This window comes from Bufo bufo, chromosome 1 (assembly GCF_905171765.1).
Source record: "Bufo bufo chromosome 1, aBufBuf1.1, whole genome shotgun sequence".
Taxonomy (NCBI): Eukaryota; Metazoa; Chordata; class Amphibia; order Anura; family Bufonidae; genus Bufo; species Bufo bufo.
Genome location: NC_053389.1, coordinates 620,524,082 through 620,646,344, shown reverse-complemented (window position 1 = coordinate 620,646,344; position 122,263 = coordinate 620,524,082). Strand labels below are relative to the sequence as shown.

At 43.9% G+C, this 122,263-nt stretch overlaps 1 protein-coding gene across 2 annotated transcripts; it reads left to right on the top strand.

Moving 5' to 3' along the window:
• The first annotated feature begins 18,320 nt into the window (after positions 1 to 18,320).
• AP3B2 (adaptor related protein complex 3 subunit beta 2) lies at positions 18,321 to 120,498 on the top strand. 2 transcript variants are annotated; one of them, XM_040413782.1, is made up of 27 exons: positions 18,321 to 18,452; positions 64,515 to 64,590; positions 64,665 to 64,739; positions 65,914 to 66,009; positions 69,526 to 69,686; positions 73,242 to 73,308; positions 77,966 to 78,148; positions 78,355 to 78,534; positions 79,742 to 79,839; positions 81,024 to 81,078; positions 88,541 to 88,612; positions 90,585 to 90,647; positions 92,714 to 92,846; positions 93,444 to 93,553; positions 93,797 to 93,973; positions 94,826 to 95,012; positions 97,173 to 97,303; positions 98,609 to 98,720; positions 99,041 to 99,194; positions 99,974 to 100,151; positions 101,917 to 101,989; positions 103,410 to 103,516; positions 103,648 to 103,879; positions 107,737 to 107,821; positions 107,930 to 108,027; positions 109,554 to 109,692; positions 119,389 to 120,498. In XM_040413782.1, the coding sequence occupies exons 1-27, from the start codon at positions 18,346 to 18,348 to the stop codon at positions 119,537 to 119,539; spliced, it is 3,300 nt and encodes a 1,099-aa protein (XP_040269716.1). In that variant the 5' UTR covers positions 18,321 to 18,345; the 3' UTR covers positions 119,540 to 120,498. The 2 variants fall into 2 exon arrangements, with proteins under 2 accessions (XP_040269716.1, XP_040269715.1); XM_040413781.1 differs by lacking the exon at positions 18,321 to 18,452 and adding an exon at positions 55,180 to 56,216.
• The last annotated feature ends 1,765 nt before the right edge of the window (positions 120,499 to 122,263 follow it).

Below are 122,263 nucleotides of genomic sequence, written 5' to 3'. Positions count from 1 at the left end.
AAGTGCTAGGACATCGCTGGGCGCCGCTCTGTGTAGCCTGCTGCTTAAAGTCCGGACCCATGAAAAGTCCTATTATTGGTGGCGCAGTGCAACCGCCCCTCTCTCCCCATTGGTGGCAGCGGCAGCACAGGGGGGAGGGATAGACTGCTTCCTTCTCCCCTGTGCTGCTGAGGGAACATGAGCGCGCTCATGTTCAGAGATACTAGACCGCAGCAGCGCAGCCCAGTATCGAAAAAATAAAAATCCCGGTATCGTATCGATACAGGACAAAAGTATCGATTGGGTATCGAAATTTCGATACCCGCAACAACCCTACTCCTTAATGTCCCCAGATTCTGTTCCATACTTTATCTTTTTCTATGCCCTCTCTGTTGCTTTCTACCAACCTCACAACTATGTTTGTATATACACTCACCTAAAGAATTATTAGGAAGACCTGTTCTATTTCTCATTAATGCAATTATCTAGTCAACCAATCACATGGCAGTTGCTTCAATGCATTTAGGGGTGTGGTCCTGGTCAAGACAATCTCCTGAACTCCAAACTGAATGTCAGAATGGGAAAGAAAGGTGATTTAAGCAATTTTGAGCTATGGCATGGTTGTTGGTGCCAGACGGGCCGGTCTGAGTATTGCACAATCTGCTCAGTTACTGGGATTTTCACGCACAACCATTTCTAGGGTTTACAAAGAATGGTGGGAAAAGGGAAAAACATCCAGTATGCGGCAGTCCTGTGGGCAAAAATGCCTTGTGGATGCTAGAGGTCAGAGGAGACTGGGCCGACTGATTCAAGCTGATAGAAGAGCAACGTTGACTGAAATAACCACTCGTTACAACCGAGGTATGCAGCAAAGCATTTGTGAAGCCACAACACGCACAACCTTGAGGCGGATGGGCTACAACAGCAGAAGACCCCACCGGGTACCACTCATCTCCACTACAAATAGGAAAAAGAGGCTACAATTTGCACGAGCTCACCAAAATTGGACTGTTGAAGACTGGAAAAATGTTGCCTGGTCTGATGAGTCTCGATTTCTGTTGAGACATTCAAATGGTAGAGTCCGAATTTGGCGTAAACAGAATGAGAACATGTATCCATCCTCTGATGGCTACTTCCAGCAGGATAATGCACCATGTCACAAAGCTCGAATCATTTCAAATTGGTTTCTTGAACATGACAATGAGTTCACTGTACTAAAATGGCCCCCACAGTCACCAGATCTCAACCCAATAGAGCATCTTTGGGATGTGGTGGAACGGGAGCTTCGTGCCCTGGATGTGCATCCCTCAAATCTCCATCAACTGCAAGATGCTATCCTATCAATATGGGCCAACATTTCTAAAGAATGCTATCAGCACCTTGTTGAATCAATGCCACGTAGAATTAAGGCAGTTCTGAAGGCAAAAGGGGGTCCAACGCCGTATTAGTATGGTGTTCCTAATAATTCTTTAGGTGAGTGTAGAGCATACTTTCACTTCTTCCACTGCCCAGAAGCCCTGCACTCCTATCTCCCGTAACGCTGAAGCAACACATGTGAGACTCCTTGTGAGAGATGTGATGAGAAAAGGACTTTCCCCTGCTTAGTCGCATGTTCCTATGATCTGTCTTCACAGACACTTAGGCTGATGGTGGAAGTCAGTGAAAATCCACAATAGTTATAATTACTACATTGATACAATAGCAGAACCAAGATTACTACAGAGATACAATAGCAGAACCAAGATTACTACAGAGATACAATACCATAACCAACATTACTACATAGATACGATATCATAACCAACATTACTACATAGATACGATACCATAACCAACATTACTACAGAGATACAGTAGCAGAATCAACATTACTACATAGATACGATATCATAACCAACATTACTACATAGATACGATATCATAACCAACATTACTACAGAGATACAATAGCAGAACCAACATTACTACATAGATACGATAGCAGAACCAACATTACTACATAGATACGATACCATAACCAACATTACTACAGAGATACAATACCATAACCAACATTACTACAGAGATACAATAGCAGAACCAACATTACTACATAGATACGATATCATAACCAACATTACTACATAGATACGATACCATAACCAACATTACTACATAGATACGCTACCATAACCAACATTACTACATAGATACGCTACCATAACCAACATTACTACATAGATAAAATAGACATATAGCACATAGAAAGTAACTAACAGTCACAAGATTGCATGCTCATGACACTGGAACCAGGATGGTGGGGGTTAACATGCGCTCAGGAAACTATGATGGAAAGGGAGGCAGGAGCCCCACTGCTGGGTGTTTAGTATCAGAAGGTCAAAGGGCCCAGTGAGGTCATCACTTGGCCTGCAAGCCCGAGGGACTAAGGCCACATCTAACAGACTGGAGTTCATCCTGATGCATCCACTGATACATAGGGCTGTCTGTGCTGCAGTAAGGGAAATTAGAGTGTTGTACATGGCAGCTTTTCTTTCAGATGGAAGACAGTGGGTGCCTTGGGCCCTCTAGGAGACTTGGGCCCCAGGCGGCCTTCCAAGCCACCCATATTGTAGTCCACCATTGTTGATTACCTATCCTAAGGATAGGTCATCAATTTCAAAATCTCAGATCAAAATCAACCCCTTTAACAATTATAGAAAAATCACCAAAATACAATAAACCTTTGCTGAATACCGTACATATCGCAAAACTGTTGAAAAGAAAGTACAAATTTGCTGCTTTCTGAGGCCACTTTCACATGGTCAGTATTTGATCAGCATTTTGCATCAGTATTTGTAAGCCAAAAACCAGTAGTGGAAGCTACAGAGAAAAATTATAATGGAAAGATTTGTGCCTCTTTTTTGTGTCTTGGATCTGCTCCTGATATTGTATTACAAATACTGACCTTGTGAAAAAACCTAGGGGGTCACACATCACATATTTGTTGCAGAATCTGCACTGAAGTTCCACAAAGTACAGTACAATGTTACCAAACCCCTTGACCTGTGAAGCCTAAACATTGTAAAGGTAGATGGGAAGAAATCAGTGCCCAAGTAAGAAGTGGCAGGCTAAAAGCACACTGCGCCTAAGTACTTAGCTCCTGTCATACAACGCAACGTTTCCATAGGTCCTCATTCACCAGGTGGAGGCCAAAAGAGTGTCCTTTTGGCCTCCGCCTGGCTGGTACTTTTTATTTCAGAAAATGTATAGCAGTGCATGCTTCTTTACAATGGGCCCCCATAGATGTCAGATGCCACTGTATGGTATCAGACATCCTCCTCATCTTAAAGATATAGTGGTAGACTCTAACACAATGTATACAGAGCCTTAGTCCCTTGCTACTTTTTCATCACCTCTGTGGTATCTTTGCATAGCTGCATAGGCCAGGAGTCTAGAAATGGGGGATGACAACATTAGATGGCAGTTGTAAAAATTTCTGTTTTGTGCTTTTTTTTTTTTATCAGATTATTTTTATTAGCATTTTCAAATAAAAAGGTACAACCATACGGACATATCCACAGCATATAGATGACTAGAGGATCAGCCCGTCCAATATCTGCATCCCACCCCAAATACTCTCCTCTCCCCTCAAACCCCCTCCCCGGGGCAGCATACCATTACTGTATTTAACCTCAAATGGCTTGGTGATGATAAGCTCTGACGACCCTTGGCCCCCAGTAATCCGTGATATGTATTTATGAGGGCTCCATCTTCATCTGCAACAAGCCATTCAATTCAATTCAGGAACTCCATTGGGCGGTGTATTTCATGGCAGTACCTCGTTTAGTACAGATGCCTTTTTCTAGTTTAAGTAGGGTCAATATCCGTTTGAGAAGTGCTCCAAACATAGGGTCCAACCATAGTGAAGCTATCTGTTTCCTAGATTCGTAAAGAATCTTTGAAATTGCTAATCTATTAGCTTCTCGCACGGGCAGGGTTCCCAAATATCCCAAAACACAGTTCAGAGGTTCTCTGGGCATCACTAGCTTATATACCCTTTCTATCCTGTCCAGGACTGCTTCCCTTTTGTTTTCCGGCATAGAGTTCCATCGTCGGGGCTCTATGCCAGAAAAATCCTGATCAGGATTATCCCCATGCATTCTGAATGGAGCGAAATCCGTTCAGGATGCATCAGGATGTCTTCTGTTCAGGACCGGAAAGTTTTTGGGCCGGCGAAAATACCGCAGCATGCTGCGCTTTTTGCTCCGGTCAAAAATCCTGAACACTTGCCGCATCGACGGATCCGGAATAATAGCCCATTGAAATGTATTATTCCGGATCCGTCCTAACATCTTCAGTTGTTACGACGCAACAACAGATCCGGAAGTCCTTACACATTGGGCCGAGTCACGACCCCCTATTTTATGTAAGAATGCCAGGGTACGGTAGACTCTATGTAACAGGTACATTTGGGATCTCCTGTATGCTGGGCTCAGGGATAGTCGCTGTGTTTGTTTCAGCAACCATTCCCAAATAACTGGGGTGATGTCTCCCACGTCATTACCCCCAAGAGGCTCTGACAGGGTTTAAAGTATGGCCACATTTATGTAATAAATGGCTATATATTGCAGAAATTAGACCTTTTGTGGACCCCCCATTTCTCAAAATGTCGTAAATCTGGTGGGGTAATGGGTCTGTTTTTTTGTTGAGTTTGAAGAACATGTCTTATTTGTAAGGCCTCCTGCACACGACCGTTGTGTGCACCCGTGGCCGTTGTGCCGTTTTCCGCTTTTTTTCGCGGACCCATTGACTTTCAATGGGTCCGTGGAAAAATCGGAAAATGCACCGTTTTGCAGCCGCATCTGTGATCTGTGTTTACTGGCCGTGAAAAAAATATGACCTGTCCTATTTTTTTCACGGCCAACGGTTCACGGACCCATTCAAGTCAATGGGTCCGTGAAAGAACACGGATGCACACAAGATTGGCATCCGTGTCTGTGATCCGTGGCCGTAGGTTAGTTTTTATACAGACGGATCCGAAGATCCGTCTGCATAAAAGCTTTTTCAAAGCTGAGTTTTCACTTCGTGAAAACTCAGAACCGACAGTATATTCTAACACAGAAGCGTTCCCATGGTGATGGGGACGCTTCTAGTTAGAATACACTACAAACTTTGTACAAGACTGCCCCCTGCTGCCTGGCAGCACCCGATCTCTTACAGGGGGCCGTGATCAGCACAATTAACCCCTTCAGGTGCGGCACCTGAAGGGGTTAATTGTGCTGATCACGGCCCTCTATAAGAGATCAGGGCTGCCAGGCAGCAGGGGGCAGACCCTCCCCCCCCCTCCCCAGTTTAAATATCATTGGTGGCCAGTGTGGCCCCCCCCCTCTATTGTAATAATAGGTTGGTGGCCAGTGCGGCCCCCCCCCCCTCTATTGTAATTATTCGTTGGTGGCACAGTGTGCGCCCCCCATCGGCCCCCCCTCCCTCTATAGCATTAACAACATTGGTGGCCAGTGTGCGGCCTCCCATCTCCCCCCCCCCATCATTGGTGGCAGCGGAGTTCCGATCGGAGTCCCAGTTTAATCGCTGGGGCTCCGATCGGTAACCATGGCAACCAGGACGCTGGTTGCCATGGTTACTTAGCAATAGTACAATAGTAGAAGATTCATACTTACCGGCTGCTGCGATGTTCGTGTCCGGCCGGGAGCTCCACCTACTGGTAAGTGTCATTGCTAAATGAACTGTCACTTACCAGTAGGGGGAGCTCCCGGCCGGAAGCAGACATCGCAGCTCCCAGGTAAGTATGAATCTTTTACTATTGTACTATTGCTAGTAACCCGCTGCCACCAATGATCGGGGGGGTAGATGGGAGGCCGCACACTGGCCACCAATGTTGTTAATGCTATAGAGGGAGGGGGGCCAATGGGGGGCGCACACTGTGCCACCAACGATTACAATAGAGGGAGGAAGGGGGGGGGGGCGCACACTGTGCCACCAACAAATTATTACAATAGAGGGAGGAAGGGGGGGGGGGCGCACACTGTGCCACCAACGATTTATTACAATAGAGGGAGGAAGGGGGGGGGGGCGGGGGGCGCACACTGTGCCACCAAGGAATTATTACAATAGAGGGAGGAAGGGGGGGCCGCACTGGCCACCAATGATATTCAAACTGGGGAGGGGGGAGGGGGGGGGGGTCTGCCCCCTGCTGCCTGGCAGCCCTGATCTCTTACAGGGGGATATGATAGCACAATTAACCCCTTCAGGTGCGGCACCTGAAGGGTTAATTGTGCTGATCACAGCCCCCTGTAAGAGATCGGATGCTGCTAGGCAGCAGGGGGCAGTCATGTACACAGTTTGTAGTATATTCTAACTAGAAGCGTCCCCATCACCATGGGAACGCCTCTGTGTTAGAATATACTGTCGGAAATGAGGTTTCACGATCTAACTCATATCCGACAGTATATTCTAACATAGAGGCGTTCCCATGGTGATGGGGACGCTTCAAGTTAAAATATACCATCGGATTGGAGAAAACTCCGATCCAATGGTATAAAAGGGACTCCAGACTTTACATTGAAAGTCAATGGGGACGGATCCGTTTGAAATGGCACCATATTGTGTCAACGTCAAACGGATCCGTCCCCATTGACTTGCATTGTAATTCAGGACAGATCCGTTTGGCTCCGCACGGCCAGGCGGACACCAAAACGACTTTTTTTTCATGTCCGTGGATCCTCCAAAAATCAAGGAAGACCCACGGACGAAAAAACGGTCACGGATCACGGAAAAACGGGACCCGTTTTTGCGGACTGCAAAAAAATACGTTCGTGTGCAGGAGGCCTAAATAGTAGTAAAAGGATGAGTGAGGGATCTCAAATTCTTCTTGTAGCTGAGTGAAGGATTTAAGACTTCCTTCCTTATATAGATGTTTGAGTAGGAAGATTCCCTTTTACTGCCAAATGGTAAGTATTGGTAGTTTTTCTATTTGTTATTTTGCCACACCTTGTACTAGGGTGGCCAGACGTCCGGTTTTAGGCCAGACAGTCCGGTTTTTAGACTCCTGGTCCACCGTCCAGCACCAGGCCAGGACAGACGGCCAGAAGTCCTCCTTTTTTGTGGTTATCGGCGACTCTCGCCTGTGAGGGGCATTTTAAAAATCACTCACACATCTGTCACATGATCCGAAAGCGCAGAGCGCACTGACGTCACCACCAGCGCAGCGCTGCTTGCAGATTCACGCCGCCTCCACTCAATTCAGGCGCGGCGGGATTCGCATTCGCCGGAATTGGAGGAAGACGGACTCTGAGGAGCACTGCTGAGGTAGTTGAAAGTGAAAGACTGTGCTGTTGCTGTGTGGCCGGGCCAGGCAAATGGGAATGGATTTCTGAAACTTGAAAGGGGGGAAAATAAGTTATAAGAAAGTCTGTGAATGGCTACTGGGCTGGCCCTGCTGATTTGAGGTTAATTATAACTACTGTAGGACCAAAGGGGGGGGGGGGGAGATAAATAACTACTGTGAAGAGTGGACTGAAAGGGGTTAATAAATACTGTGAATGAGGGATTGCTGAAAGGGGTTAATAACTACTGTGAAGGCCTTTCACAGTAGTTGTTAACCCCTTTCAGCAGTCCCCCATTCACAGTATTTATTAACCCGTTCAGCAGTCCCCCTTTCACTGAAAGGGGTTAATAACTACTGTGAAGGGCCTTCCGCCGTTTTTCCGGCGATGGGGGCGTGGCTTCACGGATGCGGGGACGTGGCGTCACAGAGATGAGCGTGGTTTATCTGTTTGGGGGCGTGGCCGGTGAGGTCCGGCTTTCTTGGGTGAAGCCAGTGGCCACCCTACCTTGTATATGGGGCTATGCCTCCCAACCTGTAGAAATATATCGGTTTCTAGTTTGGAGAATAGATTCCTCGAGCCCACCAGTTGTTGAATAATATAAGCTCTAGAGTTTACACATGCAGTCCATCCCCAATCCGCAAAGTTGCATTTTGGAGGCTAGAATATGGCCACATATTAGGTACTGCCAGCGCACCTTTGCTCACTGGTAGTTGTAGCTTTTCTAACTTGACCCTAGGGACACTGGCCTTCCACAGGAGTTGTCTAAAACACCTGATGATCTTTTGGTAACCACATTGGTGAATTGTGCAAAAGATACAACATCTGTGGCATCAAAATCATTTTTATTAGATTAGCCCTTCCCATTATAGACAGCTTGGTGGCATTTCAGGCCTTTATTTTAGATTGCCATTTATTCAACAGGGAATGGATGTTTAAAGATACAGGTGAAACTCAAAAAAATTGAATATCGTGCCTTGCAAAAGTATTTTTTTGTATTTTGGTGCCTTACAACCTGGAATTAACATGGATTGTTTGAGGATTAGCATCATGTAATTTACAGAACATGCCCACATTTTGAAGATGTTTTTTTTCTTTATTGTGAAGCAAACAACAAATAAGACAAAATAACAGAAAAAGTCAATGTGCAGAACTATTCACCCCCCTAAAGTCAATATTTTGTAGAGCCACATTTTGCGGCAATCACAGCTCCAAGTCGCTTTTGAGAAGTCTCTATGAGCTTGCCACATCTTACCACTGGGATTTTTGCCCATTCCTCCTTGCAAAACTGCTCCATCTCCTTCAAGTTGGATGGTTTGCGCTTGTGAACAGCAATCTTTAAGTCTGACCACAGATTTTCTATTGGATTGAGATCTGGGCTTTGACTAGGCCATTCTAATACATTTACATGTTTCCCCTTAAACCACTCAAGTGTTGCTTTAGCAGTGTGTTTGGGGTCATTGTCCTGCTGGAAGGTGAACCTCTGTCCTAGCCTCACATCACGCACAGAGTGGTATAGGATTTACTCAAGAATATCCCTGTATTTAGCACCATCCATCTTTGCCTCAACTCTGACCAGTTTCCCAGTCCCGGCTGCTGAAAAATGATGGTGTTCTTTGGGTGATGTGATGTGTTGGGTTTGCACCAGACATAGCGTGTTCTTTGATATCCGAAAATTTCAATTTTAGTCTCCTCAGACAAGAACACCTCCCTCCATACATTTTGGGACCTCCCACATGCCTTTTCGCAAACTCACAACGTGCCTTTTTGTTTTTAGCTGAAAGTAATGGCTTTCTTCTGGCCACTCAGCCATAAAGCCCAACTCTATGGAGCGTACGGCTTATTGTCGTCCTATGTACAGATACTCCAGTCTCTGCTGTGGAACTCTGCAGCTCCTCCAGGGTTAGCTTAGGTCTCTGTGCTGCCTCTCTGATTAATGCCCTCCTTGCCCGGTCCGTGAGTTTTGGTGGGCGGCCGTCTCTTGGCAGGTTTGCTGTTGTGCCATGTTCTTTCCATTTGGTTATGATAGATTTGATGGTGCTCCTGGGGATCATCAAAGATTGGGATATTTTTTTATAACCTAACCCTGACTTGTACTTCTCAACAACATTGTTCCTTACTTGTTTGTAGAGTTCCTTGGTCTTCATGGCAGTGTTTGGTTAATGATGCCTCTTGCTTAGGTGTTGCAGCCTCTAGGGCCTCTCAAAAAAGGTGTGTATATGTAATGACAGATCATGTGACACTTAGATTGCACACAAGTAGACATCATGTCACTAATTATTTGACTTCTGAAGGTAATTGATTGCTCCAGAGCTTTTTATGGGCTTCCTAACAAAGGGGTGAATACATTCGCACATGCTAATTTTCAGTTTTTTTATTTCTAAACAATAGTTTTATTTATATATTTTTCTCATTTCACTTCACCAACTTAGACTATTGTGTTCTGATCCATCACATAAAATTCAGATTGACAAAGCATTGAACTTAACCACTTAAGGACTACAGGTATACCCCCCTAAAGACCAGGCCCTTTTTTACAAATCGGCACTCCACAACTTTAGCGGTTTATTGATCGGTCATGCAACTTACCACCCAAATGAATTTTTCCTCCTTTTCTTCTCACTAATAGAGCTTTCATTTGGTGGTATTTCATTGCTGCTGACATTTTTACTTTTTTTGTTATTAATCGAAATTTAACGATTTTTTTGCAAAAAAATGACATTTTTCACTTTCAGTTCCAAAATTTTGCAAAAAAAACGACATCCATATATAAATTTTTCTCTAAATTTATTGTTCTACATGTCTTTGATAAAAAAAAAATGTTTGGGTAAAAAAAAAGTGGTTTGGGTAAAAGTTATAGCGTTTACAAACTATGGTACAAAAATGTGAATTTCCGCTTTTTGAAGCAGCTCTGACTTTCTGAGCACCTGTCATGTTTCCTGAGGTTCTGCAATGCCCAGACAGTACAAACACCCCACAAATGACCCCATTTCGGAAAGTAGACACCCTAAGGTATTCGCTGATGGGCATAGTGAGTTCATAGAACTTTTTATTTTTTGTCACAAGTTAGTGGAAAATGATGATTTTTTTTTTATTTTATTTTTTTCTTACAAAGTCTCATATTCCACTAACTTCTGACAAAAAATAAAAACTTCTATGAACTCACTATGCCCATCAGCGAATACCTTGGGGTGTCTTCTTTCCAAAATGGGGTCACTTGTGGGGTAGTTATACTGCCCTGGCATTCTAGGGGCCCAAATGTGTGGTAAGTAGTTTGAAATCAAAATGTGTAAAAAATGACCGGTGAAATCCGAAAGGTGCTCTTTGGAATGTGGGCCCCTTTGCCCACCTAGGCTGCAAAAAAGTGCCACACATGTGGTATCGCCGTACTCAGGAGAAGTTGGGGAATGTGTTTTGGGGTGTCATTTTACATATACCCATGCTGGGTGAGAGAAATATCTTGGTCAAATGCCAACTTTGTATAAAAAAATGGGAAAAGTTGTCTTTTGCCAAGATATTTCTCTCACCCAGCATGGGTATATGTAAAATGACACCCCAAAACACATTCCCCAACTTCTCCTGAATACGGAGATACCAGATGTGTGACACTTTTTTTGCAGCCTAGGTGGGCAAAGGGGCCCATATTCCAAAGAGCACCTTTCGGATTTCACTGGTCATTTTTTACAGAATTTGATTTCAAACTTCTTACCACACATTTGGGCCCCTAGAATGCCAGGGCAGTATAACTACCCCACAAGTGACCCCATTTTGGAAAGAATACACCCCAGGTATTTCGTTATGGGCATAGTGAGTTCATGGAAGTTTTTATTTTTTGTCACAAGTTAGTGGAATATGAGACTTTGTAAGGGGGAAAAAAATAAATAAAAAAATCATCATTTTCCGCTAACTTGTGACCAAAAATATAAAATTCTAGGAACTCGCCATGCCCCTCACGGAATACCTTGGGGTGTCTTCTTTCCAATATGGGGTCACTTGTGGGGTAGTTATACTGCCCTGGCATTTTCCAGGGGCTCTAATGTGTGGTAAGTAGGTAAATGACCTGTGAAATCCTAAAGGTGCTCTTTGGAATGTGGGCCCCTTTGCCCACCTAGTCTGCAAAAAAGTGCCACACATGTGGTATCGCCGTACTCAGGAGAAGTTGGGGAATGTGTTTGGGGTGTCATTTTACATATACCCATGCTGGGTGAGAGAAATATCTTGGTCAAATGCCAACTTTGTATAAAAAAAATGGGAAAAGTTGTCTTTTGCCAAGATATTTCTCTCACCCAGCATGGGTATATGTAAAATGACACCCCAAAACACATTCCCCAACTTCTCCTGAATACGGAGATACCAGATGTGTGACACTTTTTTGCAGCCTAGGTGGGCAAAGGGGCCCATATTCCAAAGTGCACCTTTCGGATTTCACTGGCCTTTTTTACAGAATTTGATTTCAAACTTCATACCACACATTTGGGCCCCTAGAATGCCAGGGCAGTATAACTACCCCACAAGTGACCCCATTTTGGAAAGAAGACACCCCCAGGTATTTCGTGATGGGCATAGTGAGTTCATGGAAGTTTTTATTTTTTGTCACAAGTTAGTTGGAATATGAGACTTTGTAAGGGGAAAAAAAAAAAAAATCATCATTTTCCGCTAACTTGTGACAAAAAATATAAAATTCTAGGAACTCGCCATGCCCCTCACGGAATACCTTGGGGTGTCTTCTTTCCAAAATGGGGTCACTTGTGGGGTAGTTATACTGCCCTGGCATTTTCCAGGGGCCCTAATGTGTGGTAAGTAGGTAAATGACCTGTGAAATCCTAAAGGTGCTCTTTGGAATGTGGGCCCCTTTGCCCACCTAGGCTGCAAAAAAGTGTCACACATGTGGTATCGCCGTATTCAGGAGAAGTTGGGCAATGTGTTTTGGGGTGTCTTTTTACATATACTCATGCTGGGTGAGAGAAATATCTCGGCAAAAGACAACTTTTCCCATTTTTTTATACAAAGTTGGCATTTGACCAAGATATTTATCTCACCCAGCATGGGTATATGTAAAATGACACCCCAAAACACATTGCCCAACTTCTCCTGAGTACGGCGATACCAGATGTGTGACACTTTTTTGCAGCCTAGATGCGCAAAGGGGCCCACATTCCTTTTATGAGGGCATTTTTAGACATTTGGATCCCAGACTTCTTCTCACGCTTTAGGGCCCCTAAAATGCCAGGGCAGTATAAATACCCCACATGTGACCCCATTTTGGAAAGAAGACACCCCAAGGTATTCAATGAGGGGCATGGCGAGTTCATAGAATTTTTTTTTTTTTGGCACAAGTTAGCGGAAATTGATTTTTTTTTTTTTTTCTCACAAAGTCTCCCTTTCCGCTAACTTGGGACAAAAATTTCAATCTTTCATGGACTCAATATGCCCCTCACGGAATACCTGGGGGTGTCTTCTTTCCGAAATGGGGTCACATGTGGGGTATTTATACTGCCCTGGCATTCTAGGGGCCCTAAAGCGTGAGAAGAAGTCTGGAATATAAATGTCTAAAAAATTTTACGCATTTGGATTCCGTGAGGGGTATGGTGAGTTCATGTGAGATTTCATTTTTTGACACAAGTTAGTGGAATATGAGACTTTGTAAGAAAAAAATAATAATTTCCGCTAACTTGGGCCAAAAAAATGTCTGAATGGACAGAGGGGTGAAAATGTAAGGACAGAGGGGTGATCAATGACAGGGGGGTAATCAATGACAGGGGGGTGATCAATGACAAGGGGGTGATCAGGGAGTCTATATGGGGTGATCACCCCCCTGTCATTGATCACCCCCCCCTATAAGGCTCCATTCAGATGTCCGTATGTGTTTTGCGGATCCGATCCATGTATCCGTGGATCCGTAAAAATCATACGGACATCTGAATGCAGCCTGACAGGGGGGGTGATCAATGACAGGGGGGGTGATCAATGACAGGTGGGTGATCAGGGAGTCTATATGGGGTGATCACCCCCCCTGGAAGGCTCCAGGGAGACGCCTGTATGTGTTTTGCGGATCCGATCCATCTATCAGTGGATCCGTAAAAATCATGCGGACGTCTGAATGGAGCTTTACAGGGGGGTGATCAATGACAGGGGGGTAATCAATGACAGGGGGGTGATCAGGGAGTCTATATGGGGTGATCACCACAGTCATTGATCACGCCCCTGTAAGGCTCCATTCAGACGTCCGTATGCGTTTTGCGGATCCGATCCATCTATCAGTGGATCCGTAAAAATCATGCGGACGTCTGAATGGAGCTTTACAGGGGGGTAATCAATGACAGGGGGGTAATCAGGGAGTCTATATGGGGTGATCACCACAGTCATTGATCACGCCCCTGTAAGGCTCCATTCAGACGTCCGTATGCGTTTTGCGGATCCGATCCATCTATCAGTGGATCCGTAAAAATCATGCGGACGTCTGAACGGAGCTTTACAGGGGGGTGATCAATGACAGGGGGGTGATCAGGGAGTCTATATGGGGTGATCACCACAGTCATTGATCACGCCCCTGTAAGGCTCCATTCAGACGTCCGTATGCGGTTTGCGGATCCGATCCATCTATCAGTGGATCCGTAAAAATCATGCGGACATCTGAATGGAGCTTTACAGGGGGGTGATCAATGACAGGGGGGTAATCAATGACAGGGGGGTGATCAGGGAGTCTATATGGGGTGATCAGGGGTGATCAAGGGTGAATAAGGGGTTAATAAGTGACAGGGGGGGGGTGTAGTGTAGTGGTGCTTGGTGCAACATATTACTGAGCTACCTGTGTCCTCTGGTGGTCGATCCAAACAAAGGGGACCACCAGAGGACCAGGTAGCAGGTATATTAGACGCTGTTATCAAAACAGCGTCTAATATACCTGTTAGGGGTTAAAAAAAACACATCTCCAGCCTGCCAGCGAACGATCGCCTCTGGCAGGCTGGAGATCCACTCTCTTACCTTCCGTTCCTGTGAGCGCGCGCGCCTGTGTGCGCGCGTTCACAGGAAATCTCGGCTCACGCGAGATGACGCCAATCGGCGTTAGCGTAGCCTGGGGGAGCCGCCGCGATGACGCCTTTCGGCGTTACAGTTGCGGCAAGTGGTTAAGGCTGTAATGTAACAAAATACGAAAAAAGTCAAGGGGGTGAATACTTTTGCAATGCACTGTATTTCAAGCCTTTATTTGGTATAATTTGGATGATTATGGCTTACAGCTTATGAAACCCCAAAGTCTCAATTTTGAGGTACCCTTTGCTCAGGGGGTATGGATTAATTAGAGTGTGCCACTTTGAGCCTAGAATATTGAACCTTTTAACAAAATTCAAATTTAAGCCGCATTAATGCAATTCCTTTTAATTTGCATTACTGAAATAAATGGACTTTTGCACAATATTCTTATTTTGCAAGTTTCACCTGTATATATTCCATATGTTTATTGGAAACTGTAACCCCCAGATACTTAAATGAAGTCACACACTGTAGTTCGCTTACTCTATCTCCCCCCTCCCGGGGCCATGAGTCAAGGGGCATAATGACTGATTTCCCCCAATTAATTTGTAGTCCTGAATATGTACCAAAATCGCGTATAATAGCCATGGTATTAGATAAGGATGCTGATGCATCTGCCAAGAACAATCCATCCGCCTATACTGCTATCCTCTCCTCTCTAGAACCATATCGGAACCCCTCTATGTTACCTGAGGCTCTAATCTGAGTTGTTTGCCAGAGACAGCGCCATTAGCCTGTATACACGCCCTGGGTGATGAATACAGTAACTGTACCCATTTGACAAAGTTCTCCCCGAAACCCACTTTCCTCATAACTGCCCATAAGAACTTCCACTCTACACTATCGAAAGCCTTAGCGGCATCTAGTGAGAGGATAACTCTGGAGCTTGCATGGGGTTGCTTGCTTGCTTGCATGTTCAAGAATAGATGCCTAAGGTTTATAGCGGTGGATTTATTGGGCATAAAACCCGTTTGGTCTAGGTGTATTATGGAAGAGATGACTGACACCAGACACATAGATATGACCTTCGCCAGCACTTTAACATCTGTCGGGAGGAGGGAGATAGGTCTGTAGGAATCTGGGATAGAGGGGTCCTTGCCTGGTTTTGGAAGTACTATTATGATGGCATCCCTCATAGAGGGTGGAAGAGCTCCTTCCTGAAATGCATCATTAAAAACTTCTAACATGTGCTGCATCAGAACTTATTCATACATCTTATAAATCTCAGTGGATAGTCCGTTCATCCCAGGGGCTTTTTCATTTGGCATATCCCTTACCGCTGCCTCTATTTCTTCCAACCTAATGGGGGAGCCTAATAAATGTTCTGCTCTCCACTGATAGAGTAGGTAGTGAGATCTTCTCGAGGTCTCAGTAGACAGTATTTGGGATGTGTAGAGGGAAGTGTAGTAGGCTTTTAACGTGTCCAGTACTCCTAGCGTGTCTGGTATCTCTTGGCCAGTTACCCCAACAAGCTTTGCAATATGTGCCGACCCCCTTTGAGCCCAGACTATCCTTGCAAGGAGCTTACCCGTTCCCTCCCCTGCTAAAAGGTACTCCTGCTTAAGGAAGAATCTTTTATGTCCAGCTTTGTCTAATAGATGATTGTTCAAGGAAAGCTGCTTTTGTTTCCATATTTTTAAATTGCACTCTAATGGGTCCAAAATATAGGTGGCTTCTGTCTCCCATCTCAGTTCTTCCTCCTTGCCCCTTGTCTTAGATTTAATGCGCAAAATTTCCTTTATAAGCAACCCCCTAAAAAAAGCTTTAATGGAGTCCCATACTATTAAGTATGATGATGACCCTACATTGATGGAGAAAAATTCACGCAGTGAATCCTCCAGGGGTATTCTGGGTATAATTTGTAGCCAGAATGGGTTTATTTTCCATATGCGGTTCCGCACCACTGGGGTAGCGGACGCTTGTAGGACTACTAGAAGCGGCGGAATGATCTAATAGCAATCTAGTATCGAATATCGGAAACATATTGAAGTATATTTTCTGTGCCATGGGCTAAGTCTATTCTAGATAGTAAGCCATATGTATTTAACTGGCAGGAGTAACATTGGGCAGTCTTAGACGCCAGATGTCTGTGAGAGCCAATTCCTGCAATAAAAGCCTAAAGGTAGTCATCGAATGGGCTATAGTCGTCTGAGTACGTCTGAGCTTGTCCACTGCAGCGTTCACATACATGTTAGGCTACTTTCACACTAGCGTTTTGGCTGGATCCGGCAGGGTTGAGCAAAAACGCTTCCGTTACTGATAATACAACCATCTGCATCCGTTATGAACGGATCCGGTTGTATTATCTTTAACATAGCCAAGACGGATCCGTAATGAACTCTATTGAAAGTCAATGGGGGACAGATCGGTTTTCTATTGTGTCAGATTGTGTACATACCCATTGACTTGCATTTTGGGTGCTGCGGTTTGCTCTCCGGTATGAGAACGGAATGACATGCATTTTGGAGCACTCTGTTCTGTTCAGTTCAGTCCCCATTGACCATGAATGGGGACAAAACGGAAGCATTTTTTTCCCGGTATTGAGACCATATGACTGATCTCAATACCGGAAAATATTAACGCTAATGTGAAAGTACTTGGTACGCTAGTCTTCAAAGAGCTGATCGGCAGGGGTCCTGATCAGATATTGATCGATATATCGTGAGCATACACCATAAATATGACCATCCAAGAAAAACCTGTTAAAGCACAATGGCACTGGTTCAAGTGCAGTAACCACTAGTAGCGGAAATGGCGGGTTTCACTTTGAGGGTTCCGCTTATTTTATAAACTTATAAATGGTTTCGGGGCAAATAAACAAATGATATCAGTTGCTTGTGCCTAATGGCATGCACGTATACAGCCGGCTGACGTGATTTTGTATTGCAAAAAGAAAAATGAAATTTCATATGACATTTTTGGCTAATATCAGACTTTGGGCCAAACATACAATGTGCTCAACACATAGAATATACCGTATGTCTTCCGAAATAACTTACTTCGACCATTTCCGCCAATGATCATTTGGGATGTCCTATGGCAGATGTGTCAGCTTAGATATTTTTGGGCAAATGTAAATGTATGGCATGATCAGCTGAATGCGGCCGCTCATTTGCCACTTTGCTGAATCCTACTGTTGTTTTTTAGTTTTTTTTTTTTATAGTTCCTCCCTGATCTGCCAGTAGTCATGCACGTTGATGGTCAGATCATTCAAGAGAACGATCCATCGGACCATTGATTAGCCATATTTTTTGTGGATAGCACACTGAGCCATTCATTTCTATGGGGCCCACGCACATCCGTATTTTTGGTGGAACGGTGTCGCCGTTCTGCACATCATAGGAGCGTCCTATTCTGATCCGTATTGCAGACAACAGTATGGATGGGAGGGAGAACAATACAGAATGCGCATGGGGGGGATCTGTAGTTTGTGGATCTATTATTTGCGGACTGAAATACGGACACGGCTGTGTGCACGAAGCCTTACTGGGGGATTGTGAGGGAGACTCGATGCTGATCTATTCGGGAATAAGGGGCCCATATTCTTGCATAGGGGCCCGGCTCTAGGTAATAATATTCTATGCGAAGATGGCACTCCATGTAAAAATAAAAAAATGCGACAGATTTCAAAATAGCGCACCAGATGGTTTCCGGATGCGATGTGTGAATGAGATTTTTACTAAATGAAAGAAGAAAAAAAAAAACATAAAATGGGACAAAGATGGAGCCAAGGTGTGAACCTGCCATTCAAATGAAATTGTACCGCAAGTTGTCACCCAGTGAATCTGCAGGAGCCAGACCCTTCAAAGCCAGCTGGTTCTGTTCACACATATAGTGCGTTTTGCATCCATGATTAGTGCATTATGTAACCCTGAACCTCGTCACATACAGCACAGGTGATTGTGAGGAGCGGCACTGACGGGGTTAACTCGGGGGTGGGAATCGCCTCCCCTGGTGACGTCACCGGCGGCAGCATCCTGCCAGGCGCTGTCCGCAGACACAGTGCTGAGCCATGTCCGCCAGCCCGGGGTACAGCGAGGAGAAGGGGGGCAGCCTGGGGGAGCCCGAATATGGCCAGGACCCGGCCAGCGGAGGCATCTTCAGCAGCGACTACAAGAGGTACCACACCGAGGGGGCTGCGGGCAGCCGTAGTGCCAGGGCCGGCGTGCACCCAGGGCTGGATTATACCGCGGCATCCATCCGCTGACCGGGGTAGACGGGGCTGCAGACAATGGTGGCGGGGGAGGGGGTGGGGGCTCCATCCATCCCAGGGCTGGGGCCTACTGGTGCTTCTATAGACACAAGGGTGGCATCATGGCATGGAATTACTGTATACTTTGTAACAGGACCAGGGTTGCCAACCAGAATCCTTCTCTTTTTTTTTTCTGGACAGTTTATCCCAAAATCAGAGACAGCCAACATTTTTTTATGGACAAATTGCCAAACTGCAATGAATAATAAAGATTAGAAGTCATGTCTATAGCTCCATGTACTGATGAGAACTGTGAGCTGTAAAATGATGAGAATTACAACCAAAATAATCGAATCAAGTACCGCCAGCCTCAAAACAATCACGGACACAAGAAAAAAGTCGCCTATTATTATGGACGGTCCAGAAATCTCTGGGCGGTTGGCAACCCTGGGCAGAACAGTCCTAATTAGTGTTGAGCGAACTTGTGTTTCAAGTTCGGCGTCTAAAGTTCGGGTTCAGGTTATCGAAGAATCGCGTTATGGATTCCGCTACCACGGACCATAACTTATGGTCCGTGGTAGCGGAATCCATAACGCGATTCTTCGATAACCTGAACCCGAACTTTAGACGCCGAACTTGAAACACAAGTTCGCTCAACACTAGTCCTAATAACTGTTACTTTGTATACTGTATGTGAACAATGCAGGCTCTGTGCTGTGGCCCCTGAGAGCTCAAAAATAATGTAAGAACTTTCAGGGGTTCAACCAAATAGAGTAGTGGTCACCATCAAAAGTACCAGAGGAGCTAGGGCCAATGTCACCCCTGCACCTACATATCCACCCCGTCGTACACATCACCACACTCATGGTAACTCCACCAGGACCCATTTGTAGAAGACAATGGACACATTTTTGTGTTTTCAGACACTTGACGCTTTGTCTAGTCTCATGGTCAACTTTAGATAAGAGCCTATTCATGGCGGGTGCTGCATGTCATGGTCGGGCAGGTGTCTCACAGCAAGGACCACCAGAAAGTAACTAATCCCAGTTTAGTCCTAGTTGAAAGCTCAAAAATGAGTAGTTTATAAAAGTTAGGCACCCACTGCACTCTATGTAAAATGGTCCCGGGGGTTCTCAGAACTGGAGATAGAGGGGTGTCTGGACTGGGATTGCGGGCATGACACCTGCTATAGGGACCAGATGCCAAGGGGAACCACATCTGCCCAGCGGTGATTTGCATTTATTGATCACAGTGGATGAAGGAAGGGGAGAATAAAAGAGCAGTAAAAGGCAAATCACTAGGAGGCCTAACAAATGGAAATACAGCATCCTTAAAGGGGTTATCCAAGACCTATAATGCCCTCCCCCCATATGCCTGGGCCCCTCAGACAGATTGTACTTACCACGCTCTCCGGCACCCGCGTTGCTCCTGATGCCGGCACGGCTGCCGCTGCATCTCCCCGTTGCGCGGATAAGGCTACTTTCACACTTGCGTTGTTCTTTTCCGGCATAGAGTTCCGTCACAGGGGCTCTATACCGGAAAAGAACTGATCAGGTATGTCCCCATGCATTCTGAATAGAGAGTAATCCGTTCAGTTTGCATCAGGATGTCTTCAGTTCAGTCGTTTTGACTGATCAGGCAAAAGAGAAAACCGTAGCATGCTACGGTTTTATCTCCGGCTAAAAAAACTGAAGACTTGCCTGAATGCCGGATTCGGCATTTTTTCCCATAGGAATGTATTAGTGCCGGATCCGGCATTCAGAATGCCGGAATGCCGGATCCGTCCTTCCGGTATGCGCATGCGCAGACTGAAAAAAAGGTGAAAAAATAAATGCCGGATCCGTTTTTGCCGGATGACACCGGAAAGACGGATCCGGCATTTCAATGCATTTTTTCGACTGATCAGGCATTTTTAAGACTGATCAGGATCCTGATCAGTCTTACTAATGCCATCAGTTAGCATACATTTTGCCTGATCCGGCAGGCAGTTCCGGCGACGGAACTGCTTGCCAGATCTCTGTGCCGCAAGTGTGAAAGTAGCCTTAAAACATCCAGTCTTGGAGGGGAGCCAATAGCAGGTTGCGCCGGGAACGAGCCTCCCTAGCGTCACCCGCGATGCTAGAGAGGCTCGTTCCTGTCATGGGACGCTATTGAATCCCCCTACAGGACACAAATGACATATCAAGGACTTTAACCCCTTAAGGACACAGCCCTATTTCACCTTAAGGACCAGGCCATTTTTTGCAAATCTGACCAGAGTGCGTTCTGAGATAGTTTTTTCGTCACATATTGTACTTCATGACACTGCTAAAATTGGGTCAAAAAGTTAATTTTTTTGCATAAAATACCAAATTTACCAAAAATTTGGAAAAATTAGCAAATTTCAAAGTTTCAGTTTCTCTACTTCTGTAATACATAGTATTACCCCCAAAAATTGTGATGACTTTACATTCCCCATATGTCTACTTCATGTTTGTATAATTTTGGGAATGATATTTTATTTTTTGGGGATGTTACATAGCTTAGAAGTTTAGAAGTAAATTTTGAAATTTTTCTGAAATTTTCCAAATCCCACTTTTTATGGACCAGTTCAGGTCTGAAGTCTGAGGCTTATGTAATAGAAACCATCCAAAAATGACCCCATTTTAGAAACTACACCCCTCAAGGTATTCAAAACTGATTTTACAAACTTTGTTAACCCTTTAGGTCTTCCACAAGACTTCATGGCAAATGGACATAAAATTTAAGAATTTCGATTTTTGGGAAAATTTTCCAATATAATAAATTTTTTCCAGGAACAAAGCAGGGGTTAACTGCCAAACAAAACTCAATATGGGTTGCCCTGATTCTGTAGTTTGCAGAAACACCCCATATGTGGTCGTAAACTACTGTTTGGCCAAACGGGAGGACATAGAAGGAGGGGAACGCCATATGGGTTTTGCAAGGCAGATTTTGCAGGACTGGTTTTGTTTATACTATGTACCATTTCAAGCCCCCCTTTGCACCCCTAGAATAGAAATTTCTAAAAAGTGACTCCATCTAAGAAAGTACACCCCTCAAGGTATTCAAAACTGGGTTTACAAACTTTGTTAACCCTTTAGGTGTTCCACAAGAGTTAATGGCAGATGGAGAAACAATTTAGTAATTTCAATTTTTTGGAAAATTTTCCATTTTAACCCATTTTTTCCAATGATAAAGTAAGGGTTAACTGCCAAATAAAACTCAATATGGGTTGCCCTGATTCTGTAGTTTGCAAAAACACCCCATATGTGGTCCTAAACTACTGTTTGGCCAAACGGGAGGACATAGAAGGAGGGGAAAGCCATATGGGTTTTGGAAGGCAGATTTTGCTAGACTGGTTTTTTTGACACCATGTCCCATTTGAAGCCCCCCTGATTCACCCCTAGAGTAGAAACTCCAAAAAAGTGACCCCATCTAATAAACTACACCCCTCAAGGTATTCAAAACTGATTTTACAAATGTCGTTAACCCTTTAGGTGTTCCACAAGAATTAATAGAAAATAGAGATACAATTTAAAAATTTCACTTTTTTGGCAGATTTTCCATTTTAATAATTTTTTTCCAGTTACAAAGCAAGGGTTAACAGCCAAACCAAACTCAATATTTATGGCCCAGATTCTGTAGTTTACAGAAACACCCCATATGTGGCCGTAAACAGCTGTACGGGCACACGGCAGGGCGCAGAAGGAAAGGAATACCATACAGTTTTTGGAAGGCAGATTTTGCTAGACTGTTTTTTTGGACACCATGTCCCATTTGAAGCCCCCCTGATGCACCCCTAGAGTAGAAACTCCAAAAAAGTGACCCCATTTTAGAAACTACGGGATAGGGTGGAAGTTTTGTTGGTACTAGTTTAAGGTACATATGATTTTTGGTTGCTCTATATTACTCATTTTGTGAGGCAAGGTAACAAGAAATAGCTTTTTTGGCACCGTTTTTTTTTTTTTTGTTATTTACAACATTCATCTGACAGGTTAGATCATGTGGTATTTTTATAGAGCAGGTTGTCACGGACGCGGCGATACCTAATATGTATACAATTTTTTTATTTATGTAAGTTTTACACAATGATTTCATTTTTGAAACAAAAAAAAAATCATGTTTTAGTGTCTCCATAGTCTGAGAGCCATAGTTTTTTCAGTTTTTGGGCGATTATCTTAGGTAGGGTCTAATTTTTTGAAGAATGAGATGACGGTTTTATTGGCACTATTTTGGGGTGCATATGACTTTTTGATTGCTTGCTATTACACTTTTTGTGATGTAAGATGATAAAAAAAATAGCTTTTTTACACCGTTTATATTTTTATTTTTTACAGTGTTCACCTGAGGGGTTAGGTCATGTGATATTTTTATAGAGCCGGTCGATACGGATGCGGCGATACCTAATATGTATACATTTTTTTTTATTTCTATAAGTTTTACACAATGATTTCATTTTTGAAACCAAAAAAATCATGTTTTAGTGTTTCCATTTCAATTTCCTCATAGTTTTTATTTTTTTATTTTTATGGCGTTCACCGTGCGGGCAAAGTAACATGACCGTTTTATAGATCAGGTCGTTACGGACGCGGCGATACCTAATATGTGTAGTGTATTTTTCTTTTTTAATTTTTATTCAGTGATAAATGTGTTTTTTTTTATCTTTACTTTTTTCACTTTTTTTTTTTTTTTTTGACCCAGACCCACTTGGTTCTTGAAGATACAGTGGGTCTGATGTCTGTATAATACAGTACAGTACACTATATAGTGTATTGTACTGTATTTTACTTACACTTTGTCTGAACAGATCTATGCCTTTAGCACAGATCTGTTCAGCACCATGGACAGCAGGATGCCTGAGAAGGTGTCCTGTTGCCATGGGAACCTTCCCCGTGTGCCACAACTGAGCAGACAGGGAAGAGGAAGGAGGGGGGCTCCCTCCCTCTGCGACACTATCCTGTCTGGGGGCTGCAAAGGCAAAGTGAAAAATCTTTATTTTGGGCATTTTAAAGTTTCTGATCAAGTTTCTGCGGGGATCAGAAACTGCAGAAAGCGATGCAAACCGCAGGTCTGAATTGACGGGACCCCCCCGCGCATTTAGCCGAGGTGCCTGCTCAATGATTTGAGCAGGCACCTTGTTCCGATCACCACCTGCTGGGCGGCGGTGATCGGAGCAACACATGACGTACCGGTACGTCATGTGTCCTTAAGGACTCGGGAAACATGCCGTACCTACACGTCATGTGTCCCTAAGGGGTTAAGGAACATTATATGCGAACTCTGTCCTAACACATTAAGTGGGCCAAAGATATTCTTTTCCATCAATTTATATTCAATATTTTAGATTTTTTCTATAGTCTTCGATTTTTCTATATTCTCTGAATCTCTATATTGTTCGAAATTTTCATTTCTTCATTTTTTTTATTTTTTAGCATATATCTTTATAATTTTAATTTTAAATAATTTTATCAATAAATTAAAAAAAATTTAATAGCTACAATTATGGTGTGATTATTATATACCGTTATATACCACTGCGAGAACACAACCCACACCTTTACCACCAACCCCTCAATATCTCCACAAACCACACATATTCAACCCAGATACCGAGTGCCTCCCACAACTATATCTTGCTTTTCTTTATCCTGCTTCCCAAAAAGAGAAATATAAAGTGATCAAAAAGTCGTATGTACACTAAAATAGGACCAGTGAGAATAGTTATTTATTATGCAAAAAATAAGCCCTCACAGCTCAGTCAAGAGAAAAATGAAAAACGTATGGTTGTAAGAAAATAGCTGTACTACTTGCATGATGTATGCAGTCCTGGAACAGCCGTTCGAGGGTGTATATCTTTGTTCAAGATGTGAGCAAATTACCCATTTGGAATCGCAAATCGAGTCTCTAAACGGGCAAGTTGCAACACTGAGAGGCATTGACAATTTGCAAAAGAGTCTGCTTCTCACCGAGCAAGCACTCTTTGGGGTAGATGAGGGGGAGGGTGACAGAGAGGAGGCTGAGGAAAGCAAGGTAGCTAGCTGGGTAACAGTTAGAAAGCGGGGTAGAGGGAAGAGTGCCAGGGAGGCTAGCCCTGATCTGACACACCCCAACAAGTTTGCACGTTTGGCAGATGAGGGGGATATCAGTCCAGGGACGGCACTGCCGCAGCCGGACACTTCCTCTGCCAGTCAGGGGAATGTCAGCTCCGGTAAGCAGGGGACCAGGAGAGCAGGGCAGGCCAGACAGGTGCTGGTAGTGGGAGACTCCATTATTAGGGGAACAGATAGGGAAATCTGTCACAAAGACCGTGATCGCCGAACAGTGTGCTGTCTTCCTGGCGCTAGAGTTCGACACATCGCCGATCGGGTTGACAGATTACTGGGAGGGGCTGGAGAAGATCCAGCGGTCATGGTCCATATCGGAACCAATGACAAAGTTAGAGGTAGGTGGAGAGTCCTTAAAAATGATTTCAGGGATTTAGGTCAAAAGCTTAGGGCAAGGACCTCAAAGGTAGTATTTTCCGAAATACTGCCTGTACCACGAGCCACACAAGAAAGGCAGCAGGAGATTAGGGAAATGAACAAGTGGCTCAAGAACTGGTGTAGGATGGAGGGGTTTGGGTTCCTGGAGAACTGGGCCCACTTCTCGGTCGGCTACAGGCTCTATCGTAGGGACGGCTGCACCTCAATGGGGAAGGGGCAGCTGTGCTGGGGAGAAAGATGGCTAGAAGGTTGGAGGAGTGTTTAAACTAGGGACTGGGGGGGAGGGAAATTACATTATAGGGTGGGAAGATAGTGCAGATAGAGACCGGGGGCAATGTAGTGGGACTGGGGGAGGAATGGAAGGAGGGACTAGAACAGTTCAGAAGGAAAAGTGTAGGGTAAAAAATATACATAAACCTCTCAAATGTATGTATACTAATGCCAGAAGTCTGACTAATAAAACTGGTGAACTGGAATTAGTGATGTGTGAGGAGGACTATGACATAGTGGGAATAACTGAGACATGGCTGGATGATAGCTATGACTGGGCAGTTAATGTACAGAGTTACAGTCTGTTTAGAAAGGATCGCCAGAACCGGAGAGGGGGAGGGGTCTGCCTTTATATAAAGTCCTGTCTAAAGCCCACAGTCCGGGAAGATATAAGTGAGGGACATGAACATGTGGAGTCACTGTGGGTAGAAATACATGGAGCTAAAAACAACAATAAATTACTAATAGGAGTTTACTATAAACCACCTAATATACCAGAGTCCACAGAAAATCTACTTCTAAATGAGATAGACGAGGCGGCAAATCATAATGAGGTGGTTATTATGGGGGACTTCAACTACCCAGATATAGACTGGGAAACTGAAACTTGTACATCTCATAAAGGAAACAGGTTCTTGGCAATAACCAAAGACAATTACCTCTCCCAACTGGTTCAGGACCCGACTAGAGGGACGGCCATACTGGACTTAGTATTAACCAATAGGCCTGACAGAACAACAGACGTGCAGGTTGGGGGACACCTGGGAAATAGTGACCATAAAGTAATAACCTTCCAATTATCATTCAAAAGAGGGTTTCTACATGGAGGAACAAAAATACCAAACTTCAAAAAAGCTAAATTTAGCCAACTAAGAGAGGCCATAGGCCTAACTAACTGGGACAAAGTCCTCAAAAATAAAAATACAGCCACAAAATGGGATATCTTTAAAAACATCCTAAAATCTCATTGTGAGAGGTACATACCGTATGGGAATAAAAGGTTAAGGAACAAAAAGAAACCAATGGGAACTGTAAAGAAAGCAATAAATGACAAAAAGAAAGCATATAAATCACTAAAACAGGAGGGTTGCACAGAAGCACTGAAAAACTATAAGGAAAAAAATAGAACATGTAAAAAACAAATAAAAGCGGCCAAACTAGAGACCGAGAGATTAATTGCCAAAGAGAGTAAAACTAACCCTAAAATGTTCTTCAATTATATAAATGTTGAAAAGTATAAATCTGAAGGTGTCGGCCCTTTAAAGGGTAATGAGGGGGGAGTCGCAGAGAGCGACGAGGAGAAAGCAAAGCTGTTAAATATTTTTTTCTCCAATGTATTCACTGAGGAAAATAAACGGTCAGATGACATGCAGAATGTAAAAATAAATTCCCCATTAAAAGTGTCCTGTCTGACCCAGGAAGAAGTACATCAGCGACTTAAAAAGATTAAAATAGACAAATCGCCAGAAACGGATGGCATACACCCCCGTATCCTAAGGGAATTAAGTAATGTCATAGCCAGACCCTTATTTCTGATATTTGCGGACTCTATACTGACAGGGAATGTCCCACAGGATTGGCGCATGGCAAATGTGGTGCCAATATTCAAAAAGGGTCCAAAAACAGAGCCTGGAAACTATAGGCCGGTAAGTTTAACATCTGTTGTGGGTAAACTGTTTGAAGGTTTTCTAAGAGATGCTATCTTAGGGCTCTTTCACACTTGCGTTGTTTTGTTCCGGCATAGAGTTCCGTCGTCGGGGCTCTATGCCGGAAGAATCCTGATCAGGATTATCCCCATGCATTCTGAATGGAGAGAAATCCGTTCAGGATGCATCAGGATGTCTTCAGTTCCGGACCGGAATGTTTTTTGGCTGGAGAAAATTCCGCAGCATGCTGCACTTTTTGCTCTGGCCAAAAATCCTGAACACTTGCCGCAAGGCCGGATCCGGAATTAATGCCCATTGAAAGGCATTAATCCGGATCCGGCCTTAAGCTAAACGTCGTTTCGGCGCATTACCAGATCCGACGTTTAGCTTTTTCTGAATGGTTACCATGGCTGCAAGGACGCTAAAGTCCTGTTTGCCATGGTAAAGTGTAGTGGGGAGCGAAGGAGCAGTATACTTACCGTCCGTGCGGCTCCCGGGGCGCTTCAGAGTGACGTCAGGGCACCCCACGCGCATGGATGACGTGATCGCATGGATCACGTCATCCATGTGCATGGGGCGCTCTGACGTCATTCTGGAGCGCCCCGGGAGCCGCACGGACTGTAAGTATACTGCTCCCCCGCTCCCCACTACTACTATGGCAACCAGGACTTTAATAGCATCCTGGGTGCCATAGTAACACTGAACGCATTTTGAAGACGGATCCGTCTTCAAATGCTTTCAGTTCACTTGCGTTGTTACGGATCCGGCGGGCACTTCCGGCAAATGGAGTACACGACGGATCCGGACAACGCAAGTGTGAAAGAGGCCTTAGAGCATCTCAACGGAAATAAGCAAATAACGCCATATCAGCATGGCTTCGTGAGGGATCGGTCATGCCAAACTAATTTAATCAGTTTCTATGAGGAGGTAAGTTCTAGACTTGACAGCGGCGAATCAATGGATGTCGTATATCTGGACTTCTCCAAAGCATTTGACACTGTACCACATAAAAGGTTAGTATATAAAATGAGAATGCTCGGACTGGGAGAAAACGTCTGTAAGTGGGTAAGTACCTGGCTCAATGATAGAAAACAGAGGGTGTTTATTAGTGGTACAGATTGGGTCACTGTCACTAGTGGGGTACCTCAGGGGTCAGTAGTGGGCCCTATTCTCTTCAATATATTTATTAATGATCTTGTAGAAGGCTTGCATAGTAAAGTATCAATTTTCGCAGATGACACTAAACTGTGTAAAGTAATTCACACTGAAGAGGACAGTATACTGCTACAGAGGGATCTGGATAGATTGGAGGCTTGGGCAGATAAGTGGCAGATGAGGTTTAACACTGACAAATGTAAAGTTATGCACATGGGAAGGAATAATGCAAGTCACCCGTACATACTAAATGGTAAAACACTCGGTAACACTGACATGGAAAAGGATCTAGGAATTTTAATAAACAGCAAACTAAGCTGTAAAAACCAGTGTCAGGCAGCTGCTGCCAAGGCCAATAAGATAATGGGTTGCATCAGAAGGGGCATAGATGCCGTGATGAGAACATAGTCCTACCACTTTACAACTCGCTAGTCAGACCACACATGGAGTACTGTGTACAGTTCTGGGCTCCTGTGAACAAGGCAGACATAGCAGAGCTGGGGAGGGTCCAGAGGAGGGCAACTAAAGTAATAACTGGAATGGGGCAACTACAGTACCCTGAAAGATTATCAACATTAGGGTTATTCACTTTAGAAAAAAGACGACTGAGGGGAGATCTAATTACTATGTATAAATATATCAGGGGTCAGTACAGAGATCTATCCCATCATCTATTTATCCCCAGGACTGTGACGAGGGGACATCCTCTGCGTCTGGAGGAGAGAAGGTTTGTACACAAACATAGAAGAGGATTCTTTACGGTAGGAGCAGTGAGACTATGGAACTATCTGCCTGAGGAGGTGGTGATGGTGAGTACAATAAAGGAATTCAAGAGGGGCCTGGATGTGTTTCTGGAGTGTAATAATATTACAGGATATAGCTACTAGAGAGGGGTCGTTGATCCAGGGAGATATTCTGATTGCCTGATTGGAGTCGGGAACAAATTTTTTATTCCCCTAAAGTGGGGAAAATTGGCTTCTACCTCACAGGTTGTTTTTTTTGCCTTCCTCTGGATCAACTTGCAGGATGACAGGCCGAACTGGATGGACAAATGTCTATTTTCGGCCTTATGTACTATGTTACTATGTTACTACCCCAGAGGCTGTTGAAAAGCAACATGGCGCCCGTAAACTAATCCATAAAAATCTGTACTACAAATGCCAAATGTTGGTCTTTCCCATCTAAACCCTGCAGTGTACCCAAACAGCATTTTATGTCCACATTTATGGCATTTCAGTACCCAGTAGAACCTGCCTAACAATTTAAATGGTTTGTCTCAGATGGCACGAGCTGGACACTAAAATGCTATCTGTGGAAGATTAGAAATTTTCATTTTGCACAGTTCCCCTGCTCACTCCCGCCAATCGGCTATTTAAAGGTGTCCTCTGCATGCTATCTAGCTTGCAGAAGAGGTACAGTGTATTTATAATTGCTCGCCCTATTCATATGAATGGGAGAGGAAGCTGTGATTACACTGCACGGCACCAAGACGGAGAACAGGTAAATATTGAAGAGGACGCAGAGCTAGAACGAGCGCCGTGACCCCTTCAAATAGCTGATCGGCGGGGTGCTGGGGGTTAGAACTCCACTGATCTGATATTGATCATTACAGCGCACAATCTCTTTAACCCTTTCTGGACCTCCACTGTACATGTACGGCAGAAGGCTGGTCTTTAAAGATGGCGCCTGCTCACGAGGAATGCGGGAGCCATATCCGCTGGGTTTCTGATGTTTTACACAGCAGAGGCCTGCTCGGAGCGTTAAAATCGGGAGCCACGTTCTTTCCGTGCCCAGGCTGCCTTCCCCTGACTGAGATCAGGGAAGTCGTCTCATACTAGTAATAGGCCTCAGCATGTATAAGACTTTCAGGCCCATTACTAGTATATTCCAAAGAATGTGGTGGTGGCAGCACTGAATTGGAATACACTGAATCCTGTATTCTCTAATGGATAGATATTCAATACAGAATACAAGATGGAATCTAATGATTGCATGTTATAGTCACCTATATAAAAAAAATATAAAAATTCAAGCCAACATCCTTTTTAGAATAAAAAATAAATTAGCAATAAAAAAATTAAACATCATTGGCAACGCTGTGTCTGAAAACATCCATATTATTTTATTCCATACGGCGAATGTCGTAACGAGAAAACAAATCAAAATGACTAATTTGCTGGTTTTTCTTCACTTCCCAAATAAAATGTATAAAAAGTGATCAATAAGTCGTATACATTTCCAAATGGTATCAATAAAAACTACAGATCATTTCGCAAACAATGAGTGCTCACAGGGCTCCGTAGACTATAACAATAAAAATTTTATGGGGGTCAGAATATGGTGATGAAAAAAAAAAAAAAATCCAAAGTTAAATTTTTTTTTCAGTATTAAAACACAAGAAAACGATATAAATGTGGTATTGTGTAATCGTACAGACGCAGAAAATGAAGGTAACTGGTTTACCGCATATAAAATGATGTATAAATTGTGGAACTAAGTTTTTTTTCCCCAGCTTCCTGCTATATTGTATGCAAATAGTAAATGGTGCCTTTAAAAAGTACAACTTGTCCTGCAAAAAACAAGCCTCGATACGTCTATGTGAACAGAAAAATAAAAAGGTTATGGCTTCTGGAAAGCAGGGAGTGAAAACGCAAAAATGGAAAATCGCAGGTTTAAAGACAGCCACAATCATATATTAACGTTCTAGCTGAATGGGTCATCAGAAGTTAGAATGTAAATTTACACTCGCCTAAAGAATTATTAGGAACACCATACTAATAGGGTGTTGGACCCCCTTTTGCCTTCAGAACTGCCTTAATTCTACGTGGCATTGATTCAACAAGGTGCTGATAGCATTCTTTAGAAATGTTGGCCCATATTGATAGGATAGCATCTTGCAGTTGATGGAGATTTGAGGGATGCACATCCAGGGCACGAAGCTCCCGTTCCACCACATCCCAAAGATGCTCTATTGGGTTGAGATCTGGTGACTGTGGGGGCCATTTTAGTACAGTGAACTCATTGTCATGTTCAAGAAACCAATTTGAAATGATTCGAGCTTTGTGACATGGTGCATTATCCTGCTGGAAGTAGCCATCAGAGGATGGATACATGTTGTCATTCTGTTTACGCCAAATTCGGACTCTACCATTTGAATGTCTCAACAGAAATCGAGACTCATCAGACCAGGCAACATTTTTCCAGTCTTCAACAGTCCAATTTTGGTGAGCTCGTGCAAATTGTAGCCTCTTTTTCCTATTTGTAGTGGAGATGAGTGGTACCCGGTGGGGTCTTCTGCTGTTGTAGCCCATCCGCCTCAAGGTTGTGCGTGTTGTGGCTTCACAAATGCTTTGCTGCATACCTCGGTTGTAACGAGTGGTTATTTCAGTCAACGTTGCTCTTCTATCAGCTTGAATCAGTCGGCCCATTCTCCTCTGACCTCTAGCATCCACAAGGCATTTTTGCCCACAGGACTGCCGCATACTGGATGTTTTTCCCTTTTCACACCATTCTTTGTAAACCCTAGAAATGGTTGTGCGTGAAAATCCCAGTAACTGAGCAGATTGTGAAATACTCAGGCCGGCCCGTCTGGCACCAACAACCATGCCACGCTCAAAATTGCTTAAATCACCTTTCTTTCCCATTCTGACATTCAGTTTGGAGTTCAGGAGATTGTCTTGACCAGGACCACCCCCCTAAATGCATTGAAGCAACTGCCATGTGATTGGTTGACTAGAGAATTGCATTAATGAGAAATAGAACAGGTGTTCCTAATAATTCTTTAGGTGAGTGTATATGTTGTGGTTGTCATTTAATTTTGAAATGCTATAAAATACATAATGTTAAGAAATGGAATCCTTAAAGGATATGTACACTCTGGGGGTATTTTTTAAATTATTCCATAGCACCTATCGTGGGCTAAAAAATCATTTACCTAACAGAGTTTTGTTAAAAATGTTGCTCAGTCTTCTATATCTTCTTGTTTTCACACACACACATACGTATGGAGTGTGGCATATACAGGGAGTGCAGAATTATTAGGCAAGTTGTATTTTTGAGGATTAATTTTATTATTGAACAACAACCATGTTCTCAATGAACCCAAAAAACTCATTAATATCAAAGCTGAATATTTTTGGAAGTAGTTTTTAGTTTGTTTTTAGTTTTAGCTATTTTAGGGGGATATCTGTGTGTGCAGGTGACTATTACTGTGCATAATTATTAGGCAACTTAACAAAAAACAAATATATACCCATTTCAATTATTTATTTTTACCAGTGAAACCAATATAACATCTCAACATTCACAAATATACATTTCTGACATTCAAAAACAAAACAAAAACAAATCAGTGACCAATATAGCCACCTTTCTTTGCAAGGACACTTCAAAAGCCTGCCATCTATGGATTCTGTCAGTGTTTTGATCTGTTCACCATCAACATTGCGTGCAGCAGCAACCACAGCCTCCCAGACACTGTTCAGAGAGGTGTACTGTTTTCCCTCCTTGTAAATCTCACATTTGATGATGGACCACAGGTTCTCAATGGGGTTCAGATCAGGAGGCCATGTCATAAGATTTTCTTCTTTTATACCCTTTCTTGCCAGCCACGCTGTGGAGTACTTGGACGCGTGTGATGGAGCATTGTCCTGCATGAAAATCATGTTTTTCTTGAAGGATGCAGACTTCTTCCTGTACCACTGCTTGAAGAAGGTGTCTTCCAGAAACTGGCAGTAGGACTGGGAGTTGAGCTTGACTCCATCCTCAACCCGAAAAGGCCCCACAAGCTCATCTTTGATGATACCAGCCCAAACCAGTACTCCACCTCCACCTTGCTGGCGTCTGAGTCGGACTGGAGCTCTCTGCCCTTTACCAATCCAGCCACGGGCCCATCCATCTGGCCCATCAAGACTCACTCTCATTTCATCAGTCCATAAAACCTTAGAAAAATCAGTCTTGAGATATTTCTTGGCCCAGTCTTGACGTTTCAGCTTGTGTGTCTTGTTCAGTGGTGGTCGTCTTTCAGCCTTTCTTACCTTGGCCATGTCTCTGAGTATTGCACACCTTGTGCTTTTGGGCACTCCAGTGATGTTGCAGCTCTGAAATATGGCCAAACTGGTGGCAAGTGGCATCTTGGCAGCTGCACGCTTGACTTTTCTCAGTTCATGGGCAGTTATTTTGCGCCTTGGTTTTTCCACACGCTTCTTGCGACCCTGTTGACTATTTTGAATGAAACGCTTGATTGTTCGATGATCACGCTTCAGAAGCTTTGCAATTTTAAGAGTGCTGCATCCCTCTGCAAGATATCTCACTATTTTTGACTTTTCTGAGCCTGTCAAGTCCTTCTTTTGACCCATTTTGCCAAAGGAAAGGAAGTTGCCTAATAATTATGCACACCTAATATAGGGTGTTGATGTCATTAGACCACACCCCTTCTCATTACAGAGATGCACATCACCTAATATGCTTAATTGGTAGTAGGCTTTCGAGCCTATACAGCTTGGAGTAAGACAACATGCATAAAGAGGATGATGTGGTCAAAATACTCATTTGCCTAATAATTCTGCACGCAGTGTACAGTATTACAAGGAATACTACACAGCTCCATCTATATTGTAGTGAATGTAGCTCGTTACTGCAGCGCTGCTTCCATCCACTTCAGTGGGATCAGCGCTGCAGTAACCATCTCTGTCCACTACACAGTGGATGGCGTTGTGTAGTTCTGGTGCCAGAGCTACCCAGAAACAGCTGATGGGCAGGAGATGCGGGCTGTTGGACATCAGCTGATCAGATATTAATGGCCTTTCCTGAGTAAATTTGATAATATATAAGCAATTGCATGACTAGTAGTTCCATATTATAAATTCACATATACAACTGGAATTCAGTCTCTTCACTTTCTCCTATCTGCTTATATGTTCTCAATGTGCTGCCTTTCTGATTTGCAGTGAAAATCAAAGCTGTCGCCCTTAGTTGTACATTGACAAAGTATGTTGTACTCTGCTGATGACATGTAGACAAGGGTGTAACTACCGTCGTAGCAGCTACGGGGCCCGCATTACCAGGAGGCGGCCCAGGATATCAGGCACGGCAGGAGGACTTTACTACAGGGCTACTATGGTGGGCGATGTTTTAACAGTTGCCTGGTGGCATGCGGCGATGCCTGCTGATGTACTTCTAGTATCTGTCATCTTGCCATCTACCCCCCTGTATCACCTCCTGATGCTGCACTCAGAGATGGATTTCGCTGTGGGCAGGCAGAACTTCTACATTATCTGTACTCAGAGAGTTTCCACTGTGTAATCTGTAGTTTACATAGGACTGCAGGTGACAGCTACATTATCTGTATTCACAGAGTTATCACTGTGTCATCTGTAGTGTTACATAGGACTGCAGGTGACAGCTACATTATCTGTACTCAGAGAGTTATCAGTGTGTCATCTGTAGTGTTACATAGGACTGCAGGTGACATCTACATTATCTGTATTCAGAGAGTTATCGCTGTGTTATCTGTAGTGTTACATAGGACTGCAGGTGACAGCTACATTATCTGTATTCAGAGAGTTATCAGTGTGTCATCTGTAGTTTTACATAGGACTGCAGGTGACATCTACATTATCTGTATTCAGAGAGTTATCAGTGTGTCATCTGTAGTTTTACATAGGACTGCAGGTAACATCTACATTATCTGTATTCAGAGAGTTATCACTGTGTCATCTGTAGTGTTACATAGGACTGCAGGTGACATCTACATTATCTGTATTCAGAGAGTTATCCCTGTGTTATCTGTGGTGTTACATAGGACTGCAGGTAACATCTACTACATTATCTTTAACCAAAGAGTTATCACTTTGTTAACTGTGGTGTTACATAGGACTGCAGGTAACATTAACTACATTATCTGTACTTAGAGAGTTATCACTATATTATATGTGGTGTTACATAGAACTGCAGGTAACATCTTCATTATCTGTACTTAGAGAGTTATCACTATGTTATATGTGGTGTTACATAGGACTGCAGGTAACATCTTCATTATCTGTACTTAGAGAGTTATCACTATGTTATATGTGGTGTTACATAGGACTGCAGGTAACATCTTCATTATCTGTACTTAGAGAGTTATCACTATGTTATATGTGGTGTTACATAGGACTGCAGGTAACATCTTCATTATCTGTACTTAGAGAGTTATCACTATGTTATATGTGGTGTTACATAGGACTGCAGGTAACGTCTCCTCCTTTCCCTGCATTGCTGTGTCTCTTAGCTTATCCTCTTGCTGCCTGCACAACATATCAGTTCCCACTGGAGTTTAGGCAATAAATGTTTGATTAGTGGGGGCCAGTGCCCCCGCCAATCATCACACTGAAGGGGCCATGGTGTTCCTTCTGCGTCCCCTTCATCCATGTAAACAGGACAAGATGCAGTGTCTTTTTTAATCAAAAAGTCGCATTTCTGAAAAGAAAACCAACTCGTCGTGGGAACAAGTGATAGGGAAGTAATAAAACAGGATGCATTTATTGTTATCTTATATAAATGAGCTAAATAACAGGGTTTTGTCAGGAAATTGACATTCAACCAAAACAATAACAAAAACGTCCTGAGACAAAAGTCACAATTTACCACAGGAAATGTTGCAAATATGCTTCAAAAGTCGAAATTGTGTTTCAAAAGTCACACGTGCGGTCTGGCAGGGTTGGCTGAAATGGCGCCTTTCAGTTTAAAAAAGTAGCATTTTAGTGCTAGTGCCGTTAAAATGTTGCAAATTGAGAGAAATAGGCGGATAATAACATTTATATTTTTAAAAAGTCACATTTTAAAAGTGGCGCACACCTTTTGATATATGAGGTGAAACAAATCACCACTTTTGATTTGTAATATTAGTATTTTTTGGTGCAAATTACACCATTATTGATAAATGCCCCCCCTTGTCTCTGAGACTCTGAGCTTCTCTTGAGTGATATGAACATCGCTGCATAAGCGCAAACAGTCCACCAGATGGCGCCTTATACAATGTAAAGCCTTTTCCCCCTGATGTGCACCAAGTCTTGTCCAATTTTATAGTACTGAATTGTTTCAGCATTGCAAAGCATAACTGTAATCAGCTGCATTGCGATAACCTACTTATTAAAAAAATCCAGTGGAGGGAGAACAGAGCCTCTAGGACAGTGATGGTGAACCTTTCAGAGACCGAGTGCCCAAACTGCAACCCAAAACCCACTTATTTATTGCAAAGTGCCAACACGGCAATTTAACCTGAATGCCAATATAGTATATCTTCCATGTACTTAAAGGGATTCTGTCACCAGGTTTGGGGCTATAGAGATACGGACATGCACGGCTAGATCGCCGCTAGCATATCCGCAATATATGTGTCCTATAGGGCTGTGTGGTTTTAATTTCTTTAAAAAAGGATTTTATAGATATGTAAATGAGTGTTGAATGTGTCCAAGGGACTGTACTAACCTTCCTTGTGCCCAGCCGTGCCCAGCCACGCCCGCCTGTGAAGGAGCCCTGCACCGCCTATGTCTCCTCCTTTCATCAACGATAGATAGCCGTAATCTCGCGCATGCGCAGTGCCGGTATAGTGTTCCTTCCCTGTGCTGGCATCAGCCTCAGGGAAAGAACTGCGCATGCGCGAGATTACGGCTATCTATCGTTGATGAAAGGAGGAGACATAGGCGGTGCAGGGCTCCTTCACAGGCGGGCGTGGCTGGGCACAAGGAAGGTTAGTACAGCCCCTTGGACACATTCAACACTCATTTACATATCTATAAAATCCTTTTTTAAAGAAATTAAAACCACACAGTCCTATAGGACACATATATTGCGGACATGCTAGCGGCGATCTAGCCGTGCATGTCCGTATCTCTATAGCCCCAAACCTGGTGACAGAATCCCTTTAATCATTTAGCTATAACAGCCTGCCTACATTCAATGCGCTGCCTGTGCTGTTCAAAACGTGCCCTGCACTGATGAATGGCAGGAAAAGTCTAAGGCATATTGGTACACTATAGACTTTTCCCAGGGCACGGGTGCCCACAGAGAAGGCTCTGAGTGCCGCCTCTGGCGCCCGTGCCATAGGTTCGCCACCACTGCTCTAGGAGTAGGGGCAACATCCCCAATGCTCCTGGAGGCTCATTTGCATAAAATCAAAGATCATTTTTCACAAAAACAGAGGCACCTAGAAAGAAGGGACAAAGACTGTTATCTTCAGCTGACATTAGCACATGTCCAAAGTCAGCCAGTTTAATAACAATGTTCCTGATGGCAGAAGCCCTTTAACTCATCGTGATACTCCAAAACAAAAGCCATTAAAAAGCAATTGTAAGGCCCCTTTCACACGGACGAGTTTTCCGCGCGGGTGCAATGCGTGAGTTGAACGCATTGCACCCGCACTGAATCCGGACCCATTCATTTCTATGGGGCTGTTCACATGAGCGGTGATTTTCACGTATCACTTGTGCGTTGCGTGAAAATTGCAGCATGTTCTATTTTGGGCGTTTTTCACGCCACGCAGGCCCCATAGAAGTGAATGGGGCTGCGTGAAAATCGCAAACAAGTGCGGATGCGGTGCGATTTTCACGCAGGGTTGCTAGGAGACGATCGGGATGGGGACCCGATCTTTATTATTTTCCCTTATAACATGGTTATAAGGGAAAATAATAGCATTCTGAATACAGAATGCTAAGTAAAATAGGACTGGAGGGGTTAAAAAAAAATAATTTAACTCACCTTAATCCACTTGTTCGCGCAGCCGGCATCTCTTCTGTCTTCATCTGTGAGCAATAGGACCTTTGATGACGTCACTACGCTCATCACATGGTCCATCACATGATCCATCACCATCAAGGTGAGTTAAATATTTTTTTTATTTTTTTTAACCCCTCCAGCCCTATTATAACCATGTTATAAGGGTAAATAATACAATCTACACAACCTTTTTTATCACGCGCGTACAAAACGCATTGCACCTGTTTTGCGGACAAGAATAGGCATTTCTACAATAGGCCGCCTGTTCCGGTCCGCAAATTGCGGAAGGCACACGGGCAGCTTCTGTTTTTTGCGGGCTGCAAAAAACAGCACGGTCGTGTGCATGAGGCCTAAAGCTGAGTTTACATCACGTTTTCCCATCCATTTAACGTATACATTAAATGGATGCCACAGACTGATGCCATACAGTGTCATCTGTTCTAGGGTTGTTGTGATACCAAAATTTTGATTCGATTTTGATGCCATAAAAAAGTATTGCGATACTCGATACCATTCAATACCACGCGAAAAAAAATAAAACACCAAAAAAACGCGTGCATTCTGCATTTAAAAAAATGCCGAATCGCGCAGTTTGAATTTTATTTTTTTCTGTTCCGCCATTCACTGCATAGGAGATTTTTTTATATTTTATTAGTTTGGACTTTTCGGACATGGCGATATGTGATATGTTTATTTATTTATTTATTGTTTATATGTTTTATATGTAAAATTGGGAAAGGGGGTGATTTATACTTAATAATTTGGTGTTTTTAATTTATTTTTATTTTTTTAAACTTTTTATTTAATAACTATTTTCCCCTTAGGGGCTAGAACCTGAGATCTTTTAATCCCTTGTCCTATTCACCCTAATGGAGCTCTATTGGGGTGAATAGGACTTCACACTCTCCCTGCTGCCGTGTGCATAGTGCACACAGCAACAGGGAGTTTACCATGGCAGCCAGGGCTTCAGTAGCGTCCTGGCTGCCATGGTAAGGGTACATTCACACTAGCGTTTTTCTTTTCCGGCATAGAGTTCCGTCCTAGGGGCTCTATACCGGAAAATAACTGATCAGGCATATCCCCATGCATTCTGAATGGAGAGTAATCCGTTCAGTTTGCATCAGGATGTCTTCAGTTCAGTCGTTTTGACTGATCAGGCAAAAAATAAAACCGTAGCATGCTACGGTTTTATCTCTAGCGAAAAAAAACGGAAGACTTGCCTGAATGCCGGATCCGGCATTTTTCCCCATAGGAATGTACACTGCTCAAAAAAATAAAGGGAACACAAAAATAACACATCCTAGATCTGAGTTAATTAAATATTCTTCTGAAATACTTTGTTCTTTACATAGTTAAATGTGCTGACAACAAAATCACACAAAAATAAAAAAATGGAAATCTAATTTTTCAACCCATGGAGGTCTGGATTTGGAGTCACACTCAAAATTAAAGTGGAAAAACACACTACAGGCTGATCCAACTTTGATGTAATGTCCTTAAAACAAGTCAAAATGAGGCTCAGTAGTGTGTGTGGCCTCCACGTGCCTGTATGACCTCCCTACAACGCCTGTACATGCTCCTGATGAGGTGGCGGACGGTCTCCTGAGGGATCTCCTCCCACACCTGGACTAAAGCATCTGCCAACTCCTGGACAGTCTGTGGTGCAACGTGACGTTGGTGGATAGAGCGAGACATGATGTCCCAGATGTGCTCAATTGGATTCAGGTTTGGGGAAAGGGCGGGCCAGTCCATAGCATCAATGCCTTCGCCTTGCAGGAACTGCTGACACACTCCAGCCACATGAGGTCTAGCATTGTCTTGCATTAGGAGGAACCCAGGGCCAACCGCACCAGCATATGGTCTGACAAGGGATCTGAGGATCTCATCTCGGCACCTAATGGCAGTCAGGCTACCTCTGGCGAGCGCATGGAGGGCTGTGCGGCCCTCCAAAGAAATGCCACCCCACACCATTACTGACCCAATGCCAAACCGGTCATGCTGGAGGATGTTGCAGGCAGCAGAACGTTCTCCACGGCGTCTCAAGACTCTGTCACGTCTTTCACATGTGCTCAGTGTGAACCTGCTTTCATCTGTGAAGAGCACAGGGCGCCAGTTGCGAATTTGCCAATCTTGGTGTTCTCTGGCAAATGCCAAACGTCCTGTACGGTGTTGGGCTGTAAGCACAACCCCCACCTGTGGACGTCGGGCCCTCATATCACCCTCATGGAGTCTGTTTCTGACCGTTTGAGCAGACACATGCACATTTGTCGCCTGCTGGAGGTCATTTTGCAGGGCTCTGGCAGTGCTCCTCCTGTTCCTCCTTGCACAAAGGCGGAGGTAGCGGTCCTGCTGCTGGGTTGTTGCCCTCCTACGGCCTCCTCCACGTCTCCTGATGTACTGGCCTGTCTCCTGGTAGCGCCTCCATGCTCTGGACACTACGCTGACAGACACAGCAAACCTTCTTGCCACAGCTTGCATTGATGTGCCATCCTGGATAAGCTACACTACCTGAGCCACTTGTGTGGTTTGTAGACTCCGTCTCATGCTACCACTAGAGTGAAAGCACCGCCAGCATTCAAAAGTGACCAAAACATCAGCCAGGAAGCATAGGAACTGAGAATTGCCTGTGGTCACCACCTGCAGAACCACTCCTTTATTGGGGGTGTCTTGCTAATTGCCTATAATTTCCACCTGCACAACAGCATGTGAAATTGATTGTCACTCAGTGTTGCTTCCTAAGTGGACAGTTTGATTTCACAGAAGTGTGATTGACTTGGAGTTACATTGTGTTGTTTAAGTGTTCCCTTTATTTTTTTGAGCAGTGTATTAGTGCCGGATCCGGCATTCAAAATACCGGAATGCCGGATCCGTGCGAATGCGCAGACCGGTAAAAAATGTGAAAAAAAATACAAGACGGATCCGTCTGTCCGCATGACAAGCGGAGAGACGGATCCGTTCTTGCAATGCATTTGTGAGACGGATCCGTCTCACAAACGCTTTCAGTCACATCAAAATCGGCGGATCCGTCGTCGGAACTGCCCGCCGGATAACACTGCCGCAAGTGTGAAAGTAGCCTTACCGATCGGAGCCCCAGGATTACACTGCTGGGGCTCCGATCAGAAGCTGCCACTGCCACCAATAAGGAGGATGGGAGGGGACCCTGTGGCCACTGCCACCAATGATTTTAATACTGGGGGGTTGAGGGGGGGCGCACTGGGCCACCAGTGATTTTAATACTGAGGGGGGGGGGGCGCACTGCGCCACCAATGTTTTTAATACTGGGGGGGAGGGCGCACTGCGCCACCAATGATAATTAACCTTTAATACAGGAGGCGGGTGCCGGCAGCAGAATCACATAGCTGGGAGCTGCGATCAGCGGCAGTTAACCCCTTAGGTGCCGCACCTGAGGCGTTAACTGCTGCTGATCACGGTTATGTAATTCTGCTGCCGGCACCTGTATTTGTATTTAACGTTATCTTTTATTGGTGGCCCAGTGCGCCCGCCCCTCCTCCACCCCTCTCTCTTCTTATTGGCAGCAGCAGCACAGGGAAAGGGAGAGAGTGACTCCTTCTCCCCTGTGCTGCTGAGGAGAACACGTGCGCACTGACAGCAGCGCGTTCCATGTTCTCTGATGCTAGACTGCGCAGTAGCACAGCCTAGTATCGATAAATGTCATAACCGATTTCGATACTCGCAACAACCCTAATCTGTTCACCGTAGAGTTCCATTGTAAAAAGTAGACTCTGCAAGATACAAGAACGTGGTGTGCTGTGTTTTTGTATCCTTTTTTTTTCAAATGGAGGTTTAAAACGTGATGGGAACCCACCCTAACACAATTAGTTTAGTTAACACGTTCCTGTTAAGCACATGTGTTCAAGAGGATTTCCGATCTCAGACAATGGGGTCATATCGCCAGATAAGTAATGATTTGACGCTCCTCTCCTGACTCTTCCATTCAACTGTATTGCCATCCTGAGGCGTGGTTTTATGTGCCACAATATAGTAATGCTGTCCCTGTCTACATGTGTTGCCCCGCCTTCTGTCAATTTGGACCCATTTTTAGTTTTTTCTAGGACTACTTTAAGTTCCCAGTCCGTCCCTGGCACAAGGGTTCTCCAGTCCCCTATTGTGCTATTACCGTGTTTCCCTGAAAATAAGACATCCCCCGAAAATAAGACCTACATCCAGTTTTGCCTCTCGCTGTAATATAAGGCATCCCCCCGAAAATAAGACCTCCCCGATAATAAGGCCACCCCGGAACATAAGGCCTTCCCTATAATAAGGCCACCCCCCCATAAGGCGTCTGACTCCTCCGGACCGTAGCGGCGGGCGCCACCGCGCCGCCGCCAGGACAAGCTTCTGCCTGCTGCTCGCTCTGCCCTGACGGAGTCTGGCTGACTCACAATTAGACAGTGAGTGAGTCGCGCGGGGCAGGAGTCGGGCACATTGTGTGGAATCTGGCCGGCATGGACACACAGGGGTGACTGAGGTGGGGGGCGGGGGGGAAATGTCTGATAAAGTGGTGGGGGATGTCTGGTGAAGGTGGGAGGGGGGGAGAGACTAAATAATCCACTGTTCACTGGCACAGGGGAGGGGGATCACTTAAAATGACACAGGGGGATCAGAGGGGGGGAAACAAAATGACACATGAGGATCAGAAGGGGGTACTAAAATGGTAATCCCCCCTGTGATTCTCCTGTGCCATTTTGATTCCCCCTTCTGATCCCCCTGTGTCATTTTGATTCCCCCCTCTGATCCTCCTGTGTCATGGAAAAATAAGACATCCCTGAAAATAAGACCTAGCGCATCTTTGGGAGCAAAAATTAATATAAGATACTAGGGACCGACCGATATTGATTTTTTAGAGCCGATACCGATAATCTGTGAACTTTCAGGCCGATAGCGATAATTTATACCGATATTCAGTGAATTTTCATTTTTTTTTTAAAAAATACAAAATTCCTACACATCTGCTGAAAATGAATATGTTTATTGTTAACGTGTATTTTTTTTTTTGTAAATCTTTCTTTTTCAATTATACTTAATATTTTGGTGTTGTATTTTTTTTTTACTAACTATTAGCCCCCTTAGGGACTAGAGCCCTTGTCCTATTCACCCTGATAGAGCTCTATCAGGGTGAATAGGACTTCACACTCTCCCTGCTGCCCTGTGCTTTGTGCACACAGCAGCAGGGAGCCGACTATGGCAGCCAGGGCTTCAAAAGCGTCCTGGCTGCCATGGTAACCGATCGGAGCCCCAGGCTTACACTGCTGGGGCTCCGATCAGAAGCTGCCACTGCACCACCAATGAAATTACTTGGGTTGAGGGGAGGGGGACCCTGTGGCCACTGCAACCAATGATTAATACTGGGGGGCTTGGGTGGGGAGCGCACTACGCCACCAATGTCTTTAATACTGAAGTTGGGGGGGTGCACTGCGCCACTAATGTCTAATACTGGGGTGGGGGGGCGCACTGAGAGAGTTATCTTCATTGGTAGCGCATTGGCCACAGCCCCTCCCCTCCTCTTGTCCTCCCTCCTCTCATTGGTGGCAGCGGCACAGGGAGGGAGACACTGCTTCCTTCTCCTCTGTGCTGCTGAGGGAACACGGAGAGCGCTGACAGCAGCGCGATCCTTGTTCCTGATACGTTATCGGTATATCGGCAAAATAGATGCCAATACCGATAACGTTCAAAACAGGGGCGTACATAAAAATCATTGGGCCCCATAGCAAGAATCTGAATTGGGCCCCTAACCCCGCCCACTACCCACCCCTGGCCCATCCCACCTCCTGCCCTGGCTCCTCCCCTGCCACACCCCTATTTGCCAATTCCGGTATCCTAAGGGTTAAATGGGACTATCTAACCCCTATTATGCCCCCCAAAATGCCCAGGCACCACATACAGATAATACTTATGCCCAATGGGGGGGGGGGGGGGGGTGCAGACAATAGCAGGCTGCGTCGGAAATGAGCCTCCCTAGAGTCACCCACGATGCTAGGGAGGCTCGTTCCCATCGTGGCCTGCTATTGACTGCCCCACCATGTCGCTGGATGTTTTCATCTGCGTGACGGGAGGCAGTGGCGACACTGCGGGCATCAGGAGCAATGCGGGTGCCGGGGAATGAGGTAAGTAAGGTGCCTGGCCCCGGGCATTTTGGGGGGCATTATATATAGCCCCTTTCACTGCTGCTGATGCTGAGTGTGCACATACATAGCCACCAATCATATCCCGCCCGCAAGGTGACTGATGTGCTGGGGGGCCCTGTAGGCTCATAGAGGACTCAGGAGTACAGTGAGTAGGAGGAAAGCACATTGTCCTCCTGAGTCCTCTATGAGCCCACAGGCCCCCCCCCCAAAAAAAATCCCAATGCTTGCTGCTGCCTTCCCCCATCAATGTACACCAATATATGACTCACTGAAGTGAGTACTCGTGCCAAACCTGCACGTAGGATGAAACACCAAAGAAAAAAGGCCAGCACAGAAATGAATATATGATTAATCTTTATTATGGTCTCAAACCAGGACCAGAAGTAAAAATACAGATAAAATACAATACATTACAATGTATTGTATTTTATCTGTATTTTTACTTCTGGTCCTGGTTTGAGACCATAATAAAGATTAATCATATATTCATTTCTGTGCTGGCCTTTTTTCTTTGGTGTTTCTTCCCCCATCAAGAATACCCATCCTGATACACATATATGAACTTTTTATTGTCAGACCTCTTACTGTATGTGGCACACAAGTCTGTTTATTCCATCCCCCGGGTTCTATGTCCACTGACCGGAGCGGTCCTTCCTTCATTATGGGCCGGGGTGGGGGGCTGCACTCACTGGCACACAGATGATTTTTCTTGAGGGCGGCAGTCAGATGGCGGGCACTCCGTGCTTGAGCCTGCGCTGTTCCTGCTGTGCCAGCTATACACTGGCCAATCAGCAGCAGGATCTTTGCGCTGCTAAAAGCTGATTGGCCAGTGTGAAATGCAGATGAGCGCAGGCTCAGCCTGGAGGAGGGAGGGAGCCCGCAGCCCGGAGGTCAGACAGGGAGGGGTGGCGTGTCAAGGGGGGGCCCGGGGTAGGAGCCGGAGGGAGAAAAAAAACAAGTGGGTGGTCCACGGGAGTCGGGACGCCTCCTATGAATAAACTGTCAGTCACTATCTTATGCAGAGTAGGGGGCGGGGCCTTCCATGCGCTCCGGGCCCCCCTGTGCCGCGGGCCCCATAGCAACGGCGTGGTCTGCCTATATTGGCGGTACGCCACTGGTTCAAAATCCTGAATATCGGCCGATAATATCGGTAAAACCGATAATCAGTCGATCCCTATAAGACACTGTCTTATTTTACCACAGCTGGAGTGCTGGAGGTTAGCCATCACAGCATTAGTGTCACGGACGTTCCCGCAACAGGTGACAGGAGATCGGTGAGACTGGCAACACGTAGTTTGATCTAACATGTTTTCCGTTTGGATTAAATTACTTCTGTGTTGTTTCTGGTGCTTGCCAAACCTTCTTTCCTCAGGTGTGGCAATTATGGTCATTAACCTTCTCTATTTATTGTTGGTTTTCCCACTATGCTATGCGGTTTATAGCTTCTGTTTGAGTTGTGGATTTCTGGTGTGTGGATCTTGGCTGAGTTCCTGGTGCTGCCATACCCACTTGAAGTTAAGTGTTTTCTTTCCCTTTTGTATTTTGTTTTGGGTTATTTTGTGTGGTGCATTTCCCTGTCATTTGTATTAAGGCCTGAGGGAGACTCCTGTTTGTCCTTCCTTTTGGAGGAACAGGTTGTCTCAGTCCTGACATTAGTACCAGGGTCAAATAGGGTGAGTTAGGACACTAGGTATTCCTGTGTATGAACTAACCTACCTCTGGGGTCTGTTCTTACTGGTAGTTTGTCAGGTCTTTGATTAGGGTTCTACTAGGAGGTGTCCATCTCCTTTCCCTAGTTTCCAGGCCTTATTCCCCCACACCTTTCCCTCCTATGTTCGGCGTGGTGTTTCCCTCCCACACCCGAACGTGACATTATAAACCACCCAAAACCGTCCATTTTTTGCTTGTTTCAGTACAGCCATGGATCCTATTGCTGCACTGGCCGGACAGCTGCAGGGGCTGTCTTTGGAGGTAGCTGACCTCCGCACGACCGTCTCACAGATCCAGAGACCACAGGCTGCTGGTCCTAGTGGTGGTGTGGTTACCAGGCCTGTCTCGAGCCTTAAGTTGCCCTCCCGGACAGATTCATTTTGTTTAGGGAGGCGTGCAAATTGTATTTTAGGCTACGTCCACACTCATCTGGGGATGAGATTCAGAGAGTTGGTGTGGTTATTTCGATGCTTAAAGAGGACGCTCAGTCATGGGTCTTTTCTCTGCCGACCGGAGAGACTGCGATTAATTTTTCAAAGCTCTGGGTCTAATCTATGATAACCCGGATCGGAACTCCCTGGCCAAGACCAAGCTACATGGCCTTCGTCAGGGAAAGCGTTCTGCTGAGATCTATTGCTCTGAGTTTAGGAGGTGGGCTACGGATACTGAGTGGAACGATCCGGCTCTCCGTAGTCAGTTTTGTCAGGGATTATCAGAGGCTGAAGGACGCTTTGGCCTTTCATGAGAATCCTAAATCTCTGGAAGCCGCTATGCCTCTTTCAGTACGCATTGATAGACGCCTGAGAGAGAGATCTAGGGGCCCCCACTCTCAGGACGTACTATCACATAACGTATCGTCTTCCTCTGACACTTTGGGCGAAGATACTCCTGGGTTAATGTCTGGGGACGAACCCATGCAATTAGGGGGAGCTACTCCTGGATCTGCTTTTAAGCGTATTAGTCGTAGGAAAGGAGTGTGTTTTTTCTGCGGACAAAAGAGACATTTTATCGATGTATGTCCATGCATTCAGCGTCAAAAAGAAAAAAAAAGGGGGACGTCTAATTCCCATCTGACTCTTGGAGGGGTCAGAGGAGAGTCAAAGAACGTGCATTTGTCTTTGACTGGTAGTACCCGATTTCTCCTGACTGCCAGGTGACACTAGAGTCCAAGACTGTGGGGATTGAGGTGTTTATCGACAGTGGGGCAGGGGTGAACCTGATTGATGCTCAGTTTGTCCGTATGCACGAGTTGTCTCCAAGTGCATTAGAGAAAATTAATCTCGTTTTTTGTGTTGGAGGGTCTCCTTGCTCCGTTGGTTCTGGGTTTACTGTGGTTAAGCAAGCACAATTCAACCATCGATTGGCAAGCTAGACAGATTCTGAATTGGGGTGATTATTGCGTTGACAATTGTCTGAATACATCTTTTTTTGCTTTAACCACTAAAACATTACCCTCTTTTATATCTGCATTTGCTGATGTATTTTCTGAAAAGTGGATGCCAGGATTTACCTCTGCATCGGGAATATGATTGTCCTATCAACCTTATTCAACCATATCAACCTTATTCCCGGAGCTAAGTTGCCCAAATCTAGGTTGTATAACCTTTCTGGACATGAAAGAAAGGCCATAAGAGAGTATATTACTGAGAGTTTGGCTAAAGGACACATAAGACCTTCCAAATCTCCAGTGGCAGCAGGGTTTTTCTTTGTTACAAAAAATGGACGGAGGTCTTCAGCCATGTCTGGATTTCCGTGAGCTCAATCAGATTACTGTCCGTGTTCCTTACCCCCTTCCTTTGATTCCTGATTTGTTTAACCAGATTGTTGATACCAAGTTGTTCTCCAAGTTGGACTTAAGGGGGGGGCATATAATCTGGTCAGGATCAAGGAAGGGGATGAATGGAAGACTGCTTTTAATACCCCAGAGGGTCACTTTGAGAACCTGGTCATGCCTTTTGGGTTGACCAATGCTCCTGCGGTTTTCCAGCATTTTTTGAATGACATTTTTCATCACCTGGGGGGGAGGTTTGTTGTCGTGTATTTGGATGACTTACTAATTTATTCTCCAGATGTGGAGACTCATCAGGATCACGTTAGACAGGTGTTACAGATCCTAAGAGATAATAAATTGTACGCAAAATTAGAGAAGTGTGTTTTTGCTGTACATGAGGTGCAATTATTGGTCTACCTGCTGTTATCTTCAGGTTTTCAAATGGATCCAGAGAAAGTCTGTGCTGTATTGAACTGGGATCGACCCGAAAATCTGAAGGCTCTTATGTGGTTTTTGGGGTTCACCAACTATTACGGAAAATTTATTCCGAACTAATCGACAATAGCAAAACCCTTAACGGACATGACTAAGAAAGGGACAGATGTCTCAGTGTTGCCTGATTCGGCGTTGCAAGCCTTTTCTGCGGTTAAGGAGTGCTTCGCTTCTGCCCCTATATTGGTGCAGCCGCATGTATCTGTCATGGCTGTGTCTCGGTTTCTGTGTTGTTTGCCGTGACACGTTTGCCGTGCATGCTGGTTGCCTGGGGCAACGTGTAGTTTATGCTGCATGTGTGTACACTTCTCCTTTAAGATTTGTTTCCCTTTCCTGTCTGGTGATTGTGGGGCTAACTACCTGGCTGGGTGTGATCACTAGGTGCTTATATTGCCTGTGGGGGATATATAGGGCTGCTCTCCCTCTGATTGGTGATGGCAAGGTGCTCCAAACTGATGTCGCACCCTGTTCACCAAGTAAATTCAATGAGGAAAAATGAATGGGCACTCTTATAGATGGAATCACATAGACTGAATCTAAAGTAAGATCAATAAGGTTTTATTAATAAAAATAATATCTGAAAAAAGTTATATAAAAAAGGATGAGGTATATATAAAAGAAAAAAGATGGTAAAATATATATATATATATATATAAAAATATAATATATATATATATATATATATATATATATATAAAAAGGAGAGAGTCCAGCGGGAGCACCAGCCAAGGTGTGGGTGCAAAGTCCAGCACGGGGTAACGGCTATACCCTAATATTGTAGAGACGGAAGAAGTCGGAAGAGCCGAAACGTCGCAAGTTTGCCATACTATGGGTGATTAAATCATTTATTTCACTATCATTTTGGAGTGCAGTCCGACTTCTTCCGTCTCTATATATATATATATATATATATATATATATTCAAAAAAAGCAGTGCTGTAGATACTCAGTAAAATGTTCCAAGGATGGAGTAATACTGTGCAAATGTCAGCTGGTGAGCTGTAGAAGAACCCAAAATAAAGTTCCCAAAATAAAATCAAAGTTCGTTCAGGTATTGTGTAACACCTCTAATGTTATACAGAGAGATCCATGCGGAGAGTTGCTGTAATATTGCAAACGGCTTTCCTGGTACCAATAGTGAGTGAATTGGCTGATACACAGGTCAGATTGTTTCCTGAAAAGGTGATAGGTATAATTGATGTATTCAAAAAACAGGTGCAAAAAAAGAAGAAGGAAAGGGATATATATATATATATATATATATATATATATATATATATATATATATATATCCCTTTCCTTCTTTTTTTTTTGCACCTGTTTTTTGAATACATCAATTATACCTATCACCTTTTCAGGAAACAATCTGACAATATTACAGCAACTCTCCGCATGGATCTCTCTGTATAACATTAGAGGTGTTACACAATACCTGAACGAACTTTGACTTTATCTTGGGAACTTTATTTTGGGTTCTTCTACAGCTCACCAGCTGACATTTGCACAGCATTACTCCATCCTTGAAATATTTTACTGAGTATCTACAGCGCTGCTATTTTTGAATCCTTATATATATATATATTTTATATATTATATATATTTTATATATTATATATATTTTACCATCTTTTTTCTTTTATATATACCTCCTTTTTTATAGAACTTTTTTTCAGATATTATTTTTATTAATAAAACCTTATTGATCTTACTTTAGATTCAGTCTATGTGATTCCATCTATAAGAGTGCCCATTCATTTTTCCTCATTGGCTTATATTGCCTGTGGCTGGTAGTCTGGGGTTTAATTGTCCTCTAGCCTCTGTTGGTGCTGTGCCACAAAAAATGGATCAATGGGACTAATACCATAAAATATATAGAAATCTTTATTAGTCAGAATACATAATATTGATCAGACATTAAAGAGAAAAACGACACGGTGGTAGTTTGATACAGAAAAATACAAGGGGCTCATTACCAGGCAATGTCCCTCATAACCATTGTTACAGTATCACATATAACTCTGAAAAGGCACTATCCTATAGAGAAAACATTTATTCCTTTCAAATCTATTATTGTTGTTCCATGTCTGGTCTGTTTTGGTGTGTACGGTCCTGCATGGATGCTAGACACTTCCCTGTCTGTCTGTGCCTTCGGAAGAGGGTGTCAGCATGTTTCGCCTGCTGTTTTCTGTTGCGCATGCTTGTCCTCCAGAGGGAGGGTGAAAGTCAGATTCTGTTAAAGGTGCGGTTCACGGGCACAGTGGTTTCCGTTTTGGTGTGAACTGCTTTCTGTGTTTGAATCTACCCTCGTCCATTTCTCAGTGGTTCCTGTCGCTTGTGCTGTGATGGCTGGCTGCATTCCTTGTTGTACTGGCTTTGGTGTTTGCTGGTTGGGGGATGCTTGCTGGCAGCGACCTGGTGTGAACTTGGTCTGAGTTTGGACGCAGTGTTCAGTGCGGTCACTCTTGGCTGTTTGTTGGCTGGCTGCCTGTTTCCTAGTTGGTGGTTCGGGCGTGCTGGCGGCAGGTTTGGGGTGACTTGCTTGCGCTGACGCTGATCTTTCACTCCCCCCCCCCCCCTTAGTTTTGCGTGTTCCACCTTGTTTCCACATTTCAGATTTGGGAGGGCTTTGAGGGGGAGGAGTATCACGGCTGTGTCTTGGTCTGTGTGTTGTTTGCCGTGCATGCTGGCTGTCTGGGGCAACGTGTAGTTTATGCTGCATGTGTGTACACTTCTCCTTTAAGGTTTGTTTCCCTTCCCTGTCTGGTGCTTGTGGGATTAACTACCTGGCTGGGTGTGGTCACTAGGTGCTTATATTGCCTGTGGCTGGTAGTCTGGGGTTTAGTTGTCCTTCAGACTCTGTTGGTGCTGGAGCTATGCTCCTGTCCTGGGTATTCCATCTGCCCAGATATTGAGGGCTACATAGTGAGACATCAATGTCATCCCATTGTTACCATTTCTTCCTACCTTACCCGTTTCTATGTATGGAGTAGTTTATGTTCAGGGTTTGTGTTGTATGTCTAGTTGTTGTTCCATGTCTGGTCTGTTTTGGTGTGTACGGTCCTGCATGGATGCTAGACATTTCCCTGTCTGTCTGTGCCTTCGGTGAGAGGTCTCCTGGGTTCCCCGGAGGGGGAATAATAAACAAAAAGAGAAAAGTGTACACACATGCTGCATAAACTACACTTTGCCCCAGGCAACCAGCATGCACGGCAAACAACACAGAAACCGAGACACAGCCGTGACAGTATCACAACCTTTCATTGTGGAAGTTGACGCGTCCACGTTGGGGGTAGGAGTAGTCTTATCGCAGGGCCCATCACCTGGTAAATGGCGACCATGTGCATTTTTCTCTAAAGAAAAACTCTGCCGCAGAGAGAAATTACGATGTGGGTAACAGAAAATTGATGGCCATTAAGTTGGCTTTTGAGGATTGGCGTAATTGGTTGAAAGGGGCGATTCATCCGATCACGGTGTTCACAGATCACAAAAATCTGGCTTACCTGGAGTCGGCTAAACGACTGAACCCGAGGCAGGCCAGATGGTCTTTGTTTTTCACCAGATTCAATTTCATTGTCACTTATCGTCCTGGGGTTAAGAACGTCAAGGCAGATGCCTTGTCACGTAGTTTCCTGGAGGTGGTGATTTTGAAAATCCGAGTCCGATACTGTCGGAGGGGGTGGTGATATCCGCTCTATTCCCTGACCTAGAGGCGAAGGTCTTAGAGGCTCAGGGAGACGCACCGGAGTCTTGCCCCTCTGGGAAATTGTTTGTTCCATCAGAATTGCGTCATAAGATGTTTGAGGAACATCACTGTACGGTTCTTACGGGACACCCTGGAAGTAGATCCACTGCCGACCTTATCTCTCATAGATTCTGGTGGTGACTCAGTTTGTGTCTAGATTCTGGAAGTCGTTCTGTACTCGGCTGGGGGTACAACTGTCCTTTTCTTCGGCTTTTCATCCTCAGATGAATGGACAGACAGAGCGCACTAATCAGAGTCTGGAGATTTACTTAAGATGTTTTGTCTCTGAGAACCAGGAGGAATGGTCCTCATTTTTGTCTTTAGCATAGTTTTCCATAAACAATCGTAGACAGGAGTCAACTCATAAGTCGGCATTTTTTGGGGCATATGGGTTTCACCCACAATTTGGCACATTCTCTGGTTCGGATACTTCCGGTATCCCTGACAAGGAACGTTTTTTGTCATCATTGTCTTCTATATTGCGGAAAATTCAAAATAACTTGATGAATATGGGCAACAAGTATAAACGTGTGGCTGACAGGAAACGTATGAATGGTCCGGACCTACAGTAAGTGTGGGTGTCAACAAGAAATATTAAGTTGAAGGTTCCTTCTTGGAAGTTGGGTCCAAGGTTTATTGGTCCATATAAGATCACGGCCATTATTAATCCTGTAGCTTTTCGTCTTGAATTCCTCAGGCTCTGACAATTTAGGCTCCATTCACACGTCCGCATTTTCGTTCCGCTTTTTGCGGAACGGAATTGCGGACCCATTCATTTCTATGGGACCTGGAATTGCGGATCCGCACTTCCGGGTCTGCATTTCCGTTCCCGAAAAATATAGAACATGTCCTATTCTTGTCCGCATTTGCGGACAAGAATAGGCATTTTCTATTAAGTGCTGGCGATGTGCGGACCGCAAAATGCGGAATGCACATCGCCGATGTCCGTTTTTTGCGGATCCACACACACGGACGTGTGAATGCAGCCTAATAATGTGTTTCACAAATCTTTGTTGAAAAGATATGTTGAACCTATGGAGTCGTCCCCCTTGCCACCCGCTCCTGTCATGGTGGATGGCAGTTTGGAATTCCAGATCGCCAAGATTGACTCTCGAGTTCTCCGTAGATCTCTTCAGTATCTTGTTCACTGGAAGGGTTATGGACCAGAGGAGTGGATGTGGGTACAGGCATCTGACGTGAATATCAGTCGTTTGGTGAAAGCCTTTCACAGGTCTCATTCTTTCCCTTTCCCCTTTTTTTTTTTTTGTTGTTGTTTTCTGTGTATTTAATTTCCCTGTTATTTGTTTTAAGGCCTGAGGGAGACTCCTGTTCGTTCTTCCTTTTGGAGGAACAGGTTGTCTCAGTCCTGACATAAGTACCAGGGTATTATAGGCTGTTAGGACACTAGGTATTCCTGTGTATGAACTCAACTACCCTTTCCCTCCTATGTTCGGTGTGGTGTTTACCTCCCACACCCGAACGTGACAATTAGGTGGACATTCTGAGAAAGAACCAAAGGAAAATCAGGAGAAACGACACATAGGAGTATTTTACCAATTAAAAAATTGGCATGTTTTGCCTCATCTAACAGAGAAATATATTTAAAGAGCCTGTGTCAGAATGACCAACCCTATTAAACCGGGCATATTGCCTTGTAGGGTTGATAATGCTGATTAAAACGAAACCTTTCTTTTCTTTTTAGCTTGCACATTGATGGCAGTGTGTTTTAGCAAAATCATGCATTATGGCTTATATGTATGCTTTCATTGGTGGCAGCAAAGCTTCTGCAGAGGGCAGCAAGCACTGTGCATGGAGGAGAGAATACTTTTCTTTCCATCCCAGCTGCTGTGCTCCCTTCTGCAGAGGCTCCACTACCACAGATGAATGGCTACATATTGATCATGCTGACAGAGACTCTTTAATTGTGTGACAACTTATTTAAATCCTTTTTGGGCAATAAGGTCCATGACAATAAGCTGTTTACCCAGTGTCCCACTGCTGGCACCCACAAAAATCATTTGTAATTTAGCTGGCAACAAGTGTTCAATTGACTTGCAGCGTCGCCATAAGGGAAATAAAGCATTAAACCGGCCCCAATGAAGTCAATTGACTGTCCATCTTATGCTCCGACACAAAGGATCCTCCAAGGCAAAAGATTATATTTGTAACCACTCTGATCTCTTCTTAACTCAGAATTACCTACTATGGTATATGAAAATAGCTTTCTAAACAAATTTAAATGAGGCAACACCTTTCTAATTTCTAGATACTGATGATCTATCTTCAGGATAGGTGATCAATATCAGATTGTGGGCGATTGACAACTAGCACCTCCACCAATCTGCTGTTTTCAGCAGCAGCGGGCACCAAGGTTCGGTGCCGGAGGTTGCTGAAAACAGCAGATTGGTGGGGGTGCTGGATGTTGGACCCAGCAATCTGATACTGATGACTTATCATGAAGGAAGGTCGTCAATATGCAGAAGCCAGAAAACCCCTTTAGGCCTCATGTACACGACCGTGTCTGTATTGTGGCCTGCAAAATATGGATAACCTCCACGTGCAATTTGCATGTTTCCTACTCCCATCACTAGAAATTACTATTCTTGTCCGCAATACAGACAAGAATAGGACATGTTCTATAACTTGTGGAACGGACATACGGATGGAGAAAGCACATGGGTGGTGTCTTTTTTTTTGCAGACCCATAGAAATGAATGGGCCCTTGTGCTATACACAAAAAATGCTGATCAAACACGGATGCAAAATGCGGTCATGTTCCTGAGGCCTTAATCTGTTCACGGACATCTGATGTACCAGTCATCTTGCAGACAGAGCTGTACTGTAATGTATATGGCCAGCTTTAGACTTGCTGTCTCAATGGCTGTTTTCCAGACGGTGAACAGAGACGAGTTTTTAAATGAACTGCACATGGATGGCATCTTTGTGCGATCCGTTTTTTTCCGCGAACCATTCGCTTGAATGAATGAGCCATGCGTGAAAATCAGAGCAGGACGGTGCATACAACGATAGTCTGTGCAGAAAACCGCTCATGTGCATATGTCCTCTCAGTTGAATGGGTCACTGTTCAGTCCAAAGTGCTGTCCGTTCTAAACTTCCAGAACAGAAACATCCTCAGCCTGAAAGGGGCCAAAGGCACAAATAGTGATTTTTGCTACAGTCCAGCCAAAAATTCTCAATCATAGTAAAAGTCAATATGATTTATGGAGTAATTCTAGTAACATGGTCTGCTATTCCATAATATAACCTAAAAGGGTGTTTAAAGGGTAGGCCAGACTATTGATGGTGGACTGAGGAGGAGATGCTGTAGGTGGGAGTGTGGGAGTCTGAAGGAGGCCGTGTGCGCAGCACATCATCTAGGCTGAGTCATGTTCTCAGAGATGTGTGTATGTGTGGGAGGGATGGGAGAAGCTGGAGGAGGGGAATGACCTGCAAACGTGGCTGGGAAATGACTGAAACAGGATCAGCTGGTAAAACAGAAGAAAAGAACGGAACACTGGTGTAGGATATAATATATAGAGCAAGAGGGAACAACAGGACTACCAGGTCAGATAACAGTGCTAATATTTGTGTAGAAGGGGAATGGAGCGAAATGACGGGAGGATGGAATGAAAGAGGGTGAGGACAGAATAAGATATGGTAGGAGAAGAAGAGATAATGGTAGGCGAGGTAGAAAGGAATGAATAAAGTGACAAGGCTGAAAAGGGATACTGACAGAAACGAAATGAGATAGGTAAGGAGTGGACAGGAGGTTGGCTAAAAAATACAGGCGGAGGAATCTGTAATCTGATCCTCAGTATAAAGACATCTGGAACTTGTACATTGCACTCTATTCATACATGAATGGGAACACATTATGTCACTCTAAATACGAGGACGGCATTAAGTGTACTCTCAGGCAGCACATGGTGCATTCCCATGCTTACAGGTGGATGGACGATCATGCTAAATTCCCTATGCATACCTTCTTATTGACCATACAACACACTAAGTCATCTGTGGAATATACTGGATGTCACGGAAGGATCTCAAAGGCACCATTTGGCATTTTCCATTGGACTTAAATTGAATGAGCCCACCAGATATGAGACTCATAGCCATACAGGAATAATCTTCTCTGAGATTGTCCAGGATCTGCATCTGATCTATGCAAAGCTTCTTTTAACATAGCAACCTCTCTGAATGCTGCCTTGATACATGCTGCACATTGTATTAATTCCTCTAATACATTGCATTTTTTGGTTCTGGCTGGAAAGGGGCATCCAGCATCCACCAACCAGTTATGACGCCCATGCAGAAGTTCTTGCGATTGCCGGTGACAGCTGTGAATTTAGTAAAGAATCACCGATCAGAGGAGGCAAAAAGCCCTGTTTTGACACCGGATGGAGGGATCCAAACATTTTACAATGCACTACAAGCAGATGAACTGAAACTACTCAAATCTCCAGACAGAGAAACCAGCACGGAAAACAGCGGATCCGGCTCTCAAAGTCAGCCTTTCCGGTATGGAGTGCCTGGCACCTGTAGGGTAAAGTTTGAGACAGCATACATCAGCTCTTTAAAGATCAAAATCAATTTACATTGGTGCATTAGTGCCTAGGATGTCATCTGTAATGCAGTGGATTCATGTAGCACATAAATATGTTTTGAGTTGTCACAGTTATACACAAGATGATAATATTGCTTTATTGACTGTTTTATAGTGGACATAGGCCTCAGTGAGGCATTTACCTTAATATTATGCCCTGTTCTTCCAGTATTTCTAATTTTCTCTCCTGTTCATGTATTCCCCATGACCAGGGGTGAACCACCATCGAGGCGAGGCGATTGCCTCAGGCAGCACCAGGTAGGGGCAAGAGGGGGGCAGCGGAAGGGGGATTATCTGTTTCTGCAGTATAGTATTGGGAAGCACTGTGGGCACAGCATGTGGCGCTGTATTACCCTGTATGTTTTGTAGCTATGTATGTAATGTTTTCCAAGTATGTTGTTAACAGTAGTGCTGGAGGGAAGGGGTTAGGTTAAGAAATTGGCATTGGGAGTTTGGGGCGCCGTTAGAGTTTCCGCCTAAGGCAGCAGAAAGGCTAGGTGCACCCCCGCCCATGACCCATGGTATTTCTGTCCACACTACTCTAATGCAGACATAGAACTTTTGAGCATGCCCTCCCTCAGTCTCTAGAATGTCACCTGCCTACTGTAGATGGAAGCAGGTTGCAGCATCTAGCAAGGAACAGGACATGTCCTTCTCAGGGGCTTGTGAGCTGGAAAGTAAATAGAAGTGATGAAAAGCAAATCTCTCCAGATCTGTCAGAATCAGGTAGAAAGAAGGCAGCGCTGGTTAAATAGAGCAAATGTTTAACATTAAGTCCCAAGATCCATTGCTTTCATCATGCTAGCGATCATGGTGGCATTAATCTCACCATATTGGTGGAAATGCTAAGAATAATAGTGAGAGGAAACCTGCAACTATAGCAAATGGTTATAGATTATAAACTGGTAATCAGAAAAATCTACACAGCATGGCAAGATATTAGAAGAGAGGTTATTACAGAGGCATAGGAATGTGTTAAGCCTCATGCACACGTCTGTGGAACACGGACCGTGAGATACCGGCCTGGATTCCTGCTGAGTGCAGGAGCGCACGGCGTCATTGGTTGCGCTTCGTGCCGCCGCTGCTGTACAGTAATTCACTCGTATAGATAATACGAGTGAATTACTGTACAGCAGCGGGCGCGCGGCGTCATAGCAACCAATGACGCCGTGCTCTCCTGCACTCAGCAGGAATCCAGGCCGGTATCTCACGGTCCGTGTTCCACAGACGTGTGCAAGAGGCTTTATTCTGTGTGCCACCAGTTGGCTGGGGTGTGCTGACATTTCCCATGAAGTGGTACAGTTATAGTTACTGACCATAATCAAGAACAGGGTGGTACAGTTTGTGGAGGGCATTCTGACTTGCTGGGTATAAAATAGTGGTGAGAAGTCTGACACCGCAATGTTCATTCTACAATGGAAGTGTCAGAGTCAACGAAATTAAATTTCAACAGAATTGCAATCCCCTACTACTGATTAGCCAAAACTTAGTGTAGATGGTACGGCATCCATTGCAGGATGGAGTCACTCTTTACGTTTTTTTTTTTTTTTCTGAAACATTTCTTGTTTAATGAAGAAAAGGAAAGTTCAGCAGCTCTCACCTGCCCCTCCTTCACCTGTGAGCACGGACAGCCCGTGTCAGGTCCGGGCAACAATGTAGAGAAAGTTTCAAGGAATCCAGCTCCACTTTGGTAAAAGGAATCTTTTATTTTGCTTGCGGTAAAATCTCATCCATAAGTGTACAAAAATAGCAGTCTTGTCTACGCGTTTCGGGCTACCAGAAACAATTCCAGCCCCTGGTGTCATGAGGAAGGGCTGGAATTGTTTCTGGTAGCCCGAAATGGCCGCAATACAGCAACGGGCCGCACACGCCAGTGTGAAAGAGGCCTAAGGCCTCCTGCACACAAACGTATTTTTTTGCGGTCCGCAAAAACGGGTCCCGTTTTTCCGTGATCCGTGACCGTTTTTTCGTCCGTGGGTCTTCCTTGATTTTTGGAGGATCCACGGACATGAAAAAAAAGTCGTTTTGGTGTCCGCCTGGCCGTGCGGAGCCAAACGGATCCGTCCTGAATTACAATGCAAGTCAATGGGGACGGATCCGTTTGACGTTGACACAATATGGTGCCATTTCAAACGGATCCGTCCCCATTGACTTTCAATGTAAAGTCTGGAGTCCCTTTTATACCATCGGATCGGAGTTTTCTCCAATCCGATGGTATATTTTAACTTGAAGCGTCCCCATCACCATGGGAACGCCTCTATGTTAGAATATACTGTCGGATATGAGTTAGATCGTGAAACCTCATTTCCGACAGTATATTCTAACACAGAGGCGTTCCCATGGTGATGGGGACGCTTCTAGTTAGAATATACTACAAACTGTGTACATGACTGCCCCCTGCTGCCTAGCAGCATCCGATCTCTTACAGGGGGCTGTGATCAGCACAATTAACCCTTCAGGTGCCGCACCTGAAGGGGTTAATTGTGCTATCATATCCCCCTGTAAGAGATCAGGGCTGCCAGGCAGCAGGGGGCAGACCCCCCCCCCCCTCCCCAGTTTGAATATCATTGGTGGCCAGTGCGCCCCCCCCCCTTCCTCCCTCTATTGTAATAAATCGTTGGTGGCACAGTGTGCGCCCCCCCCCCCCTTCCTCCCTCTATTGTAATAATTCGTTGGTGGCACAGTGTGCGCCCCCCCCCTTCCTCCCTCTATTGTAATCGTTGGTGGCACAGTGTGCGCCCCCCATTGGCCCCCCTCCCTCTATAGCATTAACAACATTGGTGGCCAGTGTGCGGCCTCCCACCTACCCCCCCCATCATTGGTGGCAGCGGGTTACTAGCAATAGTACAATAGTAAAAGATTCATACTCACCTGGGAGCTGCGATGTCTGCTTCCGGCCGGGAGCTCCTCCTACTGGTAAGTGACAGTTCATTTAGCAATGACACTTACCAGTAGGTGGAGCTCCCGGCCGGACACGAACATCGCAGCAGCCGGTAAGTATGAATCTTCTACTATTGTACTATTGCTAAGTAACCATGGCAACCAGCGTCCTGGTTGCCATGGTTACCGATCGGAGCCCCAGCGATTAAACTGGGACTCCGATCGGAACTCCGCTGCCACCAATGATGGGGGGGGGGGGGAAATGGGAGGCCGCACACTGGCCACCAATGTTGTTAATGCTATAGAGGGAGGGGGGGCCGATGGGGGGCGCACACTGTGCCACCAACAAATTATTACAATAGAGGGAGGGAGGGGGGGGGGCGCACACTGTGCCACCAACGAATAATTACAATAGAGGGAGGGAGGGGGGGGCGCACACTGTGCCACCAACGAATAATTACAATAGAGGGAGGGGGGGGGGGGGGGCGCACTGGCCACCAATGATATTCAAACTGGGGAGGGGGGGGGGGGGGGGGGGTCTGCCCCCTGCTGCCTGGCAGCCCTGATCTCTTACAGGGGGATATGATAGTACAATTAACCCTTTCAGGTGCCGCACCTGAAGGGGTTAATTGTGCTGATCACGGCCCCCTGTAAGAGATCGGGTGCTGCCAGGCAGCAGGGGGCAGTCTTGTACACAGTTTGTAGTGTATTCTAACTAGAAGCGTCCCCATCACCATGGGAACGCTTCTGTGTTAGAATATACTGTCGGTTCTGAGTTTTCACGAAGTGTTCTTTCACGGACCCATTGACTTGAATGGCCATGAAACACGGATCACGGATGCGGCTGCAAAACGGTGCATTTTCCGTTTTTTCCACGGACCCATTGAAAGTCAACGGCCACGGGTGCACACAACGGTCGTGTGCAGGAGGCCTAAGGCTGAGTTCACATCAGGGTTCAGCCTTGAAATTTCCTTACTCCGTTATAGGAGCAGGAGAATGGAAAGGACGGATTCGGCACACAACTGAGCCTAAGGACCCCATAGACTATAATGGGGTTCATTAGGTTTCCGCTCAGAGGAAGATTTTTGAAGCAGAGACAAAAGTAGTGCATTCAGGACTTTTGTCTCCGCTTCAAAAATCTTCCTCTGAGCGGAAACCTAACGGACCCCATTATAGTCTATCGGGCCCATAGGCTCCGTTTGGCTCAGTAATATAACGTTCGGCTATAATGGAGCACGAGAACAGAAAGGCTGAACGCTGATGTGAATTCAGCCTAAGGGCTTATTCACACTACAATGATTTTATTCACCAAAAAATGTGGCTCGGGTGCGGTCCCATTCACTTCAATGGGGCCGCAAAAGATGAGGACAGCACTCCATGTGCTGTCTGCATCCATTGCTCCGTTCCATGGCCCCGCGGACAAGAATAAGAATTTCTATAAAGGGCCGTCCGTTCTGCAAATTACGGAAGGCACACGGGCGGCATCCATGTTTTGCGGATCTGCAATTTGCGGACCGCAAAATACGTCACGTTCGTGTAAACAAGCCCTAACTCATTGTTTCTGAGCAGAAAATCATCCTGTGTAAACAAGGATCTGCTGCCCAGAAACAATGAATCTAAATGTGACGAGCAATCACAGTAGTAATCGTTCATCCCTATACAACAAAGGAGATTGCGGCTTGTAAATGCAGATCTCTCATCTGCTCACGATCAGACAATTTTGGGGACCAAACGGTTGGTTCCCTATAATTTCCTGCACAGTCGACCCATGTAAAGTTGTCTAATTCCTGGCAAGATGGCGTAAACTTAGACAGGCTGTTTAGACATGCACAAAATTTATCATACTGGGCTCAGACTCTATGATAAATCTAGTGCAGAGATAGGCACTTTGCGACAGCACCGGTTTTTGTCCGGCCAAATCCTGACACTAAAGCCAGAAACCAGCTGAATCCCTGCCGGGTCCCATTATAGTCAATAGGGTCTAGCGGTGCTCCATCCATTTTCAGCTATGCCAGATACGATGAATAATTATTTTAATGCTATTGTGAAATTAGCCTTAGGCCTAATGCACACGGCCGTTTTTGTGGTCCGCATCCGAGCCGCATTTTTTGCAGCTCAGGTGCGGACCCATTCACTTTAATGGCACGGTCATGTGCATGAGGCCTTACTCTAGAATTGTGAGAGTTATGTGCTGTAGACCAAAACTAGATGCACTAAGAATGCACCAGATTCCAGGAAATTTTGGAGCATTTTACGGCAACATCTAGGTGCACTCACATTAGTAAATGTGGGCCATTTTTAATAATGACATACGATAGGCACCTTAATCATTAATGAGGTTGTCTGAGTTAAATAAAATCTGGGGCAGCCACTATAAAAGGTATGAAATAAAAGAAACAATTATCCAGTTCATCCCTGACACCATCTTCCTGGCTGCAGCAGTGACACTCCATGCACACAGGTGTGCAACCAATCATTGGCCTCAGCAGTATACGGGACATCACTCTTGAAGCCACTGATTGGCTGCAGAGGTGACCTTTATACATGGAATATCACCAATGTAGTCAGAAAATCAAAGAACAGTCGTGAGGACCGGAGAACAGCGCAGGAAGCAGCAGGGGAGAAAAGGGGTCAACATCTTTTTTATTTTTTTTTTTATTTTTTTAGACCATTTACAGGGGCTATCCCAGTTTTTATTTAACTCAGACAACCCCTTTTACATTTTTGAATATTTGATCATTTTACAAATTGATATTATAAATATATTTTATAATTTGTCCTAAGTCATAATAAACTTAAAGGGAACCTGTCACCAGTTTTATGGTGTCCTAACTAAGGGCAACATAAATAAGTGACTGATTCGCTTAGCAAAATGCTGGGTCACTTTCTTTAATTGACCCAGTCAATCTGCCAACATCTTGTATTGAAAAGCTCCAGCTGATAATGATGAGTCCTGAATATTCATGAGCTCCTGACTCTCCCCGCCCACCTGCTGCTGAATGACAGTTTGTTTCCATATGAACCAGCAGCAGGTGGGAAGGGGAGTGGCTATAGCTCTGAATTAAATATACGCTGGACTCAATGACATCACGCCGGACTCAAATCAGCTCATTAGCATGCGGCATGTGGCATCTTTGTGTGTATATTATGAGATAACCATCTGTCACACCAGTAAGTGAATACATCTAAGGCACTTTTTAGTAGTTAATGATTGTATATAATTAGTTAGATTATGATCAAATATCCACATGACAGGTTACCTTTAAAGGTGTATTCCGGTTATAACTAGGGGTGAGCGAATCGACTTCGGCCCTGTACAGTATTAGAATGTATTGGCTCAGATGAGCCGAAGTTATTACTTCGCGAAGTCTCGCAAGACTTCGGGTAGCAACTTCAAAAATAAATTTCTACTGTTAAAAACCTTTTCCCGAACTCAGTTCCAAGGTACCACTTGGAACCGAACCTGAGTTCGGGAAACTGTTTTTAACAGTAGAAAATAATTTTTGAAGTCTTGCAAAGTAATAACTTTGGCTCATCTGAGCCAATACATTCTAATACTGTACAGAGCACTCGCTAAAGACTTGCCTGAATGCCGGATACGGCATTTTTTTCCATAGGAATGTATTAGTGCCGGATCCGGCATTCAAAATAACGGAATGCCAGATCCGTCCTTCCGGTCTGCACATGCGCAGACCGAAAAAAAGGTTAAGAAAATAAATGCTGGATCCGTTTTGCCGGATGACACCGGAAAGACGGATCCGGCATTTCAATGCATTTTTTTGACTGATCAGGCATTTTTAAGACTGATCAGGATCCTGATCAGTCTTACTAGTGCCATCAGGTGGCATACATTTTGGAGGATCCGGCAGGCAGTTCCGGCGACGGAACTGCTTGCCGGATCACTCTGCCGCAAGTGTGAAAGTAGCCTAACATATACATGATATATTTGTTAAACAAGTGCCTCCGATTGATCCCAATACCGTAATCAGCATCTATCGTATCACATAGGGTTCAATTGTAACTCAGTGTATCTGTTTAATGTATACATTTTTGCTGGACGGAAAAGCATAGCATATTATACTTTTTCCTTTTTTCGCAACCTAAATATTAAAAAAAAACATGATGTGAACACAGCCTTAGACTATTCGTCATTACTAACTAGAAGGCTATGTACATAGCATCATTTAATGGAATCAGGGTTGCTGCGGACACCATCTGTGGCCTAGCTTCCCCTTTCATCCTAAGGTAATAATACACGACTAATGAATATTTAAAAACCTACTGTTAAGTTATAAGGTAGCAACAGGCTGAGGACACTTAATACTTTCATCTTCTGTTAATACATAAATTATAATGGAAATAAAAGTATGCAAAGGTTGTGAGCTCCTTCATAAAACCTGAAACTTATCTTAGAATACATATTAATAAAGTAACACACTTATATTCAGACATATCTGTATTTACAGCATACATACAATTTACTGTTAGAATTTCAGGTGAAAATACAGTTTCAAATAAATACACATCCAAAGTAGGTATCTAAAAGAAATGTGATACTTTTTTTGAATGTCTGGATGTGTTAGGCTACTTTCACACTGCCGGATCCATGCTGCCGCTAGTGCACGTGTGCCGCTGGAGGTCCGCTCCGGCCCGGCCCCATTGACAATAATGGCGGACCTCCGGCGGCAGGCATGCACTAGCGGCAGCAGGGAGAAGGCTGCAGCTAGTGTCAAAGTAGCCTAAGGTAAAATGCAGCCATGTACATGGCCTTATTACAGTTCCATACAAGGAGTATGTTGTATGGAGCGGTAATCCGGCATCTATAGAAGTATATAACAGAGATAGTGAAAGCATGCAGAAATACCAAGAGTGCCTACAGCTTTATAGGACAGAACCATATCGCCATTTAGGCTGTGTGCTCTGACTTGTGTCTGAGACCATATGGTGGCTGCGTTGACGCAGGTTTACCAGATACAGATATGTAACGCACACAACTGAAGAATGAAAATATACTTTATTTGTAAAGTACATGACTGCACCACCTACGTACGCATATTAACAAAACTTTCAGAAATGTTATGGTGTACCGTATTTACACAGGCTGGTAGTATGTAGCAGGATAAAAACACTTGTATGTCACTTTTAAAAGTAAACAGCTTATTAACTGCATTGCAAAACTCCAGCAGTCCCCAGTGCGTGTAAATACAACCACGAATCGCATTCAGCAATAGTAGGGACATATTATTACAACCATTGTCAGTCAAGCGCACGTTTGCTGGACATTAGCAAGCGGTTTCATATTTAAGCTTCTTTTTCTTTATGTTTTAATTCAGACATGATGACTTGAAAGAAATGTTGGACAGTAACAAGGACTCTCTGAAGTTGGAGGCTATGAAACGGATAGTTGCTGTAAGTAGCTTACTTTATTTATTGCTTTTCACACATTTATATTATCTTATGTGGTGTTATGTCTTTTTTCTTAGATGATAGCTCGAGGAAAGAACACATCGGACCTGTTTCCAGCTGTTGTGAAAAATGTGGCCTGCAAAAACATAGAGGTGAGGTGGCAAATGTACATATGCTGGTAGGTTAAAGGAAAACTAAACAAAGTCAGTGGCTAATATTGATTGAAGCTTACAGGAAGATAGTTTATTCTCTCATTTATACATACGTTTAGCGCACTGATGGACAGCCATTTTCAGATCTTTCCAGACATGTTCGATTGGGTTCAGGGCTCTGGCTGGGTCACTCAAGGACATTCACAGAGTTGTCCAAAAGCCACTCCTGTGTTATCTTGACTGTGTGCTTAGGGTCGGTTTTGTGTTGGAAGTGGAACCTTTGGCCCAGTCTGAGGTCCAGAGCACACTGGATCAGGTTTTCATTAAGAACATCTTTGTACTTTGCTCCATTTAGCCTCACCTCAGCCCTGACCAGTCTCCCAGCCACTCATAAACACCAAACAGCATGATGCTGCCACTTTATGGCCAGTCTGCTATAAAGCATTGGGTTCTTAGTCACCTCTTTTATCAAGGCCCTTCTTCCTTAGTTTGGTGGGTCAGTTCTAGGTAGAGTCCTGGTTGTTCCAAACTTCTTTTATTGAAGACTTATGGAGGCCACTGTGCTCTATTTTTTGTACCCTTCTTCAGATCTGTGCCTCAACCCAATCATGTCTCTGATCTCTACAGGCAATATTCTACCCCTCTTGGCTTGGTTTTTGCTCTGATATGAAAAATAAATAAATAAATCATACCATATTAATAACAATAGATATTTTTCTAAAGCTTGAGTCGGTACATTTCTACCGACACCGACTCCATCCAAAACTAGCTTTGATTCCACAGCCCTATGCAGTACATGACCTGATGTATGGGTGTCACATCACTGCTGCGGTCTATCATTCCCTGCAGCAGTCACATGACTTACTTTAAAATAGATGTCTACGTGGAGAGATCCACATAGCCGCCGGGGCAGTGATGGAGCCGGTAACCAGCGGCGAGGATTAGGAAAGTATTATTACTACCACGTGTCTGGCCACGCTGGGGGGTTCTGACGAAAAGGTTACCGGGGTGAACAACCGTTTTAAGACCAAAAATACCCCAGTCATAAAGAATGTCAAAAAGTGACACTGTAATGAGAACTGATAAATAGGGTACAAGTAACCCTGCTGTCAACTTTATGGGTTCCTCAAATTGAACCACGTATTTAACCTTCAGCAATGATGTATCTTTTCAGGTGAAGAAATTGGTTTATGTTTATTTGGTTCGATATGCAGAGGAACAACAGGATCTGGCTCTTCTCTCCATTTCTACCTTTCAGAGAGGATTAAAGGTTGGTTTAATAATGCCAATGGCATTCTTAATGTGTGCCGCTGTTTGTTAAATGTAGTGCTTTCTTAAAGGGAATGTATCATCTGAAAATGAACTATAGTTTACATCAGTTTTTATGGTAAGGATATTTTTGTTTTTAAAGTAGATGTTTGGTGTTCTTTCTATTTTTCCATGTCATTCTCTGTACAATACAAATGCTGAAATCTTGCAGTTTTCACTGTGACCACTAATGCTCAAAATAAGCTAACACCTCCTGTTTTGCAGAGATCACTTCTCAGTAGTCATGTCATTATCATCACAGACAAACTTACAATAAAACAAGAACGCCCCTATTTTAGGATAAAACCATTGACAATAGGTCCAGGATCCGGAACGACAGTCCAGGATTTTGGCACTAAGGGCGAATACCTACTGTGTGGAGGCACAAAGGGGGCATAATTACTGAGTGGGAGTAAAGCAACTGTGTGGGGCATTAAGGGGGCATAATTACTGTAAAGGGGGGGTCTATAATGAGACATAACTACTCTGTGGGTTCACTAAGGCAGCATCGCTACTGTAAAGGGGGCACAAATGGTGCATAACTACTGATACAGTGGGGACTGGGCAGGATTGGGTGTGTACAGATAGATATTGGGTAGAATCAGAGGCGTGGTTTAGTGTAAAAAAAAAATTGCTGTGCCACACTGCATGTGCTGCTGCTGTTGTCTGTCCTTGGGTTTTTCAAAAGTTGGGAGGTACTGTATGTAGTTAATAATCACATCTCATCTCCTCTCCACCACAGCATGCTTACAAAACTCTCATAAAAGTCAGGGAGCCATCTTCAGACACTGGATTTCTATGTCCATTTGTCTTCTGTATAGCATATCTCTGAACTGTTGTTAAAGGGGTTGTTCGGGTTCAGAGCTGACCCTGTATATAAGCTCCCCTTCACTCATTTACCATGTACGAGTGGAGCATCGGAGCATTTCTAGCTCTGATGCTCCCCTTGCCCTGTGCTGCATAGCACAGAGCAAGGGCTGTTTGTTTACTGCCGGTGACGTACCCGGCTTTTTCTCAGTATGCTAGGCGGAGGCCCACCACTAATGGTCGGTTTTAGCGCTGCCCTAGCCTGTAAAAGTCTCCACCTAGCATACCCATATGAAACTTGGTACATCACCGGTAAAAAAAAAAAAAAGGAGCTCTTGTCCTGCGCAATGGGGAGCAGGGCAAGGGGGAGTATCGGAGCTAGAAATGCTCTGATGCTCCACTCAGACCTGGTAAATGAGTAAAGGGGAGCTTATGTCCGGATGCAGCTCTGAACCCACCAAGCACAGCAGTGGCTCGGGCAATAGCTCCCATAATCATGTACAAAAAAAAAAAGGATAAAAAAAATAACACCAGAATATAAACAGAGATTAGTAAAAAGAATATGTAGCAGTAGATGGTTTTTAATCTCTTCCTGCCCCATGAAATACAATTACGTCATGGTAAGTGACCAGGTCCTGTGAACTGCAATAACAGTACATCATGTATCTTACTAGGGCCATATATGGAATATTTCTAAAAACTGCAGAATCAATAAATCAAGAATGGATTTAAATTGAAAATCTGCAATAAAAAAATACATTTAGTTAATTCCTGTGGTTTTGGGGGGATTTCTAATATTTAGGCCCCTTAAAGACACTTCAGAACGGAACTGTTCCGTGAAAAAAAAAATGGTTTTGGAAATTTCCTTTAAAATGTGAAAAATTGCTGTGAAACTTAGAAGCCTTATCATAAAAAAAAAAGGAATCTATTTGCCAGCATAAAGTGAACATATGGTAAATGTTAATTATTAGCTATTTTGTGCGCTATGGCTATCTGTCTTAAAAGCGGAGCAATTGATTTTTAACATTGCTATTTTAACCCCTTAAGGAGTGGGACAGTTTTCGTTTTTTACTCCCCACCTTCTAAGACCCATAACTTTTTTCCATTCACACAGCCTCACTAAGGATTATTTTTGTGGGACTAGTTTTATTTTTTAATGGCACCATTTACGGTAATACCATATCTTGTCATATCTTGTTTTGTTTTATGGCGTTCACTATATGCTAAAAATCACATGACAAGCTTATTCTGAGGGACAGTACAATTATGGCGATCGCAAATTTATATCGTTTTTATTTTTCCTACGTTTTCATTTTGGGGTACATATGACCATTTGATCAATTTGTATTCAATTTTATGGGAGGGGCAAGGTGACAAAAAAGACAGCGAACTGGGAATTTTTTTTCCATTACAGCCTTCACTGTACATTTTCATATTTCAATAATTCTGACATTTCCAGACATGTCAAAACCTATTATATTTATATTTTTGTTATTTATTTATATATGTAAAACTGAGAAAATTATTTTAATTTTTAGTTTCAAAAAGTATTTATTGGTTTTTGAGGGAATGAATATCGGCAACATACTGCCAATGCACCCCTTCCAGGGCAAATACATAAAAGATAGAAATAGGATATAATAAACAATAAAGAACGGTACAAATGATCTGGTATCTAGTCAAATATTCAGACTGCAGTATATTCATACAGAGCAAATATAGTCCTAAGTGACTCTGTATGACTTCAACACTTTTCACAGATGAACATAATAGTGTAGGTCTGGAACAGCATAGTATGACATCCAGGGGGACCATATTTTTTTTTTAAATGCATTACCCTATCCATACGAATGGCTGTAAGTTTCTTATAGAGCATTATTTTATTGATCTGTCCAATGACTGCTTTGAGATTATTTTAATTTTTAATAATTTTTTTAAAACTTTTATTTTTTCACTATAATTTTTAGCCTCCTTAGGGGACTTTTACATGTGATCTTCTTGCTTGTACCATAGACTGCAATAGTATACTACTGCAGTCTATGAGATTTTCACTGGCTGCCTGTCAAGCTGTCCCTTGGGCACAGTTTTTTTTAGACGGCCCTCTATGACACTGCTTAGAGCCTTCACAAGGCCCCGGGCTGTTATATCAACCGATAAGAGCCCCACAATTTTGCCACAGTGGCTCCAATCTAAGGGCAGAGGAAGCCCCCTCTCTCTGTCCAACACCACAGATGCCACTGTCACTATTAACCACAGCATCTGAGCAGTCACCGCTATTGGCATTATCTCAGATCCCAGTCATTGTGGGCAGGTGCCTGCACCCACCGTGTATGAAGTGGGATCAGATGATGATCCCACTCTATACACCTCTTGCGCCCCACTGACGTACCATTACGTCAGGAGGCATAAAATTAATTGATACATGTTATAAATAAAAACAAAATATATCAACTCAAATTTACCAGTGACATAACGTACAATCTGTCATCAAAATAAAAACAATCTCAGAATGGCTTGGATTAGTAAAAGCATTCCAAAGATATTACCACGTAAAGTGACACATACCAGATTTGGAAAAAATGGGACTGTACTGGGGTTAAATGGTAAATCCATTGATGCTATAAATTATCATAAAAATATATATTGACATTACCTGTATTCTCTCTTGCAGGATCCAAATCAACTGATCCGTGCCAGTGCTTTGCGTGTTCTCTCCAGTATCCGTGTGCCAATCATTGTGCCAATTATGATGCTTGCAATAAAAGAAGCTGCTTCAGACATGTCTCCTTATGTACGAAAGACAGCAGCACATGCTATCCCAAAATTGTATAGGTAACAACAAGATAACAATTAAACTTGTTACAAAGTGTCTGTATTAGGCATAAAAGCACCTTGCTAGACTTCATGCACATGGCAGAGCTGAATGCACCCATGCTGTAAGAAGGCACATGGAGTGCCTGGAGTTCTGTACTACAGAGCTGTAGACACTCTGGGGTCATTTATCAAACAGAAATAGGTCTACATTAGGCGTATTTCTGGTGCAATCTGCGACTTCTCCCCGCTCACGCCAGGTCTAAGGCACAAGAGTATACAGTCAGGTCCATAAATATTGGGATATCGACACAATTCTAACATTTTTGGCTCTATACACCACCACAATGGATTTGAAATGAAATGTACAAGATGTGCTTTACCTGCAGACTGTCAGCTTTAATTTGAGGGTATTTACATCCAAATCAGGTGAACGGTGTAGGAATTACAACAGTTTGCATATGTGCCTCCCACTTGTTAAGGGACCAAAAGTAATGGGACAGAATAATAATCATAAATCAAACTTTCACTTTTAAATACTTGGTTGCAAATCCTTTGTAGTCAATTACAGCCTGAAGTCTGGAACGCATAGACATCACCAGACGCTGGGTTTCATCCCTGGTGATGCTCTGCCAGGCCTCTACTGCAACTGTCTTCAGTTCCTGCTTGTTCTTGGGGCATTTTCACTTCAGTTTTGTCTTCAGCAAGTGAAATGCATGCTCAATCGGATTCAGGTCAGGTGATTTACTTGGCCATTGCATAACATTCCACTTCTTTCCCTTAAAAAACTCTTTGGTTGCTTTTGCAGTATGCTTTGTCCATTGTCCATCTGCACTGTGAAGAGCCGTCCAATGAGTTCTGAAGCATTTGGCTGAATATGAGCAGATAATATTACCCGAAACACTTTGGAATTCATCCTGCTGCTTTTTTCAGCAGTTCCATTGGCAGCCATACATGCCCACGCCATGACACTACCACCACCATGCTTCACTGATGAGGTGGTATGCTTAGGATCATGAGCAGTTCCTTTCCCTCTCCATACTCTTCTCTTCCCATCACTCTGGTACAAGTTGATCTTGGTCTCATCTGTCAATAGGATGTTGTTCCAGAACTGTTAAAGAGGACCTTTCACCGATTCTTACCCTATGAACTAAGTATACATACATGTGGAGCGGCGCCCGGGGATCTCACTGCACTTACTGTTACTGCACTTACTGTTACCATAACTTAGGGAACGGAGATACCGGAGGACATAGTAGGAGAACGGAGCGGCGCCCGGGGATAATAGTAATGAGTGAGATCCCCGATGCAGTGAGATCCCCGGGCGCCGCTGTACATATCTGTATAGTTAGTTCATAGGGTAAGAATCGGTGAAAGGTCCTCTTTAAGGCTTTTTTAGATGTCGTTTGGCAAACTCTAATCTGGCCTTCCTGTTTGTAAAAAATCACCAATGGTTTACATCTTGTGGTGAACCCTCTGTATTCACTCTGGTAAAGTCTTCTCTTGATTGTTGACTTTGACACACATACACCTACCTCCTGGAGAGTGTTCTTTATCTGGCCAACTGTTGTGAAGGGTGTTTTCTTCACCAGGCAAAGAATTCTTCGGTCATCCACCACAGTTGTTTTCCGTGGTCTTCCGGGTCTTTTAGTGTTTCTTTTTAAGAATGTTCAAAACAGTTGTTTTGGCCACGCCTAATGTTTTTGCTATCTCTCTGATGGGTTTGTTTAGTTTTTTCAGCCTAATGATGGCTTGCTTCACTGATAGTGACAGCTCTTTGGATCTCATCTTGACAGTTGACAGCAACAGATTCCAAATGCAAAAAGCACACTTGAAATGAACTCTGGACCTTTTATCTGCTCATTGTAATTGGGATAATGAGGGAATAACATACACCTGGCCATGGAACAGCTGAGACACCAATTGTCCCATTTCTTTTGGTTCCTTAACAAGTGGGAGGCATATATACAAACTGTAATTCCTACACCGTTCACCTGATTTGGATGTAAATACCCTAAAATTAAAGCTGACAGTCTGCAGTTAAAACACATCTTGTTCGTTTCATTTCAAATCCATTGTGGTGGTGTATAGAGCCAAAAATGTTAGAATTGTGTCGATGTCCCAATATTTATGGACCTGACTGTATATACAAGTCGAGGAAGTCTGAAATTACTCTTAATTTAGTGAATTTTTCAGCTGCAGATTTTATGGCATGCTGTGAAATTTCTGCAGCATGTCTGTTATGGGGCATTCACACAACCGTATCCGTTTCGCGGTCATCATTTTGTGGATCAGCATGTCCCACCTTTTGTTAGAAATGACTATTGTCAGCAAATGGAATGGCACGGAACAGACTTACAGATGAGGACAGCACGCGGTGTGCTATCCACATATTTTGCAACCCCATTAAAATTAATGGATCCGCATTCAATCCGCAAAAAAAAGGGTGACGAATGCGCACCAAAAATACGTCTATGTCAATACCCCTATGATGTGGATTTGCAGCAGATTTTTGCTCAGGATTTCACCATTGGAACTACAAATAGGAAATCATACCCATTCGGCCTCATGCACACAAACGTATTTTGTTTCCGTGTCCGTTCCGTTATTTTTGCGGATATGATGTGGACCCATTCATTTCAATGGGTCCGCAAAAAAATGTGGACAGAACACCGTGTGCTATCCGCATCCGTATGTCCGTTCCATAGCCCCGCAAAAAAATATGACATGTCCTATTCTTGTCCGTTTTAGGCTACTTTCACACTAGCGTTCAGAGCGGATCCGTCTGGGGTCTGCCCAGACGGATCCGCTCATATAATGCAGACTTTGGATCCGTTCAGAACGGATCCGTCTGCATTATATTGTAGAAAAAATTCTAAGTGTGAAAGTAGCTTCAGACGGATCCGTCCAGACTTTACATTGAAAGTCAATAGGGGACGGATCCGTTTGAAAATTGAGCCATATAGTGTCAAATTCAAACGGATCCGTCCCCATTGACTTACATTTTAAGTCTGGACGGATCCGTTTGCCTCCGCACGGCCAGGCGGACACCCGAACGCTGCAAGCAGCGTTCAGGTGTCCGCTTGCTGAGCGGAGCGGAGGCTGAACGCTGCCAGACTGATGCATTCTGAGCGGATCCGCGTCCACTCAGAATGCATTAGGGCAGTACGGATGCGTTCGGAGCCGCTTGTGAGCCCCTTCAAACGGAGCTCACAAGCGGAGCCCCGAACGCTAGTGTGAAAGTAGCCTTAGGCATTGTTACAATGGATCTGCAAAAAAAAAACGGATGGCATACGGTTGTCATCCGTTTTTGTTTTTTTTTGCGGCTCCGCGATTTGTGGGCCGCAAAACACATACGGTCGTGTCCATGTAGCCTTCGACTGAAAATCTATATGTAACATGTGAAGATTTTGCCACAGATGTCAGGTGAATTTGTGGCAAATTCCTTGCAAATAGGAAAGGATTGTGATACTGTGACCTGCATGAATCTTACATACACATTTCTATTCATATAATATGCCCCTTGAAAAGACCCTTTATTCCGCTGTTTTTTATAACGTTCCATATAATTTGCAGTTTGGATTCAGACCAGAAAGATCAGCTCATTGAAGTGATTGAGAAACTTTTATCTGACAAAACCACGGTGAGTTTGATGCAGTTCATGGTTCTTGATCAACATAGTGAATGGGGTTGTCCACTTTGAACAATCACTTCTTGTTAGGAGGGTCCCCTGACAATAGTCAGGGGTCTAATTGATACTCTGCTGTGACTCTGTATCCGTGGGGAAATCTGAAAGCAGGTGTGCAGTTTCCCTGCAGCTCCACCACAAGGGAAATTAAGCACTGCACAGCGCCCATTCAAACCAATGGGTTGTCTGTGTAATACCGGACAGGACAAGTAGTGGCTGAAACTCTTTGAAACTGCTCCTCACTCTGGATAAGAGATGAGGATCCCCCGTCCTCTTGTAACTCAGAACCTCCTAATAGGGTATAATTTTACCCTATACAACCCCTCTGTATAGGAGTTCTCTGGCCAGTATACATGTAAGGCTCCATTCACACGTCCGCAAAATGGGTCTGCATCCTTTCCGCAATTTTGCGGAATGGGTGCGGACCCATTCATTCTCTATAGGGACAGAATGGTTGCGGACAGCACACAGTGTGCTGTCTGCAGCCGCAATTGCGGAGCGCGGCCCCGATTTTGGGTCCGCAGCTCCGCAAAAAGATAGAGCATGTCCTATTCTTGTCCGCAGCTTGCGGACAAGAATAGGCGTTTCAATGGGGGTGACGGGCTGGTGTGTTGTGGACCCGCAATTTGCGGGTCCGCAACACACCACGGACGTGTGAATGTAGCCTAAATGTTAAGATGTCCTATACATTGCACAGACCTGAGGGCATTTACAGACCTGAGCACTGTTTAAATGCAGCAGCACTCAGGAGAACCCACTTATTCTTAAAGGGGTTGGCCACTTTGCATCTAAATGATGGTAAAACGGTTACCTCCCAGACTCCAAAGACATACTCATAGGGAACTTAGATTGTGAGCCCCATTGGGGACTGCATGATCCTAATGACTGTAAAGCGCTGCAGAATATCTCAGCGCTCTAAAAGTGCATAAAATAAATACATACCATACAGTAACGTGTCATGGCATTAGCAGCAACTGCTGATTGGCCTCTGGGTCTATCTTAGCCCACATGGAGTTGCCACATCCCCCCTCCCCCACCCATCTCCAGTGTCTGGTGGAACAAACAATCGCCGCCGTCCACATCATTTACAAGATGGAACTTTTTCTCTTGTACTGCACTTGCGCTAAAAGCAGTCTGTAGGACACCAGGGAAGTGCTGGACATTCTGTATCTATACAGTACCTGGGCAGACCGCTTTTGGTGCAGTACAAGAAGAAAAGCGCTATCTTGCAAATGATATGGACATGGGCAATTGTTTACTCTGGACACCGAGGGGGGGTACCTCTTTGCGGGCTAAAGCTGGATTTACACTGCCCTATTATTGGGACCATTTTCGGGAAAGAACATTCCTACGAAAGGTGCCACAGATCACCTGATGGATGAGTGAAATGATCTGAGGTGCAGACACCTAAATCTTCATTCCCGAGCAGCAGATTGTCTAATTAGCACTCTGCTGCCCAGAAACAAGGATTTTGCATGTGAATGAGCCAATTAGCAACTACTAATGCCATTTTACAGTAGTGTGTGGCATTACTGTGATTTAGCACAAAAAGTAGCCAATCATTTTTATTAATAAAAGATGTGTGTATATCTAATATATAAAGCTGAGTGTATATATGTGTGTGTGTATGTGTGTATGTCCGCTAAAGGAATCTGCACCGTCGCATTTACAATCACAAATTTGGCACACAGGTATATCAGGTGTCCGGGAAGGTTTTAGACTGGGTCTCAGCTCTCTAGCATGTACCATTCCTAAAATATTCCCAAAAAATTCATTAGCCAATAGAAGCCTGGTCACATGACTCTTATCAGCCAATAGAAGCTCGCAGGCCCTTGGTCTCCACATACACACCGTTTTACACCAGGTCTCCAGCCATTTTTCTTCACTGCTGTAAGCCAGCTATAAAGGGTCAGGGCACTGTGGATGACACTGTTAAAGGGGTTATCCCATCTTAGACAATGGGGGCATATCGCTAGGATATGCCCCCATTGTCTGATAGGTGCGGGTCCCAGAGGTTGGACCCGCACCTACAAGGAGAACGGAGCGGAGAAAGTGGAGGAGGGCGCACTGCGCATGCGCAGCCACCCTCCATTCATTTCTATGGAGCCGCCAACGGCTATTTCCGTCGGCCCCATAGAAATGAATGGGAGCGAGGCCGCTCATGCGCGGTGCGCTCCCATTCAGTTCAATGGGAGAGGCGGGGAGCTGCGCCTGGTGGTGGACGGATCCTGGGAAACCCGGGGTCTTCCAGCCACAACTCTCCCCGACTCCGTTCTCGTTGTAGGTGCGGGTCCCAGAGGTGGGACCCGCACCTATCAGACAATGGGGGCATATCCTAGCGATATGCCCCCATGTCTAAGATGGGATAACCCCTTTAAGGGAGCAGAGTACTGTGGAGGTCACAGTTAAGGGGGAAGGTAGGGTGGCATTTCAGGCCACCCTTAAAAGACATACTTAAAAACCCTACTCCTAGGTCCCGCTAAGTCACGCCCCCGGCCCAGTTAGGCCACTTCCCACTCCTACTCCGCAGCCGACGGGGATTGAAAAAATGAAAGTAAATATTAAGTTCTGTCAGCTGTGGGGGAGGGAGGGTGACTTTCTCCCTGCAGCTCACGCTCAGACAGCACAGTGCTGCTGTCTGAGAGTGAGCTGTTCAAAAGGAAATCTCTGTGTCCGTCCAGGCCCTGCGCCAGACGGAGGACAGGGAGTCTGAAAGTCGGACTGTCCGGCCTAAAACCGGACCTCTGGCCACCCTAGGGCAGGCTGCTGTGGAGGTCACAGTTAAGGGGAGGCCGCTGTGGAGGTCACTGTTAAAGAGGTGGGATGCTGTGGAGGTCAATGTTAAAGGGGCGGGCGCTGTGGAGGTCTCTGTTAATGAGGCAGGGAACGGTGGAGGTCACAGTTAAGGGGACGGTCTGCTATGGAGGTCAGTGTTAAGGGATGGGGTGCTGTAGAGGTCACTGTTAAGGGGGCGGGGTGTTGTGGAGGTCACATTTTAAGGGAACGGAGATCTGTGAAGGTCACTGTTAAGGGAGCGAGTTATTGTGGAAATCACTCTTAACGAGACAGGTACTGTGGAGGTCACAAATAAAGGGCTGGCCGCTGTGGAGGTCACTGTTAAAGGGGCGGGCACTTTGGAGGTTACTGTTAAGGGGGCGGGGGACTGTGGAGGTCGCTATTAAAGGGGAAGCTGCTGTGGAGGTCACTGTTAAGGGGGTTGGTTATTGTGAAAATCACTGTTAAGGAGACGGGGTACTGTGGAGGTCACTAATAAAGGGGCGGCCGCTGTAAAGGTCACTGTTGAAGGAGAGGGCGCTTTGGATGTTACTGTTAAGGGAGCAGGCCGCTGTGGAGGTTACTGTTAAGGAAAGGGGACTGTGGAGGCCACTATTAAAGGGGCAGCAGGGTTCTGTGAGGTCACTGTTAAGGGAGTGGGGTACAGTGGAGTTCACTGTTAAGGTAGCGGGGTACTGTGGCAGTCACTGTTAAAGGGGCAGTTGCTGTGGAGGTCTCTGTTAAGGGGTCGGGAATGGTGAAGGTCACAGTTAAGGGGACTGTAACCTATGGTCAGTGTTAAGGGGCAGGTGCTGTAAAGGTCACTGTTAAGGGGTCGGGCCCCTGTGGAGGTCAATGTCAAAGGGGTGGGGTGCTGTGGAACTCACTGTTAAAGGGGCAGGCTGCTGTGAAGGTCAAAGTTAAGGGGGTGGTCTGCTGTGGAGGTCCCACTTTAAGGAGGCGGGGAACTGTGGGGGGGGGGGGTCAGTGTTAAGGGGTGGGGGCTGTGGAGGTCACTGTTAAGGGGGCAGGGTACTGTAGATGTCACTGTTATAGGGGATACTGTCTATCTTTTAACAAAACACACAAACATTAAATGAAATAGATGAAATATACTCGTGCAAAGCCGGGTCCTTCTGCTAGTATATATATATATATCATACAGCCTGGAGAACCCCTTTAAGATGTAACTTGCAAAAACTGAACAATTCACTTCCATATCGGTAAATGATATCTTGGTCCCCTTTTAGACCTTCATAACTGCATTGTCATTGCAAGATTGCAAGCACACTGTGTGCATTATAACAATTAGCATGAAATTCAAATTATGAACATTCAAATAAGGGTCCATTCACATGTCCGCAAGCGTTTTGCAATCCGCACATGGCCGACACTATGATAGAAATGCCTATTCTTGTCCGTGGCTGCACACAGCACACAGTGTGTTGTCCACATCTTTTGCGGCCCCATTGAAATGAACGGGTCCACACTCGTTCTGCAAAATTGCGTAACAGATGCGGACTCACTCATGCGGACGTGTGAATGGACCCTAAATGACAGGCCAGGATGACCATTATAATTATCTACCATTAAGAAGGTATGGAAAGAAAGGAGCAGTACCTTAACAATAAAGCACCAGGATCAGTTGCTAATACACATAACTGGCATAAGACAATGAAAAGACCCATAGTACGGTATATTTTAGAAGGCTACCAGGAAACCTGACATAGGCAACCAACAGAGGAAAAAGATCAGTTTTCCACTTTAGCATTGAGATGTAAGTCTGGCATTATGGTATAATGAACATTTCAATCGATGTTTTCACTGTTTTCCAAAGCTGGTTGCAGGAAGTGTAGTCATGGCTTTTGAAGAAGTGTGCCCTGAACGCATTGACCTGATACATAAGAATTATCGCAAGTTGTGTAACCTGCTGATTGATGTCGAGGAATGGGGGCAGGTAGTTATCATCAACATGCTGACACGTTATGCCAGGACCCAGTTTCTGAACCCTAACCAAAATGTAAGTTCTACATCTCATTTTTCTTACTACGAGTTGAGTCTCTATTTCTCTAATGTGCTAGACTGTGTGTTTTCTGTGTTTTGTCACTTGATGGACCTTATTCTTGGGTGCATTATTATTGCTTTCTCTTCCCTGTCTTTAAATTGTTAAAATATTTTAATTATTTTTTCTCCATGTTTTTTACTTTACTATGTTAACCCTGACAGGAGTCTCTTTTGGAAGAAAACCCAGAGAAAGCTTTCTATGGCTCAGATGATGATGAAGGAAGCAAAGAAGAAAAGTCAGAACCATCATCCATTGTGAAACGCAAGCCATACATTATGGACCCAGACCACCGTCTTCTTCTTCGCAACACCAAGCCCCTACTGCAGAGTCGCAATGCTGCTGTAAAATACTGCTATTTCCTTTCTGATATACAATGCTGCGAATACCATACAAAGGACTTTAAAGGGCATCTGCCAGCAGATTTGTCCCTATGACACTGGCTGACCTGTTACATGTGCACTTGGCAGCTGAAAGCATCTGTGTTGGTCCCATGTTCATATGTGCCTGTATTGCTGAGAAAAATTATGTTTTAATATATGTAAATGAGCCTCTAGGAGCAATGGGGGCGTTTTCATTACACCTAGAGGCTCTGCTCTCTCTGCAACTGCTGCTCCCTCTTCACTTTTATTGATAGGGTCAGGCAGGCGTGATCACATTTATACTGCCTGGCCTTGTCAAAGTGCAGAGGGTGCGGCAGTTACAGAGAGAGCAGAGCCTCTAGGTGTAATGGTGACGCCCCCGTTGCTCCTAGAGGTTCATTTACATATATTAAAACATCATATTTCTCAGCAATACAGGCACATATGAACATGGGACCAACACAGATGCCTTCAGCTGCGAAGTACACATGTAACAGGTCAGACAGTGTCATAGATAGAAATCTGCCCTTTAATTTCTAAACAGATGTGCATAAACATACTAAGTGGCCATTTGCCATATTGAATCTTGCTGCAGAAAAGACAAAGAGGGACATTTATTAAGAAAAAAAGAATTTAAAAAAAGGTCACAGAATATGGTGACCACCACAATTTGTGACTTCTCACTTCTCTCTACATTTTAATAAAAGAAAAGTGATAGAACGTGGGCGGATCTTGGCGTAAATGATAGTTCAAATCTATGGCAGATAATAGCTGGTGGACATTTGAGTTTTTTTCACGCGGACTTCCTGGACCAAGTTTATTAAGAGGGCTGTGCATCTCAATACATTAGGTGCATTTTGTGCTGACAGACTTAAAGGGGTTATCCAACGCCTATAATGACCCCACCCAATGCCCGGGCCCCTCGTATACATTATTAATTATAATGTATATGAGGGGTTGGATGACCCCTTTAACTTGCATTTGTAATGCTAAATCCCACATTTGTAATGCCATTATATCTGCCCCAAAATATTTAACTAAATAAAATCTCAAATAATTTCTATTATGATAGACTTATTATATATACTATTAAAAACTATTTTTCAATAATCGTACAGGTACAGGAAGGAAGTATTATTTATATACAGTGCTTGTAAGTACTCATCTAGAGCTGTACATCTTTCTACAGGTGGTTATGGCAGTGGCGCAATTGTACTTTCATCTAGCACCAAAAGCAGAGGTTGGTGTCATAGCAAAGGCCTTGGTTCGCTTGTTACGCAGTCACAGGTAGGTAACAAAAAAAGTAAATGATATAAACCCTCTGCACAGTCCACTGTGATAGGAAGCATCACCAGCTCATAGTAGCTGATCAGACTTTCTGTTTTGTGTTTCGTGTTACAATCTTACCATTGGACAAACAATACAGCACAAATAAAAGCTCAGTTGTTCACGTAGACAGACATGAACCCATCTTTACTCGCCTCACTGACACCTGAATTAAAGGGCTTCTGTCACCCCACTAAAGTCATTATTTTTTTTTTGCCTAGTTAAATTTCTTATACTGCGATTTATCAATATATAATGCTCTTACTCACTTTCCTTCAGCAGTTTCTTCAAAAACAGACTTTTATAATATGTAAATGAGCTCTCTACCAGCAAGTAGGGCGGCTACTTGCTGGTAGCAGCCGCATCCTCCTTTCATAATGACGCCCCTTCCTCATGTTGATAGACAGGGCCAGCTAACTCGCTCGTCCTCTGGCTGGCCCTGTCTGTGTTCAAATTCTGGCGCCTGCGCCGTACCTGTCTTCAGTCGGCGCAGGCGCACTGAGAGGAGGACGCTCGCTTGGCCGCTCAATCCTCAATGCGCCTGCGCCGATGACGTCACATCTACACCCGGCGCAGGCGCACTGAGAAAGGAGCGGCCGAGCGAGCGTCCTCTTCTCAGTGCGCCTGCACCGACTGAAGACAGGTACGGCGCAGGCGCCAGATTTTGAACGCAGACAGGGCCAGCGAGAGGACGAGCAAGTTCGCTGGCCCTGTCAATCAACATGAGGAGGGGGCGTCATTATGACACCAACTGACAAGCAGCAACACACTGCATTGGAAAAATCAATGATTTGATTCATGATGTGGTCATTTTCTTTGTTACTATATTGATTATTTGGTTTTAAATATATATATATACACAATTTCATGCATTTTTTGTATAATGAGATTGTGGGTTGGTCTATTTATATAATGTAACACATGATCACTGATGCTTGAAAATGGCTGCTTTGAGCAGCTGAAACATTGCACGGGGGATGAATAAATACCGCTATTCTGCATCGGAGTGCTGCTTTTCTTTGTTCGTTTCTTTAAATCTATTTATTATGTGTTGTCTGAAGTAGCTCCTTTTTTATCACACAATTCTTTTGTGTTTTTCTCTTTGTTGCGTGTGCTGTTCTAATAATTATTCTGTCTCATTCCAGCGAAGTGCAGTTTGTTGTACTACAGAACGTGGCCACTATGTCCATCAAGAGAAGGGTATGTAAAAATTGCCATGAGCTGTAAAATTAACAATATGATTCTTTTGGTTATGCGCATGAATTACATTTTATTGACTGCAAAAAAATAAAGTGTTAATGATTTTCAACTGAGTGTCTTATACAGTAACATTTACAAAATCTGATTTATTCCTCAACTGGCTCCCGGTAGTTTTCAAGCTAAAATAAGCCACACAAGAGCGATTTAGATGCAGGTCTTCATCCCTCCAGCGCCGGCCTCTACATAACTTTTCTACGCCTAAAACAGGCATATAAAATGATAAATGAAATGTGCCTGCCGGCCCGCCCTTTTCCCGCCCACACCACGCCCTCCTCTTTTAGACCTGGCATGAGCGGCAGAAAAGGAGAAAAAAGTTGCAGTTTGCGGTGCAAATAACCTTATGGCATATATCTGTTCGTAAATGACCCTCATGACCAGTGTCGGACTGGGGTGCCTAGGGCCCACCAGTGGAATTGATTTTGGGGGCCCACCCTAGAGCTGGAGATATAACTTGTTCATTTTTCAGTCTCGCACACATGAATGTATGCATTTTAGCACACAATACAGTAACAGTATGCTAAACAGAACAGTATTGTGCACTGCACTATATCAAATAGTTTCTCTTTAAAGGGAGTCTGTCATCACAGTTTCACCTTTTTAACCCTTCCCATAGCTTTCTAGCAGCATTACAGTTGATAAAAACGTTACCTTTATAAGCAATCGTGGACTTATAAAACTGGCAAAAATCATCTTAGTAGGATGTGCAAATGAGGGCTCGCAAGTGCCCAGGGGCGGCGTCAACCTCGTAGTTGCCCAGGCAGCTCTGCCTTATCGTCGCTTCCCCCCGCCCAGTCTTTCCCTCTGCCAGCCCATCTTCTTACTTCTTCTTTCGCCGAGATCCTGCGCACTGAGTCCGTTAGCCGGCGCATGCGCATTAATTACTGTGATGCCATACCAGGAATGGAATGCGCCGACCGATGGACTCAGTGCGCAGGCGCGGGATCTCGGCGAAAGAAGAAGTAAGAAGATGGGCGGGCAGAGGGAAAGGATGGGCGGGGGGAAGCGACGATAAGGCAGAGCTGCCTGGGCACCTACGAGGTTGACGCTGCCCCTGGGCACTTGCGAGCCCTCATTTGCATATCTTACTAAGATGATTTTTGCCAGTTTTATAAGTCCACGATTGCTTATAAAGGTAACGTTTTTATCAACTGTAATGCTGCTAGAAAGCTATGGGAAGGGTTAAAAAGGTGAAACTGTGATGACAGACTCCCTTTAAGCAACTCATTTAGTTGATAACTGTATCTGTTATTTACAGTAGTTTGGACAGCGGTCACACGTGGACATTCCATGACCTAGATGAACCACCCAGTCCCCCAGCCTAAACAATATCCAAAGTGAAGGAAATGTTTCCTGCATATTCAAAAGGATAAGTTTATTGAAGTGCTGGCAGTAGTGCCCCGGCCTCCTCACAGCTCACCAAGCTCAGCGCCGTACATTGTATAGCGGCTGTGCTTGGTATCGCGCTCAACCCCTTTCACTTCTATGGGGCTGAGCTGCTCCTAGGCCACTTGATCAATAAACGTGACGTCACATGGCCCAGAAAAATCACAGAGAAGGACACAGGGCTCACAGGAGCCCCGGTGCCTTGTCAAACAGCTGATCGGCAGTGGTCCCAGGTAGGGATCGACCGATTATCGGATTTACCGATATTATCGGCCGATATTCAGGATTTTCAAAGTTATCGGTATCAGCATCTAACCTTGCTGATATGCCGATAACGAATCGCGAACATGGATCGCACTGCTATCAACGCGATCAATGTTCCCTCAGCAGCACACCAGTGAGAGGCAAGAGGGGAGGAGGAGGGGAGGGGCTGTGGCCATTGCGCCACCAATGATGTTAACTCAGTTATTAATTCAAATATAGGAGGCGGGTGAATCATATAGCTGCACCTGAGGGGTTAACTGTTGCGGATCGCAGCTACCCCTCATAGAGGTCAGGTGTCGCTATATTTGAATTAATGGGCAAGTTATCTTCATTGGTGGCAGTGGCAGCTTCTGATCAGAGCCCAAGCAGTGTAATTGCGGGGCTCCGATCGGTTACCATGGCAGCCAGGATGCTACTGACGCCCTGGCTGCCATAGTCAGCTCCCTGCTGCCATGTGTACTATGCACAGGGCAGCAGGGAGAGTGTGACGTCCTATTCACCCTGATAGAGCTCTATTAGGGTGAATAGGACAAGGGATCTAGGTTCTAGCCCCTAGGGGGAAATAGTTATTAAATTAAAAAAAAACACCAAAATATTAAGTATAAATATTTAATCTTAGATATATAATGGCATCTCTTCGTTTAACAACAGATTTGTGTAGGAATTTTTTTATTTTTTTTCAAAAATGAAAATGCACAAAATATTGGTATAAATTATCGGCTATCGGCCTGAAAGTTCACAGGTTATCAGCTCTAAAAAAATCAATATCGGTCGATCCCTAGTCCCGGGTATCAGACCCCCACCAATCAGATACTGATGACCTATCCACAGTCATATGTGACTGATATCAGCCGCTCCTCTTATAACGCTCCAGCACTGATATAACCTCCAGAGACATTACATCACATGTGACTGATATCAGCCGCTCCTCTTATAACACTCTAGTACTGATATACCGTATTTTTCGCCCTATAAGATGCACCGGCCCATAAGACGCACCTAGGTTTTTGGGGAGGAAAATAAGAAAAAAAATATTTTTAACCAAAAGGTGTGCTTTTGGTGGGTTTGGAACTAATGGTGGTCTGTGGATGGCACTATTACTGGGGATCTGTGAAGGACACTGTTATGGGGGGGGATCTGTGAAGGACACTGTTATGGGGGGGATCTGGGGATGGCACTGTTATGGGGGGGGATCTGGGGATGGCGCACTGTTATGGGGGATCTGTGGATGACGCACTGTTAGGCCTCATGCACACGACCGTTGTTTTATTCTGTGTCCGTTGTTCCGCTTTCGTGATTTTCTGCGGACCCATTGACTTTCAATGGGTTTGTTGAAAACTCGGCTAATGCACCGTTTGTCATCCGCGTCCGCGATCCCTGGTTCCAGTCCGTCAAAAAAATATAACCTGTCCTATTTTTTCCACGGAAAACGGTTTGCGGATCCATTCAAGTCAATGGGACCGTGAAAAAACGCGGAGGCACACAAGATTGTCATCCGCGTCCGCGTCTGTTTTTTCCCTATCATTTGCATGGCAAACTTGATTTTTTTTTTTTTTTTACTTTCCTTCATGTCTGGTGATCCTCCAAAAATAAATGAAGACACACGGAAACAAAAACGGAAACGGATCACGGAACAATGGAACCCCATTTTGCGGAACGGAACACAACAACGGTCGTGTGCATGAGGCCTTATGGGGGATCTGTGGATGACGCACTGTTATGGGGGGGGATCTGTGGATGACGCACTGTTATGGGGGGGATCTGTGGATGACGCACTGTTATGGGGGTATCTGTGACGGACACTGTTATTGGGGGGTATCTGTGGATGGCACTGTTATGGAGGGGGATCTGCGGGTGGCACTGTTATGGAGGGGGATCTGCGGGTGGCACTGTTATGATGGGGGATCTGCGGGTGGCACTGTTATGGAGGGGGATCTGCGGGTGGCACTGTTATGGAGGGGGATCTGCGGGTGGCACTGTTATGGAGGGGGATCTGCGGGTGGCACTGTTATGGAGGGGGATCTGCGGGTGGCACTGTTATGGAGGGGGATCTGCGGGTGGCACTGTTATGGAGGGGGATCTGCGGGTGGCACTGTTATGGAGGGGGATCTGCGGGTGGCACTGTTATGGAGGGGGACCTGTGGGTGGCACTGTTATATATGTGCCATCACAGACCCCCCACCCCATAACAGTGCCATCCACAGACCCCCCCCACCCCTTAACAGTGCCATCCACAGATGTCCCCCATAAAACTGTCATCCACAGATCCCCCCCCCACCGCTCCAGTATGCAAATATAAAATGTCTGATTCAATTAAAAGTTATTACACATGCCCTCTCACTCCTAATATTACTGTACACCCTAACAGCTTCTGTACAACGCAGGCAGGCCGGGCGGCCAGCGCGTCACTCACTGACGTCACGTGCCTGCGCCGCCTGCTTGATTCATAAAGTAGGCGGCGCAGGCACGTGACATCAGGGAGTTATGCTGCCGCCCGCCCGGCTGTTAGGGTGTATGGTAATATTAAAAGTGTGTGTGTGGGGGGGGGGGGGGGCATGTTTAATCACTTTTAATTGAATGAGACATTTTATATTTGAATATTGCAGCACCGGAGCGGCGGGGCCGGAGTACAGTGACCGCACCCAGTCCCTCCCCGCTCTTGTATACATCGCAGCCTGTAAAAATGTCAGCATTCACCCCATAAGACGCAGGGGCATTTTCCCATTTTTTGGGGGAAAAAAGTGCGTTTTATAGGGCGAAAAATACGGTAACCTCCAGAGACATTACATCATATGTGACTGATATCAGCCGCTCCTCTTATAACGCTCCAGCTCTGATATAACCTCCAGAGACATTACATCCTATGTGACTGATATCAGCCGCTCCTCTTATATCGCTCCAGTACTGATATAACCTCCAGAGCAGGGGCGCACATACAGGGGTCGCGGCTGGGCCCGGCACTCCAGGGGGCCCGGCCGCCTGTGGACCCCTGGCCCCGCCCTGCAGTAGTGCTGTGCCTGCCTGTATAAGGGCTGTTTCACACGAGCGAGTCGATTGTGGGAATCACGCTCCGTGTGTGAGTGTGAACCTCCGCTCTGGACATAGTGACATAAAGCGGTCAGTATGATTCTGTGGAAAAAAGGCCAAGCAGAGGCACATAGCATTATAAATCATGATAATGCCGTGCGCTCCTGCAAGTCCAGAGCGGAGGATCACACTCACACACGGAGCGTGATTCCCGCAATGGACTCGCTCGTGTGAAACAGCCTTAATCCGGGCGGCCGACCCGGGGCCCGCCACCCAGTGTTGCGTTTCTGCGCTGTAGTGCCAGTCCAGGCCAGCCCTACCCTCCTTGAGTGAGAGTTTCCCCCCCCCGATTCTCCTCCCCGTGCGGGTGCAGCGTGCCTAGTCATTTCCTGTTGGGCGGCAGCACCGGACACAACGTTTCCCTAGGCTGCGCAGGCGCACAACAACACCGAGACGCAGCAGGAAGAAGGCACCGGAGAGCGTGAAGAAGCTGGTGCCGGTTCGGAAGTGAAGATAAGATTTGTAAAAAAAAAAAAAAAAAAAAAAAAAAAGGTCTTTATAATTGCTCACCACATTTATGGTCAGTGAGTTCAGAGTAGACTCAGAGTAGGGTCTGATGGGGTCTGGCTTTATAACTAGCTCTGCTATATTTCTGTAGCCTCTGACTGCCCAGTTGGGCTGAAACTACTACACCCAGCATGTTCTGGTAGTAATAGTAAATGGATATTGGTGCAATTCTGAGCTACTAGTCTATATAATACATAATATTATATTGTATTATATAGACTAGTAGCTCAGAATTGCACCAATATCCATTTACTATTACTGCCAGAACATGCTGGGTGTAGTAGTTTCAGCCCAACTGGGCAGTCAGAGGTTGCAGGCTACAGAAATATTGCAGAGTTAGGCTACTTTCACACAGGCGTTTCTGGGTCCACCTGTGAGATCTGTTTCAGGGCTCTCACAAGCGGCCCCAAAACGGATCAGTTCAGCCCCAATGCATTCTGAATGGATAAGGATCCGCTCTGAATGCATCAGTTTGCCTCCGTTCAGCCTCCATTCCGCTCTGGAGGCGGACACCAAAACGCTGCTTGCAGCCAAACGGATCTGTTCTGAACGGATACCAGCGTTTGCATTATAGGTGCGGATCCGTCTGTGCAGATTCGTTTTGGTGTCCGCCTGACAATGCGGAGCCAAACGGATCCGTCCTGTCTTACAATGTAAGTCAATGAGGACGGATCCGTTTTCACTGACACAATATGGTGCAATTGAAAACGGATCCGTCCCCATTGACTTTCAGTGTAATGTTTGCATTATCTTTTTTTTTTTTTCGTGGTAATGCAAACGGATCCGTTCTGAACGGATACAAGCGTTTGCATTATCGGTGCTGATCCGTCTGTGCAGATACCAGACGGATCCGCACCTAACGCAGGTGTGAAAGTAGCCTAAGGCTGCATTCACACGTCTGTGGTGTGTTGCGGACCCGCAAATTGCGGGTCCGCAACACACCAGCCCGGCGCCCCCATAGAAATGCCTATTCTTGTCCGCAAGCTGCGGACAAGAATAGGACATGCTCTATCTTCTTGCGGAGCTGCGGACCCAAAATCAGGGCCGCACTCCGCAATTGCGGCTGCAGACAGCACACTGTGTGCTGTCCGCATCCATTCCGTCCCCTTAGAGAATGAATGGGTCCGCACCCATTCCGCAAAATTGCGGAAAGGATGCGGACCCATTTTGCGGACGTGTGAATGGAGCCTAACTCTGCTGCTGGTGGAGGGAGGTTGGGGGGGGGGGGGGGGCGGCGACGGGAAGGGGGGCCCCATGGTTCAGTTTTGCACCGGGGCCCCATGGATTGTGTGCACGCCACTGCTCCAGAGACATTACATATTATGTGGGGGTGAGGGGCTGGGAAAGTGTGAAATGCCACTGATGAGAGGGAAGAGGGGGACACTGGGAGACATGACTTCTTGCCCTGTATAAAGTATAGGTGAGATAGTTGGTGGGAAAGGTCTGTGAGGGGCTGGGACAGGGACACAAGATGTGCAGGGGCAGCAGCTTCAGGACTCTCTTCCCACTTCCCTCCCACAGTAACTTACCCCAGTGCTGCTGTGTGGAGTAGTGGGACCAGTGAGAGAAGAGAACTTTATACTGGAGGGAGGCACAGTGACTCAGAGAGAGCAGCAGTGTCTCCATTATCTCCTGCTGCTGCCTCGGCTGTCGGCTCCTCTGGCTCCGCCCCCTCCTCACACATGATGGAATATCACACTGCAGAGAGGAGGGGGGGAGCTGTCTGCTCATGTCGGGTCGGTGAAGTTTACTTTGGAGAAAGGGACAAGCGCTGCAGGGTATTGTGCTGTCCCTTTCACCAAAGTAAAATGATATGTGTGCCAGTGCTGCAGTCCAGCCCCTGATAACAGCCAGGCGCCTGAAACTGAAAGTATAGCAACTGCCCTGCCCCTGCTGGTGGCTCTGGCTGCAGTATAAGCAGACAGGCAAGGGGCCCACCGGGCATTTCACCGGCTTCCCGGTGAGCCAGTCCGAGCCTGCTCATGACCCTCATGTACTTTTATTATGAGTTAAATGTGGAAGAAAGAAAATATCTGAAGAAAAAACCTGGACGTCTCTCCCAGGATTCAAACGTGCAAAAACACACCTTTAAACACAGTGATAGGTCATGTAAATATGTTAAATTTGTTGCTACTTTAATCTTTGATTTTTTTTTTCTTAGGGGATGTTTGAACCATACCTAAAAAGTTTCTACATCCGATCTACTGACCCAACTCAGATTAAGATTTTGAAGGTAACATATTTTTACTTTGATACTGTGTATGATTAAAGCTGATTTGATGTAAAGTGTAGCTTCTCTTTGGAGTTACTGTTCAGTAAAATATCAGAAAATAATGAAAGAATGCATTTACTTTCATAATGAATAATTTGAAATAACATCAGTACAGTGGGATTCTTGTCGTTAGAAATGTCCGGCTATGTAAATCTGTATTTTGTTCATCTATATATGGTATATCATGGCCTGTTCTGTATTTTCAGATATGAAAATGAATATATATATAAAAAAAAAAAATCTAATATTTTATTTACTGTTAGCCTTTTAAGGCATCCATGTTTTATGCAATAGCTGCTTTTCCTTCTGTAACTGTGCACAGGAAATTACAATCACAGACAACCATTTTAGGGTCACTTCACATCACTGCTTTTGATTTCTGTTGTTCTGCTCCGTCAGAGGAGCAGAACAACGAAAATAACAAAAGTCCTGGATTCCGCACACAGATGACTCAAACAAAGCTAAACAGATCCTATTGACTATAATGAGATCCATTCGGGATCCCGCTTTTTTTTTTTGCAGAGAAAAAAGTTCTGCATGCATGCAAAAAGTTCTCCTTTTTTATGGAATCAGCGACCAACACAGATGTAAAGAAGCCCTTAAACGGGTTGGACACTTTCTGGTTACTGTTGACCAATGTGTTTGTAAGGTGATTATATGACACTAGTATAGCCGTTTTCTACATTTCATAAGGTATGGCCCCTTGTTATTATATGCTGTCCACATAGAAGTCCTGTCCATAAGATGGCCGCTGATGGAGGGTCATGTGACCAGGCAAATCATCCAGTCTCCTCCATTCAAATACACTGCACCTGTCATCTGCACTTTTACAGTTGGGAGTTTAGTGCAGGTGCAGTAGGTTTGAATGGAGGAGGCTAAGTGATGTGTCTGGTCACATGACCCTCCATCAGCGGCCCGCCATCAGGACCTCTATGCAGACAGCACCAAAGATTTGCCCAGCAAGGAGATATGGCTCAGAATCTCCACAAAGGCTGTATTAGCACGTGCCATGTAGTCATGTTACATATACATTGGTCACAAGTAACCAGAAAGTGGCCACCCCCTTTAAATGTTATAGAGGAATGTTTCTCAACTTTCCTAAGTACCCACTACTGAAATAAAGGCTATAATTATATAAATTGCTGGATCAATTAAAAGCACAGAATAAGGAAAGTGAAATACTCCCTAAAATACATAATCCCGGATTTACTATGACTTAGGGTAGACATCTAGACAGGGAGTCGTTAAATGTACTTGAATTATCCCAGCGACTTAGGTTGTATGATAAAGCTGATGCATCTATAGACTGCTTAAGACAACTTTTAGCTATCTTATTTTGTTTAGATTTTTATGTCAGAAATTTTAGCTCAAAACATTACATTTTAGTCTATGCCGCCCTTGTTGAGTGTGGCGAAAAACTGTCTAAAATATGAGATGTGATATTTTGCACCAAAATGCTTGAAAAAATTGAGGTTCAGAATCAATAGTAAATTTAGGCCACAGTGTGTACCCCACTGGGGTACATGGACCACAAATTGATAACCTAGGCTATGGAGGGCTTTTCTGTCATCCACACTCACAGATGCAGTATACAAGCATGCAAACTCTTTCCTCCCGTTTGTTCTCTAAACATCTGCCACTCATGTATACATTACTGTCACATTCCTGTGTGCCTTTAATCTCAGCTTTGATAGCAAAAATGTGTACAATAAGGGAGGAATGATCACATATCTGGACACGTGCATCCTGCAATCCAAAATCCTGCCCTGATGGATGTTATTCACCAGGATGCTGTCAGGCACATTCTAGTAGTAAATGGTTTTAATAATATGGTCAAATATTCAATCTATAAATAGAAAATATAGTGTACCAAGAAATGTAGAAATTTTTAAAAATGGATATTCGCCTTAATCAAATTTCTTACTTCTTGCAGCTAGAAGTCTTGACAAATCTGGCTAATGAGACGAACATTTCCATCATTCTGCGAGAATTCCAAGTAAGTGAGTGGCAGAAATGACATTAGTTCACCGTACATCTCACCAACTGGTTCATGAAAACTAGTGCGGCATCTAGGTTAACAAACTTATACGTAGTGTGAGTATTTCATTCACAGTCTTTATTGCCTAAAGGTATCTCAAGTATGAGCTCATATAAGAGGTATGAATGCTATTTAATAACTTCATGAGAGTATTATATATGCATTTACGGTACTTATTATCCTTATTTGACCATACTAGAACAAATACTCAAAATCTAGTAGATTTATTTTTTTTGCTGTCAGCACATAATACTTTTTCCTTCAAAAAATTAAAAAAATAATTGTTCTTCCAAACCAGATTTCATAGTTGCTATGCAAATTTATAGAAATGAAAAAACTATACTTAAGTACAAGGGGTATTCCCATCTTGGACATTGGGGGCATATTGCTAGGATATGCCCCCAATGTCTGATAGGTGGTGGTCCCACCTCTGGGCGCCGCACCTATATTTAAAACGGAGCCCGCAAAGTGCCAGAGGGCACATGCACGTCCGCCCTCCATTCATTCCTATGGTAGTGTCGAAAATAGCCAAGCTCTGGCTTAGCTATTTCCGTAAGCCACATAGAAGTGAATGGAGCAGTGGCCGCACTTGCGTAGTGCGCTTCCCATTCATTTCAATGGCACTTCCGAAAATAGCCGGGCACGCCTTGAGGGACTCGCATCTATCAGACATTTGGGCTTTTCCTATGTCCAAGGTGGGAATAACCCTTTAAGTGTGAGTGAATGTAACATTTAGTAATTCATTAATATTCATGTTTGTTAATCCCTTCAGGACCAGGCCAATTTTGGAAATCATTGGGGTCATTTATCAAACTGGTGTAATGTAGAACTGGCTCAGTTACCCATCGCAACCAATCAGATTCCACCTTTCATTTGTGACAGCTGCTTTGGAGAATGAAAGGATTAATCTGATTGGTTGCTATGGGCAACTAAGCCATATCTAACTTTCCCCCAACCTACTGGTTGGTATGATTACCTTGATACCAAATTCAAAAAGTTCTATATTTTACTATTTAAAAAAAGATTTACCCATAACTTTTTATTTTCTGAGACTGAGCTGTGTTAGGGATAATTTTTTTGCAGGGTGAGTTGTAGTTTTTTATTAGAACCATTCTGGAGAACATGCATCTTTTTTGAAATTTTTTCAATTTATTTTGTGAAGTGAAATGACAAAAAAAACACCCATTCTGACACTGGGATTGTTCACAGTGCGGTATAAATAACATGGCATTTTTGTAGATTGGACGTTTTCAGATTCAGGAATACCAAATATGCTTATTTATTTGTTAATGTTAATTCCTAATATGATGCTATTCATTTTTATATTTATTCCATTTTTGAAAACTTGATTCAACAGATTTTTTTTTTAGATCCCTCCCATTCACCGCAATATTTAGGTATTTTTGTAGATTGTAAGCCCTCACAGGCAGGGCCCTCCCTCCTTCTGTACCAGTTTGTAGCTCGTCTTGTTCTTGCTTAGTGCAAATGTCTGTATTATGTATGTATACGCCTTTTCATATATACAGAGCCATGAAATGAATGGCGCTTTAATAATAAATAATAATAATAATTGCTGTGAATAGCAATTTTATCACCATTCACTTACTCCCTGGCAACGGCACGGTATAATAGGTGCAGTAAAATGTCAGGCCTGGGGTCTTCAGAAGGCCCCTATTTGTCATGACAGCTGAACGGCACCCTGCGATTTTGATGCTGGGGAGAACAGAGGACGCTCTCACTATCTAACCACTCAGATGCTGTGTTTGCTGTTGACTGCAGCATTTGAGGCATTAAACTGGTAGGATCAGGGTTATCTCTGATCCCGGTCACAGCAGATGGGTGTCAGCTGTATAACATGGCTGGCACCCGTCATTGATGGAGCAAGCTCAGCTAGTAAGTGTTCCATACATTCCTTGCACACCAGTAAAGTACAGTTATGTCCGGTTGCTCAGAGGGTTTAAAATATACAAAGCCCAGCAATGCTAATTAAACAAAGTAAAATGTATCTATGTTAATCCTTTCAGACTTACATTCGCAGCATGGATAAAGATTTTGTGGCTGCTTCAATACAGGCCATTGGCCGATGTGCTACTAACATAGGCAGAGTCCGTGATACCTGTCTTAATGGGCTTGTCCAACTGCTATCCAACAGAGATGGTAAGACAAATGATGTTAATCCAAAGAGGAAATCACAAGATGTTTGTGTGCATGTAGAGTTAACTTGCTAGTTAATATAGTCATGTGATTACAGCAGCCTTAACACTTATTCATTCGAGCATAGGAGAGAGAGCAGAGTGGTGGTGTGTGGCAAGTGTAAAGTGAGTTTGTAGGGTTGTAGATCCAGTGAACGTGACCAGGCAGCATCTTCATTGTATCTGTAATACAGCAGACAACGATAACTTCTTGTTAGTGAACTAGGAAGGAGAGGTCTGCAGAACAAATAGCAGAACTTTTAAGGCAAACACACCACAAAGGTATTGTACATGAGGATCAGCAGTATGATGTTTTTCTTTTTCACTGGAGTGCTTTAGATTTCATAGCATATTCAAAGACATGACGACATGACATTCAAATCATCAGCACTGCCAACATTTGAATACTTTAATTTTATTAAAGTATTATAGCAAAACATCATTAATGTATATTTATGTTTAATCAGAATTTTTTCACAGTCCTGCATTTTACAATGAAAAATATAACTTGCATTTTGTACATTTTAGACAATATGATTAACATTCCTTACATTTCCTTCAGAACTGGTTGTTGCAGAATCAGTGGTGGTAATCAAGAAATTACTACAAATGCAGCCAGCACAGCACAGCGAGATAATAAAACACATGGCCAAGTTAACCGACAATATCCAGGTATCCATGTCTCACAGCGATTATACCTATAATAAATGCATATGATGCAACAATATTTTTTTTTGTTCTCAAATTAGGCTTTGCCTTGTGCTATAATAATAGTAACTACAGTATATTCTCAGTTATATTATGTAGATCTTGAGGGTGATCGGCCGTCAGGGTACATGCACATAATGGCCCATCTATCATTATCGTAACTATTTTGTTGAGCATGCAGAATCTCAGTGCTATTATTTTTTTCAGGTGCCTATGGCTCGAGCTAGCATTCTGTGGCTGATTGGTGAGTATTGTGAACATGTGCCTAAAATAGCTCCTGATGTATTGAGGAAGATGGCCAAGTCATTCACTAATGAAGAAGACATTGTTAAACTACAAACCATAAACCTTGCGGCAAAGCTGTATCTGACAAATTCAAAGCAGGTATGTGACCGTAATATTGTACTGGAGTGGGTAAAATAGCTGACTAAACATTTATGCTACATAAAACGTATCCACAATTGCAAGGCTGGGAACTTTAAGATAACATCTATGATTCTCACCTGCTTATAGCATTACCTGTGCTATATGAGTATAATATATTGGCTCACACCAGTGGTTCTCAAACTATTTTAGCTCAGATACCCTGAACAGCTACAGACCTCACTGATAAACACATACCTCTGGGTCCAATCCCCCTACATAGCCGTTTACCTATATCTTTCTTGTATTTGTATCTCCTTCTTTGACTGCGTGAGATGTTCCACCTTTAGGCCTCTTGGACACGACCGTATGTATTTTGCGGTCCGCAAAAAACGGATCCGCGAAAAATACGGATGACATTCGTGTGCATTCCATATTTTGAGGAACGGAACAGCTGGCCCCTAATAGAACAGTACTATCCTTGTCCGTAATGCGGACAAGAATAGGACATGTTCTATCTTTTAGCGGAACGGAAATACGGAAACTGAATGCACACAGAGTAACTTCAGTTTTTCTTGCGGACCCATTGAAATGAATGGTTTCATATACGGTCCGCAAATAAAACTGAACGGACATGGAAAGAAAATACGTTCATGTGCAAGAGGCCTTAGACTGATGCCTTTGGGGACCATGACCCTCCACATTCCTCCTTTGTTGAACCATGGGCCTTATTGATTGAGGTCGTAGAGATCCCTTGCCTCAGATTTTGTCATGGAAGTATTTTACATCAGCCTTTTGTCATGTTAGTTTTACTATATTTATGAATGTATATTTACCCTGATTAACATATTATCCGATCATATGTGTTCTTAGACAAAGCTCCTCACTCAGTATGTCCTGAATCTGGCCAAGTATGACCAAAATTATGACATCAGAGACAGAACAAGATTCATCCGCCAGTTGATTGTACCCACAGAAAAAAGCGGAGCACTTAGCAAGCATGCCAAGAAGCTCTTTCTTGCTCAAAAACCGGCACCTATTTTGGAGTCTCCATTTAAAGGTATTATTCAACTTCTTTATTAATTATATTGGGAGCAAGCTCGGACTGGCCCACAGGGGTACAGGGGAATCCCCTGGTGGGCCCCTAGTCTCCCACCCCCTGCACAAGTGGCACATAACACATTCAATTTACTGCACTACATAAATATATGTTAAATTATTTATTATATTCGAATGTATCCATACGGTGGGCCCCCAAAAGAAATTTTACTGGTGGGCCCTAGGTACCCTAGTCCGACACTGATTGGGAGTACCTTCTAAGAGCAGGAATTATAATTGATCTAGGGTCAGACTTGCCCACCATATTACTATAATCAGTTCCTGCAGTAGACAATCCCATTTAAAGATAATTTGGAGCTAAGCACTTGCTGTTGGTTACAATTCCTATAGAGCTGATTAAGAAATAGCTAGCATCAGAATTTACCTATATAATCTGCCTATAGTGCAGTTAAAAGTGGACATACCACCTATTTTCGGAAGCTTACTTGTCAGCTTTACTGTATGGACTGCAACAGAATTTGCAGAGTCACCTCGTTATCATTAGCGGGTGGATAAGTTAATAACTGTTTTATTTTACAACTGGAGGCTATGATCAGGTAGGAAAGTAAAACTGTACACACAGATAAGGCAATGTATGCATATCATCTGTCATTTCCTTGTCTATAGGGGAGAGGACTATCTTTCATCTCTTCGTAGAGACTGTAATAATCTATGACACAATAGAAAACGGATCCGTCCTCCATTGACTTTCAATGGTGTTCAAGACGGATCCGTCTTGGCTATGTTAAAGATAATACAAACGGATCGGTTCTGAACGGATGCAGACGGTTGTATTATCTGAACGGATCCGCACAAAACGCGAGTGTGAAAATAGCCTTCCTCCTAAAACACATACTACAATAAAATATATTGGAACACGTCTTTTATCATCTTCCAAACCAAAATTAGACTGTGTCGGGCAACCTCTAAAATATATACTCTGTAGATTTTGAACAAAAGGGGTTCTTTTATTTTACTAAAATACGTCTATATTAGGCGTATTTCAGGCACAGATGGCAGAGCAACGGTTAGTTGCGCCGATATCTGCGACTTCTCCCTGCTCACGCCAGGTCTAAAATTGTGGGCTATGTCTGTTTCAGGCATAGAAAAAGGTCTAAATGTAAGACAGCTCGGAAGCTATCTTACATTTAGAGCTGGCGCTGGATGCGCCGAAGTTATGGAGAGGCCTGCGCTTCTTCATAACTTCAGTGGATCCACCGCCAGCTTAGGGCTTTATTAAGATCGGCATCTAAAACGTCAAAAAATGTGCCCCAAAAGGTTTTTACAAGAGAATTCCTTTTTTTTTCTCGTTTCTAATCATATTAAGCATTTTATACATATCTTCAAATGTAAGTGCCATTATTACCACTTTCCTCCAGTGGCAAAATGTTGGGAAATAGTAGTCTAAGGGTCCATTCACACGTCTGCAATTTCGTTCATTGTGGACCCATTAATTTCTATGGGGCAGCACGATGTGCTGCCCGGATCCGGAATTGCGGATCCGCACTTCCGGGTCTGCAATTCCGATCCCGAAAAAAATAGAACATGTCCTATTCTTGTCCGCAATTGCGGACAAGAAAAGGCATTTTCTATGAGAATGCCGGTGATGTGCGGTCTGCAAAATGCGGAATGCACATCGCCGATGTCCGTGTTTTGCAGATCCATGGATCCGCAAAACATACACGGAATGTGAATGGACCCTTAGACTGTGTTAATAGTCATCAGCACAGGCTATGTGAATGGAGTAGGTGGGCACAGCTGGTGGCCTTGCTCACCTGCATCTGCACTCTCCAGTGTGAAGTGGTGAACCAGAAGAGTAGCTGCGGGTGAACAGGGGAGAAATTAGAACTATTTTTTTCAATTTTACCCCTAACTGAAGACTAATATAAACCAATGAGTGTCCATAAGGACATTCACTTTCATATGTTTGTTATGCCCCCATTAAAGACTAATACAGTGTATACCCCAAGTTGTAGAAAATGCTTAGCACTGTGCTGCACTTGTGAATGTCACTTTTATAAATATTGTAAGAGAGATTGTTAGAAGGATATTGAATATTTAATAGGGATTTAAAGAGGGCTAGTCCTTTTAAAACAAATAATCCTTTTTCTCCTAACCATAGATCGGGATCACTTTCAGTTGGGCTCACTTTCTCATCTGTTGAACGCCAAAGCTGTGGGTTACCAGGAACTTCCAGACTGGCCAGACGATGCTCCCGATCCATCTGTGCGCAACGTGGAGGTGAAGGAAGCTGTGCGTGCTAACCTGAGTATAAAAAGGGATGTGGGCAATGCCCACTGCTACCTCCGCTGCAGTGCAATGCTGCATTTTATCCTGCATAAAAACCTGCCCCTTTCTACGCGCTTGCTTTGTTTTTCTGCTATGGGCTATAGTTTTAGGCTTAGGCTTTTGCTGCAAAAGATTCCTTTTTTTATCCTCACTGTGTCCAGTTTGTAAATCAGATAATGCTGTTTTGATTTAGCAGTGCTGTCTGCAGTATAGCTCATTTTTGGATTCCATAAGGGGATGTATTTTAAATGAACGATCTTCCTTTGTACTCAGGAAGAGGAAGACACTGAGCCCACAGAGTGTCACATCAGCCTGCTGGGCGAGTGGAAAGAGGTGTCACTTGTGTGTGATTGAGTGTGCACTTACTCTATGTGCAGTGACCTACATCCTCCGCTCACTTTCACAAGCTTCATAGTACAATTGTCCTCGATATGGTTCAAACGATAACCATTTAAAGGGATTATCGCAGATGAAAAATCAGATTCTACCAGTGATATGATATTTCCTACCTTTTTTCTTAGTCACTGGATGAGTTCTACATGAACTGAGACGTAATGCGCATGGATGTCTGTCAACTGTGTGCCCTTACTGCTGATGCTCACCTTTTCTGTATAAGCCTCCCTTACACTGCACCTACCTTTTTTTTTGTTGATGGCTTCTTACTAGCTTACTTTGTATTATACATTGTAATTATACTGTTTTCTATAGCTTCCTAAATAATTTACCTACTTGGAGCTCAATACCATGCTTTCTGTTTGTTATAATCAATATACTTTTCTGCGACCTTTGACTAATTGCTGTAGCAATACTGGACATTGATAACATATTTATAGTCCCTTCTGTATTATGAGCTACCTATAAGCAGATCATTTCAATGATTTCATGTCTAAATCATTGTTACACATTGGATAATAACACAGAAAACCAGATTGAGACAAGACAGATTCATTCAGCCGCTACTTTTGTATAGTTTTAATAAGTGGTCTCAGAGGTTTCTGGTATTCACTTATACTCCCCCCCCCCCCTTAGAGTTATATTCAATCCAGATGTTATAAATGAGTGGAAAAACACTTTTTGCTGGTTAAACATGTATGTGTTCCCCTCCCACTCTAAGCCAGAATTATTTTTTTAACAGACACAGGCCTAGATTGTATATATTTTTTCTTTCACTTTTTAACTAAAAACTGAATCATACTTGAATTCTGTCTGCTGACATGTAATATCTACTTGACCATTTCTTGCGGATAGTAATACCATTGACCCTTCCAGGTTCCTGAATGGACTAAGTGCCCAAGCCGAGAAAAGAGGAAAGAGAGGGAGGAAAAACCATTCTATTCTGATTCAGATGGTGAATCAGGACCAACCGAGTCTGCAGATAGTGGTGAGACATTAGTTAAAGCCAACATTGCTGTTGATGATTTGATGAATGAGGCTCAGTGCACACTGCAAATGACGAAATGACGTACGGTAGATGATAAATATATATAGGGCTTCATATAGTAAAATGACTACTATTGTCAAATTTCTTTTGCAACAGTTTTTATATTTTAAGTTGTAATATTTTATTAATATAATGTTATTTACATTGTAAATGAATGTCATTAATTATTTTGGATTTGAGTGAACTGCATTTTAGAATTCACATATACCGACAAATGCCTTATCTATAATATAATATAATATATAATATCTTTGTTACAGAACCAGAGTCCGTGAGCGAGTCAGAGAGTGGTGGGAGTGGCAGTGGAAGTGGTTCAGGGTCTGAGAGTGAAGAGGAGGAGGAAGAGAGCGAAGATGAAGAAGAGTCTGATAAGGAAGAGAGTAAAAAGAAGGATGAACCACAGAGTGAGGGAAGGTATAGAGAATTGTGAAAAATAAGAGCAAGAATAGTCCTAATGTGCTTATTAGGACACAAAATAGCTTGATGCATACGGTCCTCCCTCTGAGGCCTTGGTCATATCACCCAATTTTTTGCTGCCCTTAGGGTACTTTCACACTAGCGTTGTTTGAATCCGGCAGGCAATTCCGTCGCGGAAACTGCCCGCCGGATCTGGAAAAACGTGTGAAAGCGGATTACATTTGAATCCTGATCAGGATTCTGATCACAATGAAAAAATGCATTGGAAAAAACGGATCCGCCATTTATGGACTTTTTTTCACATTTTTCGAGTTTAACATGCAAAAGCCGGATCCTGTTTGACGGAACACGTGGCGCCAGATCCGGCATTAATGCAAGTCAATGGGAAAAATGCCGGATCCAGTGTTCAGTCAAAGTGTTCCGGATTTTTGGCCGGAGGTAAAAATACAACATGCTACGGTTTTCTAAAAAGCCTGATCAGTAAAACAAAGACTGAACTGGATGCATCCTGAACGGATTGCTCTCCATTCAGAATGGATGGGGATAAAACTGATCAGTTCTTTTCCAGATTTGAGCCGCTAGGACGGAATTCAGCGCCGGAAAAGAAAAAGTACCCTTACTAATCAAAAAAGTGGTGAAGGGTGGTTTAACACTATTCTGTTGGATCCTAATTGACATTATAGAGGGGCATTTATGTTAACAGAAAAATAAAATTTATAGGGTTGAAAATAAAGAAAAATATAAACTTAATAGAGACATCCTTGATTATTTGACAGTGATGAAAGTGATCGGGAACAAAAAACAACAGCAAAAGGGAAGAAAACCCCTGCAAGAACATCAAAGAAATCAGCCTCAGAAGAGAGCAGCTCAGAGAGTGAAACGGAGAGTGAATCGTCTTCAGAAGACGAGGATGAGGAAGAACAACCGCAGCCTGAGCCTAAAAAGAAGAAGCCTGTAAGACTCAAACTTATCTTACAAATTAATATTAGCCTCAGACCATAACCACTAAATAATCAATTATGGACCTCAGACCAGTCATCCTAAACTAATACAGACCCCAGACCAAACTCTGCAGATGCTCACCTCTTCTCAGGTCTGCAGCTTGCAGTCCTATTCACTCTCAGGCACCTTTGCAGACATCCTGACACTAAAGTACAGTGTGAACATCTGTGACAGTGTCTGGGAATTAAAAAGACTGCAAAAACCAGGAGAGGTGAGTTCTTGGGCTACTTTCACACTTGCGGCAGTGTGATCCGGCGGGCAGTTGTTGGAACTGCCTGCCGGATCCGCCGCTGACAAAGCATTTGTGAGACGGATCCGGATCCGTCTCACAAATGCATTGCAAGGACGGATCCGTCTCTCCGCTTGTCATGCGGACAGACGGATCCGTCTTGCATCTTTTCACATTTTTACCTGTCTGCGCATGCGCAGGCCGGAAGAACAGATCCGGCATTCCGGTATTTTGAATGCTGGATCCGGCACTAATACATTCCTATGGGGAAAAATGCCGGATCCGGCATTCAGGCATGTCTTCAGTTTTTTTCGCCGGAGATAAAACTGTAGCATGCTACGGTTTTCTCTTTTGCCTGATCAGTCAAAATGACTGAACTTAAGACAACCTGATGCATCCTGAACGGATTGCTCTCCATTCAGAATGCATGGGGATAAAACTGATCAGTTATTTTCCGGTATAGAGCCTCTAGGACGGAACTCTATGCCGGAAAAGAAAAACGCATGTGTGAAAGTACCCTTAGGGCTCTTTCACACCTGCGTTCTTTTCTTCCGGCATAGAGTTCCGTCGTTGGGGCTCTATGCCGGAAGAATCCTGATCAGGATTATCCTAATGCATTCTGAATGGAGAGAAATCCGTTCAGGATGCATCAGGATGTCTTCAGTTCCGGAACGGAACGTTTTTTGGCCGGAGAAAATACCGCAGCATGCTGCGCTTTTTGCTCCGGCCAAAAATCCGGAACACTTGCCGCAAGGCCGGATCCGGAATTAATGCCCATTGGAAGGCATTGATCCGGATCCGGCCTTAAGCTAAACGTCGTTTCGGCGCATTGCCGGAGCCGACATTTAGCTTTTTCTGAATGGTTACCATGGCTGCCGGGACGCTAAAGTCCTGGCAGCCATGGTAAAGTGTAGCGGGGAGCGGGGGAGCAGCATACTTACCGTCCGTGCGGCTCCCCGGGCGCTCCAGAGTGACGTCAGGGCGCCCCAAGCGCATGGATCACATGATCGCATGGATCACGTCATCCATGCGCATGGGGCGCTCTGACGTCATTCTGGAGCGCCCCGGGAGCCGCACGGACTGTAAGTATACCGCTCCCCCGCTCCCCGCTCCTACTATGGCAACCAGGACTTTAATAGCGTCCTGGGTGCCATAGTAACACTGAAAGCATTTGGAAGACGGTTCCGTCTTCAAATGCTTTCAGTACACTTGCGTTTCTCCGGATCCGGCGGGCACCTCCGGCAACGGAAGTGCACGCCGGATCCCAACAACGCAAGTGTGAAAGAGGCCTTAGTCAGGATGCTGGGCACCAGGACACCTGACAGCTCCTTTTGCCAGGACGTTCTGGGAGATTTGGCAAATATAAATTAATATTATGTTATTTCAGTCCCTGCAAAAATAAATACATTTAGCAAAACATTTACTGTAACAGTCTTCCATCATGGAAGATAAGCATATGTATAGGTGACAATTTTTTTTCCTACTTAGTTGACAGTTACCAAACCAACAATGAAGCAACCCAAGGAGACCAAGGAGATGTCCTTACTGGATCTAGATGACTGTGAGTAAAATGTTGACATAGTTTGTGTCACTGGTGTTTGTCTAACATAAAAAAAAACTTTTCTGACACACCTCAATGAGATATATTATAAAATGCTTGTTCATGCTTTTTTAAGATGTGCAGGTTGAAAAGAGACTCCACTCATCATTTATTTTTATTTTTTTTATCAGATCTTTTTTTTATTAGAAGGGTTAATCAACTGTAGAGTATCAAACAATGATCAAGCATTGTACATTGCAAATGATGAGTACAGAAACTTCCATAACACATCACATATGATACAGTCAGGAATCACCTATATATATTAGCATAGCTAGCTTAAACCCCTCCCCTCCACCCTTCCCCCCCTACCCCCCTCCCTCCCCTATTCCAGTGTCGGTTGTCTATCAATTACTACCAATAGAAGCCACATATTCCCTCCAGGAATCCCACAATTTACCATATTTGGCGGGGCAGCCTCTTTTCTGAAATATGATTTTTTCATATGAAAGCATGGTATTGACCTTCGATATGTATTCCTGAAACCCTGGCGGCTCAGCTTGTATCCAGTGCTGTGCCACTAACTTCCTTGCCACGTATAGCAGTCGCCCAATCGCCACTTTACTAACATCATCCGTATTTAGTTCTGCAGTGTACCCCAATATACAGATTTTAGGATCCTTCGGTAGGTGCACCTTGTACGCTTTCCTAACATTCCCCAGTACTGCATCCCAGAACTGTTGTAATCTGGCACAATTCCACAACATATGAATTAGATCAGCAGAGTCCACTAAACACCTGGGACAGTTGTCATCTGACCTGTACCCTATACAATGTAAAAAAATCTGTGTCTTGTACACTCTGTGAACAATAAACAGTTGTGACAACTTACCCCCCTCGCTTAAGGAAGTTAACGGGATTGCCTCCAAAATATCGGCCCATTGATCCATAGAGATCTCCCCCACGTCCTGTTCCCATTTATGCATTCTGTTTAAGGGATGAAGGTCAAGCTGTTTATCCAGCAGTAGTTTACTCATCATTTGTTTAATCAATCCAGTGAAGGGTGGTGGAAAAGTTTCCATGAAACTGAATTTACATAATATTTCTAGGTTCTTCTTTAAAGGGGTATTCCCATCTGGGACATTGATGGCATCACCTCTGGGACCCACTACTATCTACAGAATAGGGCCCCTGAAGTGGAAGACAGTACACTGGGCATATGCAGTTTGTGCTCCGTTCATTGCTATGGGACTTTCAAAAACTGCTGCGTGAGACCATTCAGCGGCCTCAGCTTCCCAACAAATATAACAATCAGAATAAATCCCTGCATCAACAACCCTGCTCCAGCGATCAAATGCAGATGCCCTGTAAAATTACTTCTTTCAAAGAACATGTGCAGATGTCTTTTATAATCTAACATCAATGTTAATTTGTTTCATAGTCTCAGTGCCCTCTGCTCCTCCTACAACTTCAGCAACTATTGTCTCATCCAGCCTTGTGACCGACCTTGAAGGGTTGTCACTGGCAGACTCTTCTCTAACCCCCACAGTGAGTAACGCCGTGCTGTACCATGGTGCTTTTAGGATTAGAAAAAAAATGTGCCATCAACTTAGAGTGGTCAGTATTCCTTTACATCTTTTAACTAGTCTTCTTGTATTTCTGTAAATTTTCCTTCTCAGGTAATCAGTCCTATATTTTCTTCTGTTCGCACATGTGAGCTATTACATAGGATGACAGGAGAGGGTCTCTCTGTGGAATATACATTCAGCCGCCAGCCATTTACACCTGATCATCGCATGGTGGCCGTTCTAATAAAGATCTTCAACAACACTGAGAGTGAAGTGCGAAATATCCGTACAAGTGAGCTCAAGCTGCTGTGTGGAATGAGGATGCAGGAGTTCAAGGAAATTGGTAAATATGAGTGCCTTCTGCAGTGTGGTACCTTCACACCACTAGAGCCTGTAATTGTCATGGCTGTGTCATGGTCTGGTGGTAGTGGACCGTGACACTTTAGCCATGCATGCTTGTTGCCGGTGGCAATGTGTAGTTTTTAGCATGGTAACACACTTCTCCTTTAAGGTTGTTGTCCCTTCCCATTCTGGTGGGTATGGGGTTAAAGTGTGAGCAATGTTGAGCTGGGTGTGGACTCTTATAGTACTTGGGCTTGGAGCCTGAGGTTAGTGGGACTTCAGCTTCTTGTGGAGCTTGAGTTATGCTGCCATCCTGGACCTTACCATCTGTCCAGTTTGAGGGCCACCTTATTGGACATACTGTCACGGTGGGGAGTGGGGGAAACTCCACACCATACAATGAAGGTTGGCAGGATATGGCACTAGTCCTGAAAACAAGAATAAAGGGAGCAGGAAACCTTCTAACACATCCCTAAATCCTAGCCCTGACCTCCTAACTGTATGAGCGAACCCTAATGGTGGGAGGGCTCATACCTGGAACCTCGGGCCCTACTAACCCTAGAGATCCCTGGTAGTCATGTCAGGGCTAGGAGACGACCTGTTTATCCATGACATGGATAAACCGGAGTCTCCAGCAGGCCTACCAACAAGAAATGAGCAGACAATAGCATAAACCAGATTGGCGGGTAAGCACCCAGCGCAAACAACACACACTGGAACAACAGCACTTACCTGCCACAACAACTGGATGAAACAACAACTGCTACTGACTAGTAGTTCCCCCTCTGGGAAACCCTGGAGCCCACTTCCGCAGGCAGGCGGTCAATGCAGTTTACGTCTTGTTGTAGTTTCATGTCTGGTCTTTTGATGTTGTTCGTCCAGCATGTATGCAAGGTGTTTCCCTGTGTGTTGTGCCTCCGGTGAGGGGGGCTCCTGGGTTCCTCGGAGAGGGAACCGCGTTGACAACCTGCCTGCGGAATCCCTGACAAGCAGAGCAGAGAGGATGGTGAGGCAGCTCTTCAGCTCATTGTCCTGAAGTAATTTGTCCTCCTGAGTGAATAGGACAAGTTTTGTGTGTACTAATAGGACGCCGGACATTTTATTTTTCTTAATGATTGCACCCTAGATAAAACGAGCCATTATAACTAATGAAAGGTATTTGGGAATATATTTATAATAAAGTAATGCTTAAGAATTTTAATTTCATTAATTCCTAGCGAACCCCTTTAAAGGGAACCTGTCACCGGGATTTTGGGTATAGAGCTGAGGACATGAGCTGCTAGATGGCCGCTAGCACATCCGCAATACCCAGTCCCCATAGCTCTGTGTGCTTTTATTGTGTATAAAAACCGATTTGATACATATGCAAATTAACCGGAGATGAGTCAGAACTTGAAAATATGACTCTTCTCTGGTCACACAAGTAAGATATGACTGTTTTATGTTAATTTGCATATGTATCAAATCGTTTTTTTTTACACAATAAAAGCACAGAGAGCTATGAGGACTGGGTATTGCGGATGTGCTAGTGGCCATCTAGTAGCCCATGTCCTCAGCTCTATACCCAAAATCCGGGTGACAGGTTCCCTTTAACCAACAAAGTGAGAGTCCGAAAATGAAGTCAAACTTCTGAAAATAAAAATGCAGATTGACCCTAAAAAAAAAGCTACCGAAGTACATTCTGCTTGTAATTTCCAGCGTCTGAAATGTTATTAAATAACTGTAAATTTTTCAATACATATTAGAAAAGAGATCAAGTGCTTTTTACGCACAGACTGTCTCGTACACAGAATTGATGATCGCAGTGGTTTGTGCATCCAAATAATGATGTGTGCGGTATGAAAGCTGACAGGTTTGGGATTTGTAATACCTATATTGATAACCTTATTCACACTGCATTTTACCTTCTTGTTAAATGCATATTTTGCAATATGTGTCTGTACTGGGCTTGATATATTATATTACTCATATATCTTTAAAGATATTTCCAGTCCAGCTTCTATTCCCTCCATGCCAGATTTTCTGTGTTACTGCTTTTTTTTAGCATGCCTGTTAGCATATAAATTTTTATAATTTTCTGTCTTGTATGCTATGAGGAAGGGCTTGTATGCCCGAAACGCATAAGCGACAGTGGTTTTAATATTTTTTTCCACTATGTTCCGAGTTAATAAAGGAATTAGGTTTTATTTGGGTGACGGATCTATCCATGTTTTTCCTACCTTTTTTTTTCTACTATCTTAGAAAAGAGGCCAAGTGCTTTTTACGCACAGACTGTCTAGTACACAGAATTGATGATCCCAGTGGTTTGTGCATCCAAATAATGATGTGTGCGGTATGAAAGCTGACAGGTTTTCCATAAGACCTGACCCAAGGGTTTTAAAACAGAACTGAGCATAGATTGGGAAGTTATGCAGAGCAAAACTCAGCATCACTGCCAAGGACCTGAAGAAACAATTGAGTGCCTTGGAAGCATTGGCCGATCTGCTATGCAGTGTTTGCACAAACGTGATCTGCATGCAGGAGTCAATCTGGGGACTCTACCTGTGATCTGTTTACTAAAGTCTGAAGAAAAAAGGTGGAACTCTTTCACTATAATCACCAAAAAAAGATAAGCATAAAGAGTTTTCCTTATGTAAAATATTGATGACTTACCCTCAGGATAGGTCATGTTTATCAAATCAGTGGGGGTCTGATTCACAGAACCGCCACCAATCAGCTGTTTGAAGAAGCTTTGTCGCTCCGTTGAGCGCTGTGGCCTCTTCCTATGCCAATGACATCATTTACATGAATGGGCCTGAGCTACATTACCAAGCACAGCCACTATACAATGTACGGTTCTGTGCTTGGTGAGCAGAGAGAAGGCCACATTGCTCGTTGGAGCAGTACAGTTCTTTCAAACAGATGATCAAATGGGGTGACGGGAGTAAGAGCCCCCACCAATCTGATCTTGATGACCTATCCTGAGGATAAGTAATGAATATTGTACTACCCAAAAAAACTTTTAAGGTAAGAACACTTTGCCAACTGTTAAAGAGGTTTTCTCATCTCAGACAATGGGGGCATATTGCTAGGATATGCCCCCATTGTCTTATAGGTACGGGTCCCACCGCTGGGACCCACACCTATATCGAGAACGGAGCCCCGAAAGAGAAGGAGGGTGCACTGCGCATGCGCAGCCCCCCCCCCATTAATTTCTATGGGGCCGACGAAAAAAGCGCTGTCTCGGCTATTGCCGTCTTCCCCATAGAAATGAATGGGAGCATCTGGCCGCGCATGTGCGGCACGCTCCTATTCACCTCTATGGGAGAGGCGGGGATTAGCGCTTGGTGGTGGACGAACCCCACGAAATCTGGGGTCCTCCAGCCACAGCGCTCCCCGCTCCGTTCTCGATACAGGTGCAGGTCCCACCGGTGGCACCTAGCAATATGCCCCCATTGTCTAAGATGGGAATACCCCTTTAAGCCTGGAGGTGGTTTTGTTATATCTTGTTAACCACACTTGGCAGTTTGTGGCACTACAAATATAACAGGGTTAGGGTCAGTTCCCTATGCCATAAATCTGAAAAGGGTAGTTTCTGCATAGATTTCTGCAAACCTTTTAGATGAATTGGACACTAGCAGAAATGTATGCAGGGGCAGCTTCAAAAGAAATGTAGTATTGCGTGGCAGCCATTCAGATCAATGACTGTCCAAGAACTATAGGAACAACACTCTACAAAGCAGTTATCTGTTCTGGTCCATAGAGGGGTTTCCCAAGCAGAACTATGATGTCCTCATGTCTAATAGTCCATATGGACAACCCCTTTAATGGATTAAAATGTTCTCTAACATACTGTGTTACATTTATTTTATTCCACAGAATCACTGTCACCAGGTGAAAGTACCTCTGTGATAATGGGCATTGATTTCTGTGACTCCACTCAAGCTGCCAACTTCCAGCTCTGGTGAGAGCTTATTTTATATTTATAGAAATATATTTATTAGTTCTGTACGTAGCCTTGCAAATACCCATGGAAAGAAAAGTGGCAAAATCGAATTTGTTCATTTTGCAGCACACACACACGGCAGTTCTATGTGTCCATCCAGCCTCCAGTCGGAGAACTAATGCTTCCGGTGTTCATGAGTGAAAATGAGTTCAAGAGAGAGCAGGGTGAGTAAAGAAATGTCAGATCAGAGGCCAAAAAATAGAGAAAACATATCTTGTGTCTGCTAGCTTTCTTGAAAAGAGCAAATATAATAATGCTCATGTAAGTAAGCAAAATCATGTTCAGATATGTTGCTTAGTTAGGGTACATTCCCTCGATCGCGTGGACCCATTCATTTCAATGGGGCCGCAAAATATGCGGACAGCAGACAGCATCTGTAGTTCCCTTCTGCGGCCCCGCAAAAAAGATAGAGTGTTCTATTGTTGTCCGCATTATACGAATAGGCATTTCTATCATAGTGCAAAATGTGGAACACAGCCAGTATCCATGTTTTGCGTATCTGAAATTTGCGGACCGCAAAGCACATACGGTCGTGTAAATGTACCCTAAGACTATGGTGACACATAGTTTTACCTGCAGTGCCCGGGTTTGGGGTGGGTCCAATGCCACGCTGGGTCACCCGGACACCGTCGAGGTGTCACCACGTGTTGCTGCTCTCCAGATGGGATAGTAAGGCATGGTGTACCCCAATGTGAAATAAGTCCAGAGAGTCAGGGTCTGCAGTAAACCAGGGTGCTTCTTTACTGGAGGAATTCAGGTACAAAGCAATACAGGCAAGGCATATGGCTGGCTTCTCCAGTCTCCTCCCTGGCAGAAGAAGGGTTTGATGCTGAGGAAAGGCCTGAGTTAGCTGTCCCTCTTTCTCTTCAGAAGGCTGGTACCCTGGTCCAAGGCTGGTGATCCAGGGTCTGTGGCAGCGTATCCCCGTTTCAGCATCTTCTTCTGGTCACTCAGTAGTCTGGCAGAGTCTCCTCTTCCAAGCACTGTTCCCTAACTCCAGTACACTAGGGGCTCTGACTGCTCTCCTTATATACAGTTTTTGCTAGACTAGAACCTTCTAGTGGGAGTTGTGGAGTGGAGAAACTCAGCACAAACAGATACATTGTTTCAGCTCCTGTCTGGTATAGACTTACATTAAAGCTTCAATGATACTCAATGACACAGCAGGTTTTCCAGACAAAAACAAGTTTCCAGACATAACATAGCTAAAACCAGACATTTAAAAGGTTAGGCTGTCTGCTTTTGTTCTGGGTTTTTCCCCTCCAAAACATGGTCTTCTTTAAAATTGTGAAATATTACCAGCTTCTCAATCAAAGCCCTAACAGTCTCTCAGTATTCATTAACCCTTTCGACAGAGCTATGTAAATACAATGATAATGAACAGGATATATATCACAACATATATATAAAATGCAGTTACACAGTATTAAACAGTATAAGTTAACCCTTTCAAGAGAAATAAAGTAAGAAGTTTTAACTTTGCATAGGGAATATAGACAAATGTCCAAATGTCAGAGTACTCCCTGCTCTAGGGCACTACATATCCTACATTGAGGTATATGGCAGGAAATGCTTCCAACATAGACAGTACATCAGTTTGTCCTAAGAACTTAAAGTATACCAAAAGTGTGCCGTATTAAATGAAACATATCCTAATGCATATATATTACTATCTATTTGTGTAATGCAGGAAAACTTACTGGTATGAATGAGATCACAGAACGATTGTCAGTGTCTGGGAAGTATCAAAGTGACCATGTCATTGTACAGCGAGTCACATCTGCTGCTAACATGAACCGTGTTCCTTGTGGTGCGGATAAAGAATACAGGTAAGAAGCACTGAAAATGGGATCATTCCTAAAGAAATCTTCATTAGGCAGGCATAATAGCAGTATATCACTGAAAAGGCCATAATTACTGCTAAAAGATTAACACTCCAGTTCACTGAAGGATGCACACAGACCCAAATGTGATATGACGTATTCTGGTTACAAAAGGTTATCCCCTATCCACAGAATAGGTGATAACTATTAGATCAGTGGGAGTTCTACCTCTGGGATCACCGCCGATTGGGAGAACTGAGGCCCCATGGAACTCCCCAGGAAATGGATGGAGCAGCTTGTCAAAATGTGCACCGCCGCCTCATTCTTTTTTATGAGAATGCTGGAGACCCAGCGCTCCCATAGAAATGAAAGAAGCTTAGGGGCACATTCCGATCAGCTGCTCCGTCCATTTCAGGGGGAATTCCACAGGGTTTGGGGGCCACTGTTCTCGTGATCTGTGGGGGTCCCAGCGTTAGGACCCCCCCTATTCTATGGATAGGGGATAACTTTTTGTAATAGGAATACCTCTTTAAACAGATGTAAAATTCCGATGAATATCCACTCAGACCTACCATACATGAGGGGTTGGATGCTTACTATTCTACAGGCACAAGAATGAAGATGTATTTAGGTGGTGTGGTGGAATAGGCATTCAGATGAGAAATTTGAAAGGACGCTTCAGGGTCATTAAACACAGAACAGTACAACACTGATGCCACATCCTAAACTTTCTAATTACCTTTTTTTTGACACTGTTACTCCCTTTGTTCTTCTCCTTGGTGCAGGAAGAGCAAGCTTGCCTTCAGTGGTAGTTCATGTGGGTGGCAGACTACATTCCCCATCTTGCATTGCTGATACCTACAGGATTCCAGGCTGTCATCCCCCATGCCTCTGGCTGGTGAAGAGCAAGCCCCCTCTTGTGCTTCTGAGGCACCTCTGATAGTTGTCATTTACAAGCTCCTATAACTCCTAGAGCTAGAAGTGAGCATGCTTGGCCAGCAAGATAAGGCTGAACTACAGGTCATAACTAGGGATGAGCGAACCAGAACTTTACAGGTTCAGTATTTGGGCAGTGGAGGAATCCCGTTATGGATTCTGTTAAAGGAATATATTGGAATTCTATGACGGAATGGAAAATCGAAGCCTTTAAGAGTTTGTTTTTCGTCCTGCATAACGGAAACCAGACAGATCCGCTATGCTTGGCTATAGACTTGTATTATGACGGATCAGAACTGAATGCCTCTTAAAGTCTTCTGTTTTGCATTCCATCATATTCCGTTATAACAGAATCAATAACAGGATTCCTCCACTGCCGAACCTGTAAAGTTCGGGTTCACTCATCCCTAGTCATAACCATAGGCAGCAGGTAATAGACATCACGTTTTGAGCCAGTAAGTGTGTGATTTGTGGGAAACTGAAAAAACTGTTTGGACACTACAGCTGTCATTCACATCATGGGGGAAAGGCTGTGGTGCCACATGCATGGAACTTGGCGTGCTACAACCTGCAGGCTTACGTCTGGTACACTTGCGAGATTCAAAGTTCATTTTCTAGGGACAGAGGTATGCATTACCTCCTGTTCCGTGCCTTTATCTATGCCTGTCAGCAATTTTGCAATAACAAAACTGCAGACAGACTCCCTTTAAAGGGAACCTGTCACATTACACGCAGTGTTTGAGCTGCAGGCAGCATGTTTTAGATCAGGAGGAGCTACGCAGATTGATATGTAGTTTTGTTGGAAAATATTAAGTAAAACATGTAATTTATTCATAAAAATTTCTCTCATTTTGGGCTTTTAAGTCAAGGAGGAGGTCCTATCAGTGATTGACAGCCTTTCCTGTATGGCTGTGCATATAGTTATAGCAGACAGTCACTGATAGGACCGCCTCCTTGACTTAAAAGCCTAAAATGAGCCAAAATTTTAATGAATAAATTACAATTTTTTATGAATATTTTCCCACAAAACTATACATCAATCTGCTTAGCTTCTCCTGGTCTATAACATATTGCCTGCAGCTCAAACACCATGTGTAATGTGACAGGTTCCCTTTAAATACCCCACTGTTCCCACGCCATCACTTTGTTCCCTCTGCATATATGCCCATTGGGCCTGCAGTAAGCACATAGCTGTTGCAGTCACTGTCCACAGTGGTCACGAGCAATGGCATAGGAGCTGCAGGATATTTAACATATTTATGTAGGTTTTTTTTGTTTCTTTACACACCTCCGTTCTTTGCCAGTTTTAAAAAATAGATCTTTGAAACCCCCTTTTAAAGGATTTGGAAAATTCTTACTAGTATTCCTTATGTCACGAGGGTGTCAAGATCCACGCCTGACTCCGTTATACCCGGGGTCAGGAAGTCACAGCGGTTGGCTGCGCACTCTATGTAAGATAGGGCTGTTTCCTTATGGTAGCTTTCTGGGTTTGCTTTGCAACCCTTTTTGGCTCACTCAGGGATCCGTAGCTCCTTCTCCTCAGCTGTTCCTTGTCCAGCACTCCCAACCTCCTTATATTCCCCTCTCACACTTCTCTGGTTGCCAGATATAGAGCTTCCTGCCTGGACTTCTATACTGACCCTCTGGAGCTGTGTTGCTGCGTTCTCTGGTTGTTGGTCCAGAACGCTACCCTCCGGATCCCTGTTGGACCTTGGTGGTCTGCTGTGGTCGCCCACCTGGGTGTATGTGTTTGTCTGTATTGTCTGTCCTCTCCCTGGTGTTTCCCTCTTAGTGTCAGTGGTGCGGACTAGCGATCCCACCGGCCCGTTCACTATCTAGGGCTCATTCTAGGGAAAGCCAGGGTTTAGGCACGTGATCGCCGCACGGGTGAGGAACCCGTCTAGGGACGTCAGGGCAGTCAGGTGCCAGCCGCAAGGTGAGTCAGGGGTCACCACCTTTCCCTCTCCCTTGGGCAGGGCTTTCCCTTTTCCCTCCCTGTGCGTGACGCCGGTCATTACACCTTAAATGCTCCTAAAGTGCATGAAGTGTCACTAGCAGTTGTACAGAGGCGTTTTTCACACTTCAATGCGGTTTAGAAGGCCCCCGACTGCCTATCAATGGCCCATGTGCCAAGTCACTGCCACCCCATCCATGGCAACCAAGAGGGCAGCAGTCATTTGATTTACTCAAGTGGCAGCTTCCTTGCTGTCCCCAGGATGGTAGCTGAACCAGGGGCGTAGCTAAAAGGTCATGGGCCCTGGTGCAAGAGTTCATCCCTCGGTGCTTTGTGGCCAGGGGCAGGGGAGCACATAGCCTTCCTGCTGCCTGAGGCAAAAATTGAAACAGCAACCCTCCCCATGCCAAATTCTTGACCTAACCCATTTCCTCCAGCCAGAGGTGTAACTTGACCAGCATGCACTTTATATAATACTGGTATCTTCTTATGTGGCACAAGGGTCTTTGGGCCCCCTCAGGCTCCTGGGCCCGGTAGCGACTGCTACCTCTGCACCCCCTATAGCTAGGCCCCTGAGCTGAACTGCTTCAGCACCTGCTCAGCAGAATGCAGCTGGAGACAACCCGGAAAGTGGTGATGTGAGTAAATTGGGTCATTTATGAAAAAGTGGTAAGAATTGTCAGAACGCTTTAATTACTATTTATTGAGGATTTTTACTCTGTATCACATACGTCGATAGGCGTCAAGTTTTGTATACTGGTGTACCCATTTAACACCAGGTTGGAAAAACACATTTAAACGGGTATTCTGGTTATAGAAAGTTAGCCCCTACCCACAGGGACGGGGATAACTATCAGATCGTGGGGGCCTATCGCTGGGCCTCCCACCGATCGAACGGGGACCCCATTTCCCGTGAAGCCCCCCTGTAATGGACGGAGCGGCTGGTTACAATAGGGGGCTGCTACTCCATTCATTTATATCCATAAAAATGAAATTAACATGTTTCATGTGCATTCAACAGCGCAATAAAATTTGCATGCTGTTTTACCCAATCCTCAACTCCAACATCTGAATACACCCTTAGGCTTCTATAAGATGCCAGTCACCTGATTATGTGTAATGCACCATGCTGGCTAAGAGCCTATCAGCCAAAGCATAATAGCAGCACCCTCTGTAGTAGCCTAAATGAATATATGTCTTGAAAGCAGGTATGTTGGTAGTGGTAGAGAGGAGGAGGCTGCAGCCATGGGCAACTATGGTGAAGAATCCAAGGGAAAGAAAAAAATATTATTAATCTGTAAAATAGTTCTATATTTCCCCATGGCCTGCTAATCAAAAGTAGCTAGACTAATTAAGATTATTTCTACTTAAAGGAGTTGAGCACAGATATTGATAAACTATCCTCGGTATCGGTCATCAATATCAGTCTGGCAGGGGTCTGGCTCCCACCCCCCCCCCCCCCCCCCCCCAACACAACCACCACCAATCAGCTGTTTGAAAGGGTAGCAGCGTGGAAAGGCCATCCAGTGTAAATGATATTTAAAAATGTAAAATATTTCTGAACTACATATGCAACAGTGTTATTTCTACACTTAAGACTATGTTAATCAGTTGCTTTCCTAATGCAGTGACACAGATATTCCGGAGGCAGAACCCACATGTATAAGGTAGTGCCTGCATGGTGTGTTAAAGAGTATAACACCCAGTCTTCAGAAGTTTTATTCTTCCTCTGAACTTCACATCCAAACTTTAAGGCCTCTTTCACACGGGCGTTGCAGGAAAATGTGCGGGTGCGTTGCGGGAACACGCACGATTTTTCCGCGCGAGTGCAAAACATTGTAATGCGTTTTGCACTCGTGTGAGAAAAATCGCGCATGTTTGGTACACGAACTTCTTCACAGAAGTTCGGGCTTGGGATCGGTGTTCTGTAGATTGTATTATTTTCCCTTATAACATGGAGGGGTTAAAAAATAAATAAATTATAATTTAACTCACCTTAGTCCACTTGATCTCGCTGCCGGCATCTCCTTCTGTCTCCTTCTTTGCTGATTGTAGGAACAGGAGCTGTGGTGACGTCACTCCAGTCGTCACATGGTCCATCACATGATCCATCACCATGGTAAAAGATCATGTGATGGATCATGTGATGACCGGAGTGACGTCACCACAGGTCCTGTTCCTACAATCAGCAAAGAAGGAGACAGAAGGAGATGCCGGCAGCGCTATCAAGTGGACTAAGGTGAGTTAAATTATTTTTTAACCCCTCCAGTGCTATTTTACTATGCATTCTGTATTCAGAATGCTATTATTTTCCCTTATAACCATGTTATAAGGGGAAATAATAATGATCGGGTCTCCATCCCGATCGTCTCCTAGCAACCATGCGTGAAAATCGCACCGCATCCGCAACCCCATTCACTTCTATGGGGCCTGCGTTGCGTGAAAAACGCAGAATATAGAGCAAGTGATGCGTGAAAATCACCGCTCATGTGAACAGCCCCATAGAAATGAATGGGTCAGAATTCAGTGCGGGTGCAATGCGTTCAACTCACGCATCGCATCCGCGCGGAATACTCGCCCGTGTGAAAGGGGCCTAAATGTGTTTGTTATTTAGGATTAAAATAAGGTTAAATTATTTTTTTTGTTTTTTGTCAACCTTCAGAGTGCTACAGTTGCAGCCATAGTTTAGATATATAATATACCGTTATTATTTTTACATCCATTGCAACATGAATGACTCCAGGTCTGCCCATATTTCCTGATGTTAAAGACTTAGGTATGCTCTAACATCTCCCTGTGTACTGTGCATACATAGGCTAACATACGAACAAATGGATGTACACCGATCAGTGATAACAGTAAACCCCTGTTTAATGTTATCTTGTGACACTGGCACCTATCAGAGAGGGAGATATATTAGGCAGCAAGTGAAAAGTCAGTTCTTGAGGATGAGGTGTTGGAAGCGGGAAAAATTAAGTGTAGAGATCTGAGCAACTCAAAGAGCTAAATTGTGATGACTACACGACTAGGTCAGAGAAATTCCAAAATGACAGCTCCCGTATGTATTGGTTAGTACCCACTAAAAGTCAGGCATGTGAGCATTAGACATGCACCATGTAGCAATGGAAGAAGGTGGCCTGGTTCAATTACTCACTTTTTGGTGTAGATCATGTGGACTGCTGGGTGCGTGTGTTTCAGAATAGGTCATCAATTTTAAAAAAGCGGACAACCCCTTTAAATATGCACACTGACCAAAATAAATTATAATTAGTTCCCTATTTTGTGTTGGCTGTTTTGTTATAGAATATGTATAGTTTCACATGAATGGGGTGAAAATTGGCGACAGTTTTAATTGTTGTGAGTGTTTTTTCTTTTATATATTTTTAAGTTATTTTTGTAATATATTTCTGCTACATAATATGTAACTGACATTTTTTATTTTGCAGTTTTTCCTTTTTTTATTTTATTTGTATTTAATTTTATTAAAATTACACATATATATATTAGCCACATATGTCCCCCAAGAGGTCATAAAAAGACTGTTGGGGTGGGGATGGGGACGGGACAGGGAACAGTTTTATTTAGTAGTTTTTCCTTTTTAATTTTATTTGTATTTTATTATTTTTAAATTTTCTTTTATTATTTTTAAAATATATTTTTGCCACATAATATATCCCCCAAGACCTCTGGGGGACACTGACTTTTTATTTTGCACTTTTTCCTTTTATTTGTATTTTATTAGATTTTTCATTTTATTGTTTTCCATTTTTTTTTACTTAATGTATTTTTGCCACATAATTTGTTCTGAAGAGGTCACTGAAAGACCTTTGGGAGACAATAAGACTTATTTTATTTTTTGCACTATTTTCACTGTAACTGGATCATCCAAAGGACCCCCAGTTACAGAGGAAACCAGCCTCTTGTGGGGGCTTTGTACAAGGCAGAGCTGATCAGGGTCTAGTGACCCTTCAGCTCTGCATGCCTCTGCCCCGAGACACCTCACTGAGCGCTATGCACCTATCTGAGCAGAAGCGGTAATAAATTCTTCTCTTCGAGTCCTCTGCTGTCACTAACAGCTGGGGATCCAACCTGCTCCTGCTAGATTGCAGGTGCTCTAATCCAGCCCTGTGCGGCGCTCCCAGTGGAAACACAGCTGATCATGTCCTGCAAGATGGGGGCTGCGAGCCTTGGCTCTGGGTTGTGCACCCCTGCTCTGGACAATGTTCAGCTGGTAAACCTTTGGTTATGTGACTGTTACTTTGACATGAATCACCTCCCTAAACATTTTAGACCAAGTGCACCCCTTCATATCAGTGGTATTCCCTAATGGCAGTGGCCTGTTTCAGTAGGGTAATACATCCAGCCACACTACAAAAATTGTTCAGGAAGACCTTCAGAGGTCTTGTGGAATCCATGCCTCAAAGGGTTAGAGATGTTTTGGCAGCACAAAACGTACACAATATTTTATTGTTATGGCTGATAGGTGTATGCCAATACTTTATAGTTGAAAAATATAAATCAATATTAAATCCTCCCTTGTGATAAAAAAAAAAGTTAAATAAATATAAAAATAATCATAAACAAAGGTATTTTTATCATTAATAAACTTTCAATAAAAGTTCAAGTCCCAAAATATAAAATAATATATATTTACATATATATACATATTTGGTGTCATCATGACCTTAACAGCCTATCCAATAAATGTATAGAATAATTTATGATGATTAGTGTATGCTGTAAAAGGTGCTTTTTTTCCTTCATTTTGCCAAACTATAAATTAATACAAATGAAACACTAATGTACATGTACCAAAAAATGGCCCCACATAGAATACAACATTCCTTCTCTCAAAAGACAAACAAAGCTTCATACAAGTATGAGTGCAAAAAATTCTGACCACCAGAATGTAAGTGGAAAAATGAAAAAAAATAAAATTGTTATGGTTCCCTGCCCTCAGGGGGTTAAATGTAATGTAAATTGTCTCTAGGGCTACACAAACAATGTTATGTTCTGGCATCTGGGTGCTGACTGTTGACTGCTTGAAAATACTTTTCCCTTCACATACTACTATTACTATTTATGTGTCTAGTCTCCTTTCAGTTCTGTAAAAAAAATGGGGGAGATTTACTAAGAATAAAAAAAACAAAAAACAAAAAAAAATACCGCTGCATACTGGTACATTGTCTGGCAAAATGCCAGTATTCACGCCAGAATACTGGCAAAAAAGGGCATACACATTAGAGCACGTTTGGCCGGCAGCATTCTCTCCCGATCCTTCCAGGTTCAGCTGATACACATCTAATATGTGTGGCCACCTTTAGTGCACCAAAAAACACAATGGAGTAGCCCCATAAGCCACCTAGCAAACAGATTCCAACTTTCAGAGCTCCTTTGGAAAATGAAAGGTGGACTCTGATTGCTATGGGCAACTAAGCCAGTTTTCCTTTGCATCAGTTTAATAAATCTCCCCCAATGTGCATGCCATGTACCTTGCCAGTCTAAGTAACTTAGTGGCGGACTTAGCATGGCTTATTGGAAAGAGGGTGTTGCTTAACAGTCTACAGTCGTGGCCAAAAGTTTTGAGAATTACATAAATATTGGAAATTGGAAAAGTTGCTGCTTAAGTTTTTATAATAGCAATTTGCATATACTCCAGAATGTTATGAAGAGTGATCAGATGAATTGCATAGTCCTTCTTTGCCATGAAAATTAACTTAATCCCCAAAAAAACTTTTCACTGCATTTCATTGCTGTCATTAAAGGACTTGCTGAGATCATTTCAGTAATCGTCTTGTTAACTCAGGTGAGAATGTTGACGAGCACAAGGCTGGAGATCATTATGTCAGGCTGATTGGGTTAAAATGCCAGACTTGACATGTTAAAAGGAGGGTGATGATTGAAATCATTGTTCTTCCATTGTTAACCATGGTGACCTGCAAAAAAAACGCGTGCAGCCATCATTGCGTTGCATAAAAATGGCTTCACAGGCAAGGATATTGTGGCTACTAAGATTGCACCTCAATCAACAATTTATAGGATCATCAAGAACTTCAAGGAAAGAGGTTCAATTCTTGTTAAGAAGGCTTCAGGGCGTCCAACAAAGTCCAGCAAGCGCCAGGATCGTCTCCTAAAGAGGATTCAGCTGCGGGATCGGAGTGCCACCAGTGCAGAGCTTGCTCAGGAATGGCAGCAGGCAGGTGTGAGCGCATATGCACGCAGAGAACTTGTGGTCAATCCTCAAGAGGCGGGTGGACAAACAAAAACCCACTAATTCTGACAAACTCCAAGAAGTGATTATGAAAGAATGGGTTGCTAGCAGTCAGAAATTGGCCCAGAAGTTGATTGAGAGCATGCCCAGTCGAATTGCAGAGGTCCAGAAAAAGAAGGGCCAACACTGCAAATACTGACTCTTTGCATAAATGTCATGTAATTGTCGATAAAAGCCTTTGAAACGTATATAGTGCGTGTAATTATATTTCACTACATCACAGAAACAACTGAAACAAAGATCTAAAAGCAGTTTAGCAGCAAACTTTGTGAAAACTAATATTTTTGTCATTCTCAAAACTTTTGGCCACGACTGTACAAAGTTGTACCAAAACTTTTGCCACAAAGTAAACCAACCAATAGGTAATGTAAAGATAGACAAACGTGTCAACGTTCTAACAAGATGTACCAAAAATATCATACAGCATTCAACTGTGTCTAAATGTTACAGCAGTGGTAGATCTGCCCCATTATCTCACCACATAGCAGGAAATCTTATGTTCTCGTACAACTATGTTAATAATATTTGTAATTGTCTACAGATTTGCAGCTAAAACAGTGTCCAGTGGAACCCTCGTCCTGGTGACCTTGACTCTGAAGGATGCGTCTTCTGCCCTGCTGACTATCAATAGTGAAAAAATGGTGATTGCAACCATGTTAGCTAAGGACATTGTCCAGGCCTTGACACAGTGATCAGTTATTTAATATAGTAACAGAGAGTGCACTTCCTACTTGCACTAAAACAGTTGTGAACTGGTCATACACGTTAGATTAATGTCAGCTGAGCATCTAATGTATGTGGTCCCCTGACGGCAAATGTCAGGGACAAGCAGCGTCAGGCTGTTAGATTTCAACATGTCCTGAGCAAGGAAGATAAGCCACTGCCAGAAGTGTCTATCAGAAGCTTATTCCCCTCTTCCCACTGAGAACACATACATGCTTGTCCAAGCTAAGCATGCATGTGTATGAGGGTATCAGAAGGAATAGCTGTTTGCTGAACGATCATTCCACTGATGGCTAATGTGTATGACCAGTCTTAAAGGGGTTTTCTTGGGAGTAAAATACTGAAGTTCGTGTGCGGGTTCATGTTGTGGTATTTACTGAATTGCGTTATGGATTCAGTTACCCCGGACCATAACGCAATTCAGTGATGGAATGCCTTTTAGAGGCATTCCGTTATTCATTCCGTCATAATAGAAGTCTATGGCCTGCATAACGGATCCGTCGGGTTTCCGTTATGCTAGAATCCTCTCCTGCATAAAGTAAACCGGACAGATCCGTTATGCAGGCCATAGACATTCTGTTATGCATTCAATCATGGAATTGCGTTATGGTCCATGGTAACGGAATCCATAACGCAATTCAGTAAATACCACAACACGAACCCACACACAAACTTCAAAATATGAAATTTGCTCATCCATACTGATGACCTATCCTTAGGCGAGAGTCTGACTCCCGGCAACCCCTCCATCAGCTGTCCGAAGAGGAGTGGCATCAGATTTTATGGTCACATGGCCCATGTGCAGCTCAGTCCTATTCAAGTGAATGGGCATGGGCAGCAATACCAAGCACAGCCACTATACAATGTATGGCGCTGTGCTTGGTACGCTGTGAGATGAGCGATTCAGTTCTTTCAAATAGCAGATCCAAAGGAGTGCTGGGAGTCAGACCCTCACCAATCTAATATCCTTAGTATAGGGCAGGGATCAGCAACCTCTGGCACTCCAGATGTTCTGAAACTACAACTCCCAGAATGCTCTATTAACTTCTATGTGAGTTGTCAGAGCAGCCGACCATGTTTGAATGCTGGGAGTTGTAGTTTCACAGCAGCTGGAGTGCCGAAGGTTGCTGATCCCTGGTATAGGGCTTCAATAGTGCACTCCCGGAAAACCCATTTAAGAACAGATCCTGTGTGACCTGTGGAACATCTTAAACTGCTGTAAGTGAATTTGTAAGTTAGTATTTCTTCATAAAAGCCATCATGGGGAAGTGTAAATCTTTATTTAATCATTGTTATCCCTGAATCGGAGGAAGTAAAAATGTATACTGAAAGAGATAAAGATGCTGCAATCACATGGCCTGAATATTATTTTGAATTAGAATAAAGGATAGAACAATAAATGCAGAACCTTATGTATCTTTAGGGCATATTGTTACAATTACAGGTCTACAGTTATATTTTAAAAAACTGGTAGGATGGTAGAGCCCCTTCTTGTGTTTACAACCCTTCAGTGTTTCCATGCTCCACAAAATAAAAGCCCAAGTATGGGTAACCTAAACTAATATACTGATATATGCATCTCTGAAGAAGATACTGGTGTGGGGCTGTGTTCTGTAAAATCACTAGGGAAGTTACCTTTGGTCCAACTTATTTGTGTGTGGAAGATATAAATTATAAATTGATACACTTAGGATCTATCAGAGACCTACTGGCGTTTCTTTCTGTGCCGTGCTTCCTATACTGTATGCACCTGTATTCTAAAGTATGATCCCTTCATTGACACACACACTAATGGGATTTGACAGTAGCGCACCCCCCTGGAGTGACTCCTGTGGCCTCTTACTCTTTCCTAGCCCTACTGTTTTCAGTGTAAAAATATCATTTTATTTATTAACTTCAGTAAAGATGAACATGAAGTGCATGTGTGCTGTGTCTTTTTTTTTTTACAGAATATCTGTCATGCTAAGGTGTATTTCCAGTTTCAGGTACAAAATTACAGATGGATATTACAGCAGTATGCTTTTGACTTAAAGGCTATGAACACCTTCGGAGGCAATTTTGTTTTTATTATTGCATGCTACTCATTTTGGGCTAAAAATCTTTTTTGTAATTGGTCTTTATTAACATTTTTCAGCAGTTTTACATGGGTTAAATAACGTTCTGTTTATTAGGAGTGCCATCAGATGAAGGCTCATGTAGAGCTTTTATCTCTGATCTCCTGACTTCATAAACACTCATTTAAGCCATATTGATATCAGTTAGATAATAATGTAGCTATAATGAGTGTTTATGAGGTCAGGAGATCAGAGATAAAAGCTCTACATGAGCCTTCATATGATGAGTAAACAAAGTTATTTAACCTCTGTAAAATGTTGAAAATTTGTTATAATTGCAAAAAAGATTTTTAGCCCAAAATGAGTAGAATGCAAGAATAAAAAATAAAGCCCCCGAAGGTTTTCATAGCCTTTAAAGGGTTTTTCCGATTTCAAACTCAATTTTAATTAGGCCCCAGAAAGTGTCTAACGTAGTAAAATCGAGTTGAGCAAACTGATTTGTACAAATCAATTAACTCATCAAAACAGAGATAATCAAACAGGCTTCCTCCTTGATTGATGGACCGGACATCTCGCTCAATCTTGCGCCCGTGCCAGCAGCATGGACAGAATGGAGAAAATGAGGAAAAAGAACGTCTA

Excerpts from the sequence above, each read along its gene's own strand:
- AP3B2 (XM_040413781.1), top strand. The coding sequence starts at position 55,996 with ATGACGCCCATGCAGAAGTTCTTGCGATTGCCGGTGACAGCTGTGAAT. Across the intron at positions 81,079-88,540 it reads CTATGTCCATCAAGAGAAGG|GGGATGTTTGAACCATACCT; the intron begins GTATGTAAAAAT and ends TTTTTTTCTTAG. Across the intron at positions 103,880-107,736 it reads GCAGGAGTTCAAGGAAATTG|AATCACTGTCACCAGGTGAA; the intron begins GTAAATATGAGT and ends TTTATTCCACAG.